Source organism: Cupressus sempervirens, chromosome 10 (assembly GCF_028749045.1).
Source record: "Cupressus sempervirens isolate cs-2001-9-10 chromosome 10, ASM2874904v1, whole genome shotgun sequence".
NCBI classification, from domain to species: Eukaryota; Viridiplantae; Streptophyta; class Pinopsida; order Cupressales; family Cupressaceae; genus Cupressus; species Cupressus sempervirens.
Window position 1 is genome coordinate 935,579,837 of NC_143127.1, and position 144,179 is coordinate 935,724,015.

A 144,179-nucleotide genomic window follows, 5' to 3' on the forward strand; every position below is an offset into this window, starting at 1 on the left:
TTGTAACTAATTATATATTACTTTTACTCTTTCATTTAACTTGTGTTCATTTTAAATTGTGATTCATAACTAATTATAGTTCAATTAGGTACTTAGATGCAACTAATTAGGACATGTTCCTTAAGGGGCAAAAATTCGAAAAATTGTCTTAAGGGGATCAAATTAGGACTTGTGTCTTAAGGGGATGAAATTAGGACTTGTAACTAATTATATATTACTTTTACTCTTTCATTTAACTTGTATTCAGTTTAAATTGTGATTTGTAACTAATTATAGCTCAATTAGGTACTTGTATGCAATTAATTATGTAAAGTTAATTACCTAATCATAACCCTAACATAATCAAAATCTAACATAATCCAACATAATCTATCATAATCTAACATAATTTCCAAGCTAACACAACATTATCCTTGATATAATATAACATGTTGAAGAACATAATCCAACATAATCCTTCTAATCTAACATAATTTCCAACATAACTAGAACATTATCCAATGTAATATAACATTATCCAACATAATCTAACATGTGAAAGAGCATGTAGTAGATAACATAATCCAACATAATCTAATGTATTTAATATAGCATAATATCGAACATAACAAAACATTATCCAACATAATCTAACATGTAAAAGAACATAGTCTAACATAATCCAACATAATATAACATAACTATATATGTACATGTCAATCATCAAACATGTAAAATCTAGATGAAAGTCTAGATCAAATAATATCTCTAGATGAAAGCCTAGATCAAATAATCTATAATATTTTAAAAAAATATGGATTGTCATGTACAAGACTATCATCATGATGTCTCGTCATAATGCAGTCTAAAGACTAACTATCACTTGGATGCTCACTAGGATGTGTTGACCCCTATATATATTAAAGAGAAAGTGAAATTAATATATATAATTTCATATTTAATTAATTTTTTGTTAAATTTACTTGAATTGCATGCAATTTAAATATTACATTTAAAACTCACATGTCTCTAATTCAAAAAAAATAAAACTCACCTATCCACTACTGACATCATCAAATGAGTCTTGATGACATACACAATCAGGCATCATAGATGGAGTAAAAATAGGAATGTCCCCCTGCAATACATACATACATGTGGGAAATAAATCATATTAAAACATGTACATGTGCATAAATTATTAGTTGAACAAATGCTTGAAATTGAAATTTTAACATGAATGTAAAAAAACTATAGATTTACCTATGTAGGTGCTGGCATCTGATAATACTCAGATTGCCTAGCATTGATCGTGTCCACCAATTTATCTAGATTTTGGGTCTCATCTACCTCCATTGCTACATCTATGCTACCATGACTGGTTGTTGGCACACGTCCTAATAATAAAATTCCAAGTGAGATGGCATAGAAGTAGAATCATCATGTGTTAGCAAGTCCATCCACCCTGTGGTTGACAAGCTGAAGTCAACATCATCAAGGCCCACATCTAAACTCTAACCATGCCATACACTGGCCAAAGGGTTTTTACTACTATGTATATGTCCATCTATAGCAAAAGAGTGGTTATTAGGTGGATCATGATGTGTACTACCACCATGAGCACTATCTGATTAAGGAGAAGAATGTGTCTGAGGATGTGACCTAATAACACCATGTACACGATGTTAAAAATTTGATATGGGCATGGAAAGATGCTCTGATATAAATCTATATGAATATAATAGATCCTTAGCAAGACTACTCATAGTATCTCATGCCAACACTCCAATGAGACCCTCTAAGCTAGTCAGTGAAGGGATGTCTTTTGCACTGTACAACTCTCCTAAAGATGAAGCACTAGGCAATGATCTAGAATGCTGATGTAACATCAAATAGTGGTCAACCCCATTAGTTGAAATAGATCTAATAGCTATGGAAATGTCTCCAACTCCCTGAATAACCCCCTGCAACTATGTGCTATGCATGGCCTCATTAGTTGATGAACCTATTATAGGAGAAATAGTAGGTGCCCTATCTTCAATAATTGATCTATGTCTCAATGGTGGACGACCCGACTACCTATCAACTAGTCTAGCATGCCCCTATCCTAAATACGATGGTAAATCAATGTAGTTCACCGCCTTGCATTAGCGAACCTCATCATAAATATATCATGCAAAACAGAGTGGAATTTGGTCATTATTTAGATAAAAACCATTAGTAGCAAGGAAGCATGGGTATATAAGTGAAGCCATATGTGGATCTGTATACTTAATGAGAGAATACCCCTTCACATACTTTAGTGGAAGATAACAAGGGAAACATTCCCTCTTCAGTGTCGCTTTGGACACTAAGCCCTATACCTAATGCAGTAAGAGCCCTGAAGAGACCTCTTCTCTCTTACTGTCAAGGACAATCTATATAGTATGTACAAAATATGGAGCATCACCATGAATTTCATCTCTAATATATTTCAGACTCTATAAGATGCTCTAACATACACTACTATACACACTAGAGCATGTGCCACTAGCCAAGGATTCATGAAGTCTATGAATCTCTTGGTTAGTGCAATCATAGAGCATGTCATGCGGGATAAGCTATTGATCTATGGGAATAGTGTGCTACTGGTGGACAAGTTGCTGCTCAAGGGGATAGGAGGTTCCTGCTTCTCGGGGGGGACAGGAGGCTTCTACTTGAGGGGGATGGGAGGCTGCTTGGGGGGGATAAGAGGCTACTGCTCAAGGAGGATATGAGGTTGTTGATCTACCATGTGAAGGTCAATGTATGTAGTATGCCTACATCTATATAATGTGTAAAGCTGAAATTAAAATTAAAATATAACATTTTTAATAAACACGAAATGTATCAAGTATAATGACATTTAAGAAACTAATATATAATCTGTCTAAACATGAAGTTCAAACATAACATATATACATACAATACTACATGTGTGAACATAAATTAAATAATATGCACGTGTTTAAATTTAAAATGTTACTTGATCAGGTTAAATTAATTTGATTAGGGTTGACATTCTTGAGGTTAATGATTTATCATGATTATGAAACTTATATTATGTATGGTTATAAGATTAATTTTAGGGTTATTTGGTAAATTTTCATTAAGTTAGGATTAGGAAAATATTTAGGGTTGTAGGGTTAAAGTCCAAGTGTGTGTTCAGAATAGTGTTCTATATCACGAGTAAGCTATTATGACAGGTTAGAGTTAGGGTTAGTGAACAATAAAATTGTTAGAACGATATATAGTTAGTGTTAAGAACATAGAGTTAATTTTAGTGTTTTTATTAAAGTTAAAATGTTATATGGTTAGGTTAAATTAATTTGATTAGGGTTTCAACATTCTTCAAGTAAATATTTACCTAGCTTAGAGGGTTAAAGGAGTGTGTGTTCAAAAAGTGTTTTATGATGATATATAATCATGATTGAAATGTTACCTAGAAAGTTAATATATAATGTTTAGGGATCTTTAGGATTAAATATTTAGGGTTAGTCTACAAATCTCTAGATTAAAGTTTTTAGTTAGGAAATTCATAAATTAAACTATTTTTAGGGTTAAGGAGTGAGGATTGTTCTATAAAAATTTTAAGTTAGAAAATTAATATTCATTCTTAGGTTTAGTGATAACTTTTGGGTTAAAATGATATAACTTTATGTTTAAACGTTGATGTTTCTAAGGTAACTTATATTTTCTGGAACTTACACGATTATTCTATCAACCTGTCTTCATTCTAGGGTAAATATATAACATGAGCTTGAATTAGAGTTAAGATTAGGATTAAATTTACATGAGAGTTAGCATCGTGTTACATGACATTTTTAGGCTTAGGATTGCACAATTATATTTATTTAAATTAGACTAGTTTAAATCTAGTCAAGGTTTAATTAGACCTTCAAGATTAGGGTGAGGAGGTCAAGGTGAAGTTTATAAATTAGGGTTCATCTATCTCTCTGTGTGTGCGTACATGTGTGTGTGCATGCGTGTGTGTGCATGTGACAGGTAACTATTGTCCAACTAATGTTGAAGGGTTAATTCATTAAAATTATATTATTGGATGTAACTTGGTGAAGATTTAAACACACACACATACACACAAACACATGTACATGTATATGAACTTAAATTTTAATTACATTGTTTCAATGTGTGTACATTAGCAATTTAAATACATATGTGTACATATCCACATTATGTTCATGTATGTACAACATGATGTTACATGTACACACACACACACACACACACACACACACACACACAGGTGCATGCATGTATATATATCATTTACATATATGCATATATATTGAATGTATATATGCTATATATGTACATGATATTTATATATATATATGCATATGCATATATACATGAGATATATGCATATATGTCATGTATATATAAATATATATATCATGTATGCATATATATATATATATGTGTGTGTGTGTGTGTGTGTGTGTGTGTGTCTATGCATATATGTCACATGTATATATGCATATGCATATATATATCATGCATGCATATATATATATATATATATATATATATATGTATATGTATATGTATATGTATGCATATACATGATATATATGTACATATATACAAAATATATATATAAGTTGAAGCAAACAACATATAAAATCTACTAAGACCATAAAAAATAAACAAAAAATATATAAAACCAAAACCATACCTTTTTCAAAGGTCGAATTTCAAATGCCCTTCTTCTTAACTCACTTCTGATCGGAGCTTGCTACAGTGGATGAAAATGACAGACTGGAGTCTCGACTGGGCTTTTCGATTTTAATAGTTTTGATCGAACTATACTAAGTATTTTTTATTGAAACTACTTAGTGTAGTTTTAATTGAAACTATACCTCCTAACCATGGGTTTATTAAACTCACGGTTGAGTTATTAGTTTCAATAGAAACTATGTTATAAGTTTTGATCAAAACTTATAACATAGTTTCTATCGAAACTAAAAAGAGCTAATAGTTTCTATCAAAACTATGTCTTTTTTTGTTCTAATAGAAACTAAAATTTTCTATCGAAACTTGTTTCTAAAGTTTCTATCAAAACTTTGAAATAAAAATTTTTTGGTCACACTATTTTGATGAATTTTCTTCCTCTGAAAAAGTGTAACCCACTATTATGGGTTCTCCCTCATCCTAATAAGTCGAACAGTTAAATCATCACAAGGTAGACTTAATAGTATTTTGTAAATCTCTTTACCGAGTGCATACTTCATTTTATATTTGTAAATCTTTTTCCAAGGTGGACCTAGCAGTCCTTATTGCTCCTAACAGGGTAGATCATCAGAAGTGATCATTGTAAGCCTTAATAGGCTAACTTTATACTATAGTACTAAAGCCTATGGGTGCCATCCCCACCCTAGTTTTACTTTCTATTTGGAAGGTTTCTAGGTTACCATATTATGTTTCAAAGTGTTATGAATATTTTAATAATTTCAATTTTTAATGCATGCAATTAGATCAAAATACATATGAAGGATTAATTGGTATTGGTTCCCTATTCACCCCTCCCCTTTTAGTAACTCAGCCTATCATATATTTCCAACAATCGGTATTAGAGCTTTGGAGTTCTCAAAGAAGAAGTTTAACAACTTGAGAAAAGATCAGAGGTAATGGAGGTATTCAGACTTGATAAGGTTATTGACAATGAAAAGCTATATTTGGAATTGGCTATTGTGCAACATAAGAAAGAAAAGGAGCAACTCTCTCAATCCCTAAAAAGAAGTAAAGATCTTGTAGTACAGATGAATGACAAACGTTACACTAAAGAAAGAATTGAAGATATCCATTTAGAATGTATTTCGGATGAAGCTAATGAAGCAATCAAAGAACTATTACAAAAGAATGGTAAACTTCAACAAGTTAGAAAGCTCAAAATAGAAAAATAAATTTAGTCAATAAGATTATGTGAAGTCATGGAAGAGAAATACAAGATAAAAGAAGAGATAGAAGGAAAGAACAATCAAATTCAGCATCTATCCCTTCAACAGGCAGACTTCATTGATCAACGTTCCAATACAAATGAAGAAACAATGAATCTAAGATTAGAGAATGAAATATTGAAAAATGATCTAAAGACTAAAAAGAAAACCAATGAGAGGATGATGAAATCTCAAGCATACATGAATCAATTAAATGAGAAAAATAAATACAGAAAGAAAGGAAAAGTAAGTATTCGATATATAGAAGAAGGTGAATCATCCAAGCAAGGAGTTGAAAATAATCAAAGATCCACTTGCAATCACTATGGTAAACTAGGTCATACATCAAACAAATGTTAGATTAATGGTAAAGCTAAATTCAATGAAAAATATTACAATTGCAATAAGCATGGTCATAGAGTTAATGAATGCAAACATAAACCTAAATTTGAGGGCAAATGTCACAAATGCAAGAAGCATGGGCACAAATCCTCTGAATGCAAAACCAAGATATTGAACCTAGTAGAATAGATTGTAAAAGCTATATTTGGTTGGGACTACTACACATGGTGTAGATGTCACTACTGTAGACACCTAAAAACCTTTAGAAAATAAAGTATTTTTATTTTCTGAAAAATTCTTGATGACATCATCATTTATTAATTAATTAATTATTTAATTAATTAATTAATTTTTATGCCATTAAATCCTTTTATCTTAATTAAAAATATTTAATTAAGGAATCCCTCCCAAAAATGTTTAAATCTTATTTAAACATTATTTCCTTATTTATTAATTATTTAATTAATAAATTGACCAAAAATCCTAAAATAAATAAAAATTTTATTTTTTGCCCAAAACTTGGCCAATTTCCTTATGACCAATAACCTCTTCCAAAATCTTCTAATCCTTCTTTAATTTTGATTAAAGGCTAATCCCATCATTTCCTACCCCTAATCCCAACTCAAAATATTTAATTAAGATTAAATATTAATCCTCATGTTTATTAAAAAAGTTTTAATAAATATCTCCTCAACCCAAACCCTTGAAATAAATAAAACTTTATTTATTTCCTAAAAATCTAATTTATCCTCATCCTAAGAAGTTCTAGACTCTTCTAGAAAGTCTTCATCCTCATCCTAGAAAATTCTAGACTATTCTAGAAAGTCTTTATCCTCCTCCAAAATCTAGACTCTTCTAGAAGATGTCTTTAAACCTAATCCTAATCCCCTCCTAACCTTGTCACATTCCCTAAACATGGGTTAAGACTTACTAACCCAAGCCAAAGCTAACAAATATCTCCTCCTTCACCCACCCTCATTAAATGCCATCCACTTGCCTATCCCTAAGCTAATCCTAAACCATCCTAATCCATCCTCTAATCATTTTCACAAGCCTAAGCAAGCTTAAAACCTTCCTAATCAAGTCCAAGTCGAATTTGCTCTCATCACCCTCAAAATATCTCAACCATAAAACTTTATGAAGTCCACTAGGTCATAAATGACTCTTACAAGCCCTTTTATTGCTCTTACAAGTCATTATGAGGATCTTTATGAAGATTTTATCTCTTGAGCCTCCTTTGTTGACTCATCCTTGCCCTTTCCTCCATCCTCTCACCATGTGACATGTGTCACTCCTTGATTGGTTGTAAGGAAGCACAATCCATGTGCTCTCCTCTCATGCAATCTAAGCCCTCCATGAGCTTTTTCCCATCCTTGCATCCTAGCCCTTGATCCCTCAAGCCCTTTTCCTATTTAAGGAATCCTCTCCCAAGCCATTTTAACACAATCCATGAAGTAAAGTTATAATGCTATTTTGAGAGCCAAATCCATACTAAAGCCATCTATCCACACCAAAAATCCACAATCATCCATTGAAGCCCTTTTTGAAGCATAAAGCTTGAGCATACATCCTATCCATTTAGATAAAGCTACTCAACAAGAGAGCTTCTTATTGAGAGAGTCCATTAATGACTCATATTCTCAATTAAGAGCTCATCTTAGTCTATCTTGAAGTTTATGAATTTTGTTTAGTTTGTAGAAGCTTTATTTAAATTTGGTTTCTATTAGCATACTAACATTGCTCATATACATTTTGGCACGCCCGGTGGGACCCCGCATGGGTCATCTTCATTAGCTTTTTTAGTCAAGTTTTGTATGTCATTTGCTGATTTTGGCTAATTTTGCTTGTTTTTGTGATTGGTAGGATTGTATAAATTGGTTTTGTAGGTCCACATGAGCATGAAGAATACAAAGGAACTCATAGTCTATCTCATACTATTTGCAGATTTTTCAAGCTTATAGGTGGACAAAGCACTTGGAATTCTTCTTCCTCTTCTTGTCTATATTCTTCTTATTCCATCTACTTCTTCTTCTTCTTCTTGTGGGAGATCTTGGCCATTTTTTTTTTTTTTTTTAAGGAAGCAAAATCATACACACTTCTTTTTAGTGCTTAAAATGAACCCCCAAATCATACTTAAATCCATTAAAAAATTAAAAATTTGCAAAAAAGAAGAAATCTTTTACCAAGTGAAAGTAAACCAATCTAATCATTTGCATCCTTGCAACATCAAGGTTTTAGATGCATTCATGCAAAGTTAGGAACACTTCATTTTTGGGAATTTATAAAGAACTTCAAGTTTCCATTTCAAAAGGTTCAAAATCAACACTAAGTGCACACTAAAGTTCTTTTAAAAAATCTCATGAAAATTAAGAGTCCTAAATGGTTGCCAAAAATTGTCCTAAAAGCTTTGTTCCAAACAAATGTCTTATTGCAAAATCTTGAATGTTTCTCATGCATCAAAACAATCTAGGAATATCATTTTTGGGCTTAAAATATGCAAACTAGAACACAAAATCTTGAATGAAAACCAAAGTCCAAAGAGTCATTTTCACTTTTGAGTCCAAAACAATCTTGAATGATCTAAGGTTAAAACAAAGCACTTCAAACTTATTAAAACAACACACAAAATCTCAATCTTGAATGCTCAAAAGAAAACACTTGAATGTTTAACTACTTGTCTTTGAATGCATGTTGCTAAAATCAAACTCCACTCACTTGGATTTTTAGTGGTGTTTTTAAAAAATTCCATGAATGCGCATTAATCTCACTCACACTTGATTTGGGCATAAAAATTGAACAACTATTGACGTGGAGGGCCTCCGGGCGCGCGCTTGGCAATCGAGTTTCACACATCTTTGTTTTGGGCTTAAAATAAACTCACACTCAATCTTGAATGCCTAAAAATCAATGAACATCGCATGGTTTTGACACATTTTCAATGGCGCTCGCATTTCTTATGTTGACGATCTCTCGACTTTCACTATGCTAATGATGCTGTCAAATTGGAATGAACATTGTATGCCATAATCACAAGTGTCTTCAATCATAGCTTACAAAATTTAAATCATCAATTGGAAAAGAAATCTGCTTTTTAGCCCAAGGTCATCTGAATCTTCTCTCCCCTTGTCACCTTTGCAGGCCATCTTGGGTGCATAAGACTAGGATCCAAAACCTTGTTTTTAGTTTTAGGAGGCCTGCTTAGGGATTTCATCACCCCTTGGGACGACCTCAACTCCAGCGTTCCGACGGAGTATAAAAATTGGGAGGTGAATCCAAAGACACCTCTCTTGGAATCAAGATTTTTTCACTCGGGCTAAGCCTCAAGGAACTTTATACCCTTGAGAAGTGAAAGAGGAGAAGTGGGTTATCGCTCCTCTCGGCTGTGTGACATTTTTTTGATTTCATCTACGGATTTGGGCCTCACGTACCTTGCGTATATTGAGGACTCCCTAGCTATAACAAATTTCATCCTTGTAGAAAGCTTCCTAGGATGTTGGTGTGTTTGACGTGCTTGCTCAAAACTTTTGTCTTCTTGTTTGTTCATAGCTTTTGAATGAATGTTTGCCAATTTTGGTCAAAATCCCAGAAAAGTAGAAATCTCCCAGCTCAAGGCATACTTAGCGTAGTCACTACCTTATCAGAAAATCATCCAAGCTCCCCCGTTGCAACCAAATCTCTCTAGTGCTTTGCCTTAGAACAATCCCAAATCCAAAGTCCATCCAAAGCATCCCCCCAGCTAGCTAGCAACCCAATCCAAAATCGCCCAAGCCTTTAAAGAGTTGTTGTCACTTTGCCAAAATTTGCTATCCAATCAATCTATCCTACCAATCAACCAATCTCACCAAGGTTATCCCTCTGACAGAGCATTGTCTAGGGTAATCTAGCTTTGTCACTTGTTATCCCTCATCACCTTGAGCTAAAGGTTGGGATCCACAAGTGGTCACTCTCGTGTCATGCCCATAGGATCATTAGTCTATCCTCAAGTTGACACAGCCACCACCAAATCCAGCGCATAGGAAAGCAAAACTCTCACCTTTTGACAACATGCCCTTGAAGTCTTCCATCCACTAGAAAGCCAAAAATCTCCAGCCAATCCTCCTTAGGTCTGTCATGCAGCTTTGACTCTCCCTAGGAAATCTTTCATCAGCCAATCCAAAAGTTGTGCTTAATCCAAATCCAACCATGAGCTTCCGTGTTCATCCATATGCAAGACCCCATCCCCATCAAACTCACCATCAAAGCATGAAGTACCAATCCTATCATGATGTGTTTGGTCGCATTGTCCTTGCTCCCGCCACCTCTTATTCCAATGATGATGAAAATCTTGTTGACTATGACGGGTATATTGAAAGCCTTAGAAACATTCCCCCAAGCATCCCCCAAAATCCAAGAGTTATTCCAAACTATCTAGTCATGCCATCTGATATTCCAGCTTCCCCTCCATCACCCCATCAACCAAGCTTCCAATCTTCCACCCCCATCACACTAGCTATTTCGGTCAATCCACCTCCACCTTCAACACATGAGTCTCCAAGGAATCTCCTAGAGGAAATACAAGAAAAGTTGCCTCCAACAATCGATAAGCCATGTCATCTAATCCAACCATGTGAAGTAGTCAGTGATGAAGCTTCCCCATCTATAATATCACCTCCATCTCCCATAGCTATCATCCCCATACCATCCATCAAATTGCTTAAAACCCTTCCACTTCCCGCAAGCATCAAAATCCCACCACCTATCAAATCCCTCCAAATCCTATCCACATCGCCTCCAAGCATTTCCCAAATCTCTCGTAATGACCCTTATGCATCCATCTTCTACTCACCCATCTCCACTACTGAATCTCCCATCTATCCATCCGCTGCCTTTGAAGAATCCATCCCTTCTCCTCCTATCGCACCATCCACTCCAAACCAATCCTATCAAGATCTTGCCCAAAAGCATGTTGACATCCCCCAAAGCATAAATGAAGATATCATCATACCATGTCTTCCATCCATAGTGCAGTCACCATCTCCTCCATCTCCAAAACCTCGAGCCATATCTCCTCCACTACAAGATATCTTGTCATCCCACCAGCTACATCAAGATCCTATCCTTCCATCTCCCTCGCTCCATGCTTCCATCTTACTGCCTATCCAAGCTATTCCACCATCTATAATCTACCCTCTTGGTTCACTTACATTCATCCACGGTGGCCCTCTCTCAGCAGAAGAATTAAGAACAGTATCTCCCCATTGCAATACACCTAATAAATCACTTCTACCATTTTCTGCAAGCAAAAAGTTTCCTCATCTTGTTCAAATGCTCAATCGATGGCATTATCAAGGTCAAGGTTTAGGACCACAAGAGCAAGGAATCAGAGAGCCTATTATTGCACAAAAAAATCTAGGATTTCATGGTCTTGGATATGTATCCAAAGGCTCACCATCTAAAGGTGTTGGTACACCACACCCCGAAACCAAGCCTATCTCCAAGCCCACCATGCTAGCCTCCCATCACTTCTTCAAGAAATCTTATGTCATCCCCCCTCCACCATCTTTGCAACCCAAAACAACCTACCATATCCCCCCTTCATCCGCTAAATCCATTTTGGGCCCCTATGTCCCAAAATCTACCATCCTCCATCCTCCTATCAGCCATCATAAAAATCCTATTCCATCCATTTCTATGCACGATCAACAAAGGCACATATCAGGGCACATCATCCATCACCATCCCCCTACATGCTCTTTCATATCCTCTCCATCTCACAAAGCTTCTCCTAACCATCTTCCCAAAGCTTACCACAGCAATGTGAATGCCAACTTCAAAATGCATAAAGTTAAAAATCCACATCCTAGGCAATCATATGTCTATTCTAAAAGACATACTCCAAAAAGGAAAAATCCAATCAAAGAATGCAAAACAATGCAAAAGCCTATGAAAAGAAAATCCAAAACCATGTGGATCCCCAAGAAAAAAGTTGAAACCCAATGCATAATGGCATCCACCATTGCTAATCCCCCATCTAGTGACTCATGTCCCCCATCTTCTAACTCCATCTTGGGTGCCTATATCCCCAAGCACGCTTCCACAAATCCTCCATCACGCCCGCATCTACCATCTATCCCCCATATGCTCTTTTCACACCCATCCCAACATGTGCCAATGTTTCTCTTGCAAGCATCCCCATCTCATGCTCCTTTCCAGCATTTTCATCCCTCCATCTCCTACCATCAATCCCATCTAATCCGATCTATTGCATAAATCACACATCCGGTGTACCAACAGCTAGCAACAAAATTGAGCATTCCAACAGCCAGTGAAAAATCCCAAAAAAAAGCCAAAATAGCTGAAGAAAGCCAAAATCATTCCAGCTAAGTCCAAAGTCAAAAAGTCAAAAAAGAAAAGAAAAATAAAGCGTCCATTGGTGAAAACTTGGCAATTCAAGCGCCTTGGACAAGTACCATGATGAAAACTTGGCAAACAAGCGTCATGCGTAATCCCACCATCCCCAGCTTAGCCTATCACCCTCATGCTTTTGGTCATCTCTTGACATCCAACTCCATCTTCCAATCTATCCACCTATCCTCCAGCTTCCATCTCACACCATCCACTAATCTTATGTAGCTTCAGCCAATCGTCTCAGCTATCATCCATCTCCCTAGCCCCTTCATCTTTTTCCATCCTAGCTTCAATCCTATCACATCCATCATAAGACCTCCTTCCGCATGTTATCTTCTGATTGGGGGCACTATATTCCTTGGAGATCTTGTCTTGTCCATCCTCCCTTGTCATTGGTATCTAGCTCTAGGCTATCCTCATGCAAACCCAATGTCATCTCTTTATATCCATCATAATCCTAGCTATCTACCATCCTATCCATCCATCTCATCCTGCTCCTCTAGCTATCCTTGGTCACAAAATATCTCATCATCATTGGATGCATCCTGCCAAATCCATATCTTTTGCTATCACCCCACCCTTAGCTTTTGCATCTTGCACAACATCGAACCATCTCACTACCCTATCATCCTGAGCTTTTGCCTGCTTGTAACTATCTTGGTCCGTTAGCTTGTACCATATCTTGATTAGCTCACTTGTAAATATCTTGGTCTGTCAGCTTGTACATCCTCTTTAGCTTAGTACCATTGTATCTATCCAGCGTTCGTGTCAGTTCGTCCTTGATCAGCATCTTGCACCCATCACACATCTTGGTTAGCTATTCCAACGTATCCTTTAGCTAGATTTCCTGTCACCAAAGTGTTATCTTTCTTAGTTCAGCTTGCCAGACGCATCACTCATCCAAATCCACCAGCTTCGGTGCTCTCCGATAGGTCCTTGCAGGATATAGCTTTCCTCATGTCTGATCTTGGTCTGTTAGTACCTTTTCCTACCCATCTCGTTGGCAAACGACTCTCTTTTGGATTTTCACTTTCTTTTGATTTGGGATCTTCCCTTTTGGGTCTTGAAGTATCTTTTCCAAGCAATCTCCTTGTTCCCTCCTCAAGGTTGCCACGATCTTCCATATCATGGTATGCTGCAAATGGGGCAATTAGAGCGTAAGGTCTTGATCAGGTCTTTCGTTTGTTTTTCTTTTCTGCTTGTGGGTTCTCCAGTGTCGTTTCCACGCTGCTTCCTCTAGGATTCATGTGTGATTCTGGGGCAATCCTTATGTGTTTGTTTTGAGTTAGTTTGTCAGTCCTTTGGACGGTTGGTGAAAAGGACTTGATGTTCTTGGTAACCTTGGCAATTAACCAATAGTCCTATAGCAAATCTAGTGCTCAACTACATGGTGGTACTTCTCTTTGAAGTATCCCCCCGCTCAAAAAGCTTCAATGGTTTTCCTTCATCTCCATTATCCCCCATCCATATCCAGCATCCATCTCTCCTACCCCAGCTGATGCATCAGTATCTCTTTGAATCACTCATCACTCTTAGCTTTAGGGATCCACAATCCTAGTCTTAGGGATCCACCAATCCAAATCAACCCACCAAGCCTCATCTTTCGAGATCCACAATCCTAGTCCTAGGGATCTCCGAAACCCATCTTCTGCCAATCTAACTCTTTGAAATCCTGTTGCATCAGCTTTGTAATCCCCTCATCCATCTCCCTATCCTGGATTCCTTTTTATAGCACTCTGCTCCTTCATCCTCCACCTTCCCTAAAGTCTTAAGCTTGCTTCCTCTTGTGCATCTGATTTTCCTTTATCATTCTCCCATAGTGAGAGTTTGAGCTAATTCAGCCCCTTCTCTTTTCCAATCTGAGTCTCCTTGCTCATCCCAGATTCTTGTACTTTTCAAGAAGCCATCGAGCCTCGCTTTCTCTCCCCGCTACCTTCTTGAGGGGGCATCTCACAGTCCATTCTCTCCTCTTCTGCTCTAGCCTTGGGCATCTTATTTTCTTATCTTTGATGCCATGCCACTTGCGGCATCACATCAAAGAGGGGCAAAATGTAGACACCTAAAAACCTTTAGAAAATAAAGTATTTTTATTTTCTGAAAATTTTCTGATGACATCATCATTTATTAATTAATTAATTATTTAATTAATTAATTAATTTTTATGCCATTAAATCCTTTTATCTTAATTAAAAATATTTAATTAAGGAATCCCTCCCAAAAATGTTTAAATCTTATTTAAACATTATTTCCTTATTTATTAATTATTTAATTAATAAATTGACCAAAAATCCTAAAATAAATAAAAAATTTATTTTTTGCCCAAAACTTGGCCAATTTCCTTATGACCAATAACCTCTTCCAAAATCTTCTAATCCTTCTTTAGTTTTGATTAAAGGCTAATCCCATCATTTCCTACCCCTAATCCCAACTCAAAATATTTAATTAAGATTAAATATTAATCCTCATGTTTATTAAAAAAGTTTTAATAAATATCTCCTCAACCCAAACCCTTGAAATAAATAAAACTTTATTTATTTCCTAAAAATCTAATCTATCCTCATCCTAAGAAGTTCTAGACTCTTCTAGAAAGTCTTCATCCTCATCCTAGGAAATTCTAGACTATTCTAGAAAGTCTTTATCCTCCTCCAAAATCTAGACTCTTCTAGAAGATGTCTTTAAACCTAATCCTAATCCCCTCCTAACCTTGTCACATTCCCTAAACATGGGTTAAGACTTACTAACCCAAGCCAAAGCTAACAAATATCTCCTCCTTCACCCACCCTCATTAAATGCCATCCACTTGCCTATCCCTAAGCTAATCCTAAACCATCCTAATCCATCCTCTAATCATTTTCACAAGCCTAAGCAAGCTTAAAACCTTCCTAATCAAGTCCAAGTCGAATTTGCTCTCATCACCCTCAAAATATCTCAACCATAAAACTTTATGAAGTCCACTAGGTCATAAATGACTCTTATAAGCCCTTTTATTGCTCTTACAAGTCATTATGAGGGTCTTTATGAAGATTTTATCTCTTGAGCCTCCTTTGTTGACTCATCCTTGCCCTTTCCTCCATCCTCTCACCATGTGACATGTGTCACTCCTTGATTGGTTGTAAGGAAGCACAATCCATGTGCTCTCCTCTCATGCAATCTAAGCCCTCCATGAGCTTTTTCCCATCCTTGCATCCTAGCCCTTGATCCCTCAAGCCCTTTGCCTATTTAAGGAATCCTCTCCCAAGCCATTTTAACAAAATCCATGAAGTAAAGTTATAATTCTATTTTGAGAGCCAAATCCATACTAAAGCCATCTATCCACACCAAAAATCCACAATCATCCATTGAAGCCCTTTTTGAAGCATAAAGCTTGAGCATACATCCTATCTATTTAGACAAAGCTACTCAACAAGAGAGCTTCTTATTGAGAGAGCCCATTAATGGCTCATATTCTCAATTAAGAGCTCATCTTAGTCTATCTTGAAGTTTATGAATTTTGTTTAGTTTGTAGAAGCTTTATTTATATTTGGTTTCTATTAGCATACTAACATTGCTCATATACAACTACTATGGATAATTTTGACACATTGGAGTAAATTATGTGAAACATCACATGAAGACAAGGGACAACACTAAAAGATGTTTTATTTTTATAGAACTTGGACACCTTGCCAAGAACTATATGAACACTAGAAGAAATGAAGATGAAAAGAAAGCCAAGGCTAACAACATCAGAAAGCAGATGAGACAATAGTGGATTCTAAAATCTTCTAAGAATGCAAGTCTGAGAAATGAAGCACATGTCACTCAAGAATTGGATGACTCAAGAATTTCTACTTGATCTCCCATAGGGATAACTAGAACTAAGATTCTAAAGTAGACATCTCACATCAATTCTAGATAGCTAGAAGGAAAGATCCATATCAACATTCAAGATGCAAAGGGGTCACCAAGTCTCTAAAGAAATTCTAGACCTTACTGAGCCAGGTCGAGTTGCAAGACGCTGCTAAGCAAGGTCGAGAGTAACTAAGCCATTGTGTGGACACCAATTCATGGATAACTCTACTAAGAAATTAGATCAAACTGAGTGGAAGACAGTCTATCACTGAGAAGTCGAACATACCAAGCATTTATGAAAATTGGAAATGGAAATTTGTTAAAAAGGATGAAATTAAATTCATTTGTCACCATGAATTTTTAAAGAGCTATATGTGAATAGCGATTTATGTGCATCCAAGTGATCTATGCAAGTTATTGTTGAATTTTTCCATGTTTTAATAAACCCTACCTAACATGGCATCCTCTAGCAACAAAACCAAGAAGGGGTCTAAGATGTTGGTTCAAGGGGTTGATTGGAAAGCACATACTTGAAGTTAGGTTTGATAATTGTGGAAACACTCGATCCAACCAAAGCTTAGTCATAGATTCCACCAAAGGTAATGCTAGTTAATGATATTTTCTCATGTTTTCATTGTTCGATTCAAGACATTAGAACCTTAGAAATGGATGAAACTCTAGAAAAGTTGTGTGTGAATGGTGAGTTGAAACTCAAGCATGAACACTTTGAAACCAAGAGTTCAACCCACATTCCACATATGCCCTAAGACTTTCAAAAAAAAAAAAAAGGTTAATCCTTAGCTATGTACACAATAGGAAGCTATGGTTGGAGGAGCCTATTCTCACAACAAAGAAAATTATTCATTGAATCACAGGGCTCCCAATGTTGACTAAGGAAAAGACTACTAAAACTCTAAGTTGCATAGAACTAGAAAGTAAAACTCTTTCCAAGTGGGATGGAAGAGGTATGAAGATCAGCTGTGTAGTTGAAGTTTGGAATTCATGTGATAGCACATAAAATATATAGCTCCAATCACCTCAATAGCATATCATGTGAGGTAGTTGATCTAGATCTCAAGAAGAACAACATGTCCTTCAACCTTGCCAAGCTAATGTTGAACCAATTCAACATGAACATAGAGAGCATCAAAACTTTGAAGAATAACCTATGTAAGTCTGGTTCAGTTTTAACCTGTTTATTCTTCTTTGTGAAAAAAATTTTCTTCTTCAAAAGGTATAGTTTTATGGAGAAAAGATGTTCATGTACCATACGAGATCAATGAGTATATAGTGGAGATGGGTGAGAAGAATTCCAATATAATGGATAATTTTTTTGATTCATTCAAAGAAAAGATGAATAACAGATTCAGAGTTTCCAAGAAACATGTAGAAGATTACAAGGATGATTTTTGTTTTATGGTAGACTATGACAAGGTATACATACAAGAAGTCAAACCTAGAGTGGTGTGGGTTAAGCTTCTAAGCTATGAGGTTAACATTGATGACACCAAGGATAGCATTGAGGCACTATTGAATGAACCTCTACATCCCAAGGCTACATATTTTGGTCCATATGATAAAGCCAAAAACCAGAATTGAACTACAAATCAAACTTCCTTAGGCTGCTAGCAAAGGAAAGAAGAGGATAGCAAAATTGAGACAAACTAGTTCTACTCTCTTATTGACAGAAGGTAAAGGAGATGATGTGGTACAAAATGATGCAAAATATTGGGTAGATGAAACTAAATCAAAAGAAGAAGAGCCAATCAAGAAGAAAGGTAAGGTTATCATAACTAGACCTACCAAGTCATCTACTACATCATTCACTAGAAGAACATCTTTAAAAAATTGAAATTGGGTGAAGTAGAGGATGTTGTTTTCAAATGGCCTCCACCTACATTTCAAGAGAATTTGAAAGAGATTGATTCTGGAGTTGGCATGACAAATTTTAAATCACTAAGATATGAGACTAGAAATGTAGAAGAGAAGAAGAAAGTTGAAGACATTATTATGTCTAAGCTAGGTAAATCAAAATATTCACCTAATTAACTTGCACAGTAAATTCCCAATAAACTAATGGAAAGAAAAAAATATGAGATGGGAACATGCCAAAAAAATTGCAAAAGATATATATTAATAGACTTTGAGGCAACTCATGCCAAGTCTTAATGACAAAGAAGTAAAAGGGTCCATGAAGAAGAATGAAGAAAAAATCACTTTGAAATTTAACACTTGCTTGATATTGATTAATGATATTGAACATGTGGTGAAGATTGCCACTACTACATAGAAGAATATCTACAATCATCATCAGAAGAGTGATTTTGTTGTTCATGTCAGCAATAAAGATGATGATGAAGATGACAAGGAAGAAAAAGGAAATGATGATGAAGAAGAAACAAATGATGATAATAAAGATGATGAGGAGCAAGAATAGGAAGGTATCAAGGAGAATCTCCCTAAGATTTAGAGCATTGAGGACACCAACCTTTAAAGCCATCAACCTTAGGGAAAGCTTTTTCCAATTTGGTTGTGGAAAACACTACAAATCCAAGCATTCATCCAATCTTTGCACCTGTTCGACTAAGTACTTCATTGACTGAAGTGATCAACACTTCATCTACCAAGCAGTCAATGCTTCCTCCATCAAATTTGGCTAATCAACAACTAGGTACTTCTACAATTGTGCAATATCTACTTTTGTTTCTAGTTCTTCTATTTGCACTATGGTTACTATTCCCATTGTACAAGTAGTTAGTACAAAGACAATTGTGAGCAAGCCTCAACTAAGTACTAAGGTTTCTAGCAAAGGAAAAGATAAAGAAGAGGGCATTGATCTTGATGGGGATATAATTATCCTAAATTGGGATATCTCTACTCTAAATCCTAATCAAATGCATATATCAGGTGAGCTATTGCAAAAGAAAGCTAAGATATAGAGACTTAGAGAGGAGGAAACAGAGAAAACCAAGTGCTAGAAGATGTAAAGAACATACTTGCAGATGCACTCAGCACCAAGGTTGATACTTCTCAACCTATTTTGGCTCAATTAGTGGAATTTGTTCAAATATTTAATGCAAATCTGAATGGGAAAGAAAAATTGTTACCAAGAGTACAGAAGAAATTTGACAACAAAGTGTCGGAGCTAGTTTCACAAAAGATTACAATATATCAAGTAGATTTGTCTACTATTCTCAATTCATTGGAAACCTATGCCAACAATGTCACTTCTCTATTAAGTAAACTATGTGACACATCTATCTCTACTCAAGAAATCAAAGATAAACTCTCCAAGATAAATGAAAACTTGAAGGAAAGTGCACACCACTTTTCACTTGGCCCAAGCTATAGTTCTTCTCATTAAACAAAGATCAGATTTATGACTAATATGCAAGCAGAATTACTAAGGGAAGAAGCTAGGATAAGGGTCACACTTGTAGACATACAAGGCATCATTCTTTCAAACATGGATGTATTGCAGAAAAACATTACACATGTCAAAACTCTTATCCATGACAACAGCTTCTCCATAGCTAATCACATGATGGAGTTATCAGCAAAAGTTCAAATTGCATTACATGCAAGGTGTTACAAGAAAATTGGGACAAGAAAATGTCACTAATTTTAAAGGTACATTTTGACTTCTTGTCAAATTTTGGTATTACCATGTAGCATACACCTTTGGTACTTATGTCAAAAAGGGGGAGAATATGTAAAAGGGGAGAATATGTGATGATGCAATAAAAGGGGAGAAGATAAGAAGAGAAGATGTAATATAAAGACATGAGACATATGTATATAACATATAAAGTATGTTGAATATATATGTATGAGGGAGCATAATAATATTATACATATACATATACAAATATTCAAATAAACATCTCTTACAAAAGCAATTTTGGAAAATCTCAAAAAAGAGTATGTTACCAAGTTAAAGACACAAGATGAAGACTAAAAATTGTTTTGAAATTTTTGAGAATTGAGTTTTGATTGATAAATGTTTTTGTAACTAATGTCAAAAGGGGGGGATTTTTGACATTACAATCAAGTTTGTTAATTAGTGACACACACACACACTTAATCAGGTGGTTAGCAACTACAGATCTTATCTTGTAGTTTACAATGTTAACCAAGTAATTGAAGCTCTATTGAGTTCTATAATTTCTACTAAGTTCCATGAAAAATATTTAGTTTGCACCAAGAAGTATCTACCAAGTTGGTGATTATCAGTGTAAACCGAGCTTCATAGTGTTTATCAAGTTTCTCAGTGCAAACTGATTTCTCTAATGTTTACTGAGTTCACAACTTCATTGATGTAAATCTAGTGTTGACTGAGCTATATAGTGTCAACCAAATGATTAAGTTTATACTGAGCTTATAGTGATAGTGTTGACTGACCTATGCAGTGTCAACCAAGTGATTTAGTTTATATGTCAAGTTTTGTAGTGTTCATTGAGTCACTAGTGCAGACCAAGTTCAGACTACTTGGAAGTGATTAGTATGAGTTGAGCTTCTACATCTATAGAGTGCATAATGATGCCAAGCTTTGAAAATGGGTGTTGAGTATCAGAACCTCACTGAGTTTTTTTTTAGAACCCGAGTACCAGCAGTTGAGATGAATTTGCATATTTTGGTGAAACTTGTATTGCAGCTAACTTTGACGAATTTAAATTTGGATTGGTATAAATGTAATATATTGTATCACATCTAAAAAAGAATAAATAGATATAAGAAGTATGAATATATGAGAAATGGAAGTGAAAAGGGAAAAGGCTACAAGTAGTATAAGGAGTAGCAAAGTATTATCTATCATAGTAAGGTGATCATTACAAAGGAATCTAATTCAGCAAATCAAAGTTGTAGATCAGAGATCACCCACTAGTTCATCCTAACAAGTGAAATAGTTAAGTCCTTTCATAAGGTAGACTTAACAGTCTTTTGTAAATCTCTTCATTGAGTGCATACTTCATTGTATATTTGTAAATCCTTTTACAAGGTGGACCTAGTAGTACTTATTGCTCCTAATAGGATGGATCATTAAAAGTGATCATTGTAAGCCTTAACAGGCCAACTTTATACTGTAGCATTAAAGCTTGTGGATATCATCCCCACCCTAGTTTTGCTTTCTATTTGTAAGGTTTCTGGGCTACCATATTGTGTGACAAAGTGTTATGAATGTTTTAATGCTTTCATTTTTTCATGCATGCAAGTAGTTTAGAATACATATGAAGGATTAACTGGTGAATTAAGATTAGGCTTTATTGGTTCTTGATTCATCTCTCCCTTTTAGTGACCTAGCCTATCTTATATTTTCAATAGTTTAAACAAAGGATTATATATCTAAAAGGATCAATTTAATCCTAATTGATATTTAATATGTCCATTTATTTTTTTAGAGTCACATTGTCAAGATAGATAAAAATTCTCAAATAGGTAATAAAATTCTCATAAAATATTAACAATATGTAAGGATCGTGTAGGGAGAAGGTGAATAGGCATCAAGAATAATTACTAGTTATAGAATTTTAAAAGACTTTAAAATATGATTTATTAGTCATTATTTCAACTATGTAATGGATGGGAAGCCTAAAAGAAGAAGTGGAATAAAGGGAAGGTTGTATTTGTGAGTTTTGTGTAAATTTTCAAAAATCTAACTATTTTTTTCTATTAGTAAAAATTCATATGAAATGATATAGATCTATAACTTATATTTTTAGAAATTTATTTGAATTAGATTTCTTTTTATTTTTCTTTGACTAAATTATATTAATTTTTGCATAAGTTATAGCCAATTTGGTGACTGTAGGTCTGAATCTATCCTAAAGTTAGCAATTTTAGAAAAAGTTTAATAACTCTAATTTTTATAATCATTTTGAGCTATAAATTGGGGAAAAAGTGTTTAACTCATCCAAAATAAGTAATGTAAAATAAATTTTTTATATCATGTCATTTGTAAAAGTAATGAGTAAATATGCGAAGCATTTCAATATTTTCTAGCTCATTAATTTGGTTGAAAATGTCTATTATGGAAGCCTCTTTAGTTTTACCCCAAAAAATAAGTTTTGAAAAGGTTTACCTCTGCATCAGTCATCCAAGTCTAGAGTGTAAACCAAGTTACATATATTTTCAATAGAGCTACATACAAATCAACTCAAGATGGAGACAATTTAAATTGAGTCCTAAACAGAGGAACCCCAGTCACAATCTGTGGCAACCAAGTAACCGTTGGAGATTTTGGGGACTCAAGAGATGAAGCCTCCTTTCTTTCAAATAGGTTTGGCAATGTATCAGGTTCATAGTAAACAAATCTTATGTAGTCCTCTAGCTCCTTGTTGCTTTCTTCTTCACTCTTTTCTACAAACTCGTCAATTCTAACATGTGCACTTTTATTATTTTATGAGTAGAAAAATTCAAACATTCGTATGCTTGACTTCTGTAGGAGCATCCTAGAAATATGTCTTCATCACCTTTTACATCAAATTTGTCTTTTCTAGATTCTTTCAAGATATAACATTTGTTGCAAAATACTTTTAAGTAACTTGCATTAGGTTTGTAGCTATACCATAGTTGATAAGGTGCTTTGTTTGAATCTTTCTTCAACTGTACTCTGTTTAGGGTATGAACTATAGCGTTGATAGCATCCTTCTAGTATTTGATAGAAAATTTATTTTTAATCATCAAGGTTCTTACACAATCCATGATAAATCTATTTCTTCTTTTAGCTATACCATTCTGTTGTGGTGTACCAGAGGGTGATACTTTTATTTTAATTCTTCTTTCAATGTAGAAATTAATGAATTCATTGGAGATGAATTCACCACCTCTATCTAATCTTAAACATTTCAGCCTTTTTCCAATTTCTTTTTCAACTCTTTCCAGATGCCACTTGAACTTTTGAAAAGCTTCTAATTTTTCTTTTAGATATATTATAGGCATCATTCTAGAATAGTCATCAACAAAAAGAATGAAAAACTTTTCTCCACTATAACTCTCTATTCCAATAAATCCACATAAGTCTATATGAACAATCTTTAAGGCTTCTTCTGACTAATATTTTTGCTTTTAAAACTAGTCTTTCCCATCTTACCAATTTGACAATTCTTGCATAAACCCTTATTAGGCTTCTTCAAACTAGGAATACATCTTACTCTTGTATGTTTTCTTATCTTAAATAGTTATCAAAGTTTACATGAAATAGTCTTTTATGCCATAATCATATTTCTTCTACTTAAGCAATAAAGCATGAACATTCACTGAGATCAAGATAAAATAGATTACCTTTTGTTTGCTTGCCAGATCCAACCAGATTTCCTTTTCCATCCAATAGCTTGGCCTGTCCATTCATGAATTCTATACTAAGTCTAATACTATTCAACTGTGCCACACTCAGTAGATTATGCTTTAGTTCTTCAACCCAATAAGTATTATCACATAAAAGTTTCTTAATCAATGCAATACATCCTTTTACTTTTATGTTACAAGGTTCGTTGTTTCCAAATCTCACACTACCTCCATTATAATATTCCATGTGCTCAAATTTTGTTTTATCTCTAGTCATATGATGTGAACAACCACTATCAATAATCCACATATCATTTTGATAATATGAGAGATAAGTGTCATGTTATCTCCTTCATCATCAAATTCATCCTTTACAACAATTTATACCATTTTATCTTCACTGTTATTAGAATCTTTAGCTATAAAACAAGATTTCTTACCTTTTTCCTTGTAGTTCTTGTAGTTCTTGGAATCCTTCTTTCATTTATGCTTATTTCTTTTCTTTTCATCTTTGATTTCTTTGCTTGCACACCTTGCAGCAATGTGACCAACTTCTTCACAAGAAAAACATATCAAAGGAACTTTAATTTTGTACCTACATTTTCCTTTGGAGTACTTTCTTGCAAGTAGGGCTTCAACAACTTCAAGATCACTATTTGAACTTTCTTATGTTTCTTCTTCTTCACTTCCTAATTTACTGGACTTTGATTTCTTAGCCTTTTCTTCAAGTGAGAGTTTAGCTTTAAAAGTAGACTCAATAACCTTTGAACTAGGAACATAGTTATCAAAGTCATCTAACTCAAAAGCTGTCAATCTTCCAACTAAAGCATCCAAAGATATTTCATTATTTGGATCACAGCTCATCTCTTCAATAGCAGATACCATAATTGCATAAATAAGAAGAAGAGTTTTAAGTACCTTGCTTACAACTATTTTATCCTCAATGTCTCCTTCAGATGCTCTTCTTAGATTTCATCTCATCCCTATATGTCTTTTAGCTTGATCTACATCTCATGAGCTATTTTGTAGTCTTTAACTTCATCAAATTCAACATAACTACGAGTTGATGCAATATTAATCATCATGACATTGTGATTCTTCTTTTCAGCAATACCTTCAATAGATAATGTTCTAGTGAGAGTCTTGTATTCAGTGTCAAGATATTTAAACCTTGAATCACTAATGGTAGCCAAATGTAACCTTATAAGTCTTTGCCATACTACAAAATTGTCTCTGTTCAGCTTGGGAATCTCTCTTCTATAAGATATCATAATTTTTAGCATAGGTCCTTGAAACCTTCTTTGTAAGCACCAAAAGCTCTAATACCAATTGTTGGAAATATATGAGGAGTAACTGAGGGGGGAGGGGTGAATCATTTACTACTAAAATAAATCCAAGATCCCTTAGATGTTAGTACAAAATATAGTTTGGAAACTGAATATTGTTGATGCTCGGTAAACACACATAAAATGTTGTAACTCAGTAATCACTGATTATGAAAATCTTTAAATGTTATCCATGATTACCATTACTTTTAACTTATTTGAAAATATATAAAATAAAATAGCATGAACAAATTTGACACCAGGATTTAACGTGAAAACCCAATTTGGGAAAAACCACCAATTGCAACTAGTTATTTTTTTCACTCTTCTGAAGTCAGCTCTATTAGGAGCTAACCCTATTAAAGGTTAAAAAATACAATGTTAGGTGTGACCCTCTTAAAGGATTTAATCACCCTATTAGGAGTGGTCTTGTTAGAGGTCTAAAGACAATTCAATAGAACTACCACCCTGTTAGAGGATTTACAAATAGCTATTAAGCCAACTCTGTTAAGAGATTTAGATCACTGCGACAATGGTTAGAGAGTAACCTTGAGATGACATGATTTGAATGCAACTAATTTTCTAATTGTAGATCTCTATTTTACCTTGTACTTGATCCTTCTTGATTGAATATAGCTTTTCTTCTCCACAAGAATATTTTGGTTATCCTTCAAATTCTCTTCCTTTCTTTATCATCAAATCTTTAATACATTCATTTCACACTTGCACACTTTCAAATTCAGAACTTAACCTTATATCTTTCATATTGTCAAGTTGGTTCATATACAACTTAGAATAACTAATATTCATCACCTCATTTGGCTAGAACCAATAGATAAATCAATTAAGCTTAATATGTCAAAATAAGAAAATCTTTTGTTAGCCGACTTAGCACAATAGACACTAACTTAGAAATGATTTTCTATGTTGACCAATAGAAGCTCTATTAATACTGCAAACTTGCAAAGATCCTTTGGAAAGCAAGTGAGCTTGATTAACACTGGTTCCATCCAAATTTCGTTCATTAACCGAGTGAGCTTGTTTAACACTCATCTTCTAAAGACTTTCCTTTGACACCCAAGTTAACTTGATAATAGGAACACTTAGTAGACACAAAAACTATGTTCACTACTTAAGTGAGTTCAACATACACTAATTGATAATGATATAACATTTGTGTAATATCAAAGACAATAGAAAATTAATCAATTGTATTCAACATCTTCAACATGCTCTAGTTGATGCATCACTTAACTTCATTTAGTGAGCCTTAGATAGGGGAATAACCTCAAACTTACCTATTAAACACAAAAATGCATCATTAGGTAATGACTTGGTATGTCTACAATTTATTCTTTTGTATTGACATATTCCAATCTCACCTCTTTTTCTTGCAACAATTCTCTCAAAAAATAATACTTTATTGCAATGTTCTTTATCTTGGTATGCATCAAATGATTATTTGATATATTAATTACACTGGTATTATCACACAAGATAACCATTGGATCCTTGATTTCTACCTTCATAGTTGCCATTAGTTTCTTGAACCAAACAACATTGGAACAATTAACTACTGCTACAATGTATTCTGTCTCTCTTGTAAACTGAGAAATGCAATTCTTCTTCTTTCTTGTCTAGGAAACTAATTTTTTACTAAGAAATATTGATCCACCACTGGTGCTCTTCCTTTCATCAACACTTCCTATCTAATCTACATCAGTGAAGGCTTTCAAATCTAAATTGTCCCATAATCTTCAATACCCTTCAGATAGCTCATGATTCTCTTGATTGCCATCATATGATTTTCTTTAGGATTAGCTGAAAATATTTCCACCATACCAATTGCAAGAGCAATATCAGGCCTAGTATGTCCTACATAGTACAATTTTATAATCATTGATCTATATCTAGTCTGATCTACCTTCTTTGAATCATCATTTTTGGAAAGCTTATGTCTAGTAAACATAGGTGATCCAATAGGTCTTCAATCCTCCATTCCAAAATTCTTTAGTATCCCCTTGATATACTTAGATTAAGTAAGGTAGATATCATCTTTCTTTTATTGAATCTACAAGCTGACAAAGAGTTTGATTTCTCCAAGCATTGACATTTAAAATTCCTTACTCATTTCCTCTATAAAAGATTTGCACAAATCATTGTTTCTAGTAAAAAATATATCATCCACAAGGATTTCTAGCAACACAATCTTCTTTTCTAGTCCTTTGATGTATATGTCATTGTCCTCTATCCTTTGAAATCCAATCTTATTCCAATGATTATGATGTCTTTCATACCAAGCTTTAGCGGCTTGTTTGAGACCATGCAATGCTCTGTGCAGTTTACAAACAATATCCTTTATGCTAGGATCTACAAAACCTTTAGGTTTCTTTATGTAAACTTCCTCTTCAAGTATTCTATTCATGGATGCAAATTTCACATCCATATTATACATTTTAAATCCTTTATATGCATCATAAGAAAGTAAGGTTCTAATACCTTCTAATCTTGTAACAAGAGAAAAAGTTTCACCATAATCAACACCTTCCTCTTGAGAATAACCTTTATATACTAACCTTGTTTTATTTATTGAAACTTCTCCATCTTCATTCAACTTATTTCAAAAAATCCACTTTGTGCCAATTACATTCTTATCCTTGGGTTTTGGAACAAGAGTCCAAGTCTTATTCCTTTCTATTTGTTCTATCCTTTCATTCATTTCTTAAATATAGCTTCCATTATACAAATAATCTTTAACTATTCTAGGTTCAAATTTAGTAAGTAAACATCTACGTTTGAACTTGTCCCTTGTCATTGTACCATCTAACTTGTCTTCAATGATCTTCTCAATTGTATGTTGCCTTTTGACATATCTTGCTAATACATGCACTTTGGATTTACAATGTGTTCCACTTGACTCACCATGATCTTTTGTATCATGCTTGGGTCCCACTATCTATGACTCAAGTGCTTCAGATTTAGACTTAGATTTCACTAGCTACAACTCGGTAGCCTTTGACTATGACTCAAGACCTAATACTATGACTCGAGTTGCATTGGCTACCACTCAGGTGCTTTTGGATATTTTTGGGACTCAGGAGGTGAGCTTTGTTGACTTCCAATTATATTTTTAAATGTATTAGTTTCAAAGTAGATGAACTTTTTGTAGTCTTTAGGTTCTTTGCTTCTCTCTTCTTTAGTCTTTTATGCAAACTCATTAATTTTCACTTGTGCACTTTCTCCAATCTTATGAGTAGCTAGATTCAAACATTTTTATGTTTTACTTCTATTGGATTATCCTAGGAATATTCCTTCATCCCTTTTGACATCAAATTTACCTTTCGTAGTCTCCTTCAAAATATAACATTTGCTACCAAACACTTTAAAGTAACTTACATTAGGGTTTTAGCCATACCATAGTTCATAAGGAGTTTGATTTGAGTCTTTCTTTTATTGTATTATGTTCAAGGTATGAATTACTATATTGATTGCTTCCTTCTAATATTTGATTGCAACATAATTTTCTATCGTCAAAGTTCTTGCACAATCCATTATTGATTTGTTCCTTCTTTTCTCTATACCATTCTATTGTGGTGTACCAGGGGTTGATACTTCCCTTTTGATTCCTTTCTTAGTGCATAATTCATTGAATTCATTAGAAATTAATTCACCTCCTATATATGACCTCAAACACTTCAGTTTCTTTCTAGTTTCCTTCTCTACTCTACTTAGATACCACTTGAACTTTTCAAAAGCTTCAAAGTTACCTTTAATCTACATTACTATCATCATTCTAGAATAATCGCAAACAAATAAAATAAAGTAATTATCTCCATTTTAACTCTTAATTCCAATAGGTCCATAAAGGTTTGTATGAATTAGCTCCAAGGCTTCTTCAGAATGATAGTTCTTTCTATTGAAACTTTTCTTTCTAATCTTACCAATTTGACAATTTTTACATAGACCCATATTAGGTTTGCTCAAACTAGGAATACTGAGACCACTTTTTCTTTTTCTTTTTTCTTATATTGATCAAGTCATCAAAGTTCACATGACACAATCTTTTATGTCATAACTAACTTTCTTCTCCTTAAGCAATGAAACACGCACTTTCACTAAGATCTAGGTAGAATAGGTTACCTTTTGTTTGGTTACCCAACCCAACTAGATTTCATTTTCCCTCTACAAGCTTGGCCTTGTCATTCATGAATTCTACATCAAATCTGATGTTATTCAACTACGTCAAATTCAATAGATTATTTTTTAGTCCTTCAACCCAATAAGCATTATCACATCTAAGTTTATTAGTTAGTGAGGTACAACATTTTTCCTTTATGCAACATAGTTCATTGTTTCCAAATCTTACACTTCCACCACTATAGTGTTCCATATGTTTAAACTTTTTTTATCACCAGTTATATGATGAGAACAAACACTATCAATAATACATGTATCATTTTTGCTAACACGACAAATAAGTGTTATTTTGTCTTCTTTATCATTAGATTCATCTTTTACAACAATGTAAGCCATTTCATCGTCATCATCACTAGTATTTAAATATTTAGCCATGAAACAAGACTTCTTAACTTTATCCTTGTACTCTTTGTAGCTTTGGAAATCCTTTTTTCCTTTATACTTGATGTTCTTCTTTTCGTCATTTCCTTCTCTATTTGGACACCTTGCAACAATGTGACCAACTTCTTCACAAGAAAAAAAATTAGAGGAATTTTACCATTGTACTTTCCTTTTCCTTATAGATACCTTCTTGCAACTAGAGATTCAATGGCTTCAATTACACTATTAGAACTGTCTTCCTCTTCACTTTCAAGTTGTTTTCCTTTTGATTTTACAGGTTTCTTCTTGAGAGACAACTTGGCTTGAAATGCAAATTCCAAATTGCTAGAACTAGGAACATAATTATCATAGTTATCTAACTCAAATATTTACAATCTTCCTACTAGAGAATCAAAGGTTATCTTACTATTTGGATCACATCTCGTCTCTTGAATAGATAGGAAGAAAGGTTTTGTCTACCTTTCTTACCATTGTCACATCATCAATTTTTCCTCCAGAGGCTTTCATTCCACTGACACTAGATTTGATTCTCTTAACATATTTTGTAATGTCTTCATCCTTTCTTATTCTTTTAACATTATCATCACCTTCATGGATATCCTTCAGTTTGGTCCACATCTCATGAGTAGTAGCACAGCCTTTGACCTCATCAAATTTAGCATAGTTAAGAGTTGATGCAATGTCAATCATCATTATATTATGATTCTTCTTTACAGAAATCTCCTCCACGGTCATGGTTCTAGCTAGAATGTTATACTGAGTATTCAAATATTTTAGGCCTAAATCATTGATGGATGCCAGATGTAGCTTCATAAGTTATGCCTCAAATTTATCTTTGTTCAACTTGGAAATCTATCTCGTGTAAGACATCCTGATCATTGAAACATTCTCTACAAGCACCAAAAGCTCATACAAATTGTTGTAAATGTAAGAGGAGTAACTAAGAGGAGAGGGGTGAATTAGTTACCACAAAAATAAATCCTAGATCCCTTAGATGTCAATACAAAACATAAACTCTACTGAAACTGATATTGATTGCTTAACATATTGGCACTCAATTAACACTAACAATACATTGTAAATTAAAAAATACTAAATATGAATATTTTAAGATATTATCTGTGATTAACCCTAATTAAATTAGTTGTATACACACAAAAGAAATAACATGAACATGAGTGACACAAATATTTAACATGGAAACCCAATTTCGGAATAACCACCAATTGTAATTAGTTACCACTTTTCACTCTTCTGAAGTGAGCCCTTTTAGGAGTCAACACTATTAAAGGTTACAAAACACACTATTAGGTGTGACCTTATTAAAGGATTTAATCACCTTGTTAGAAGTGGCCTTGTTAGAGGTCTTTAGACACTTTAATCTAGAAATGACACCTTGTTAGAGGATTTACAAATAGTTTTTAGTAAAACTCTATTAGGAGATTTGATGCACTACTACAATGGTTAGAGAGTAACAACGATATGACCTGATTGTAGATGAAAACTTATCATCACTAATTTTAGATCTCAATTGTGGCTTCAATACTTAATCCTTCTTGATCAAATGTATCTTTGGAGCTCCTCAAGGATATTCTTCTGATCCTTCCAATTTGCTTCCTCTAATCATCTTCTAATCTTCTACACATTCTCAGACACTTTCGATCCTTGACCTTATACTTATATCATAAACATTATCAAGTTAGCTTGAATATACCTTAGAATAATTAACATTTATCTCTTCAATCAGCTACAAGCAACAAATAAATCTATTAAACATAATATGCCAAAAAAAGAAAATTCTTTGTAAGCCAACACAACTCAGTAGATAGTAACACTAAAAGTATTTTCCTATGTTAACCAAGTGAACATAGTTATCACTCCATCTCTACAAACTTTCTTTCGTAAATGAGTGAGCTTAGTTAGTGTTAAAGAAAAAGGTTAATTTAATTTCATTAATTAAATTATCTTTTCTCCCTTCTTAATATTTCTCTTTATGCACCTTTTGCATTCTCTATTTAATAATTAATTATTAATTATTAAATAGCTTTTACCTTTTAGGTTTCCCTTTGTAGCTTTTTAGGTTACCCTTTCAAGTTTCGATCTCCTTTTATAAAGATTGATCTTTTGTAATAATCTACATCTTTTCTTTATCTAAGAATACAATTTGCATATTTTCAGAACAAATACTTGCCTCTTCTTGCATTTTTATTCTCTATGATAGGTTTTCTACATGCAGGTATTCTAGGGCTTTTTGGATTTGATTTGTTTATTTTCTCAAATCCTTCATGGTATTAAAGTTAGATCTATTGTAGCTTGTTCAATTTTGGAGAAAAAGGGAGAACAAGGGTTTGACAAATTAGGTCTAGAATTTTTTGGATATTTCTTCAGGAAATAAGGAGGTCACTAATTTTTGGAGAAGCTTTAGGCCTTACAGACCTCATGAGTGGATTTAAAAGTTGTCAAAATCCCTATTTTCATATAAAGTTCATCTATTTTGGACAATGTTGATCTAGGAGGCAAAATGATTTTGCCCAACAAGGTCATACGGACTCTACATGCACTTCTATGTGAGATATTTTTTAAAATTGTAAAAAAATAAGTTTAATAGGTTTTGACTTGTTGTGGTCAACTAACTATAGAAACACTACTACAGTAACCAATTAGTTGCTCCACAGTAGCTCCATCATAGTAGCTCCATAATAGTAGCTCCACCTTGCCACCACTTCTCAGAGTGGTGTTTTTTGTAAAGTTTTTTTATTTTTAGTTTTTTTAATAAAAAAATAATCTTTCATTTAAAGGGGCCCTATTGGCTTTTTCACCATAACTTTAGCATATGGATGTCTTTTTTGATCCAAAAGAAGCACCATAAAGCTAGTTCCTAGACGAAAACAATGGTGCAAGAATTATTGCTTTTCGTGCAAGTTGATTACCTATCTGTGCAGTTAAAAATGGATGTTCTATTTTTCACTCTAGAGGGCATATCTTAAGAATCCCAACTCCATTTTTCAAAAACATTATATATTTGGAAAGCTTGTTGAGTACTCTTATTTTTGGAAATCTTGTTCTGCTCCAAGCTCTTTCTATCATATTTTTTCTTTATTGTACTATAGTGGATATCTTGGGTGTTTTAGGTTTGAGGATCACTTTTGTGGCATGGAATTTCTTCTTTTAGGTTGTACTATTTGTTGTAATAGCTATTCTCTCTTTTTTATCATTATTGATATCATTTATAAGCATTTTTATGTAAATCCACTGAGATAAAGTTCTACTGCTTGCATTTTTGGGATCTTTCTCATCATTGTGACGTATTGTACTCGCACTACATTATAAAGTGCCATGGGGGGATATTTGTTTGCCTTCTAATGCACTCTTCCTTTGTCAAGTGAGTGTCACTTCTATGACATTAGCCCCATGATGTGTCGATGACATGCAACTTTATAGGTGTCTATACCTCTTCCTCACTCTCAATATTCTTGGTTCTTTCTATTTTGCATGAGTTATTGGCCCACTTTCTCAGTTTCCTATCACCTCACTCTTGTCTATGTTAGGGGGGGTTCTTCTATTGTTTCTCATGCTTCCTTGATTTTATTGATTGACTCTTCAAACTTTGGTGTTCCATGCCATTTGTATCTACAAGTTTAGTTGTATGCCTTTGTTTGGCTCTTGATTTGATGTAGATTATAGTCTTCTCTACCTAGTCAAGTTCTATTTCAGAGGAGGTTTTACAAATCAACAGTATCTTTTTGATAGAGTTTGCAGCTTATTCATGCTTCACTGATGTTTCTTCATGATCCTGCTTTGTTCCTATTTTCTAGAACATTCCTCTAGTTGGAGGCTTCTACAGTCTTTCACTAGGTTTTCAACTATCTCTTCTTGGAGTAGAGCTTTTCCCATTGTATTTTATCTATTTCTTTTTTTCATAGAGATTTGGTTTTGATTGGGTACCTAATTAGGCCTTGGCTCAAAGTGAGAAGCATTTTTTTACAATGCTTCAAACACAAAAGGCATTAGTTGTACTCATAGTAGACGAGGCAAACACCAAGGCCAAGCTAATACAAATTCAATCTGCTATAACCCCTCGTATGGAAGTTTTGCACAAAGAATTGGCCTATGCAGAGAATGTCTTCAAGAAAGATCCTAATCTTTCTACATTGGAAGGCCTAGTACACCTTGTAGTAGAGATAGCCATCCAGCTTAAAGCACTGAAAATTACATTAGACAATTGGGATGCTGCTCTGAAGATCATAATGGAGGTAAACAAATCCTTTTTGGCTAAGTATTCAATTAATTAATAGAACCATTTGACATAAGTATCAAAAAGGGGGAGATAATAAATAAGGAGACACAAAAAGAGGGAGATACACAAAGGGGGAGATATAATAAATTGGGGGAGATAATAAAATAAAATGAGGAGATAAGGAGTTTTGGATACAGAAATGGCACATCAGCTTAGGGCAACTTGCAAGTTTTAAGGTATATAGTCTTCTACAAAATTTTGAACAAGTTTTTGCAATTTTGTACATATGTTGAACAAATGTGTATTATATTCAGAGAGATCGGATTCATAATTTTTAGTTAAGTGTTTTTGTTACTCATGTCAAAGGGGGAGATTGTTGATCTCAAAATAGTTTTGACAATTGAGTGTCAGCACACTTAAGAAATTTCTAAGTTGAGGCTAAGTATAATATAGGTGTCGAGCTATAGTATATGTCGAGCTAGAAATTCAACAAGTGTTGAGCAAGTTTCAAGTGTCTAGTGACAATTGATGTCAAGCCAATATATGTGTTGCGTAAAGTATAGGAGTTGAGCAAGATAGAGTTACTATAGGAGCCAAGAAAGATAGAATTCCTATATGTGTCGAGCATCAACAATTAGTAAGTGTTGAGTAACATAGAGTCAGCATAAGATTTTGTGTCCTCACAAACTCTAATGTAAACTATTTTTGAGCCAGCTCAAGATGAATCTCAAAGGATCTAAAAGATAAGATCGAATCTATTTCATTTCCTATGCAATCAACATGCAACCAATCAAAAAACTAGAAAGAATTGAGCGGGAAAGATGGATGAATCTCAGTCATAGATTCATACCTAACCCTAAGTCTTGAAACCTTTTTAAGGAGGTCAAAACCCCATAATTCAAGTGTGTAAGAGAGAGTATGGTACAGGAATGCAAGGAGAGAATATTAGTGAAGTTTAAAGAGGTGTAATGACATAGAAGAGGAACAACATTACATAATCAAGTTGATCAGAATAGAGTATCAGCACTTCGAACAGACTTATATCAGATCAAGAAGGATCATGTCAGATTGAACTAAACAAGGATTTGGAATCAGCAATTGATGATTGTAAGTAATCAAGTCAATATATTCTACTATACTTTCTAACCATTGTATTAGGAGAATGAAAATCCCTTGATGATAGGTTGGTTTAATAGCCATTTTGTAAAGCCTTTAACAAGGTACTAAATCCTTTAACAGGGTGATAATCAAAGTGAGTGTTTGTAAATCTTTTAGACAAGTCACTTTTAACAGGGTCTAAAGCCTTTAAAAGGGTAGGCATTTCATAGGGCAAACCGTTGATGGTGGTCAAGTTTTGTAACCTTGACAAGTTACATATTGTTGCAGTGATAAGTTGTGGGTGTCATCCCCACACCAGTTTTACCTTCTCATTTTGGAGGGTTTCTGGGTGATCAAATCTTATGTTATCTATTTTCATGCATGTCTTTACTTTCATGTTTATTAGAAGATGTTAGATGCATGTGATTAATTTTAGTAAAATAGTTTTAGAGGTTAAAGTTTGTTACTTCTGATTCACCCCCCCCCCTCCCCCCCCCCGTCAGAAGTAAATCTTCCCACTTGTAAATTCCAATAGTTCTATGGTTTATGAAAGGAGGAAACTTTGAGTTCAAATCTTTTACTAATGATGATTGGGTTGGAAGCATTGATTATAGTCCGAGAAAACTAGTGCAGGGGCCCTAGCTCTAGACTAAGGTAGTCAAACATGGAGGAGAAGAGTGTGATGGTCAATAAGTGTCCAAGTTGACACAAATTAGTTTAGATTTTCTTTCTGTGCATTTTTGACATCTCAATTGCATGATTTCTAAGGTTTCTAATAAACTCTAAGGGTGGTCAATGAGTGGTCAGACATGGGAGTTGACTTAAAATAATCAATATTATGTTTTATAAACTTTATTCTTATTTTGGTATAGTAAGGTGATCTTGGTAAAGTTTGTGTGTTATATTTTTTTGAAAAAAATGTAAAATTTGCAAAAATTGCAAAAAAAAAATTGTCATGCAACTTTTCTTGAAAAATATGGAAGCTCTATAGTTAGAGCTTTATTTGATGACATTTGAGGTAGTTGAAGTTGTAAGGATAGGGGAAGCATTTATATTTTTTTTTATCACCCACCTTAAAGAATTAATGATACCCTGCACGAAAGTAGAATGCATAATGACATCTCTTTTCAAAAGCAATTTTGTACACTATCAACAACTTTGTTTCTAATTTTAGAGAATGGTGATTGTAAGTAACTATTTTTTTTTTATAAAGTTGATTCTACATTGTGTGAAGGAGGAAATATAATGTGGGTCAAATAAAGGAAGGTTTTTTTTGAGTTTTGTGTTTGTATATGCTTGTTGTTTATGCTAGACTATAATAGGGTTTGAATATTAAAATTGTATTTCTCTCTATTCTAACAAGTCAAACTCTTGGTGCTTAGTGGAAAGGAGGATATTGATGCAGGGAAACCTCCTATTGGGTTAGTTCTATGTTTCTATGATTGTGTGGAACACAACAATAACATTAGTCACTCTATTTCCTATTGATCATGGGCTGGCAGTCTTTGAAAAGAATATAGAGATCATTGTGTGAGTGTTGGAAGGTGGAGATTTGATGGAGATGAAGAAATAATGTTTCTAATAAGCTATGGAAAGTAAAATCCAATGGGTGTCATGAGTTAAGACATCAAAAGACCAATCTGTGTTGTTTTGCAAGAAAAGAATAGAAACTAGGGCTACGTAAGAAAAGGCCTTAAACTCAAGATCTAAACTAAATGTCTAAGATTTAGATATGGTTTTAATGTTAAAAGATTTTGCAGTTGGTTTTTGGTAGTTTTATAGAAGATTGTGAAGTTTAGTGTTCCTTTGGATAAAACATGGCTACTATGAATGAGCCCCTTTTAGGCCTCCTAGTGCAACTTTTGAATTTGGGATATTGGGAAGTGTTAAACCTATCACTTGGCCAAAAAATCTTGTAGAAGATTAGATAATGATATGTAGGGTGTATGGTAGCTCAAAGATCCTAGAAGATGTAGGTGAAGAGAGGTTCAAGGTTGATTTTTATTGTGTGTATGCTCTAGACTACTTGAAAGATATGGACAATTGAGGGTGTGAAGTTGGTGAGTGGAACAAGAGGACCATTTAACATCTACCCTAAGCTTGAGTAGGTCTAAGGAAGGATAGTTGGATATACATTGGAGGATTGTGATTTCTCTTACTTGCATCATAATTGGTATCATAGCTCAGCTTGGAGCTTAGAATTGAATTTTTTCATTTGATAAGTGTAATACATCAAGGATAGACAAAATGGTGACAAATGTGGACTTAGCCAAGCAATTACAAGAGCAAAAGGATGAGAATCAGAAGTTGAAGGATAGATTGTAGTTGGAAAGTAAGATTGTAGTAGTTGTGAGAGCTACTGAAAAGATTGAGGAAGGCCTCAATAAAGTTGAAGAACACATAGACAAGGAGGAAGAATAATATGTTTGTGATGAGTACAATAATATGCCTGTAGACCACGAAACAATTGTAAAATTAATAGAGACTTTTGGAAGAAAATCAATTGACACTCCTAGTTTTGGATAAAATATGGACCCATATGCTATTATGGATTCGATGGGGGCTCTTTAGATTCACTTTGTGTGTCAATAAATTTCAAAAGGAAAGAAGGTGAGGCTATCTTAGTCAAGGATGAAAGGGGCAGCACTTATCTGGTGGAATTTTATTCAGAAAGAAAGAGTCAAGAAAAGCAAGAATAGGATTACCTCCTGGAAGGTAATATCTAACATGATCAGAGACACCTATATTCTAGAGGACTATGAGGTCAAATTGCACATGAGGAGACAAAATCTAAGGCAAAGAGAGTTCACTATAAGTTCATATACAAAAGAGTTCCATAGGCTTTGCATCATATCCAAAATGGTGGAGCTAGATAGTGTGAAGGTCACTAGGTATTTGACTAGTCTAAGATATAATATTCAAGAAGAAGTTTTCATTCTATGCCCAAACACCATAGAAAAGTGTTTCTAATTGGAAATAAACGTAGAAGAGAAGATAATGAGGAGTCAAGAAAAATCTAATAGGGGTAGAGGAGGAAGAACTAGTCAACAAAGGGGAAGAGGAAAGTTCTAGAGGAGGCCAGAATACAATCAGAAAAATGGTAAAAGTAGCAACAGGGTTTAAAGTCAACAAAGATGAAACCAAGTATTTAGGGGGCAGAGGAGGCCATTCAATAGAGGTAGAGATTATGAAGGTGGATAGAGTAGGGGTCATGGAGCTATCAAGTGTTACTCATGTAGGCATCCAGGGAACACAATGGCTCAGTTCCACTCAAGAACACAAATTCCTCTAATCAAAACAAAAAATAGGAGAAATCAAATAATAAGGACTAATGAGTCATGTTGCACTAGTAGTTCCACACAAGTTTGAAGTGCAGCACTAGTGTTTAATGGAGAAATCATGATGTTAAGAAGAACTATGCTAAAAGTACCTTTGGAAACAAAGCCACCACAATGAAAATCTTTGTTCAAAACCCAAGGTAAGGCTTATATAAAATTGTGTAAGATAATTGTGGTTTATGGATCAACACAAAATTTTGTATCATTAGAGATGGAAGAGAAATGTAGGCTTAAGAGGTTACCTCATATGGATCCCCATAAAATCTCATGGTTAAAAAAGAACCATAGCTATACAGTTGAAGAACAAGCATGGGTAGAGTTTGAACTTGAAGAGTACAAAGATAAGGTACTAGTGAGATCATTCCTATGGATGCTTTTCATTTAATCCTAGGAAGACCATGGTAGTTTAATCTAAAGGCATAACATAATGGTGAGAAAAACACATATCTAATAGAGAAGAATGGGAGAAAATTTAAGATGGAACCTTTTCCTGCTCATATGGTGAAAGACCAGGCTGATAATGTAGTCAAACTAATTAGGGGTAAAGAGTTTTCTACAACTGACTAAAGAGGACAATTTTCAGGGATATGCTCTATTTGCTAAGCCAAAAGTGGAAGTCAAAAAACAACAACCAATATCTACAGAAGTGGAAAAAATTTTAAGATAGTACCCTTCCATAGTTTCAAAGGAGAAACCAAAATCCTTACTACTAGTTAGAAGCATCAGTCATCAGATTGACTTAGTACCTAGGGCAACCTTGCCCAACAAGCTTGCCTACAAGCTTACACCATAGCAAAATGCAGAAGTAAGTAGACAAGTTATAGATTTTTTGAATAAATGATTAGTAAGGAAAAGTTTGAGTCAATGTGCATGTCCATTAGTGCTAGCAGCTGAGAAGGATGGTAAGTGGATAATTTGTGTTGATTCAAGGGCAATTAACAAGATCACAATCAAGTATATCTTTCCCATGCCTAGAATTAAAGATATCATGATTATCTAGGAGAGTCCTGTACTTATTCTAAATTGGATTTGAAATTAGGATATCACCAAATTAGGATCAGACAAGGAGATGAGTTGTAAAAAACCTTTAAGACTAATGAGGGACTATACGAGTGGCTAGTGATGCCATTTGGCTTGAGCAATGCACCTAGCACATTCATGAGATAAATGAGTGAAGTTTTGGTACAATTTATTGCCAAATTTGTTATAGTATATTTAGATGATATTCTGATACTTAGAAAAAGTAAAGAACACTTGGAACATCTAGGAATGGTGATGAAAAAGTTGAATTCGTGTATCTTGGTTTTGTGATTTCTAATGGATGCCTAAAAATGGATCATAGCAAGGTAGAAGCTAATCTAAATTGGCCAAGTCCTAGGAAAGTAGGAAATGTTAGAATTTTTAAAGGCCTAGCTACCTTTTATAGGAAATTTATTAAAGGTTTCAATCAGATAGTAGTTGCTATACTTGATGCTATAAAAGGAGGAGTCAAATGTCAGTTTAGGTGGACTAAAAATGTAGAGAAGAGTTTTTAATTTTTGAAGAAGAGAGTGGTAGATTTACCTACCTTAGTGCTACCTTATTTTGACAAAGTGTTTACTTTGGATTGTGATGCTAGCAAGTATGCCATAGGAATAGTTCTTAGCCAAGAAAATCATCCCATTGTATCTTATTTTAGAAAAATTGAATGAAGCAAAACATAAATATTTGACCAATGACCTTGAACTATACTCCATGGTTCAAGCATTAAAAAAATGGAAACACTATCTAATGCCCAAGGAATTCATAGCATATACTGATAATCATGCATTCATTTTTTTTGCATAAACAAGATAAACTCAATCATAGACATGTTAAGTGGGTGGAATAGATTCAAAAATTTACATTTTCAATCAAGCATAAAAAGGGAACAACCAACAAAGTGGTAGATGCTTTGAGCGGGAGGGTATTAGAAATCCAAGAAGTCAAATTACAAAGTGTGGGATTGGAGTAGATCAAAGATTTATATAAAGATCATTTTTATTTCAGAGAGGCCTACAAGATTCGTTTGGAATTTGCTAATAGATTTCAGGGTGAATTTGTTGATTACGTTTTGCAAGATGGTTTATTATTTTAGGGTAGCAGGTTATGTATACCTAAGTCCTCTATGAGGGAAAATATAATCAAGGAAAAACATAATGGGGCCCCTAGAGGACATTTTTGAAGTAGATAAGACATTGGAACAAGTTGCAAGGTTCTACTATTAGCTTGGATTACAAAATCAAGTCAGGAGGTATGTGAAAACTTGTTTAATTTGCCACAGAGCCAAAGGTACATCATCTAATGTGGGTTTATATCAGCCCTTGCCAAAACCTTGGGACAACATAAGCATGGACTTTGTCCTTGGGTTACCTAAAATTGCTAGAAGAGTAGACATGGTTTTTGTCATAGTTGATAGGTTCAGAAAAATGGTTCATTTTATAACTTGCAGCAGCAACCATGATGTATCTCAAATTGCCAAAATTTTCTTTAGAAAAGTAGTTAGAATTCATTGTCTTCCCATGACCATAGCGATTGATAGAGACACCAAGTTCATTAAACATTTTTGGAGAACCTTATAGAAGAAACTCGGTACACAATTGGATTATTCATCAACTTATCACCCTCAGACTAATGGCCAAACTGAGGTGGTGAATAGATCATTGAGAAATCTACTTAGGTGTTTCACAAAACAACATGGTTTGGTTTGGGATCAAGTAATTAGTCCAGCTAAATATGCATATAATGATTCAGTTAATAAATCAACTGGAAAAACACCTTTTGAAGCATTATATGGTTTCCATCCGAGAGGACCTTTAGAACTAAGGAATTTGCAAGACATGAAGTCTAGAAGTTCCATAGGGGAGACGCTTTTTGAATTGATGAAAATAGTACATGATCAAGTCAAGGATCAATTGGAAAAATCAATAACTAAGTACATGGATAAGGTAGATTAGAAGAAGAAGGAGATTTATTTTAAGGTGGGTGACCTAGTGATGGCTTTCCTAAATAAGGATATGTTACCTAAAGGACTGGGTAGAAAACTACAGATAAAAAAGATAGGTTTCTAGAAGATTTTATAAAAATATGGGAACAATGCTTATAAGTTATAACTACTAGAAGGGATTGCAATATCACCCATTTTCAATGTTGTTAATCTGAAATGTTACAAAGGGGACAACAATAGCATAGAGTCTTATGAAAATATAAAAGTAGATGTTGAGGTAGATTGGATCAAGGATCTTCCACTAAACAAACCATTAAAGTTGGAATGCATTTCAGATACCAAGACAATCAAGAAGACTACGAACAAGACATACAAAGAGTATTTGGTGAAATGGTACAGTTTTCTTGAAGTAGAAGCAACATCGATGACTGAAGAAGACATCATCATGCATGGCACAAACCTTCAACAATTTGCAACTCAAGGGACTTGAGCTTCTCAAACAAGGGGAGTATGGTGTAGGGATCCTAGGTCCAGATTAAGGTACTCAAACACTGAGGAGAAGAGTGTGAAGGTTAATAAGTGTCCAAGTTGACACAAGTTAGTTTAGATTTTCTTTTTGTGCATTTTTGGCATTTGGATTGCATGATTTCTAAGGTTTCTAGAAAAGTCAAAAGGTGGTCAAACATGACAACTAACCAAAAATCATCAATATTATGTTGTATAAACTTTATTCTTATTTTGGTATAGTTAAGTAAAGATAGCCAAATCTAGATTGATGGACCAACCCTAACTTGATGGAAGTTTCTTCAAGAAGAAATAGAAAAGTAAGGAAAGTACCTGAAATATAACTACAAGGTTTTGGTGGATAAGATAAAGGAGAACTATCTACTAGAGGATAATGAGATCCAATTACTTAAAAAGAGAAAAAACCTCAAATAGAGAGATATAGATGTTTCTTCTTATACAAATGATTTCCAAAAATTACGCCTTAGGTCCAAATCTCAAGAGGAGGAAAGCATTGGGGTAGCTAAATATTTTACTAGACTTCAATGAAGTATATAGGAGCAAATAAGTCTCTTGACCCCTGCTACTATTCAAAGATTCTATCACTTATCCCTTCAAGTGGAAGTTAATAGTAAAAAGAAATGTGACGCAAGTTTAAGAGGGAACCATAGAAGTGGTTTTGTTGGTAGGAGTAGTGAGATCAAGGACCAAGATAACCTAACATTGGTAATGATTCAAATGGAAGAGGTAATTCTAACAAAGGTAGAGGGTTCAAAAATGGTGGAAGAGGTAGATTTGGAAGAGGTTCTCATTTCCATTTAAGGTAAAATTATATAATTTTGGCCACCTAGGCCACCCTAAATATTGGTTTACTAATTAGGTAGCATCTTCACAAGGGTAGAATAAATTTTCATACTCTCAAAATAACTAGAAGACTATGGCGGCTAAGATAAAGGAGAACTATCTACTAGAGGACTATGAGACCCAATTACATAAAGAAGATTTAAAAACATCAAATAGAGAGATATAGATTTTTCTTCTTATACAAAGGAATTCAAAAAATTATTCCTTAGGTCCAAAGTTCAAGAAGAGGAAAGCATCAAGGTAGCTAGATATTTGACTAGAATTCAATGGAGTATCTAGGAGGAAATAAGTTTGTTGACCCCTACTAGTGTTCAAATATTTTATCACTTATCCCTTAAGGTGGAAGAAAATAGTAAAAAGAAACATGGTACAACTTCAAGAGGGCATCATAGAGGTGGTTTTGTTGGTAGAAGTAGTGAGGCAAAGAACCAAGGTGAAACCAGGATGACTGAACATGGTAATGATTCAAGTGGAAGAGGTAATTTTGATAGAGTTAGAGGGATAAAAAATGGTGGAAGAGATATATTTGTAGGATTTGGAAGAGTTTTTTATTTTTAAAATATGAAGTTCTATAAGTGTGTCCATCTAGGGCACCCTACATATAGGTCTCCTAATTAGGAATTATCTTCACAAGGGAAGAATTATACTGCATATTCTCAAGAAGAGGTTAGTAGTGTTAGATCTCTTAAGGAAAATCTTGACTTAGAGAGTGGTAAGAACCTTATGTTTAGAAGGGTGTGTATTTAGGAACCCTGTAAGAAAGAACCCAAATACAGAAGGGAACTATTCAGAGTGAAATACAAGATTCTTGGTAAAGTGTGTAGAGTCATCAAAAGTCTTGAGTTCAATGAATAATATCATATAAGAAGAGGGATTTCACAAGTTGAATCTCACAAAGTTCCCTCATACTCATCCATATATGGTCACTGAGATGAATTACGGGTAGATTATCCTAGTGAATGAGTAGGTTTACATTGAATTTTCTTTCAGATAGTACCAAGGCAAGATTTTTTGTGATTTATTACCAATGGATGCTTGGCATCTACTATTAAGTAGACCATGGTAATATGACATAGATACAATCAATCAAAGAAAGAATAATGTGTATATCTTCAACAAGAATGGGGTCACTTATAAAATCTAGTTATTTGTGGAGGAGGGAGAAAATGTCATAGTGGATTATAATGTGCTCCTAATGAGTGATAAATATTTATTTCATGATCTTAGGTAGGAAGGAATTGTGTTTGCAATTGTAGTAAAGCCCAAAGAAGAGGAAAAACCAAAGCCAACATATCCAACATAGGTAAAATAACTATTAGATCAGTTTAGTGACAACATCAGTGATGGGACACCAATAATGTTACCACCATAAAGAACCATTAGCCATCAGATAAACTTAATACTATGGGCATACTTGCCTAAAAATATGCATACAAGATGAGAGAAAAGGAAAATAGGGAGATAGCAAGAAAAGTTCAAGAGTTTATTGACCAAGGGTTAATCAAGAAGAGTATAGGACCATGTATTGTTCTAGTTGTTTTTGCACCCAAGACCTAAGGTAATTGGAGATTATGTACTCATTCTAAGGAAATTAATAGGATAATTATAAGATATAGAGTTCCTAGTCCTATAATAGAATACTTGATGGATTGTCTAGGAAGAAGTAGATACTTTGCTAAGATTGACCTTAAGAGTAGGTATCACCAAATTAGGATAAAAGAGGGGATGAGCGGAACACATCTTTCAAGACTAGAGAGGGTGATTATGAGTGGTTATACACTCCATTTCATCTCACAATGTACCTAGCACGTTTATGAGGTTAATGAATAAACCATTCAAATATTATATAGGATGATTTGAAGTGGTCTACCTTGATGACATCGTCATATTTAGTAATACAAAAGAATAAGACATGAAACACCTAGAAATTTTCCTAAGAAGATTACATGAAGAGAAGCTAGCCATTAACCTAGAGAAGAGTAAATTCTTGAAGCAAGAGCTTGTCTACTTAGTTTTTTTAATCTCTCAAGCTAAATTGAAAATGGACCCATGAGCGGTAGAAGCATACTTAGTCGACCCACTCCAAAAAATGGGATTAAAGTAATGAGTTTTCATAGATAGTATCAATTTTATAGAAAATTTATTAGAGGATTCAATGAGATATGTGCACCTATTTTCGATGCTATCAAAGCTAGAGAGGACTTTTAAAAAATTGGCTACACAATGCATCCTATAGCTACCAAGCTTTGACAAACTATTCATTATGGAAAGTATGCAAGCAATGTAGTAATGGGAACAATCCTATGTCAAAAAGGGAGGCATGTTGCATTTTTTTGCGAGTTTTTGAATGAGGAAAAGTCAAGGTACTCATTGTATGTCCTAGAAATTTATGCATTTATTCAAGCTCTTAGGAAGTAGAAATAGTACCTATTTTGGAAGGAATTTTGAATCTATATAGAAAAAAAAATCTCTAAGGTTCATAAAAACACAAGATAAATAGAGTGATAGACATATCAAGTAGATGGAGTTCCTTCAATCATATTCATTTGCTATAAAATATAAAAAGTATCAAAACAAGGAGGTGGGAGATGCACTCAATAGAAGGTTACTCATTGTCCAAGAAATCTAACTATAGAGCATCGATATTAAGGGGTTAAAAGACTTGTCTGAAGGTAGTGAGGATTTCTCAGAAGCCTACGACATATGTTTTAATTTTTATTTTCATCTTCATAGATAGCTTGATGATTACACTTTGCTGAGTGGTTTATTGTTTAAAGGAAATTAGTTATGTATACCCAAGGGGTCTATGAGGGAAAACATCATCCAGGAGACACACAATGGGAGTATCAGTGGCCATTTTGCCTTTAAACTGACTCTAGGCATAGTCAAAAGGTTGCAATACTAGCCAAAGATACATAGAGATGCAACAAGGTATGTTGAGAAGTGCATAGTTTGTCAAAAACAAAAAGTTATATTTTCAAATGCAGGATTATACCAACCTTAAATACGTAGTCTTGATTGACCATATGAGTGTCTTGACATTGAATTTAGGGAAGGTTTTTGAAGTATAAGTACAATTCTTGATAGTGTCTTTGTGGTGTGTGATAAATTTAGTAAAATGAGTCATTTTATACCTTGTAGAATAACTCATGATGCTAGTTATTTTTTCCTTCTCTTTTTCAAAGAGATAGTACGTGTTCAATGGTAAAATGGAGGAACTTTAATAGGATGTAGACCACCATTTTATGAGGTGCTTATCCATTTAAAATATGTTTGAGGAAAAGATAGAGACTTTCAAGTATGATTCCACTTATGATCGAAATTAGATTAGCTGGGACCTAAATGGGGAAGGGTACTAATAATAAATCTGAGTTGTAAAGAGGAACAAAATACAATGAAATACACTCACTTAGGCCCTTAGTAGGATAATATGAATGTGAAATTGAACTAATTGCATAAGAAATATAACCTAGATACTATGTGAATATAATCAGCCCAATTAAGATACAAATCTGTGGTAATATATATGAAATAAAATGAAATTTAGAAGACTTACCTTGAAATGCATAGAATAAGAGGTATTTATGCTCAATAAAATTTTGATCTAAATATTTTATGAACTTCTAATTGTGGATCCCCCAGAATGAAATGACAAAGGGAACAAAACCCAAAAATATGCCTAAAATCCAAGATTTAAGGACTAGATCAACCTGAAAGGATGCACTACAACTAGGCAGATGTAGACTGTAACTCAAAAATTGATGACTATAGAAAGCTTGCAAACTGTAGGTACCATATCTATAATCCTTATTTCTCCCAACCTATAAATTACTATAGAAAATAAATAATTGGGGTTTGGGTTTGATGAGTTCTTTCCTTTCTCAAATACTAGGTTAAGGAATTTATCATAATTGAGAAATATAAATATAGATACCTATATAACAAGATAAATGTTAAGATTCACCTTTCTAGAATGTATGTAAATGTATTGTATTGTAGATCTTAAATCTGGAATAAAGGATGTAGGATATCTCTACAATTGCAATGGACTACCATAACCATATCATGGATTGATGGATTTAAATGTGCATGAATGAAGAAGATAATGAATTCTTCAATGGAGATCTCCTCCCTTGATGACCAACAATAAGCTACACCTTAAAGAGGAAATTATTAGAAAGAGTCCTTTAATGCATGAAGAAAACTCACTTGCTTGAATGCTTAAACTCCTTGTCTTGAATACTTAGACTTCGTGAGGATGAGATGAGATGATATATGAAAATGAAGCCTACAAGAATCTGTATATATTATTTTTTAGGTGGGAAAAGAATATAGGCAGACAGAGGAGTATAATTAACTAATTGCAAAACTTGAGAACTTTCAATCCCTAAACCCAACAACCACCGAGGACAAGGACAACCTGGGTCAACCTAATCCAAGAATAGGTCAACCTAGGAGGACTAGGTCAACTTGGGTTAACCAAGTCCTAGAAGATATATAAAATAGGGTATAGAAAGTTATAGGAGAGGGAAAAAAGATAACAAACTAATATGATCAAAAAGATAGAAAGATAATACATACAAGACCATGTCAAAAAGAGAGAGATGACAAATAAAAGTGAAATGGAAGAGGAGAATGTTGGAAATTATAATTGAAACAATCCTATATTCTCATTGATGTCAAACCTATTAGTGACACAATTTTCTATCTAATCTAAGTATCATATCTATTTGATTGATGAATAGGATTTGAGAAGCTGCTCATAACAAAAGCACCTAGAGGAAAGGTTGTGTTAGGAAGAGGAAAAGACAAATGGATGCTTGATTAGTTGTACTTTGACAAGATGTAATGATTTTTTAAATCATATTTCAAGTGGGGAAGCAAATAATATACAATACTTGAAAGTGTGAGAAAAGATACATCAAATGTGTAGGCTGTGGGGCCCATTTGCCGTTGCACCAAAAGCCATGACTGTTAATGAACATGGAACACCACATAATTAACCACCTATGGGTAGGGGAGCGCATCGCATCACCCAACAATCTCCCCCTCGACGCGCATACCAGGTGCTTACGCAGGTCGGGAAGGCACCAGAGAGATTTGAACCCACGACCAGGCCAAAACCAGGCTCTAATACCAATTGTGGGGCCCATTTGCCGTTGCACCAAAAGCCATGACTGTTAGTGAACATGGAACACCACATAATTAACCACCTGTGGGCAGGGGAGCGCATCGCATCACCCAACATAGGCTTGATCAAGTAATAGAGTAGAAGACTAAAGAATTTTTATGCATATCCTGAGTGATGCTAGTGTCAACCGAACCACAATAAGTGCCAAGACAAGTTAATGTTGACTAAGAATAAATATCACCTGACTGATAGCATATGTACCCACAAGCATGAAGTTTTATAGAGATAAAGTAATTCAATGATCACCCAGTGTTAGAAAATAGTGTTGGCGAAGGAACAACATTTTACCTATTTGCAAGGATTCATAATTTCCAGTTGATGAAGTTAATTTATTGGGATCTAGAATGTGTCTTAAAGATAAGGATTGATGACTTGGATCATTTATTTCTAGGAGAGCATTAGGTAGACAACCTAAGAGATGGATTCAAAAAGAAGCTTGTAGAAAAGAAGTAAGCTAAATGGCAATCAGATTCATTTTATTGGACGGATCAAATAGTAAAACCTAATATCTATAGTATTGTTTAAGCAAAAAAAGATCAAAATTACCTATTTAAGGAGGTACCAAAGAGAAATTTGTGTGTGTGTGTGTGTGTGTGTTGGTGGGTGGGTGGGTGGGAGGGCAGAGGCTATGTGTGTGTGAAGTAGTTCAAAAGAGTTGGAATCGTTACTAATGTTATTGACTAGAAAATCTAAGGACAAGCCTTAATTAAGTAGAGAAGCTAAGTGTGATTGCTATAAGGGTTGCCAAGAGAATTTGAGATTGAGATGAAAATGGGGGCAAGATAGTAAATTAGAACATGAGAGCCAAACAAAGATCTATAAATGTAAAGTGAGCTTTACTTAAAAGATCAAACCTATTGTTACTTTCTAACCATTGTAAACAGTATCTAAAATCATTTAATCAAGGTTGACCTAACAGTCATAAGGACATAACAATCTATGTAAATCCTTTAACCATGTGACATTTTAATAGAATTTTTTAAAGTCCTCGAACAAGGCCTCTCCTAACTAGGTGATTAAATTCTTTAACAAGCTCACAATTAACAATGTGTATTATAACATTTAACAACGTTGGCTCCTAACAAGGCTCATTTTAAAAGAGTAAAAATTGGTGACATATTGTTGGTGTTTTTTTCTAAATTGGGTTTCCATGTTAAATCCTAGTGTCAAACTTGAGTGGATGTTATTATGATGTTTTACTGATTAAATTTTAGATTCTACAAGTCTATTATTTTAGAATAGTTGAGAGCTAGTTAATGTTGCTAATATCTTACAATAGAGACCGATCCATGGAATGATTAGACCTAAAGTTCTTTAACTGTTATTTTGTTCAATTGGTACATGTTGACCTTGGATAGTTGATTTAGGCACCCCTCAATCTATTATTCTAAATATTCTAACAATTGATATCAGAGTATTGGTGCTTGCAGAGATAAGTTTGAAGGTACTCAAAGTTAAAGATCATGGCCTTTTAAAGAGAGGTACAAAAGTTGAGAAAAGAAAAATTTTGTGCATGGAAAAAGTTAATGAGGCTGCATATAGCTAGTGTTGGTATTGAAGCATTGGATTAAATGGAGAATGCATATGTGGACATAACAATAGTACCTCTAACTACTCAATAGCTGAAAGAAAAGAAGGAACATAATAAGTCAATGTTGGATATTTCTTTATCATTAACTTATGCTGACTTTGATGACCTAAAAGTGTGTAAGAATTCAAAGGAAATATGGGATAAATTGAAGACCATCTATGGAGGAGATGATAATATCCTAAGAGAGAAATTAGAAAGCCAGAGAGGTAAGTTTCATGAAATGAGAATAATAGAAGATGAGAATTATTGGATACAATTTGTTTAATTGTGTATTATCCTTGATGTTAGACAAATGTCATTATCAGATAGTACATGTCGAGCTCACTCAAGTAGTGAACATAGTTTTCTATGTCTACTAAGCGTTCCTATGTTTGCCTAGTTTAGAAGGCAATGTCTTTCGAGTTCATGCAAGTCTTAAAGGAAAGTCTGCAAAAGATCAGTGTTAATCGAGATCACTCAGTTAATAAAGGAAATGTTGGATGCAACCAATGTTAACCGAGCTCACTCAATTACCAAAGGATCTTCAAAAATATGCATTGTTAATCGAGTTCACTTGGTAAACACAGGAAAATTGTTTCTAAGTTAGTGTCTACCAAGTAGGGTCAACTAATGAAGGATTTTCTTATTTTGGCATATTAAGTTTAATTGATTTATCTGTTGGTTCTAGCCGACTGAGGTGATGAATATTAATTATTCTAAGTTAGATTTGAACTAACCTGACAATATAAATTACATAAGAATAAGGGCAAGTTGATAATTTGAAAGTGTGTAAGAATGTGTAATGCACTGAAAGATTTTGAAGATATAATGGTGCAGTAAGGATGAGAATCAAAAGGATAAGCATAATACTTGTGAGGCTGAAATGATATATTTGATCAGGAAGGATCAAGTATAAGCCAAAACAAAGATCTGTAATCAGCAATTTACTTGCATAAAAAATTAGGTCATCTCATTGTTACTCTCTAACCATTGTAGCAGTGATCCAAATCTCTTAACAGAATTATCTTAACAGTTATTTGTAAAACCTCTGACAAGGTGATAGTTCAATTGAATTGTCTAAAGACCTCTAACAAGGTCACTCCTAATAGGGTGATTAAATCCTTTAACATGGTCACACCTAACAGTGTGTTTTGTAACCTTTAACAGGGTTGGATCCTAATAGGGATCACTTTAGAAGAGTGAAAATAGTAACTAGTCGCAATTGGTGGTTTTTCCAAAATTGGGTTTCCACGTTAAATCATGGTCTCAAATGTTTTCATGTTATTTTATTTTATGTGTTTGAATCTATGTTAAGATGTCACAGATAATGTCTAAGATTTTCATGTTAATTACTTACTAAGCATATTTAGTATTTACTGAGTGACAACATTTTATGATTATTTGGCGAGCATCAACAGTATTTAGTTTTTAGAGTTTATTTTGTACTGACATCTAAGGGATCTAGGACTTATTTTTGTGGTAATTCATTCAGCCCTCCCCTCTCAATTACTCTTATATTTCCAAAAATTGATATCAGAGCTTTTGGTGCTTATAGAGAAGGTTTCAAGGACCTAAGCTACAGATCAGGATGTCTAATAGAAGAGAGATTCCCAAGTTGAACAGAGACAATTTTCCATCATGGCAAGGACTTATGAGGTTACGTTTGGCTACCATCAGTTATTTAAGTTGCAAATATCTTGATGTTGAATATAAGACTCCCACTAGAACATTGCCAGTTGAAGATATTGCTGAAAAGAAAAATCATAACATCATGACGATTGATACTCAATCTGCTCTCGGTTATGCTAAATTTGATGAAGTAAAAGATTGCAAAATAGCTCATGAAATGTGGACCAAGCTAAAAGACATTTATGGAGGAGATGAAAATGTAAGAAGAGTTAAGGCTGAAATTCTAAGAGGTTGTTTTGATCAAAAGAAAATGAGAAAAGATGAGAACATTGCAAAATATGTGGAAAGAATCAAAGCAAGTGTGAGCGCAATCAAAGCATCTGGAGGAGACATTGAAGAAAAGATAGTTGTAAGTAAGGTACTTAGAACTCTTCTTCCTATTTATGCAATTACAGTGTCTGGTATTCAAGAGATGAGATGTGATCCAAATAATAAAATATCTTTGGATGCTCTAGTTGGAAGATTGACAGCTTTTGAGTTAGATAACTTTTATAACTATGTTCCTAGCTCAAAAATTATTGAGTATGCATTTGAAGCAAAAATCTCACTCAAGAAAAAGAATAAGAAATCAAATTCTAGTCAATTAGGAAGTGAAGAAGAAGAAAAAAAAAGAAAGGTCAAACGGTGATCTTGAAGTTGTTGAAGCCCTACTTGCAAGAAAGTATTCCAAAGACAAAGGAAAGTTCAAAGGTAAAGTTCCTCTGATCTATTTTTCTTGTAAAGAAGTTGGTCACTTTGTTTCAAGGTGTCCAAACAAAGAAATTAAAGATGAAAAGAAAATCAATAAGCATAAAGGAAAGAAGGATTCCAAGAACTACAAGTACAAAGGCAAGAAATCTTGTTTTATGGCTAAAGATTCTGATATCAGTGAAGATGAAATGGTATATATTGCAGTAAAAGATAAATCTGATAATGAAGGAGATAAAATGTCACTTATCTCTCATGTTACAAAAAATGATACATGTATTATTGATGGTGGTTGTTCACATCATATGACTAGAGACAAAACAAAATTTGAGCACATGGAATATTATGATAGAGGTAGTTTGAGGTTTGAAACAATGAACCTTGTAACATAAAAGGAAAAGGATAAATTTCTTTGACAAAGGAACTTGTATGTGACAATGTTTATTGGGTTGAAGGATTCAAGAATAACCTACTAATTGTGGCACGGTTGAATAACATTTGATTCAAGGTAGAATTCATGGATGGACAAGCCAAACTACTAAATGGAAAAGGAACTCTGGTTGGATTTGGCAAGCAAACAAAAGGTAATCTATTTTATCTTGAACTTAGTGAAAGTTCATGTTTTATTGCTCAAGTAGAAGAAATTTAGTTATTGCACAAAAGATTATGTCATGTAAACTTTGATAATTTGTTTAAGATAAGAAACCATAAAAGAGTAAGTGGTATTCCTAGTTTGAAGAAGTCTGATATGGGTCTATACAAAATTTTCAAAATTGGTAAGATAGGAAAGACTAGTTTTAAAAGAAAAAACTATCAATCAAAAGAAGTCTTAGAACTTATGCATACAGACTTATGTGGACCTAGTGGAATAGAGTGTTATAGTGGAGAAAAAAAATTCATATTTTTTGTTGATAATTATTCCTGAATGATGACTATAATGTACCTAAAAGAAAAATCTAAAGTTTTTCAAAACTTCAAGTGGTATCTGGCAAGAGTAGAAAAATAAACTCTACTTCATAGTTATTCTATTAAGGTTTTTGCAATAAAATAATTGAGATGTACTCCAAGTAATAACCTAACTCTAGAAGGTGTAGTTAGTAGGCTTACTACATTTGAGAGGTCTAATGTTGATAATTACACTCCTACTACTATTGAATCTACTTCTAAATCACAATTGATTCTTAGAAAGAAAGGAAAAGGAAAATATATTAAAAGTAACAGTGATGATTTTGATGATTAACTTTAAGAACTTATAGTTAGGATATTTGGAAGAGGCAAATGAAAATACAAAGGTAAACATGCCATAGTTTGTTTTTTATGCAACAAAGTTGGTCGTATTGCTATAAGGTTTCATGACAAAGAGGACAAGGATGAAAGAAAGGAGATGAAGAACACAAGAAGAAGAGATGATTGAGGCTTCAAGAAGATTAAGGAATACAAGGAAAAATGTAAGAATTCTTGTCATTTTATTGAAGAAGAAGCTGATACTCAATATGAAAGTAATGATGAAGAGGTAGTCTATGTTTCTATGAAAGATGGTTCTCATGAAGATGAGAAAACTAATTTAATCTCTTATCTAAATAAAATTGATAAATGGATAACTAATAGTGGTTTCTCAAATCACATTATTAGTGATAGAAGTAAATTTGTGGATATTGGACCATACAAGGGAAGCTATGTTAAATTTGGTAATGATGTTCCATCTCTTATGTAAGGTAAAGGGTCAATTAAACTAACTGATAAAATAATATGTGAAAATGTTTATTGGGTTGAAGGACTTAACTATAATCTATTAAGTGTTTCATAGTTCAAAAAATCAAGTAACTTGATGGTGATGATAAATTGATTGGAAGTGATTATCAAACAAGAGGTAACTTTTTCTATCTAGATTTATCTGATGAGATTTCTATGTTTACATAACATGAAGATATTTGTATTTGGCATAAAATGTTATGTCTTGTAAATTTTGACAATTTGGTTAGCATTAAGAAAATTAAAAGAGTAAGAGGTTTGTCAAAACTAAAGAAACCTGAAAATACTATAAGTAAGCAATGTCATTTAGGGAAAATGACAAAGTCTAGTTTCAAGAGAAAAACATATTCATTTAATGATATTTTGAATTGGTTAATATCAAATTATGATATTTTGAGTTCATTTCCAATGAGGTCAACATATTCTTCAATGAAAGAGGAATCAAAAGATAGATGTTTCCACCTATGAGTAATTGAAATGAAGAATATATCAATTATGGATTATTCTAGAATATTGATGAGGGAGAAGAATGTGTCAAAAAAATATTGAAGAGAAGTTTTAAGTACAACTTTCTATACTTTGAACAGAGTGCAAGTCAAGAAAGGTACAAATACTATACCTGTTGAATTGCGGTATGGATATGTACTTAATATGAAATACTTTAAAGTTTTTGGAATCAAATGTTACATAATTTAAGATAATAGAAATGAAAAATTGAATGCTAAATGTGATGAAGGTATACTCCTAGGATATTCCACTAAAAGAAAATCTTATGATATTCCACTAAAAGAAAATCTTATAAGTGTTTGAGCTATAACACTAACAAAGTTGTGGAAAGTGCAAATGTTAAAAGTGATGAATATACATAAAAAGTCAAGTTTAACATAAGACATAACTTGAAGACTACAGTTCATTCATATATGTGAATGGTAGTTCTCCAAGTACTCTACCTGAACAAGAAAAGAAAGCTACAGATCCTCAGCACACTAGGAGTGCCAAGTTGTAACAAATAGTTTCTGGGTAGAAAACTGTGGGTTCTGAGAAATAGTTAAATGATGTGTACTAATAGATAGAAGAAGATGAACATTAGGAAGGGAATTTTGAGCATGCATAACATGAACCAAAACCTAAATGAGAGAATGAGAGAGAGAGAGAGAGAGAGAGAGAGAGAGAGAGAGAGAGAGAGAGAGAGAGAGAGCACTTGAAATAACTTTTCAAAATGAGCTTGTTGAAGAACAACAAAGAAAAGAGTTTGTCTTAGTAAAATATGTAAGAACACATCATGCACCTAAATAAATGATTGGAGATAAAGAGTCTAGTGTTATGATAGGAAAAGGACTCATAATTGATACATTCTTATACTATGAGTTTGAGCCCAAATTTTTCAAAGATACTTTGGAGAATGAAGATTGGATACAATAAATCAATGAAGAAAATGATCAAATTAAAAAGAAAAAAAAATACTCCATAGTACCTAGACCTATAGACAAAAAAGTTATTAGAGCCAAGTAGGTATTTAGGAACAAGCAAAATAAACAAGGTGTCGCAATGAAAAAGGAAGGACTGATATGCAAAGGATATGCATGAGAGGAAGGTGTTGACTATGGGGAAACATTTTCCCCTATAGATAGAATAGAAGCAGTTAGAACAATTCTGGCATATTCTCCATTGAAAGTGTTCAAGTTATATACAATGGATGTCAAATTTGCATTTTTGAATGGGATACTTGATGAAGAAGTATACATAGAACAACTTGAAGGATTTGTGGATCCTCACAAGAAGAATATAATCTATAAGTTGTGCAAATATTTATATGGATTGAAACAAGCCCCAAGAGCATGGCATCAAAGATTGCATAATTATTTGGTGAAGATTATTTTTACAAGAACAAATGATAACAATAATTAGTTTTCCAAAATTGGCAAGAACAATGAGGTATTGTTATCTGAAATTTTTGTTGATGACATCATTGTTGAGAGATTGTTGGAAGCATGAATGCTGATGATATTCCTATAGTGGAGTATTGTAGATATGTTACTATGATGATATGTTACATTCATGACTGAGTTTTTCATTGACATCAACATAGAAATCTTTTGTGGTATCTAACAGAAGACTAATTGAAAGCTCAAGTTGGTATAGATGGATAATTCAATATTATCACAATCTAAGGTAATTGGAGATATGTCTAAGTATCTAGTATATGCAATTAATGTTGGAAGAACAAATGATAAGTCTGGAAGAAGTTATGTAAGTTTTTGTGATCTCTATTTTGAGATAGAGTTTACAAAGCATGTTCTAGTAAACTTTTTATATCTCTTAGTAGAAATATTATCTTGAGAATCAAGGTTAAGGATGTGAACAAAACATGTTGGTGATGACATGGTAAAGTTCATTCATCATAATATGATGTGTGCAAAAAGATATTCAAGTTGCAAGGCAGAAGACTAATGTTATCACTAAGTGTAATGTGTTCTTAATGTGGTCCTATAATGATTAATTGAGAAGGTCTAACAACCAACTCAAAGAATTATTTTATGGACTTGGTATAAAGCAAGGGTATTTTCCTTTATCATGATATGGAAGAGGTATGATATGTTATGGAACTGTAAGAAACAAAGAGAGCAGAATGCTCGCCTAGTCTAAAAAGTCTGACAATGATTGGTTCAGTTGACAGAACAAAGTAATGAAGAACACAATAGTAAATTGCATGTTTGAGTAGTGACCTCTTCTTGTAGTTGAAAAATTGCATGTTTGGGCAACGGGCTCTTCTTGCATAAATTATACTTTAACTTCTAATAGAATTGGAATCTCCTAACAAGGATTCAAAGTCTCCTAATAGGGACTCTATGTACTAAATGTTGTAGTAGACTCCTAATAGGGTTCATCCTCTAACAAGGAATATTTATATTATTGCATCATCTTGTGGGCATCATTCCCACTGGAGTTTTCTCTCTGATCAAGGGTTACCCTAGTCAACATATCTGGTGTATTTGTCTATGTGCATCTTATTATATTTGTTATTTACTTTGGTTGAATGATTAAGTTTTTTTAAAGAAGATAAAAGTTTTAACTATTGGATAACTGATTCACCCACCCCCCGCGCCCGCCCCCCCCCTCCCCCCTAACATAATTATCTTGGTGGAAATTTTGACACAAAAGATACAGACTCTTGGTGAGTTATCTAAAGAAGACATGAAGATCAAGGAAGGTATTGATCTAGTAATGAAAATAGAAAAAGGAGGTATGGAAATATTTTCTTGTTGGCCATGTAATAAGTATGGTAATTTTTCATCTACATGCCCTAATAGAATAAGGAAAACTAGAAAGAGTTTACTTTCTAATCAGTTGAATTATTTAGAGCAATTATGGAAAGATCCTTGAAAGGATGTGACAATGAGGATAGATTGAAAAGAAAGTAATAGAGACAAATTTGACGACTATTATGGAAAGTGTAAATGTGATAATTGATGAGAAATTTAGAATACAGGAGAGAATAGTTGATTACAATTCAAATAATGATGTTGTTACTAGGACAAGGGATGATGAAGAATTTCTTAAGACTAACAATGCTTTGTAGAATGAAGGAGAGCCAAGGCAAAAAAAAATCTTGAAACCTTCAGTAGATCCAAGAGTTGAGATAGGAACTCCTACTTTAGGAAAGAATATGATAAAGAATCACCCATTTGAATAGATCATTAGAAGTTGATATAAAGGTGTGATGACAAGAAGAAAAGACAACAAAGAATGATGTTTCATATCTCAAGTTGAACCTAAGAATTCAGATGAAGCACGTAAAGATGATTATTGTAAACAAGATATGAAAGAGGACTTAGATCCGATAGTAAAGAATGAGACATCAAGATTGGTCACTAGACCAACAGACACGAATGTGATAGGAGCTAAATGGATATTCAGGAAAAGGATGAAAGAAAAATGAAATGTTGTAAGGAATAAGGAGAGATTGGTATGTAAAGGTTACTCATAGGAAGAAGGAATAGACTATGATGAGACCTATGCTCCAGTGGCTAAGATAGAAGTAGTAAGACTATATTTCTTAGCTTATGCAACACAAAAGAAATTCAAAGTGTATCAAATGGATGTCAAGTTAGAATTTTTGAATGGATATAACTTGAAGAAGAGGTATACATTGAAAAATATGAAGGTTGTCCTTTGACAAATGACAAGGACATAGTATACAAACTAAAGAAAGCATTGTATGGCTTGAAGCAAGCATCTAGAACTTGGTATGCAAGGTTGGACAAACATTTTACAAACCTTGGATATAGAAAAGGTATGGAAGATAGTAATCTAGATATTGGAAACAAATTGATGATAGTTTGATGATTTTGGTAATATTAGTTGATGATATCATTTTTGGAGGAAATGATGATGAAAGTGGAAAATTTGATGAAGAGATGAAGAGAGAATTTGAAATGAGTATGATAGGAGAAATGAAATATTTTCTAAGATCACAGATTCTATAGAATAAAGAAGGAATCCTTATTTCTCAAACTAAGTATTTGAAAGATTTACTAAAAAGGTTTGGTTTAGAAACATGGAAACCATTTTGAATGCCTATGGCAACTAGACACAAGTTATCTACAAAGGATGAGACACCTACTATTGAGAAAAAGAAGTACAGATCTATGATTGGAAGTTTGCAATATTTGACTCACACAAGGCCAAATATAGAAAATACAGTTGGAATTGTTGCAAGATTTCAAGCTAATCCCAGAGAAGCACATTATGCAAAAGTCAAAAAGATATTTAGATATCTGAAAGGAACATCAAAGTTCATATTGTGGTATGACAAATCTAATGATTTTACTCTAAATTATTATACTAATTTTGATTGGGCAAGCACTATAGATGACAAAAAGAGAACCAATGGTGGATCCTTCTTTCCTAGAGGAATATTGGTTTCTTCGCTAAGCAAGAAATAGGATTGTACATCACAAAGTATAGCAAAAGCAGAATATGTTGTAGTAGCAAACAATTGCAATCAAGTTGTTTGGATGAAGCAGATGTTGAAGGATATAAGGATAGAAATCAATGAACATATTGTTATACATCGTGACAACACATTCACGGTAAATATGTCTAAGAATTCAATGTTGCATTCAAAGACCAAGCACATTTTTATTAAGTATCACATGTTGAGAGAGAAAGTTGCAGAAAAGGGAATTAGATTGGAGAATGTGAGCACCAAAGAGCATATTGCAGATATATTCACTAAGCCTCTTCCTAAACAAACTTTTGAGTATTTGCAAGGTACACCAAAGGTTATATCCCTTCCTACATCAAAGTAGAAGATGCAAGAGTGCATTAGCCCAATGTAACAGAGCACCATTATTTGTTCAGACTAAATGTTGATGCTTCGTATATGGGGGATTATCTATGATGCATAGAGTCATATGGGACTCTTATTGGATGTTGTTTTGAATAGTGTCTTTGGACACTTGAGCTAGTAAAAATCAGTTGTTGCGGAGTTTGATGTAGTAAAGTTGGTTGTTGAAACCTTTGACATTGATGTCAATGGGGGAGAAGTTTAGCATGAAAAACATGTTGGGGAGAAGTACTACATCATGAGAAGATCAAGACGAAGAAGATCATGAGTAGAAGTATAGCATGGAATGATAGAAAGCACATTGAGGTATATCAATGGGGGAGAATGATTGATGAAGAGGATTTGAAAAGAAAGATTAACAATCTTTTGTTGGTATTCTTAGAACTAGATATTTTTCATCTATGTTTCCATCAATGCCAAAGGGAGAGATTGTTGAGAGATTGTTGGAAGCATGAATGTTGATGATATTCCTATAGGGGAGTATTATAGATCTATTAAAATGATGATATATTACATTCATGACAGAGTTTTTCATTGATGCAAACATAGCCATTTTCTGTGGTATCTGACAGAAGAATAGCAAAAAGATCAAGTTGGTACAGACGACTAGTTGAGTATTATCACTATTTGAGGTTATGGAAGACATGTCTGAGTATCTAGTATATGTACTTAATGTTAGAAGAAGAAATGATAGGTCTGGAAGAAGTTATGTAAGCTTTGTTGATATCTATTCTAAGATAGAGTTTACAGAGGCATGTTCTGGTAAACTTGTTATATCAATTAGCAAATTTGTTATCTTGAGAATCAAGGTTGAGTATGTGAAGAAGATATGTTGGTGATGATATGGCTAAGTTATCTCATCAAAATATTGCATGTACAAAAAGATATTCAAGTTACAAGGCAGAAGATTTATGTTATTGCTAAGTGTAACGTGTTCTTAACGAGGTCCTATAATGATTAATTGAGGTCTACCTACTGACTCAAGGAATTGTTTTATGGACTCAATATAAAGGAAGGAAATTTTCATTTACCATGATATGGACAAAGTATGGTATGGTATGGAATTGCAAGCACAAGAGTGACCAGAATGTGAAGTTGAATAGAGTAGAGCAAAAGTGAAGGAAACTTCATTGTCGAGGTTTTGCTGAGTGATCCAAGGTTTGATATTTGGATCTGAGGTTTATGACCTAGACTACAAGGTTTGAAAATGATTGGTTTGATTGAAAGAACAAATAAAACAAGAACATAACAATAAATTGCATGTTTGAGTAGTGAGCTCTTCTTGTAGTTGAAATTACATGTTTGGGTAGTGGGCTCCTCTTGCATACATTGTACTACAACTCCTAACATGGATTCAAAGTCTCCTAACAGGGACTCTATGTACTAAATGTTGTAATAAACTCCTAACAGGGTCCATCCTCTAACAAGGAATAGTTATATTAGTACATCATCTTGTGGGCATCATTCCCACTAGGGTGTTTCCTTTGATCAAGGGTTTCCCTAGTCAACATATCTAGTGTAATTGTCTATGTGCATCTTGTTATGGTTTCTATTTACTTTGGTTGAATAGTTTAGTTTTTTTAAGAAGATAAATGTTTTAACTATTTGATAACTGATTCACTCCCCCTTCCCCCCAAGTAATCTTGGTGAACTATTTGTTAGAAATTCTTTAGAATAACTGAGAGGGGGGGTGAATTAGTTATTCAAGGTCCAAATGTCCAATTAAAACTTTTTCATCAAGCAAAGTGAGCCCATCAAACTGTTCATTCATCCAAGCCTAAACTTTTCCTAATTAGCAAGTTACTCTAAATCAACATGCAAGCATAAAACATGAAAGATCAACACATAACATAGTGATTTATGTGAAAATCCAATTTGGGAAAAACCACCAATAACATGCTACTCAATTCTCACTCTTCTGAAGTGATGCCCTATGAAAGGCTTGCCTTGTTAAAGGCTACAATAAACTATTATATGTGACCTGGTTAAAGGATTTAACCACCCTGTTAAAAGTGGGCCTAGTTAGAGGACTTTAGAACATTCACTTGGAATGTCACACTTTTAAAGGATTTAAAAATGGTTGTTAAACCAACCTAAGTCCATACAATTTTACCCTAATTGATACAATTGCTAGAGAGTAACAATAAGGGCCTTAAATTTAAAAACAACAATAGGTTTTATCTATGGTGAGTGCGAGTGGAGGTAGGGGAGGCATTCAAAATTTGAATTCTAAAAAGGGCAGGATCCCTTTGGATTGTCAGATTCGGATCCCTGGATTGGAGCACAGGCCACAGAAGGGGGACGGTGAGGGATTGTGTACAGGAGATTAGTTGAAGAATGCTAATGGGGACCCAAATGTTCCCCCCAAGGAAGTGGTCAAGATTCCTTTGGTTCCCAATGGGGTCAGCCAGCTAAATGGTCTTCCCCTTTTAGGATCAAGCCCTCAGGTAAGTCTTATTTCCTGCCTGTTAAGATTCTTCCTGAGATGGAGAAAGTTTCTTACGCCATTGCCATCTTGGATGAAATCGTGGATCATAGCATTCAATCCATGCCTTCTACCTTGATTGGAAAATTGTTGGGGACTAGACCAAATATAGATGATGTGAGGTCTTTTATAAAGAAGAAATGGGCTCTTAAAGGTCATGTTTTGGTCAGGACCATGGCAAAGGGTTTTCTATCTTTTGATTTCACTTGCATGGAAGACCTTTCTTCCATTCTCATCAAAGGTCAATGGGCTATTGGTCATTCCACTTTGCTTCTCTAGAAGTGGTCTTCCAAGTTGAATCTAAATGACTCATTTTTTGTCCAAGCCCCTATGTGGGTTAGACTACTCGAATTGCCTTTAGAATTCTGGAACGAAGATGTTTTTGTAGGGCTAGCTAGTTCTTTTAGACAACTTATTACTATTGATCCAATCACTACCTCTAAAAGATGACTCGACTATGCTCGCACCTGCATAGGGGTTAGAGAAGGAACAGACATGCTAGAAACTGTGGCTTTTCACTCAAACTTGGAGTACATGTTCAAAATCTAATATATGAAATAGTTCCTTTTGCCTGTTTCCTTTGTTTGAAGATTGGTCATAAGGAAAATTAGTGCCCAAGGGCTATGAAGCAGAAAAGTTAGAAAAGTCAGGCTCTTGTTAACTCGGCCAAAGAAAAGAAGAAATCCAAGCCCATTGGAACCTCTATCAAGGGAAAGAAGAAATTGATCTGGAGACGCAAACCTGCTACGCAGCCTGAGAACCAAGATGGTAAGTAGGCTAAGAGTAACACCACCTGGAAGGATGGAGTCCAAGGCAATAAATGTGGTAATAGCCCACACCACTCTGACACTAATATACAGGATGGTGTCTAGGGTAGAGTTCCAAAGGGGTCTACAGTGGATGACCCAACTATTGTGCCCATAGCTGTGACAGAAGATAATGTGATGTCTGAGAATGAGCAGAATGTAGGAAGGCAAGAGACCCCCCAGGCAAAGATTTTGAGGGTCTTTGACTCAGACCCCTAAATAATGGTGTTGATGATTCCTAGAAGGCGGTGGATCACAATCAATGTGACGAAGTCCCTAGTATCAGGTCTAGTCAGGCGGGAAGTCTTGTTCCTCAAACGAACCTGCCAACATCCAAAGGTCTGGGGACTAAGATCATAGATCGTATTAAGAACTCTTCTCCAAATTAGATCTCACAATGGGAAGATTGGATTGACAGCTACTCTCAAGATAACAAGCGACAACTAGAAGTAAGGTTAAGGCCAATGTCGGGGATAAACTCAAGACTCCAAGAAGGAAAAATACAAACTAGTTATTGCAGGAAGAGACTAGAAAGAACTTGGCAGACGGGAGCCAGAGAACCATCAAGGAATACTTTGGAAGTAAGAAATGAAGATCATTTCTTGAAATATAAGGGACCTCAATGGAGCTCACAAATAGGAGTTAGTTAGGAATACGATCAGAGACCAAAGACCAGATTTTTTATTGATTCAAGAAACCAAAATGAGAAAAGATGTGGTAGGCAAGCTCTCTTTCAAAAAAAACATGAGTAGTGAGGCCACAGACTCAAAGGGAGCTATAAGAGGAGTGTTGATTCTCTATAATAACAAGGCTTATCAGATATTTGCTATCTGTAATGTAGGTAATGCCCTCCTATGCAAGGTGCCTCATATTCATAGAGATGAATCCTGGTTTATTTTAAATCTTTATGATCCCAATTCTAAAAGGGAGAGAAAGGTATTCTCGGCTAAGTTGACAGAGGTTATTAACACCAAAAACATAAACAAAGGGATTATAATGGGGGATTTCAACTCCCCCCTCTCTGATGTTGAAAAAAGTGGAGGGCTTGCCCTGGATCAGGAGAGTAAGTTAGACCTTTTGAACTTCATTAACAACTTGGCATTAATAGATGTTGATCTCCTGGGGGGGAGATTTACTTGGTCTAATAAGAGAGTTGGGGGGGATTGTATCCAAGTCCGTCTTAACAGAGCCCTTAGTTACCCTATTTGGTTGCAAACCCACTTTTGCACACTTTCCCTTCTTCCTATAATGGGATTGAACCACTCCCCCATATCGCTCTCTATTTTTCCTCTTACTTTCAAAAGGTCCTTCCCTTTTAGTTTCAAAGAAATCTGGATTTCCCACCTACTTTGGAAACCAAGATTTCTTCATGGTGGAACATTGAGGTGGAAGGTACTAAAATTTTTAGGGTGGTTTAAAAATTGAAGAATGTGAAGAGAAATATTAAAATCTGAAACAAAAAAGACTTTGGCCACATTTTCTAGGATAATAATGAGAAGACTAATCAACACTACGTGATCTAGGAAGAGATTCAACAAGATGGATATAATTATCAGAATTGGTTGGAGGAAAGGTCTATTCTCTCTAGCCTTCATAACATCATCTTCAAGGAAGAACACTTTTGGAAATAGAGATCAAGAGTTAATTGGCTTAAAGAAGGGGACTAGAACACTAGGTTCTTCCACTTATCTACTTTAAAACATCAAGAAAATAACAAGATCTCCAACATGAAGAAAGGAAAGACTCTGTTATTTAAAGATAATGAGATAGCAAATGAAGCAGTGTAGTTTTTCCCTTCGCTTCTCTCTAAGGATCGTTCTCTCTTGGTGCTTCATCAAGAGGATATTTTCTCTACTATTTCTTCTCTATTGCAAGCCCACCACAACTCTATGTTGAGAGCTATCCCAACCCCATAGGAAATTTTTCAAGCTTTCAATTCCCTTTCGGGTGATAAGGTCCCTGGCTCGGATGGTTTCCTAACTTTTTTTTTTTTTAGGCCTATTGGGAGGTGGTCAAAGGGGATGTTGTGAAGGTTGTGCAAGAATTCTTTGAGGCCATAAACCTTTTGAAAGAACTCAATACCACTTTTCTAGTTCTCATTCCAAAAATCTTGAGGGCAGATTCAATGGATAAGTTTAGGCTCATCAATCTTTGGAACTCTTTCTACAAAATCATATCCAAAGTCATTACTTCCAGGTTTCCCAAAGTTCTTCACCTGATTATATCCCCACAGCAAACTAGTTTCATCCTAGGGAGATAGATTCTAGACTCTATTATCATCGTGCACAAGGTGATTCACTCTCTTGAAGCTAGCAAGAGGGAAGGTTTCCTGCTCAAGCTTGATATGTCTAAAGCTTATGATAGGGTGGATTGGAATTTCCTAATGGCAGTCCTCCAAGCTTTTGGCTTTGATTCCTAGGTTTGTAAACTCATATTTTAGTTTATTTCTTCCCCTTCTTTGTCTGTTTTGATCAATGGTTCCCCATCAAATTTCTTTTTGCCTTCAAGAGGCTTGAGACAAGGTGATCCCCTATCCCCTATTCTCTTCATCATTTTGGTTGATAGTTTGGGAAGGCTTATTATAAGGAAAAGATAGGACCGGAGTCTACAAGGTCTCAAGCCTTCATCTAGTCATCTTTCTTTCACCCACCAACAATTTGTGGACGATACTATGCTTAGGGGAGAGGCCACAGTCCAGGAGGCTAGAGTGTTTAACGGTTTGTTGAATATTTACACTGGGGGTTTTGGCTAGGCTATTAATTGGGATAAGAGTTTGGTCTACTTCATCAATACTCTATTGGAGAGACAGAGGAAAATTGGTTTTATGTTGGGAAGTGGTATTGGAACCCTTCCTGCAAGTTATCTTGGTATGCCATTGGGGTCCAAACCCCCAGAATCTTTTTGGAACAGCATCATTGATAGATTCAACAAGAAATTAGCTAGTTGGAAAGTTGCCACTCTCAGCCAGGCTAGAAAATGCACTTTGGTGAAATCAATATTCCAAAATCTCCCCACTTATGCCTTAAGCCTCTTTGGGATTCTAACTAAGCAACCTAGCAGAATGGAGAAGATTCAGAGGAACTTTCTCTACACAGGGGTTGAAGAGCACAAAAGATATCATCTTGTCATTTGGGACCATGTTTGCCTTCCCAAATGTTATTGGGGCCTTGGTATTAGAAAAATCAAACACCTCAATAATGCCCTTTTACCCAAACAGATCTGGAGCATCTTTCAAGGCCCGTTTGGTGAGCAGAATAGGAATATGTATTTTGGAATACATATTCTAGAATATGTATTCTAGAATAGAACGTATTCCTGTTCTCCATTTGGTTCAGCCAATATTTGATGGGAATTCATGAACCAGAAAATTTATGTTTTCTAAAATAAATAAAAATGCAATAGGAATATGTATTCCAATACCACCTATTTTGGTGGAATTGCAAAACCCCATTTTTGGGTGAAAAATTGAATATGTATTCCATTTTTGCTTCGTATTCCAATCCTATTTTGGTGCATCCAAACAAGGAATTCAAATTTTTTGGAATACATATTCCTATTCTGCTCACCAAACAGGCCGTTAGAGTTCCAGAGAATGGAGAGAAATTATGATTGAGAAGTACCTGAGAAGACAGTCTCTCAGCTTCTTGCTTCATGAGACTAAGATTCCTCAAGGATCTTACATATGGAATGGGATCCTAAAGGCAAAAGCCCTAGCTAAGTCCAAGGCTAAATGGAAAATTGGTAAAGGTGAGAATATCTTATTTTGGCAAGATGACTTGACGAGCCAAGGACCTCTTATTGACCACCCCAATTATGCTATATGGGTAGAGCCATGCATAAGAAGATATGTTCTGAATGTTAGTGATTACAGAACACGTAATGGATGGTAGGACCTATCTATGATATCCTCGAACCTTAATTCTTTGATGATTATCCTAAATGCTATTTCCATAAATAAAAAGGGGGATGAAGTCATCTAGGGAGGTAACTCGAATGGGCAATACTTTCTCACCTCTGGATACTTTTCTTTGTGGGACAGAATGGAGAAACCCATTTGGGCTAAGGCATGGATTCATGGCCTTACCCAAAAAATCAACATCTTCTTCTGGCTTTTTCTCTAAGTAAAAATCCTTACTCTAGATAATTTAGCTAAGAGAGGCTAGATTATACCCTACAGATGTAGTTTATGCAAGCACAACTTGGAGACGGTCACTCACTTATTTATTCACTGCTCTTATTCCTCCAATGTTTGGAACCTCTTGACTAGGGACTTTGAGGTTAGTTGGTTCCCCCTAGTCAATATTCAAGAATTCTTCAGCCAATGGAGGAGTTCACACAAAGGTTTGATCACCCAATTAATTTGCTCCTAGTCACTCCCACATTTCTACTGGGGTATTTGGAAAGAGCGCAATAACTAAATTTTCAGAGACAGGGATCCCCTGAGTTTATCATTGCTGAGAAAATTGAAGGATTAGTGAAGGAGAATTTTGCCACCACAAATGAAGGAAATATTGAAGAAGGTGGGAATAGCAGACAAAGGAAAAAGGATAGGGATTGGAAAAGATAGGAGGCCAGGTGGTTTTTCCCCCCTAAAAATTGGTACAACGCCAATTTTGATGGTGTTGCAAAAGGGAACCCCAGCCCCGCTGGCAGTGGAGGCATCATCAAAAATAGCTATGGTGGAGAAGTTGCTACTTTTCCCTACCCACATGTCCATCAGACAAACCATTTTGCTGAAGCTAGTGCTACCAGTCACATTGTTAAACTAGCACTAGATTTCAAGATTGAGAACCTATGGCTGGAGGGGGATTCATTAAATATCATACATTGTCTCAATGGTAACTCTACGCCTTCCTGGACCATTGTAAATTTGATTGAGGAGTTAAAGCCTGACTTGGGTAAGTTCAACAAGACCTATATCAGCCACGCATATAGGGAGGCCAATTCAGCTGCCAACTGGTTCGCTAATGAAGCAGTCGCCAATAATTCAGAAATGACATGGCATGTCGGCGAAAACTTTTTGGTGGTAGTAAATAATTTAATACTGATAGATCACTTCCAGGGAAGTACCAGAAAAATCCAAAATTAATGATGGGAAGATTTAGAAGACTGCACATCGAAGTGGGAGTTAATAAAATCCATGTGAAACTCTTCTCAAAACATGATAGCATGTACGTATGGTATACTTTAAGGGTTGTCTTGAATACTACCATTAAAATTGATAAATTTAAAAATATTTTTGAGTTGCATAGTTTTAAGGAGGCCAAGGTTTGTAAGCAATCTGTGAGCAGCAAGGGGTTTATTATATCTGAGGAAACCATGGTAGGGGAGAGAAGTAGGAGGGAGCCATCGGGGGAGGTAGAGAACTGGAAGAAGAAATCAATGGTTTGGCATAAGTTGCAAAAGGGTGGAATCACTAGATTCCTAGAGAAGCTCCATGGATTTGATTCGGGGATCATCAAGATTGTGGTGGATTCTTAGAAAAATGGGAGAGTCAAAATTGATGGCATCACCCACCATGTCAATGTAGATTTGATAGCTTGGGTTGCAAAAATCCCTCTGGAAGGGAGTAAATTCTTCAGAGATAAGAAAATATCAACAAACGTTGTCAAAGTTTTTGCAAAGGACAAAAAGGAGTTGAATAAGCTCATCAAGGTGGAGATGTACTATGAGATGGAGTCAATTAAAAATCTATGGAGGTATGTCCTTAGGATTATCATTGAATATATTACCTTGGACCCCAGATCCGATAGGATCATAACACATCATTTTGTCTTGCCTAATCAATTTAAGCATGGTATCAAAATCTCTTTTCATTTTTATCTTCTCACCTCCATGAGCAAGGGTATTGAGGGTTTTAAGAGGAAATCAACTTCTAACCTAGCTCTTTACGAGGGATTACTCCTCCTGGTTTATGAGTATCTGAAGACTCAAACTAGGGGAAAATCCCTTGGTGATACTAGGTGTGCATCCAAGGAAACTATGAGTTTGAATTCTAAGGATGTGGAGAGCATAAAATTGGAAGAAGAGGAAAATGTTTCCTCTAAAGGCAAAGCCCCCATGGAAGAAAGGAAAGTCACTACCTCTGCCTGCATTCCCTAGAGAAAGAGCCCCAGAGGTTTACCCCCCATGCCCCCTAAGCTTGAGCCTCAAGAGTAGTAGGAGGATAATGATGATAACGAGGATATTGACTCAGAGGAAGAGAAGAAGGGGGAGGATGACAAGAAGGAGGAGGAGAAGGGGAGGGAAAGTGAAAAGAAGGAGGAGGATTCAACTAACATCCTGAGGAATCCCAAGAACAGGAAAGCAAATGAGGCTTTTGAAACCAATGACCAGATTCCTAAGATTCCAGACCCTAGCCCCACTAGCTATCCATCTATAGATATTTAGGGAAACAAAAGTGGAAAGGTGATAATGAAAAAATAGGAGGAGGTCTTGGAGGAATTTTAATTCGAATAAAGCTAAGTTGGACATTGTTAGGGAGTCGTTGAATATCCAAATAATGGAGGACATTGATGGAAAAACCCACTATGATGAACTCATTAATCCTAATTTGGTTGTGATCTCTGATGCTAAGAACAAAATGATAGACAAATTTTGGTGTATCAAATGGTTATTCCATGAAATTGAAGAACTAAAAGGGAAAATAAGCCAGGAATGAAGCCAAAAAATTGGTAGCAACCAAGGGCTCAATGAAGAGGAGAGAAGCTAGGATGGAAGCCAATGACACTTCAACACCTACAAACACAAGGTAGACTAGGAGGACAGAATCACCAAGGTTGAACAAAGAGTCCAAAGGATGGAGTTCTCTCATCAGAACCTGGCTAATTAGGTGATCACTACTTTGAATTCGCTAAATGAGAACATTAATAGTCTAGGTGAATCACTAATTAGTGCTAGATTTTGTGGGGAAATGATGGAGAAGGCCAGTTTGGAAATTGGGCAAGTTGAGGATGATCTAAAAGAAACCAAGGACCAGGTGGATGCTCAAAACCAGGACCAAGAGGATGTGGATGATAGGAAGACCAATGAAGCTGTAGAGACCCTACAAGTTCTTGATAGAGAGAACCAATAGTTAGTGCTACTTTGTTGTCTTGTTTTAGCCTTCTGTAGCTAGTTTTTTCTTGTTCTAGTGTAGTTTTTTTTTGTTTCCTTGTCATGGGCCATTTATTTAGGGTTGGATTTTTTTAAGAAGATTCTCTATAGCTGGACTTTTCTAAATTTTTCTATCTTTAATATGTTGTAAAAACTTTCAAGTTTTAGGATCCTTGTAAAACCTATTTTACTTAATCAAAAACAATAAGGGCTTTTGACCTGATATAGCTTACAACTAATCTTGCAGCTTTTAGATCACTCTTCAACTCATAACATTGCCTAGCTTTCAGTCTCTACAGCTTTGATAGCTTGTCCCCTTTTCAAGCTTTGTCTTCTTGAATCTTCACGCTTGATATACCAATACAATCTCCTATATGACCACTTATCGAAGTAGAGTCTCTGTGCTCTGTTCTTCCATCTACATGATGCCTTCTCCTTAACACCCTTCAACCACTTTGCAATTTGGCACAACAGCAACTATTACTTCTTGACCTATGACTCCTTAAATAGAATTTTGGTATTTCTTTTCTTGATTGATTCTTCCCTCCTTTAATTTCAATTCGAATGGACTAGGTAGGATTCATTGAATCTAACCCATATCTTGTTCCTTCTAGAAACATCTTGAAGAATCCTCTTGAATTCGCTCAAAAATGGTTTACACAAATTTTTGTGCCACCAGCTCATCATACTTATCCTCCATTTGGTTCACAAAATTCAAGGTAATAAATTTGTTGGCTCAGATCTAGAAAATGTTTGACATTTCCAATAATGCAGCAACTCGGCACTATTGAAATTTTGGTGCTTGGCACATACTGTGGTACTTCGCACCAACTACATTTTACTGATGCTTGGCACCTACTGTGGATTCACTCGGCATCCACTAAGTTTTACTGATGCTCGGCACCTATTACTTTGCTTGGCACCTAAACACACTCAGCTCCTTTTGTATCACTCGGCACACTAGAATTTTCATTTTCTTGGCACTAACTAAAAATTTGCTCGGCTCTAACTAGCTTGCTCAGCACTCACTAATGAACTTAGTTAAGTTTTGCAGTCAACCTTTCTACAACTTATTCTTTTAATGTTTCTAACTGTGGCCAACCTCTATATCTTCAAGTATATTATCAATACATCATTTTACTATTTTCTTAACTAATCCTTGCACTTCATTACAAAACCATAACTCAACATCTCCCTTAGGTACTCTTGTTACATCTTGTTGATTAAATAATCTTCATCAATCAACTAAGTGATAATACTTAGATCTTATAAGAAATTGTCATTCTAGCAAATAACAGTTTTGACATCAATGAAAAAATAATGATTGAAAGCATTCTTTATCAAAAATATTCCTCTTTGCAACAATCTTCTTCTTTATTTGGTCTTTTCAATCAGATTTCCAACACTATTATTTCTAACAATCATATTTGGAGGCAAATAGGCATTATGCAAATATTTTTTTCATGGAATAAAGAAGGAATTTGAAATGTCAATATTTGGTGAGATCAAATTCTTTGTTGCTTTACAATTATATCAAATGAAGTAAGGTATGTTCATTACTTAGTCCAAATATATTGAGGAGATACAAAAACTTTTTGGTATGGAGAATTTAAAACAAGTGAATAAACCTATAGTTAATGGAAGAAAATTATCTAAGAATGATGATTCTGCTAGTGTGAACTAGATATAATATAGATCAATGATTAGTAAACTACACTATATTGTTCATACAAGAACAAATATTGCATTAGTAATTGGGATAGTTCCTACATTTTCAGCATGTCCTAAGGAGAGTCACATGATGACAGTAAAAAGAATAGTAAGATATCTAAAAGGAACACAAGACTATGCATTGTATTAACATAAGAATGATAAATATGAACTAAAGGCATTCACTGACTCTGATTGTAGAGGAAATGTTGATCATAGGAACAGAAAAAGTGGTGGTGCATTATTTCCAAGAAAGAGATTGATTTCATGGAGAAGTAAAAAGAAAAACTTCATTTCCCAATCAATAGTTGAAGCTGAGTATGTGGTAGTAGCAATGAATTATTAAAATATCATATGGATCATGAAATTGTTGAAATGTATGAAAAGAAGAGATTACGAATCCAGTGCTAATCTATTGTGATAACACAATTTCTATTAAAATATCAAGGAACCATGTTATGCATACAAATGGAAAGCACATTGCTATAGAGTACCATTATTTGAGAGAGATAATTCAAGACAAAGAGTACCATTGGAATATGTGAATACTAAATAAAAAATAATTGGCATGTTCACTGAATTTTAGCTAAGGATACTCATGAATATCTTATAGATAAACTAGGGGTTATTCCACTAGATATAGTTGATGGAAATTTATTTAGTGCTCCCCTTGGGATTTGTAACAAGGGCTTAACCACCTCATGTGTACTATAAGTTGAGTGGTTGTATCAGGCATTGATAGATTGGTCTTTTGGTGCAATGGAAACCCCACTGTAACAAGTGGTATTAGAGCTTGGTCATAGGTTTGAATCCTTAGACCCTTAAGTAACATTAAGGGGGAGATAGTTGGAGATTTATTCAGTGCTCCCCTTGAGATTATGACAAGGGCTTAACCACCTCCTATGTACTATAAGTTGAGTGGTTGTATTGGGCATTGATAGATTGGTCTTTTGGTGAAATGACAACCCCACTCTAAGAAAAGTTACTTAAAAAAAAGTGAAGCATTGCATGAAATGTGTTGATCTGACTATTTTACACAATGACGCAAATAGTTCTACTTTAGGAGATTACCTAAGGTAGTAGTAAAGAGGAAGGAAAAAATAATAGAATAGTCATATGATTATGACAAATGAAGAATTCATAAATGACATGAAAGTATCTACATGAGTAAGATGCATGTGATCGAGATAGTATCTTTGCCATTGTTGTCAAAGAGGGAGAGATTATCTAATATATAAAGAGGAAGATGTATATCTAGAAGAGGAGAATATCTATAACATCATGAGGGAGAGATTATTAGAGATCTAACATGAAAGAAGAATAAATTGAAAGATGGAAGAGACATGCTAAGTAAGAGGAAGTGATTATGTAGAGGGAGTTCATAAGATTTACTTGAGATGTTGCTAGAGATATGAATCAGAATAACACTAAGCATATTAATGAATATCTCATACATTAAGGGAGTTTATCATATTGTAAATATTTTAGATTCTCTAGTAACTTGAATTATTCTTTTAATATTTTAGAGTTGTTATCATCAATGCCAAAGGGGGAGATTGTTGGAAACTATAATTCAATTCTTTTATGTTGTCATTAATATGAAACCTATTGTTTAGACAAATTTCTATCTAATCTAAGTATCGTATCTATTTGAATGATTAAGAAAATTTGAGAGGCTGCTCATAAAAAAATCACCTAGAGGAAACTACAAATGGACACTTGATTAGTTAGACTTTGAAAATATGTAATTATTATTTAAATCAGGTTGCAAGAGAAGAAAATAATAATGTACAAGACTTGAAAGTGTGAGCGGAGATAGCTAATTTATGTAGGCTTGACTAAGTCATAGACTTGAAGACTAAATAATTTTGATGCACATGCCTAGTGATACTAGTGTCAATTGAGCCACAATAAGTGTTGATCAAAGTTAGTGTTTACTGAGCATTAGTATCCATTGAGTGATAGTATATGTTCCTAGCAAGAATTTTTATAAAGATCAAGTAATTAAATGATGACCAAGTGTTAGAACATAGTGTTGGCTGAGGAACAACATTTTATCTATTTTCGAGGAATCATAATTTCCAGCCAACTAATATAAATATTCCTTGTTAGAGGATGAACCTTGTTAGGATTCTATGAAATACATTCAATACATATCAGTCCCTCTTAGGAGACTTTGAATCTCTGTTAGGAGATTCCAACCCTATTTGGATTTGTGCCAACCCTATTAGGAGTTGTGTAAACCATTTTAGGAGTTGTGCCAAACTTGTTAGGAGTTGTAGAAGATGGATCCATTGTCCAAACAATTTCATGGGTGAGACCAATGAACTCATTGTCCAAATGATCTCTATATTATTCCTAGCATAATTAGAGAATTTACTATGCTTCTTCTTTCCTCTTCTTCTATTTTTTCAACTAGACTTTAGCTACTTCTGATCTCAATACCAGATCACTAGCTTTTCCTCCAATAATCCCTTGGGTCACTTACTTGTATTTACCAAATACTCTTCTCTTGTTTGCACTTACTTGGTCATTATTTCATTCACACACTATTATCAAACAAGGAAATCATCTTTCCTTTATAAAATGTCCTCAAAAAAAAAAACTTGAGTCATCATTGAGCCTTTGTCAAATAACTATAATAGAACCTCATTAAGATAATTAATTATTTCACAATCGCTCAACATTGTCAGCTCACAGTCTTAACAACTTCTTATACATATGACTCCAAAATTTGCATACTTAATAAAGTTATAAACAAAGTATCCCTTTTCACTATATAACTTTGCATATCTGCATTATATCTCTATTAGAAGATATAATATAAACATCAAAAACTTCTTTTTAGGTATTTTATTTTTGTACCGGCCTCTATATATCAAACATATCTTTTGTATGCCTTTGAATTATGTTACATGAACTTACCCTCATCATCATGACACAGTGAAGAACATGTTCTTAACCTTGTATCACTTGATCATCAAATATATGTTCGTACAACCACAATCTCAGTCTTCTACTCTACCAACCTTTATAGAAACCAAGCTATGTTGACATCAATTAAAAACATAGTTATGAATGCAACATGTCAATAATGCTACATGCTCCCCAATTCTTAGGACACTCCCCCAAATGAATATAATTAGCATTCATGCTAATAATCTCCCACTTTAACATTAATGGGAAACTAGGTGAAAAACATCTACGTCCCATCTATACCAATCAACACTCTATTGCAATTGTTGTTTTTCTCATCTTTTCAAATCCTCTTCATCAATCAAACCTAAAATCCTTTGGAACATTGCTATGTTTTCAAGTATTACAATCGATATCAAGTTTTCACATGCTAAAAAAATCACAGCTACTCCCCCATACATCAATCTGTACTTATCTTCTCCTTTAGGCATTAATAACTCTTCATGTTGTGTATCTCACCCATAGAGATATTCCTTCTCCTCACTTACATGAATCTTTCTAAATCTTTCCAAATCTCCCTATTAAAGTAGAGATGTTTTTCATGTACGCATCTCGCCCATTGAAATCAATGAAAAATTCCTCATAATGTCAATCATCTGCTCCAAGTATTCAACCATCTTAAGTGTCCAAACACAGGGTTTAAGACAAATTACTAAGAGTCCTAGATGACCCCTCTCCTTTAACATAGTCCCCCATACAGGAAGCATCATTTTTAAATCCAATCAAACAATAGAGCTCTATACCACTAGACTGATGTACTTTTTGCATCATCTACTCAGAGGTAGGTAGGGGTATGACCCCAAGCATAGTACACAAATATTCAAAAGTATCCTTTAGCAAGGTCTTAGTGAAAATATCTACAATCTTCTCCTTAGTATTGACATACTCCAATCTAATCTCTTTCTCAGCAACCTTCTCTCTCAAAAATTTATACATAAAAGATATGTGCTTAGTCTTAGACTGAAATACAAGATTCCTAGACATACTTACTATTCTTGTGTTGTCAAAATGAATGAAAATACATTCTAAGAATCCCATCCCAATATCCATCAAGATCTACTTCATCCACATTATTTGATTACAATTATTTGTTGCTGCTATATATTCTACTTTTATTGTACTTTGTGAAATACAATCTTTTTTCTTTCCTAGCCAAGAAACCAATCTTCTTCCTAGAAAAAATGTTCCACCACTAGTGGTTTTTCTATCATCTATACTGCCTACCCAATTTTCATTAGTATAAGCACATAAAGTGAAGTCACTTGATTTTTCATACCATATCCCATAATCATATGTACCCTTCAAATACCTAAACATCCTCCTTACTGCAACATAATAATACTTCTTAGGATCAGCTTGAAATCTCATAACAATCCCAAATGTATTTTCTATATCAGGTCTAGTGTGAGTCAAACATTTCAAACCTCCATGGATTTTTACTTCTTCTTAGCTATAGGTGTCTCATCCTTTCTCAAAACCATGTGAACAATTAATATTGGTGTACCAAGGGGCTTACAAATTTCTTAGCCAATTATTTTTAACAATTCTTTCAAATACCTAGCTTGTGAAATAAAAATTCCATCACTATTTTGCACAATCTACAAACCTAAAAAGAAGTTCATCTCACCACTCATGGTCATCTCAAACTCAGTCCTCATTTATTTAGCAAACTTATCACTTGCCTCATTATTGCCTCCAAAATTTATGTCATCAACAAATATCACTATTATTAGCTAATTATTCTCAATTTCCTTCAAGTACAAGTAACTACCTGTCATACCTATATAAAATCTAAGCTTTTCCAAATACTTCGCCGACCTTGCATACCAGGTTATAGGTGCTTGATTTACACTATATAGAAATTTCTTCAATCTGCATACCATATCCCTTTCTTCTATCAAAGGAAATCTTTTAAACTGCTCAATATATACCTCTTCTTTAAGTTCTCCATTTAGAAAGGATGATTTGACATCCATCTAATACACTCTGAACTTCTTATTTGCTTCATAACATAAAAATATTCTTACTACTTCCATTCTAGCTACATGGGCATATGTTTCCTCATAATGTATTCCTTCTTGTTATGAGTAACCTTTATATACCTACCTAGCTTTGTTTCACACAACTTCACCTTCCTCATTCATCTTGTTTCTGAAAACCCATTTAGTTCCTATAACATTTTTGTCTTTAGGACTAGGAACCAATTCCCATGTCTCCTTCTTCACAATTTGATCTAGTTCCTCCTTCATTGTTTGAATCTAATGATCATCTTTACATGCCTCATCTACACTCTTAGGTTCAACTTGAGAAATTAAAGATAATTTCTCATTTACTCTATTTATTTTCATCACTCCTATTAGGACTCAAAATTGAAGCACTAATTTTGAGTAACATTCTAAAAAAATGAGTCTAATCAAGCCCCTATAAGCATTTTTCATGCATATCTACCTAGTCCTATTTTTGATGCCAATGATGTGTCTTATATATTTTTTAAAAATCATTCAATACATACATGCATCTCATGATGAAAAATCAACATTCTGAGTCATGCTATGAAGTTTCATTTTGAGCATTTGAGAAATTTGTATTTTTGCTTATCGGTCAAAAAATGATAGGAAGCCTAGTTTGCAACTAAATATATTAAACCCAGTAAAGTTTCATGACTTGCAAGTTTAGAAATGTCTAGTATGCATGTTAAAGAAACTTTTCTTCAAAATTTGAATTGTTTTGATATGTTTTGACTAGGTTTTGAATCCCTCAAAGATTGTTCTTTACCATTTTCATGCTGATGCATATTGTTTAGAACATCGAGAAGCCCTATTTGACCAGTTATAACCTTGACCAAGTTGACCCTATTGATAAATTTATTTTTGAGTTGCAATATAGCAGTCAGAGACATGTTGTGTTCTAGATTTGAGCCTATGATGAATCTATTTGACTAGTTTTCAAATGTGATTCCAATTGCTATTTTTAAGGTTTAACTAGTAATAGAAAATTCAGAGTGATCAATAGCCCTATTTGAGATGTTATAACTTTGTATCCATGATAGATGAGACTAAATAGATTGCATTACTATGTTCTATTCTAAAAACACTTAAGGTGTGCCTTTCTTCAAGTCTTGATGAATCTGTTTACATACTTTCCCAAGTCCATTCCATTTGTAAAAAATGTTCTTTTAGTGTTCCTGGTTATGTAATTTCAAGTAGCCAACTTCATGCGCTTGCAAAAATTTCTCAGTTATTTGTCATGAGATTAAATCACACACTTATATTCTTCATGTGAAAATAAACCAATACCCTAGATCTCATTTTCCCAAATTATTTTTTGATCAATTTTTGAAGTCAAAACTAGATACATTTTATTGTTTTCTAATGTGTTTGAATGTAGGGCAGTTTGGACGAGGCCACTTTCACAATTAAAACCTTTCGACCCAGATGTTGTCCTAAAGTAAAATTTAGTAGGGAGAGAATTTGTGGACTAGAGAATAAAATTGTAAAGTTTTAGGACCTTGCAATCTACTTTAATCAATTTTTAAAGACAGTTCTTGACCCTATCAACACAAAGATGATAGTTTGGATAAGAGATAAAATAATGACTTTCAATTGATCAACCAATGATTAAGATTAGTTTATGTCACTAAGTGGACATTATTAAGAGCACAATTTGAAATTCAGTTTTTTAAAATGGAAAAAAATTAGCTAGCCCACCTTCTGACCTAATCAATCTCAACAAGATTTTTCATTATAGTGAAGTAGATGCGTGATGAAAATTAAGGTCTTCAATGTGCATAGATCATTTTTGAGATAAAATAGTGTATGGGATTATGCATAAAGTGAATGACATGTGAAGGGAAATCACATGAGCTTGCTTATATGCCTCAATCATAAGAGTAATGACCTCTTCATAATAGATATTGTATCTTATTGTTTAAGTCATTTTGACTTAAATATTGAATTTTTTATCTCAATTAAGAAATGGTTTTAAATGAGTAAATATTCACAAGGGGATGTTGAGTTGATTTTTTCTATGGGTGTGGGTTAGGATTGACCTCAGATAAAAATAACAGTTACATGAAAATATAACCAATATTAGAAAATAATAAATTGAACAAAAGAGAACATAAAACACCAAGTTTAAATGTGGTTCACCCAATCCCTGGGCTACATCCACCAACAAGTCCAATATTATCATTATCCAATAATCACAATCTACAATCTCTTACAGCTCAATAGTGCCAAAAGAAGATACAATATTAGCATACATTACTATAGGGGAGAAGTTATCTGGGGAGAAAATTGCACTGAATAAACCTCTAAGCCTAATTAGGCTCCACATCACAATAATCTCCCACTTGGAGACTGATCAGACTCCAAAACAATAACCTCCCACTTGGAGACTAATAATAGCACTACCAAACTTGTAGCTCCCACTGGAATATCAAACCATCCTATAGTCTATTTTTCTTTTATTCTATTATGTCCAGAAGACCATCTAAATTTGAAGAGGAGTTCAACTTCTCCCTAGTTACTACCTTAGTAAAAATATTTGTTGGTTTGTCATCAATATGTATCTTTACTAGCTTTAACTACACATCATCAAAAATTGATTGAATGAAATGGTACCACAAGTGTATGTGTTTTTTCTATGAATGCACACAATAATTCTTTGCAAGATGAATGGTAGGATAATTATTTGTGAACAAATAATTATCCCTTTTTGGATGTCCAAATTCTTCTAAGAAGAACTAAAACCATATCATCTCCTTGGCTACCTCTACAACATCAACATATTCTATCTTTGTATTGGATAAAGCATTAAACTTATGTAACTGAGAAACCCAACTCACTACTACCCCACCAACAGTAAATATATAACATATAGTACTCTGCTTGGTATCAATATCCCCTCCCAAATCTGAGTCAACATAGCCAAGTAAATTAGTAGTAGAGCCCCCAAAATGTAAAAATTTACTAGATGTTCCTCTCGAATATCAGAGAATCCATTTAGTTGCACTCCAATGCTCAGTTCCTAGATGACTCATATACCTACTAACAACTCCCACTGCATGTGTAATATCTATCCTTGTACATACCATAGCATACATCAAGCTTCCTATAATTGAAACATAAGGTACTTTGGACATCTTAACCTCCTCTTCTTATGTCTTTGGACATATCTCTTTAGTCAATTTAAAATAACTAGGTAAAGTTGTCTTGTCAACTTTAGCATTCTCCATAGAGAACTATTGCAACACCTTCACAATAAAACAGGCCAGAGATAATGTCAACTTTTTAGTTTTTCCTATTTGTACAAATTATAATATCAAGGATTTTTTTTCTTGTCCACGAATCCTTCATAGAAAATCAATGTGCTAATTTTTATTTTAACCCCAAAAATCCCCATAGGGGCATTGCCCCTCGACCCCACCTTGTATTGCTACATGGAGCACAACCCCCTTACCTCATCTTGGGGGTACTACCCCCAAACCCCTATAGAAACTATATGGAGAGAAACCACACCAAATACACCTTCGAGCCTAATTAGGATCCACATCACAATAGTGTGTGGAGTTGAATAAACATTAAAACATTGATACCCTTTTTTCTCAAGGATCACATGAAAATGGAGCTATTTCTAATTTATGTAAGCCACAAGATCTAATGTGTGGGCCCTTCAAGACTAGGGAAGTAGTGAGTTTGAGGTCTACAACATTTTGCATAAAGGCTATTTTGAAATGAAATGTGGTGATGATGTTTTTCCTCCAAGTGCACATTGATGAAGGATATTGTATGTCATTCCATTGTAAAATATATCTACAAAATCATTGCCCAACCTTTGATAAGATAGTCGCATTGATTTTTCTCCTAAAGAGATGTTGATTTGAATAGGTAGAACATATGATTTACAAAAGGGATGTTGAAATTTAAGAAAAGTGCAACAACTATTGGATTGAGATTGAAATGGGAAAATGAAAACTTCACTTGTCATGGATGTAGCTAGGAATACATTTTTTCATCTTGAAGTGACATCATAGACTTCATAGAATATCTCATTTCCCCTTATTTAGAAGAAACCATTGAATTGCAAAGTTTTTGTTGCAGTTGAATGTGGATTATTTCTCACTCGATTTGAATAGAGGTAAGGAATTTGATAAAGCATGGGAATTTTGATTTTTTTTTTAAAGTTGAATCAGGTCAGGATGTCCCAATGTTCACACATGTTGAACCTCCTTTTAATGACACACTCTTATGAATTATGGGATCAAATTTCTCATGAGGTAATGTAAAGAGAAATATTTAGTGGTATCTAGTGCATCAATTTAAGTCATAGGCATTATTCCTTCTGCAAGATGCAATGTATAAGAATGAGGATGTACGTTATCAAATTTAAACAAAGAATGTTAAGTATAGAGATCAAAGTTCACTATAAGATTGAATGCCACTACCAGTATAGTCACCACAACAAAGGAAAGAAATGACAAAAAAATTTGAATATCCACTATCTACCGTGAAATAAATTCTACAAAACAAATGGAATTTAACATGGACCAACTAGGTCACAATACAAAATAGGATGCCATAATGGAAATCACTCTTAGATACTACCGCAAACACACTAGCACAAATTAAAATTTTCACTTTCATTATGGCTCACTTGTTTCTAGAGAAACATGGTATATGGTTGAAAACATTCCCATCTTTGAGACATTAGAAAGAAGGATAGAGGCATGTTTATGTAGCCAAAAATTCTTTGCAATCTATATAATGGAGTCTACTGTGGATGTTAGTCAGTCAAATGTATAAAGTGTAGAGATTAATTGAGAAATGATTGGGCATAGATACATGGATAAATCAAAAAGCTATAGATTTTGCCAAACAAGAATGATTATCACTTTATACATGGAATTTTTCTAAGTCTTCTATTTCTTTCTTCAACACATGATGAATTTTTTTTGGCATGTGTGTGTATAGTTTGATGGAGTGAGCCTTGCAACAATTTTTTCTATGCATTTTACCATGGTTTCTTATATCCCACATTTAGTGTGGGATGACTATATTAACTATTTTAATATAACAACATTTCATATGAAAATGCCTGAAGGCATACCCTTATAGACAAAGTGAACCTCATACATGAGGCCCAATGTGGTCAATTTGAGCATGGCATAGTAAATTTTAATCCAACATGGCATTGACAAGATGATGACTATGAAATTAGCTCGATAAATGAAGACCCTACACATGGTATGCTTTCTGAGGCATGCAAACCTGCTAGCAGCTGAGTGTATCTCTAAGGTAGTCAAAGAAAACTATTTTGGAGTTATGACTAACCGCTAGCAGTTAGTCATAACTTCGAGGAGGTTAGGAGCCTAACTATGTGAAAGATTCTAGATTTGTGCCTTGACAACATGTGGCATGGTGTTCCTAGTGCAATCATGATGTGGTTGCACGTCAGTGATAAGGTGGTAGACTGTGAGCCAACCAGGTAACTAAACATGGCCCCTAGGTGGTAGAGGTGTAACCAGTGGGATGATGATGTGGCAGTGACTATGTAGATACTAGTGAATCAGAGGGCACCACATGTCATAAGGGAAGTCAACTCAGGTTTAACCAAAAATGGGAATGGAGGGAAAATTGAAAATGTCTAAAAATTAATATATTAATATATTGCTTTTTTAGTGTTCTAGCCATTTTAAAATAAAATAGGGTTCATTATATAGTTTAAACTTTGAAAAATGTTAAATTTTTGCAAATTTAAATGCTCTATAGAGTAGTCCTGAACCTATGAATTGTTTTGGACACCCTAGGCATGTTTTGAGACTAGTCTAGGACTATTATATATCATTGGAAAGCTCCTGGCATTTCTTTTCTACATTTGCCATCAATTTTTGCACAAGTATTAGTGAGTACAAGTTATAAGTTTTTTTTTATTTTTTCCTGAGGTGCTCCATATGCAACTATATATTGGTATGAGTAGTTCAGAATCAATTTTTGGCAAAATGGTTAGATGGGTATCTGCCAAATTTGGATAGGGTCTTAGTAGTTATATTATTTTTCCTCCAAAGTAATTCAACATGGATTTTGACAAAATTTTGATACCAAATCTATTAGTTTATTAGAAAATGGTTTTTCTCATCATTTTGAAGGAGATATTTGTAAGTTTGTTATGGCAATGATGAGATTTGATCCAATTTTCAGTTCTAGAAAGAAGAAAGAGGCTTTACAACAAAAGAAGAGGGAGATTCAAGTGGAGAAGTGTCAATTCCATATCAAATTTATGATTTTTTCCTTCTTCTATAATTTTCTTTCCTCATTTTATAGGGTTGGCTTTAGAATTTTGGAGAAGTTTTGTATCTATGATTCAACTATTCTTTAAAAAAGTTTTCTCGATGTGAATAGAAAACAATGAAATATAGTAAATAGTTATGATCTAATGTATATTTTATGAGTCTTTCATACATCTTGAATGCATTTATTTCAAAGGAATGGATGTAAAAGAATAAAAATTACTTAGTTTAACTATGATTCTTGTCTCCTATCTCTTTTGTTTGTAACCTTTTCTTTTTTTGATCAAATGCTATAAATCTAGTTGTAATTTGGTTTAGTTGCATGTCTTGATGCTTTTTCCCTTTGGTTCAAAGAATCGTGTAAATGCTTGATATATCTTGATAGGTTTGTGAATTTTATGAGAAGGATATTTAATGATTATGATGTTTACTTTGAACATAAATATCAAATTCAAAAAGTGAAGGGATAGATCAAATATCTGATGTATGTTTTCATTTACAGAATACATAATTGATAGGGCACTGATCATTCTTAGGTTTTGCAAGTGCATTGTTGTTTCATATTTAAGTTTTTTTGACATCAATCAATTAATAAAAATCCATTTCCCTTTCATATTATATAGATGAAATGGATACCCAAACCTAGCTTGTGAATATCAAAGATCATGTTATTAGTTATTTCATGTCTTTTCCACTACATGAGCATAGAAAGTTTTGGGGTTTTAATCTTCTTAATATAGATTTATATGAATGTTTTAGGGACTTGTACCATATGAACAAATCTAAGGTCTACCTTTTCCAAGTGTGTAAATTTTAACATGAATTCTAATGCTATCACTATGGGGTAGCATTGCATAACATTGATATGATGTATTCATGACTATGTTTTTCATTAATGACAACATAGTAGTAAGTTTGTGAAGACTCAAAAAGCAATAGACTATGATCTTTGTATTAAGAAAAATAAATTACTCATCTATTGATGCATAATTTTCAAAGTACACTACAGTATGTGTTCATTACAAGGGTAAGTGCATGGAACCTAAATTGATAGCATATGAAAGATATTATTGATCTATAGAGAGCCATATGGAAACAAAGTATTAGGAAAATAGTTCCTATTGTGTGATTGTTGCAATTCATCACAAATGTAATGAAAGGTTCTATAGTTAAGTAAAGATAGTATTCTAGCTCGTGATGACGTCAGAGAATGTACACGTATGAAAGTCGCATGAGTAAAAATTTGCTTATGATTGTGAGCCGATAGCACTAATTAAATATGTATTCATTTAATTGGTGTATTATAATTAAGTGGGGAGTCGACTCAAGGATTTCATATTGGGCATGGTATAAAGGAAAGATGTTTTTCGTGTTTAAGAAATAGAGAGCATATGAGACTTGTGAACTATTGAGCAAGCAGAGCGCTAAAGAAGCAGAGTGATTTACCAATGTGTGTAGGTGACCTTGAGGGTTATCATTATTGAGAACTGAGTTCCAAATTTGATTGCAAGGTCTAAAGTAGAAGTAAGTCTAACATACTAGATAGAGGAAGAAGTAGAAGCTTTTTTCACATCTATTATTCTCAAAGGAATAGTATTGAGGTTAATTGGATAGTGGGTTCATTGATCTGATCCTAAAATTGTTTGAATAGTGAGTTCAACTATAACAAGGAATATTTATATTAGTACATCATCTTGTGGGCATCATTCCCACTAGGGTTTTCCCTCTTATTAAGGGTTTCCCTAGTCAACATATCTATTGTAATTGTTTATGTGCATCTTTGTATGGTTTTTGTTTACTTTGGTTGAATGGTTAAGTTTGTTTAAAGAGGATAACTATTTTTTATTGTTGGATAATTGATTCACCCCCCTCTCTCAATTATCTTGGTGGACTATTGTTTCTAGTAATTGGTATTAGAGCTTCGGGTCCTTTAAGGATAAGCTTAAAAGCTTTGGGAGATCAGTGGGGAGCAAAGAGTCCTAAGTCAGATAGTGGAAATTTCAACATAGCAGCTCTCGGTGAGTTATCCAAAGAAGACATGAAGATCAAGGAAGGTATTGATCTAGTTATGAAAGAAGAAAAAGAAGTTATGGAAAAAAATTATTGTTGGATACGTAATGAGTTTGGTCATTATACATCTAGATACCATAAGAAAATAAGGAAATCTAGAAAGAATTTTATTTCTGATGAAGATGAAGAATTTAAAGCAAGTATGGAAAGATTCTTGAAAGATTGTGGTAATGAGTTTGAAATAGTTAAGGATGAGGAAGTATTAAAAGAGATAGCTTTGGTAACTATTGTTGATCCAAAGGCTAACCATGAAAATGTGGAAGTTATCATTAACAATGATTTGTAGAATGGGAATTAGATTGAAGATCATAGATATGATCCATGGAGCAATGAAGGTATGTGTCTTGGCTATTCATTAAAAAGTAAAGCCTACAAATGTTTCAACTATAGAACAAAAGCTATAGCAAAGTGCATAAATGTGAGAATAGATGAGAAGTTTGGCACCAAAGAAAATATGATGGATTATAACTCTAACGAAGATAATTATTCTGGGATGACCAATAGATGTAATGAATTATTTCTCAAGACTAACAATGACTTATAGAATAAAGTGAAAAATGAAGAAATAAGAGAATATAGTGTAGTACCTGAAATAAGAATTAAAGCAGCAACTCCTACTCCAAATAAGAATATGATGAGAAATCATCATGCTGATCAGATAATAGGAAGTAAAGAAAAAGGTGTAATGATAATAAGTAGAATCAATGAGGAACTATGTCTAATATCTCGAGTAGAACCAAAAAGTGCAGATGAAGCAATCAAGGATGATTATTGGATGAAAGAAATAGATGAAGAACTTCAATAAATAATAAAGAATGACACATGGGAATTAGTTCCTAGACCTAAGAACAAAAATGTGATTGGCACAAAGTGGGTATTTAGACAAAAAATGAATGAAGAAGGAGAAGTAATAAGAAACAAAGCAAGACTAGTATGCAAAGGCTATTCTTAGCAAGAAGGAATAGACTATGAGGAAACATATGTACCTGTAGCAAGAATGGAAGTAGTCAGAATGATTTTGGCATATGTAGCAAATAAAAAATTCAAGGTATATTAGATGGATGTTACGCTAGCATTCTTGAATAGAGAACTTGAAGAAGTTTATATTGAGCAAACAGAAGGTTTTCCTTTCATACAAGAGAAGGATATGGTTTGCAAATTAAAGAAAGCCTTGTATGGATTAAAAAAAGCACCTAGAACCTAGTATGCAAGGTTAGATAAATACTTAGCAAATCTTTGATTTGCTAAAGGAACAATAGACAACAACTTGTACTTGAAAGAAATAGAAAATAGTTTGTTGATAATCATTGTATTTGTTGATTATATCATTTTTGGAGGAAACGTTGAAGCTAGTAACAAATTCTCAGAAGATATAAAGAATGAATTTGAGATGACTATGATAGGAGAAATAATTTTTTTAGGATTGCAAATTGTTCAAAACAAAGAAGGTATCTTTATTTCTCAGACTAAATATTTCAAAGATTTGCTAAAAAGATTTGGACTAGAAAATTGTAAACCTATTCGAACCAGAGATAGCAAATGCAGTTGGAATAGTGGCAAGATTTGAGACTGATCCTAAAGAATATCACTATGTAGCGGTAAAAGGATATTGAGATGTATGAAAGGGATATCTGATTATGGAATTTGGTATGGTAGAGGTAATGATTTTACTCTTTGCATTTATACTAATGCTGATTGGGCAAGAGATATGGATGATAGAAAAAGCACCAATGGAGGGGCATTCTTTCTTGGTGGAAGATTAGTTTCTTGGCTCAACAAGAAAGAAGATTGCACTTCACAAAGTACTGCAAAGGCAGAATATGTTGCAGCAACAAATAATTGTAATCAAGTTATATGGATGAAGAAGATGATGAAGGATATTGGAATTACATTCAAAGAACCTGTTATCATTTACTGTGATAAGGCAAGTACAATAAGCATGTCTAAGAATATTTTTTTGCATTCTAAGACTAAGCACATCTCTATAAAGTATCATGTCTTCAGAGAGAAAGTTGTAGAGAAAGAAATCAAACTAGAGTATATTAACACTAAGGAACACATTGTAGACATTTTCACAAAGGCCTTACCAAAGTACACATTTCAGTACCTAAGAGGTACACTTGGGGTTATACCCTTGCCTACTTCAGAGTAGAAGATGCAAAAGTACATCAGTCTAGGGTACATAGCACCATTATTAGACTAGATTGAATGCTAATGCTTCCTCAATGGGGGACTATCTATGATGAACATAGTCAACAAAGGACTCTTGGTAATTGGTAATTGGTATGCAACAATGTCTCTAGACACTTGAGCTATTTATGGATTTATATACAAAAGTTGTAAAGCAACAGATCGGCTTGTGGTCATGTTAATAGATTATTGTATCTTTGAGCAATTGAACTATTTTTGTATTACACCTTAACCTTTGGCATTGTATCAATGGGAGATACAATGACATGAAAAAAATTCTATGTAGTATAAATGAGAACATGATGTATGATGTTTGCTTGAGGAAAATGAAGCATGATTTGATTAATCTATATACTTAGTATTCTTGGAACCTAGATATTTTTCATCTATGTTGCCATTAAGGTCAAAGGGGGAGTTTTTTAGCATGAATGGTGATGTTGTCACTTCGGGAGAGCATTGTAGAATATTGATATGATGTATTAATGACTGTGTTTGTCATTTATGACAACATAGTAGTAAGCTTGTGAACACAGACAAGGCAACAAACTGTGATCTTTGTATTAAGAAAAAAACATTACTCATCTATTGATACACAATTTTCAAAGTACACTATAGTATGTGTTTGTTACAAGGGTAAGTTTGCGGAACCTAAATTGATAGTATAGTATAAGAAAGATATTATTCATCTATAGAGAGTCGTATGGAAATAGAGTATTAGGTAAGCAGTTCCTATTATGTGATTGTTATAGTTCATCACAAATGTAATGAAAGGCTATGTAGTTAACTAGAGATAGTATTCTAGGTGGTGATGATGTTTGAGAATGTGCATGTATAGAAGTTACAAAAATAAAAGTCTACTGATGATTGTGGGCAGATAGCATTAATTAAATATGTATTCATTTAATTGACATATTATAATTAAGTGGGAAGATGACTCAAGGATTTATTATTGAGCATGGTATAAAGGAAAGATGTTTTTCATGTTTAAGAAATAGAAAGCATATAAGACTTGCAAACCATTGAGCAAACAGAGAACTAAAGAAGCAAAGTGATTTACCTATGTGTGTAAGTGACCTTAAGGGTTATCATTATTAAGAACTGAGTTCCAGATTTGATTGCATGGTCTGAAGGAGAAGAAGCCCAACATATTAGAGAGAGAAAGAAGTAGAAGCTTGATTTACATGTATTATTCTCAAAGGAAAAGTATCAAGGTCAATTGGATAGTGGGTTCATTGATTTGATCCTAAAGTTGTTTGAACAGTAGGTATAGCTATCTTCCACAACTCCTCACAGGGTTGGCACAACTCCTAATAGGGTTGGAATCTCTTAACAAGGATTCAAAGTCTCCTAACAGGAACTTGTTGTGGTTTCACAATGTGCACCCCATTTCTTCCAGAAATGGGGACCCCCTACTTTTTTTTTGGTTTTCTAGAACACTAGTCTAGGGTCTGAGTCCTCTTGAGGTTTTATCTAGTGTCCTAGTTCATGTCTACATCCTGACTAGAAAACCCAATTGTTGAAAATCAAAAAAATTTAGGAAATAGGCCTATTTAGCAAAAAGAGAGGTGCACCAGTGCACTCCAACTGGTGCGCTAGTATGCCAAATTGCATAGGTGAGAGGAATTCACCCTTGGGTGATGTGTGGATGCATAGCAATGCAGCTACACACCTGCACACCACCCAAGGGCACTTTGATCTATTTAAACACCCACACGCTTCCCTTCTATACCACTTTCCTTTTTCTTCATTGGTTCGCATCTCCAGCCCCTAAGCACAGAACCACACCCTTATTGGTGTGCCATCCTCTCCTTTTCCTCTTGCAAAAACACAAAGGAAAACATTAAAAAACCTAGCTAAGGTGGGCATTAGTGCACCTTTTTGCATCAAAAAATAAAAAAACTAAGCAAAAGCATAGAAGCAACACCCAAAAATAGGTGCCCATCTATGCACCTATTTTTGCCAAGCAAAAACTAAAAAAGCAAAAAACCTAGTTTAAAAGCTCTTCTTAAGGTGCACAATAGGGCACCTCATGAGGTGCACTACTTAACAAGAAAAATAATTCACCTAAGACAAATATGAGGTGTATATTAGTGCACACGATGAGGTGCATTGATGTGCACCCCAGATGCACCAATATTTTAATTTCAAGGCATAAACTAAGCTTTTCATGTTTTCAGACCAATTACATTTTTTGGTTTTTGTGCAAGTCAATTTAAGGGTGTTATTAATATATTTTTCTTAAAACTTTGAACTAATAAACGTACTTTTGTGCAGATACAATGGCATCTTCATCATCCTCCCTTGTCAAGAAAATGGTCCCAAAGCCTATCATGTTCAAATTTCAAGGTGTTCTGACCAAATCAAGATTCCAAGATGATCACTTAGAGATTCAAGATACTGAAATAGGTCACACTAATTTGGGAGCATTCTTGACACTATGTAACAACCTAATGGAAAGATCTCAAATGGATTCCACTTCAGTTCGCTCTGGACTAGTGAATGCATCATCACACCTAGTATCAATGTAATCCTCAAAGATGATTATGAAACTTGCAGAGCATTATGTTCTTTAAGAGAGGGTAGTGAAAAGAATAACTAGAGAGATTGTCCTGGATGTCTAACCCAACAATATTGAAAAGGTGTTTCACCTTCCAAGGGCTAATCAATTCATCTGATTGACCTATTAGCAAGCTTACAGATGGTATAGGAAACATGTTGATGAAGTCTCTAAGATCATTTAGTCCTCATACCTTTTTGAGAAGACTCCCCTAGGATGGAAAGCTGGCAAAGTGGATATGACAAAAGGCTATAAGAAGAAGGACATTGGGTGTTCAATTATACTTTTGAGTAGAGTCATGGGTTTGCCTACATCAAGACATTTGAACATTTGGATGGTGCACTTCATCAAGACCATCAAGATGACAAAGATGCCACTTGATTAGGCCTCCATTCTTAGAGAGAACTTGGTAGAACAGTTCGTGGAGGTAAAGAATAATTGAAGATTTTATATGACTTCATATTTGGTATACTTGCTAGCTACTAGAGTGATGGATTATCCAAGGTTGTATAAAAGGGGCACTATGAAAGATGCCAATGCATGGCCATATGTATTATATCCTCAGCTAGTAAAGGAGAAGCTTTCAAAGCATAGCAAAGAATATAGAACTATAAATGATGTGTTCATATTTCCAATAATTTGGTTCATAGAAGGGAATTATGCAAAGAGAATATCAGAGGAGGCAGTTACACAGATATCACTAGTTAGAGCTTATTATATCTACTTTCAAACATTTACATATTTGAGGGTAGTAGGTACAGCTATCAACCCTAAGAAGCTCCCTAGGTATCCCAGTGATAGAGTTATTCTACTAGAGATCTCTCAATAACTCTTGTCTACATATGATACAGTTAGAAAGCAGCACAAAACATGTTCGATGTGGCCTATGACTATAGGACCCTTTCAGGTGGATCAAAGGCAAGATATTCCTTATTTTGAATGTGAATGGGATTAGTATCTCTTCGTTGAGTCTAATTCTCCTCAGTCATATTTAGACAAACATCAAGAGAGTGCAATACTTAGTGGGTAAAACATTCCAGAATGCGGATGTAGTTGAAGATCATTGGATGAATGCAATAGATGACTACGATGTCTGTATAAAGGATTATTGTAGGATGAATTTGTATCTAACAAAGAGGGCTTTAAAGATAAAAATCTCATTAAATATTGTGCAATAAGACTCAGAGGAGCTGCCTAATCCATTGTTCAATAGGGATAGCATTAGCCACAGCCCTATTATGAATGTCGAGATAGACAGAGAAGAAAACTTGGACATCGACCATAGGGTGAGGCACATCATTAAATTGACATAGGATTGGATCAAGAAACCATTCAAACTTTATCAAATTCCTTAAACACTAGTCTTGCATTCTCAAGCCCACCTAGCCAAAGGTTGAGGAGCAAAGGTCACGGTGCCGACATTTACAGCACAGTCACTAGTAAGACCAGAAATGGTGCACCAACTTGATAGACCAATTTAGTATTATCAGGCTTAGAAAGGTAGATGTAAAGGAAAAAGGAAGAGGAATTCTCCTCAAAAAGCCAAGCCAGACGAGGGGGAAATTCAAGCACCTCCATAGCAAGGAGAGGAGAATATACAAGGGTCAAAAAATGTAGAAGTTGAACAAGCCCCGGAGGATCCCCAAGTGTCACCAGTTGCACAAGGTCAAGGGAAAGTAGAAACTAAAGTAAAAGAGGTTTCCCCACCTTAAAAAGTAGCACAAGCCTCCCCCTCTACACCTAAAAGAAGAAAGATTAAGAATCTAGTAAAGAGAAGGCAAAAGGTAATCAAGAAATTGATTCCTTTCCCATAAATTCCTAAACCAATCCCTGAGGAAGCAGAAGAAGAGGATGATCAGGATGAAGAGGATAACTTACCTTTGAACCACAGGACTTATATCGCAAGAGCTATAGAGTTGGAAAGTAGAAGAATCTCTACCATCACACCTCCATCTATTCTTGAGAAACCCATTCAAACTACCACAATAGAAGATGAGATCCAATAATGGGTAGATGAGCAGGAAGTGGAAGGCACTGATGCCATCAAGATATTAAATTTTTATTTCATGTCAGTGGGTACTGAGTTGGTGTGAGATAAGATTAGGGATACTCCAACCAATCAACCTTAATAGGAGGAGTGGAGTTAGATGCCACCAGAATTGCAAGGGCTCAAGGTAGCACCACCGTCCCAGGTGCAAGTCACATTTTGTGTTGATAAGGGATTGGCTACTCCCCTTCCTCCAAACAACAAAAAAGAGCAAGTCCAAATGGAACAAGAGGGAGAGCCAAAACAAGTATCCATTGAAGAAGTTTCAGAAGAAGGACAAGTAAGTGAATGACCACAAAAAACTTCCCAAGACATCGAGGTGAGAACTGTTGTCTCAACAGATACAGAGACTCCTAGAACAAATCTCACACAAAAGGAGAGGGCTCTAGAAAGAGGAGATAAGGGAAAGGGTATTGCAGAACATACTCCTTCATACTCTAAAATAAAAACTCCATTAGAATGTATCCCAAGGTCACTGAGAAAATAGGTAATAAGAAATAAAAGTAGGAATTCACCATAGATGAACAAGATAGGATGGAATTGATTGAAGTCCTAAGGAAACTCGATTCACCTCCAAAAGATGCATAGGCACTAGCCTTCATTATGAGTGATTAGAACTAGGACTTGTTTTCTCATGTGGCTATCCCTCCTCCACATTCAAATTTTGAAGAATGGACTCTGCAAGATTATCAAATCAAAGAGGTCGTGCTTGGAAGCTAACCTTGGATATAGCTAAGCTGATGGTTACCATAGGGATGAAGGAGGTATGCAAGAGCTTGGAGAAGGATGGGATAGAACTAATAACACTTCAAAGGAAACATGAAATCCTAAATGGATATCTGAGTGAAGTTGTTCGTTCCTTGGACACTGAGCATTCGAAGGATGCCGCAATTGAGAGAAGAGATAGGGGTACATCCCAATTCAATCCATTTTTGAGAGCTTGTCAACAATGGAGGGAAATTTTTGAGGAGAAATGTGTAATGATTATACAAGGAAATTTGAAGTTGTTACACATCATGAGAGATAAAGAATATAGGCTAGTAGCCATTTTAAATCAAGATTTTAGTCTAATGGGTGATGCGCATACTTGGGGAAAAGACTTGAAAGCATTGCATTCTATTAAAGGACAAAGATATCAGATGTTGATGGCTATATATATAGCTAAGGAATTAGAAAAAATAGATGATTGAATAGAGAAGATTGTAGATGAAAATAAAGTAAAGGAGACATTAAATGCGGAGATTCATAGGCTCAAGGACCAAGCCCAAGAGAAAATTTTTGAAGCTGAGAAACATTATAGTGATGCATGTCTAGACATTTTTTAGGATGATACACAAGAGAAGCTAGTACTAGTAGAGATAGTACTTGAGAAATATTGAAATAATTTTGAAAAAGCCTCTAATGATGAAGATATCAGCAAGCATTTAAAACAAAAGAAACCTTATTACAGCTTGATGGAAAACTCAGACATTTTGCAAAAACTTGTATAGAAATGGGCAACTACAAGCAAAAAGTGAAAGATAAATAAAATGCCTTAGATTTTCCAAATATGAGTCAAGTCAATGAGATAAATGAGAAATTCAAGGACAAATATCCAGACATAGCTCTACTATAAATGGGAACAAAACCCAGATGCTAGAATATCAATTTTGACACTTAGTGAGATTTTGCAATTTTGGAGCCTACTTCCAAGGTGCGCTAGTTTGCTACTATGCCAAGTGCACCAAGTGCAATTTTTCAATAGTTCCATGGAATATTTTGAAGTACTTAGAGGTGTGTCAATAGTTAGCTGCCAGTTCTAAAATTAAAGCTATCCATGCATCAAAAATGCATACTGATGATAGTTTAACTCCTACGGACACCTAGTAAACATAGAACTTCTATTTTTGCCACTTATAGTCACTCCTACATCAACTGAAGGATTTCTCTTTCTTATTTTCTCATTCTTTCTTTGTTTTATTGGATGTAAAGGCTCGTACATCCAATTAATGATATAAAATGGATGCAGCCCTACTTAGAACTAGTTAGATAGATAATTTGTACATAAATAGATTTATAAGTTTAGAAGAATATGATTGCAAAAAGATATCTCACTCTTAGCAAAAATTAAGAAGAATATTTCTTATAAATTCAAGATTGTAATATGTAATCAAGGCTACCGTTATCTTGCAATAATATATACTTTTGGTGCTCGCATTTGGAATGTAGTGATTCTTGCTTAAGTGTGTTATATTTTGTGGATGTATGTTAATAGAATGTAATTGAGCCAAAGGTTTATTGCATTATTTTTTGTTGTTTGATCTTTTAATTTTGGTGTTTTCTATAATTTTACAAATTATGCTAACGTACTTAATATGAGAAGAGATCATCATTATTCATTCATTGCTTTTTGTCCCACATGAGTGCACTTTTTGTAGCCTTGTGGTCTGATGAAAAGTGAAACATCTTACGACTACTGAACTCCCGATTGACGATTGCATTAGGGGAATTAAGGAAGCACTACTCCTACTTTCATTGCTTACCTACCAATCTTTTCAAAATCTTAACTCGCAAACATGTTGTTTTCATAGTTTATGTCCATTACAATTTACTTTTCATGTTATTTATTTAGACTTCTCATCACCTTATCTTTGATATTTTCTTTACTAACCCCTTCGTTAAATTAGGAATCTATATAGTTGCATTGTTAGATTGCATTCATTAAAAAATAGAAAAATTCAAAAATATAGTTCTTTTCGTGTGTGTTTTATTCTTTTGATATTAAGAAGATTCCACATCTTATTCGAAGTTTTTGAACTAGCATAGCAAAGGCCTCCTCATGAACATTCACATTTATCTTCAACTAAGTGGATTCCAATAGGTCACATGATCATCGAAAACCTTGGAGTTGATCCTTGGATTAGCTTTTCAAGAGAGTAGTTTAGAAGGATTCATGTCGTTAAGCATCATGCAAAATGATAGCTCAACAAAACTAGCTCTAGAAGGAGGGCCTTAACATTTGGAATGGTAGAAAAAAATTGCAAATTTCAAAATTTTGCACATTTTTACAAGTTCAAAACATTTTCTAAGTTTCCAAGATTTTGAGCTACAATGCTGCGTAGGTGTGCTAAATTTTGTGGTGTGCCTCATTTGTGAGAATGTGTACTTCTACAGAGGTGTGCTTTTTCCAGAGTTGATGCAAACTAGAGGATCTTGATCCAGAATCCCCATTTCAGAAAGCTTTAAGATCTTTGCCAAGTACACACAAGTTTCTTGAGCTTAACCATTTCTGTAAACCTCACAGTGACAAAGTAATCCCTCAAATTCTACCACCTCCATTTAACATTTCATCATCTTCTTCAGCTCTGCCTCCACAAAAACCCCATGGTGGACCACCAAATATCCCAATAGTTCCACCTCCAAAACAACCACCCCTAGGTCCACCAAATCCCCTAATGGCCTTTTTTGCAAATGTTGTAGACTCACCAATCAACTTGACAGGTGTACTCAATGATCTTCCTAAGAATCCTAAGAAGTTTTTCTCAAGGTTTATCTATGGAGAGACATGAACTATTGAAGATCACGTCAAGGTGTTCAATGAAATTTGCAACTGAAAGTAGATTGCTAATGAGAATGCAGTTCTTCGCTTATTCTCCTACTCTTTGGGGGAAGTTTCCTATAACTTGTGCGTTAACCTGCCACCTGGATGTATTGCAACTTGGCCTACTTTTGAAAAATTATTCTTGGAAAAATTCAATACTTTCATCAATCCAGCTATGATACATGAACAATTCATATCAATCAAAAAGGATCTAGCTAAGATAGTTTCATGCTTCAACTACTACTTTCACATGGCATATTGCAAGTCAGAAATGTCATGCACTATATTAGTTGAAGCTACTAGTCAGATTTATCTAAAGGCTATGGACTATGTTACTATTATTTTTTTGAGAAGACTTCTGACAACAAATATTGACATGTTGGACAAAGTCTTCGGAGAAGTGATTACCTTCACTAAGAAGGCCAATCCTAATGGAGGAGGATTGGTGCTTCTAGCTCAACCTATTACTACAATACCAATATATCCTATGGAATGCCAGCAATTCCTAGCCAGTTCATACTTTGGAATCCAATTCCATTACAATAGGCACCCGCTCTGTAAAACCTAGCTTTAACATATCTAGGGTATGAACCTCTGAAAGCTTCTTTCTTCGAACAAAAGACACCAGCTTCTACTAAGGAAGACAACAGTTGTGCCTCTGAGTTTAGTCAAATGAAGAAGACCATGTCACAAATGAAAAATGAGCTGACTCACTTAAGATTGTTGCAAGGACAGAATACAAACTTCCAAAGAAATAATGTTGGTCCTTCCAACAAAAACAATTACAATCAAAATTACAATAGGAATTTCACCAGAAACAACAATGTTGGGAATAAAAATGGAGGAAACAATTCTAATGCTCTTGATTGTAACAATGGCTTCTAGAGATAGAATAGACAATGGAACACTCATCCGAATAATGGAAGTATTCCTATAGATAAAAATAACAATAATGTTAAATATGTTGATATCAATCAGTATGATGATTGCAAAATACATCTAACAATGATGGTTCATATTATAATGGGAATTAAGACATGACTTAGAATTCACAAGAAAATGACAATGTCCCTTCTGTACAGTTTGGTGCTATGCTATTAGAATCCTACGATTCTGCATAGAATGCACAAGCAGTACAACTAGCCAACAAGGAATTCTCATTTCCATTTAGCCAAGAACCAGACATTCAATGTGGAGAGATGTTGGCCTTTTGAAAAGATAATCAGAACACATATAATCTATGGAGTCAAAAAGAACCTATGATAGATAGAATTTCTCTAGAACTACAACCAACTACTCATGATCTAAGAGCAAGTAATAATCTAGTGCCAATCAGGCCCTCATATGGGGGACAACAAAATCAAAATCAAGGAACTATGCCAACAATCTTGAAAAATCTAGCTTGGTCTATTAAGAAATATAGTGTGGTGGAAGATTTGAAATGAACAAAGGCCAACATGTCCATGTTTGAAATGTTGCAAAATTGTCCTCAACAATGAGAAGCATTGATGAATACTCTGAACCATACAAAGGTACCCAATAATAAAAATATTGTTTCTCAAAAGATATTATCTCAAAAAGTCAATACTTTGGAGGCAATACCAACTATGTTTAAAGACAAGGTTGAGGTACCCTCATTTCTTCTTAGCATCCAGATATATGGGAAGAATTTTCATAATTGCCTAATTCATTTAGGAGCCTCATGTAATGTTATACCACTATCAATAGCACAAAGGTTGGGAGTTATTCCTTTGTCTTCTAATTAGATAGTGATACAATTGGATAAAACAGAGGTAAAAGTCATTGGCGTGTTGAAAGATGTTTAGATACAGTTGACAGTTGACCCTCGAATTCAACATATCATTGATATAAATGTGCTTCATATTCTTGAAACCTATGGATTGCTACTAATCAGAGAATGGACAGAATTTCTAATGGGATGGTTTTCTATAGATTTTACTCCATTGTGGTTGCCATGGAAAGGGCTGAATAATCAAATCAAAATACATGAAAATCCAAAGTTAAAAATAATGATTACCGAATATAATGCACCTAATGAGGTTACATTCTTACAACCATATTTGGGTCTTACAAAGTGATGGCTTTTGATACGATTTCAACCAAAATATCCATTGATCAAGATGAAGGATCCAAGGTGTCCTTCCCAAAGCAAGAAATTGTAACACAGTTCATGGATAACATGGTGGCTAATTTGTAATGTTTAGGAGAAGAAGCTAACCCCAGCATCCTCCTTCTTTTAGGATTTTGTTGATTGCATAAAGTTAGTCATTTAGAGTTTGAATGTTTATCTTGCCAAGAAGTAGTCACTAAACTATTACCACAAATGATGAAACTAGAGAACAGCAATGGTCCAAAAAATGAACTCGTAGAGAATCAAAATCTTATAAACATATTTGAATCTGTGGCAAAGGTTGAAGAGGTAATTGAAGATGAAATTAAGGAATTGATAGGGGAAATTCATGATAAACAAGAAAACATACACTCCCAGTATCAAGGAATAACAATGGAAAATAATCAAGTCCACCCCACAAAAGACTACAATGGATACCTAAGAGACAATCTTTTAAGGCCCAAGTGAAAGAGAAGTTGAGGATGAATAAGCATAAGGTTAGAAAACCCAAATTAGATCCGATCTAGATACTTTTCTTTGACAGTTCCAAATGCAAAATGGGAGTCGACGCAGGTATTGAGTTGATCAACCCAAAAGGTAAGTATTTCTATGTTGCATATCGATTATAGTTTAGATGTACTAATAACATTGCAAAGTACAAAGCATCGATCCAAGGACTTCTATTCGCATTGGAAAAAGGGATTACAACTCTCATAATCAAAGGAGTTTCTTAGTTAGTTATAAGACAAGTGAAATCATTATACTCTTGCAACGATAAGAGGTTGCTTGCTTACAGGAAAAGAGAATGGGATTTAATGTATGATTTAGAAGCTTAGAACATAAAATCGATTCCAAGAAGGAAAAACATGGTAGCAGATTATCTCACTATTTCAGCTAGTGCATTACAACTAGTCAAAAGAACAAAATTGAAAAGATTTTTAGTTGAATTGGCTACTACTCCATCTATTTTGAACAATATCACAAACTTCCAAGTCTTTCAGGATGATCAACATATACTTGAATTCATCATGTGCAATGGGGACTTTAAAGGGCAAGAAATTGAAGACACTCCAAATGAAAAACTTGAGGATGATGAACTCGAAGATGGAGATGGCATCCTGAACTTAAAAACTAACACTATTCCTAATGGAATGGTTGAGTTTGAGCACATTTTTAATCATAATGAATCAGCAATTAATAGAAAAATGGTCAAAGAAAAGAGAATCGAGGAATGTGATTCGTACAATTTAGGTACTGATGACGATCCTAGAATGGTAAGGATTGGGAAGATGTGCAATGTACAAGAAAGGGAAGACATGCTTAAATTACTCACACAGTATAAGGATGTTATTTCTTAGAGTTAAGAGGAGTTAAAAACATATGATCCTGAGATTATTACACATGACATTCCATTAAAACCAAATGCAAAACCTTTCCCTTAGAGGGAAAAACCAATTAATTTGAGCATTTTACCACTGATAATTAAGGAAGTTTAGTTACTTGATGCCAAGATCATCTTCACCATTCGCCATTCTATGTGGGTGGCTAATTTGGTTCTTATATAGAAAAAGACTGGAGAGAATCATCTTTGCGTAGATTTCCATAACTTGAACCTTGTGTCTTAAAAGGACAACTATCCATTTGCTTCACTAGATGAGGTTTTGAAAATTGTAAATGGTTCACAAATGATGTCATTTTTGGACGGATATTCAAGATATAATCAGGTAATGGTTGATGAAGAAGATAGCCTAAAGACGGCCTTCACAATTAAAGGGAACCTTTGCTTATAGAAGAATGCCTTTTGGGTTGATTAATGCAAGGGCTACATTTCAATGAGCCATGGACAAATCTTTTAAGGGATTGATAAACAAGTCTATAGTCATCTATATGGATGATTTAACTATCTTTTCAAAAGACCGAAGAACTCACATAGCTGATTTAAGATAGGTATTCAACAGATCTCGTAAATATGGCATATCCCTTAATCCCAAGAAATATTTGTTTGGGGTTACTAAACGAAAGCTCCTAGGTCATATCATCTCTAAAGAAGGAATCTCCATCAATCTTGATAGAATTGAAGCTATTCTAAAGTTATCACAGCCTCACAGTTGAAAAGAACTTAAGTCTTTCTTTGGAAAGATAAATTTGGTGCGAAAAATCATAAGCAGATTTGCAGAGATAGTTCATCCCCTTAATGATTTACTCAAAAGGGGAGCTAAAATAGAATGGGTTTTGGAGATTAAGAAATCATTTGAAGATATCAAAGTGACCATTTCCACGTCCCCAGTACTGGTAAGTCCTAATTATGGACTACCTTTCACAATATATTCTTTTTCTTCAAAACATTCTTATGCTAGGATTCTTACGCAAAAAAAGGAAAAGGAAAATGAAAGACCCATTTCCTTCATGAGTTACCCTCTAAAAAATGCAGAGTTAAAACTTTTCTAACCTCAAAAAATAGTCTTTTTCCTTAATCAAAGTGGTAAAGAAGTTCTACCATTACTTACTAAGAAGCAAGGTATATACGCTTGTGCCTAATACAGCAGTTAAGACATTGCTAATGCAAAATGAACTTGGTGAAAGATGAGGGAAATGGATGGCGATCCTTCAAGAATTTGACTTAGAAATTCAACACATGAGGTTAGTCAGAGGTCAACAATTATCAAAAATGATAGTAGATAATCAAACAAAACATGAAAAGATGTTCAGATTTGATGCTGAAATAGATGTGGACGATCAGAAGAAGCTTGTAGTTTCTCAAGTTGATATTGATCAGGGTGTAGTAATAGATGTCTGGTACCAGAATATTGTTTATTATCTTTTAAAAAATCAGTATCCTAGTTGGATGAATAGTTCACAGTGTATGGGACTTTGAAATGCGAATCCTATATGCTACATAATAGAAAATTATACAAAATGAACTATGAACGTATCTACCTGAAATGTTTGGGACCTGAGGAAGTAAAAGAAGCTATAGAATAATTTCATGATAAGTATGGTATAGGGCATGCTTCGGTAGAAACAACTACTCACATGATTTAAAGATTGGATTATTTATGGCCCACAATATTCAAAGACACTTGTGAGCATGTGTGTACTTGTCATATTTGTCAGACTAGTGCTAACAAAGAAAGACATCCTACAATACCATTACAAACAGTGTTTGAGGTATGCCCCTTCACAAAGTGGGGGCTAGATTTTATTGGTCCAGTGAATTCACCACCATCAATAGGGCACACTTTTATTCTTACAACTATTGATTATTGTACGTGATGGATAGAAGTAGAGACATTTAGAAACTATACAGCCAAGGTGATTATAGACTTCTTGGAAGAACACATTGTTACTATATTTGGGATGCCATTCTCCTTGGTGTGCGATAACAGATCACCTTTCGAATCAATTTTCTTAACTCAATGGGCATTATAAAATTAAGTCATTATCAAGTTCTCCTCAAATTATTATCCACAAAAAAATGGTGTATCTGAATCTATGAACAAGAACTTGATCACGGTAATAAAACAATTGTTGAAGGAAAACCCTAAAGATTGGCATACACAACTCAAATATGCATTATGGACCGACCGAGTAAGGATTAAGAATTCTTTGGGGACATGTCCATATCTACTTATCTACAAAAAATAGCCAATGTTCTTGCTTAACCTCAAAATTCTTATTTTGAAATTCATGGGTGGGTATGCTGAAGATGCTGGCAGAGTACAAATCAAATTGATGAAACTTTTGAAAATGGATGAAAAATGGCTAGCTAATTTGCAACATATGGAAAAACATCAAGTAGTAGTCAAGAGGTGCTTTGGAAAGAGGGCTATGATAAAGTCTTTTAGGATATCTGACCTTGTTCTACTCTGGGATAAGGTGAAAGAAAAGTCAGGCAACCACACGAAGTTTCAACACTTGTGCATTGTTCCTTATCAAATCACAAAAATTTTGGGGGAAAACACTTTCACATTGAGTTCCTTCAAGGGGGAATTTTTTCTATTGCCAGTTAATGGGTAATTTCTAAAACATTACTTTGAAGCCTAGAAGATTAATTCGCAAAAACGAAAAAAATGATTTCATTTCTGCAAGTGTATTTATTTCTACAAGTGTGCTTACTTTTAGTTGCATTTTTTTTTTCAATCGTGTGTGTTTTCAAAGTTGCGTTAGTCCAAGGGGTAGGTGCACTAAAGGTATTTTTTATCTTAACATATCTCACTAACAATTCTTTTGGTCTCAATTTCTAGGAAGAGGTATTTATTTGTCAGAACATTTTTATGATCATGTTTCTTATACAAACTGAGGAATAGATGTTACTTGTACTAATAAGGGACTTTCAGTTTTGAATTCAAAATTAGGGATCAACAAGTTTTCAACACTTTGCAAATTTAAAAGATTAGTTATCTCAATTGTTGTCAAACCAAGGTTGAAGGCAGTGAGGGATACTCCAAACCCCACTGGTTCAAATAGAAGGGTCTTCTCGAAGGAATTGCCAAGATCATTGTTTGGTGTGAGAATTTCTAAAATGTTATTAAAAGAGGAATGTGAGGGATGTTCACAAAATATGGAATCCAAGAAATGACACTAATGTCTTGACCACACAATCTAAGCATGGTCAAGGTACAAAAAGAAAATAAAAAAGAAAAAGGAATGGTGTTCAGAAAGAAGGATTTTGTAAAGTCTAAGAAAGGTAGTCCAAATATAAGAATATGTTATCTAAATAAGCTATCCAGTACCATGCCATTGCCTCATCGAAGAATCAAATGGAAACATTAGGAGTTACATGGAGCAAGTATTCAAAAGATTTCCTAGGACTTCAAATAAGAAAGTGATAACCCAGCAAGAGCCCTTACAATTGATTCTCTCATCTAGTTAGACAAATGACTGACAAATAGCTTTCTTGAAGATTCCTGAAAAATGGATTGGATGAAGTGGAAGATTGTTTCCAAGTTGTCAGAAATTTTGTTTGACTACACCATGAGATGTCTAAAGAAATGGATACACTAAACTTGGAGCCTTTGTAATTCACTCCTCTGCTCTTCTCTTATGATTATATTACTTCAATTGGATGATTTGGATGTGATAGAATACATTACATATATATCAATCCAATTACATAATTACAAAGTTGACAAAGAAGACTAACTCTATGAGGTTATGATCCTTGGCATCCATTGTCAATGCTTGACATTGTCATGTGCTTGGTAGACATAGAAGCTAAGTTCATATGGATCACTTCCAAATAGTCTTGAACTTAGTCTGCACTGGTGACTTTGTGAATACTGTGAAACTTGGCATATAAATTGAATCACTTGAGTGACACTACATAGCTTGATAAGCACTATCACCTCGGACTTGGTATAAATTGAGCCTCTTAGTTAACATTGAGTAGCTCGGTCAACACTAGACTCACATCACATCTACTGCAAACTTGAAAAGTACTGCACAACTTACTTTGCACTAGTAAGCTTGGCATACAGTGAAATGCTTGGTTAACATTGTTAACTGTACAATATGCTTGATATCAACTCACAAACTAAATAAGTGTACATCACTAACAACAAACATGACTAGAAGTTTTGAAAACCTATTTTTGTCATTTGAGATTGAACTGAAGATTAGAGATCGGTCAAGAAAGAAGTTACAACACCTATATACCAGATGAGTAATTACTTGTTTGGGTAGTGAGCTCTTCTTGTAATTGTAAGTGCATGTCTTGGCAGTGGGCTAGTCTTCCATCTACTATACTATAACTCCTAATAGGGTTGGAATCTTCTAACAAGGGTTCAAACTCTCCTAACAGGGACTCTCTATACTAAATTTGTTAATTGACTCTAAATAGGGTCCATCCTCTAATAATGAACATATATATTAGTATATTATCTAGTGGGTATCATCCCTACCAGGGCTTTCCCTTGGCTAGGGTTTCCCTAGTTTAAAAAATATGGTGTTATGAGTTATATTTTGTGCATAGTTACTATTACAGTTCAGCATTACTTGTTTACTTCCTTATGTATGGTTCAAAGTAATAAATAATATCTAGTTGGCAACTAGAGTTTGTAGATTATTAATTCACCACGCCCCTGCCCCCAATAATTTTGATTTCTAACATTTCCTACATTTGGAAAGATAGTATGGAAGTCTGGTTGTTATGTTATCCAATAGATAGGTGAATTAATTCAGCAATTAGGAGAAAATTTTGATTCATTAATGCCTAGTTTTTTTGAAGATTTTAAGAAATTAATGAAGCAAAGATCATGAATTCCTATATCTCTAGTGGAGCAACATTATAATGATATTTGTTTCCTAGTAGATGCCAACTATACCTATGTTCAAGCAGCTAGTTCAAGGATTATATGGTTTAGACCATTATAATTTGAGATAAATATTGATGAGGCATCAACAACCATCGTTGCATTATTGGTAAAAGAGATTGACTATAAAATATAAAGTTACAAACTATCACCATCATCAAAAAGATGAAAAAAATGGTTAAGAAACAAAAGGAAAAGTTTGGTGAAGGAGGAGAAGAAGAGTAGGAGGAGGAAGAAGGTCAAGGACCTTTACAACTTACACAAGGACAAGAAGAAGAACAAGATTCAGAGGATGAAGTGGAAGCCAAGCAAGAAACAAGGAAAAATAAAAACAAGAGAAAGGCTCAACAAAAGAAAGTTGAGAAACCAAAGAAAGTGGCAAAGAAGGAATAACAAAAGCTAGCTTATTCTTTAACAAGGTCAAGCACAAGGGTTTCCACTGTACAAGCTAAGCAAGCTCAATCTACTAAAGGTAAAAAGAAGAATGATATCGTAGAGCTGAGTGTGCCTGCTAAGAAAATAAGAGGAAAGTATATTCCATAGGAGGAACTAAATTATGAAAGGAAAAAATTATATGAAAATAGTCAATTCAAATTGGTAAGCCACAATCCTTCATCTGATATTAAAAACCTATGTGATAATATAAAGAGTAATGCAGCTTTGTCAAGTTTTTAGCATGTTGATTTTGATAACTTAGACAATGGAGATAAGCATAATATTGAATAAGTTATCTATGATAGGATGGCTACTTTTAAAGTGAATCCATTAGAGATTGCTAACTCATTACCCAAAAGGTTATAGGAAAGAGTTGAGCAGAAATGGAAGTTCCATATGGAAACTGATAAACAAATCAGGGAGACTAATTTAGCTCAAGCTATGCCTGAATTTGATAAGAAAAAGATCACAAAAGTTATAAAGAAATATAAAGAGATATTTGTGTTGACAATTGGCTAATGAGGGCATGTAATTATTGTCATTTATGCAAACACATGATGTACATGCTTACAGGACACCTTGGAAATAAAGGTACTTAGCTTTTGGTACTTAGAAAATTGTCTAAGTATGAATTTGATATACAGTGGTGTATTGTTTTGTTTGTAACTTTTTGCTGATATCATATTATGACTACCAAAGTTAGATGGAGATAGCATACATGTTGATGATGACATGTCTGACCTCGAAAGTTAGTACAGACTATACACAAAAGAGATATTTGTGTTTTACCAATGTAACAAGATAGCAAAATTAATGGAAAGGAATTTATCCATCCTAAGTGTTTACTCTAAGTTGGAAAATGTATTGTGGTCTTAGTCTTTTTTCAAAAGATATAGTTTATCATTTATCCATAGAGTTTATTCGAGTAAAATTTCGTATTTGATATAAGCATGGATATGTATGTAGTTCATAATGTTGAGAATAAGGATAAACCTAAGTTGAAGGTTGTTTCCATGAAACCTATAGAAGGAAACCCTAATTCAACATCATAATTTACGCCAAACAATGTAGTTAATTTGGAAGATATAGAAAGCTATCTTAACAACAAGTTTGAATCTATTGGGAGTGAATATATGAACAAGGATATGAAATTAGTGTTTACCCATGATATGACTATGAAGCTTGGATTTGAACATTTAAAGGAACTAGACCTATTAAAATATCATTTCTACCATGAATTGGACTCAGATGAGTGGACACAAGGCATATTAAGTAGGATACATGATAGAAAACTATGGATGGAGGATACTATAATTGATATCTTAGCCGACCTTATTCAAGGTAGAAATGATATGTAATTGGTCTTAGTAAACAAGGTAGTGTACCCATAGGTGAGAAATTGGTTTAAAAGAAAGTTGAGAGTTATACCAAAGAAGTGTATAATGGAATAGCCATGGTGATCAGCACCATAAAGAAAGATGATGTAAGATTCCTGAGTACAATCATTGCCTACTCCTTATGTGCAAGTTCAAAGATTGATGAATTTTTAGTTGGATTCATCTATGCAACCTACAAGATATATGTTGAGAAGGAACAAGTTAACCTTAGTGAAATACTAAGAATGCAACTTCTTGAGAACCTAGAAAAGATCAAGAGGACTAAGAAAGGTGTGTTTAGATTTCAGTCACTGATTAATCACATATTCTTTCATGTGCTTAAAAGATTTTCATATTTTTCAATCATAGATATTATGAGCAGTGATAGATGTACAATGGACAATATCACAGATGTATGTAGAAGACATCCAGCAAATAAGATATTGGATAGTGGTAACTTGATAATGAAGACATTTCAAAATGAAATGAGACAAAGATTCAAAATTGCACCTGCAATTGTAGACATATTTAAGGAAGATATTTTTGTTATGGTTGATGCAAATTTTACTTTAATTCAAGCAGTAGAACCTTGGGAAACATTTCTTGATCCCTTAGGTTATGAATTAAGTGATGATATAGCAATTGGATACATTCATTTATTGATAAAATCTAAGAAGGACCAAGCTAAGTATAGATTTCAAACCTATGATGAGATTACCCAATCAGCTCATCAAGCATCCTTGGAGAAGGCATCTCACAAGAGGATAGAAAATATAGTGAAGAAAGCTTTATCAGAGGCCAGTATGATTGAGAGTGAATCACAATTAGTCAGGAAAACCATGAAGCAACGTATACTAAATGTGCCACCTTTGTTAGTGTTTAGTGCATTGACATCTTTGGAACAAAGAATTCCCTATGTAGTAGTATCAAATGTACAACCAAGTGAGCTGAAGAGAAAATCTAAGAGATTAGTACAAGCTATGACCATAAAGTCTAAAAGGGTCAAGCAATAAGCCACTAGACCAAGCAAGAGACAAAAGACATTTTGACAATTTTTTAGTCTAGCAAAGAACAAGAACAAGAACAAGAAGTTAAACAAGCAGAGAAGGTAACCCCTTCAAAGTAGTCAGTAGGAAAAGCTCGACAACCCTAGAAGTCAAAGATAGAGAAGATAAATTCAGCTATTGCTAAAGAAGGAAACTTTGTTTAGATGAACAAATTTTGTGATTTGTATAACAACTTTGAGAAAGATCAAATTGATATCTTTATTGTGAGATACATTATAACCAACAATCTGAAATAGAAGGATATTGAAGCCATGGTAAACCAGAAATCCTATGATAGACTTATTGAAAAGAAGGCACCAGCTAGAGAGGAGGACATAGAACTTCAAAAGTCTATGTTAAGGACAATATGAAGGACTAATGATGAAGAAGTCAAGAGATTGTTAACCAATCTAGCACCTTACTTAACAAACAATGTAAGGCCATTTATGTTTATGGTGTGAGAAAAATATAAGATAAGAAGTCAGACTGTAGCAGCTATAAGTCAGATCATGACAGAGTCTAAGGAAACATCTTCACCAGCACCTAGAACCTCAAAAGTATTAGTAAGTGGTCACACAATGCAGATAAGTCAAACCAATGTTACCATTAACATTGATGATACAAATCCACTTGAAGGTTATGAACAGAATGAACCTCATACCAAGGATATTGAAGAATGATTCGAATGAACAAACAACAGATCAAAGTATAACCCTGAAACAAAAAAGTGAACTTAATCGACCACCAGTTTCAATGCATATTGCTATCATTGAGATGAAGGAGAAGTAGGTAGATACATTAGCTACATTACTTTTGATTCTACAAAGCTCAAGGTTGCCAACATTTGTCATAATTGACAATGAGAGTAATAAAGAGAAAGAGGATAAGGAAGAGAATCCTACACTCACTTCATTGAAACCCATTGAAGACAACATAGAGGTTGAACAAGAGGAAGAGGATAAGATGACTACTAAGACAAAGAGGACTCACCTCAAGAGTCAATTGACTAGCTGCAAGGAGATTTACAATTAACAAGCTCTACATTGAGGCAATCTCCTTGTACCAAATTCATTTTTAGAGATTGTTACTAATACAGAGTACACTTTCCAAGTTGCAAGAAAAGGATGCAAATATCATATCAACTTTGGTTAGCATTCGGTTTGTGTTGACCCCACACATGGAAGTTCTCCAAAAGGAATTACTAGCCTTTGCAAAAACATAAATGATGAAATATTCTCATCTTTCTACACAAGAACGTCTAGTAGATATGGTAGAAAATATAGAAATATAGATTCAATCTTTAGATGATGCCAATAATAATTAAGATTCCACTTTGAGAATCATAATGGAACTCCATAAGCCATTTTTCCATAGGTGCATTATAAGTATACTACCCAAATGACATAAGTGTCAAAAAAAGGGGGGAATTCGATGATTTTGAAGATATTTTCAAAACAAATATCTACTCAGAAGGAGTTACATAAATAATTTAATGTATTGTGCAAAATAATCACTATTGTGGAAAATAAATAAATCAACAAAGAATAGCATTTGAAATATGTTGATTTTCCTCCCTTTAAAACTGCTAACCCCTCACTAATATTATTTTTCTTTAAAAAGCTCGGGAAATCAAAATCCATCATCTCCATCCCTCTGAAGTCCAAGACACATCAAGACCATGCCCTTCCTGAACTTTATATTGTTTTATAACCCTAAACCCTAATATAGAGTTGTGTGTATTCATAAAAGCATCATTATAATACTCACAGTTTCCCAAGCTATGTGAAGGAGCCAAAGGTGATAATTTCACACCAAAATTTATGTTGTCTATCAGACCCTACTTGGTCAAAAGCCTCCTCTAGCATCTCAAAATTAATCTTAATAATTACTTCATTAGAAAAAATGAAAATTGAAAGCTTGTCTAATTGATTATGCATCAATTTTCAAAAAAAAAATCTCATCCATGTCCCTAATCTCATACGTGATGGGATCATATTTTTCTATGAACTCCAAAACTAGTTCAATGTCTAAAGACACAGTAGCGACCACTAGTTTCCCTAAATTATACTACCATACATTACTAACTGGGCACCCAATGTTTCCCTAGCCATACCACACCTTAAAATTTTCCAAACCCTTGGCAGGCATATGAGTATCAATAATCTATGAATATCTATCCTTTAAACTAGGGCAGATTTCTTTTCCTAGAGTTTTCCAAACTTTTGTTACTTCCCTTCCCTCCTTACACAGGTGCATTTCTCTACAAATTCATCTTCTAATCTTTGATCTTCATATTTAAATTTACTAGAATACTACATGGGAGACATTTTTTAGTGTGTTATCAAGTCACTGCTACTATAGTTCCTTTTCCCCTAAAATTCTATGTAAACTAGGGCTTCAACTATCTCACAAATATTTCCTTACAACTTTCTAACTCACATGCAATAGAAGAGCACAACAAAGGTCAAGTTAATTACTTTTTGTTTCTCTAGCTCCTTCAAATTTTCTCACAGACTAGACTCCTCATCTATCTCAACTCCTTTGTAAATTGAAATCCTTGCAATTGATGTATGACTCCAAAAGATTTATCACTATATGAGGGATAGCAGATATTACTTGATGAGGCCAATTATTGCCTCTATTTTATGTTACTCTTAATACTCTAGTTTTAATGTTGCCAAGACATTTGTGAACTTATAACTACTTGAACTTATGATAAAGTCTAGATATAATCATTAACACATGGGTAGATAGTTATGTCATACTTTGCCAATATTATACATATAATGCAGTATTTCATATAACCATCAGAATGTATGTTCTAATATTTGGATTTAATTTGATTATGCTTATTTTCATAAACATTCCTGCATCATAACTAACTTGTTAGGGAAGAAGCTGGAGAATGGTCAATGGCATTCAAGAAGGAGCGTAAAGGCTGAGTTGCGGTGGAAGAATCATAATGGCATTAGAAGACACTGACCAGGATGCTCGATTCACTTCCAATCTGATCACAGAACTCATAAAGGAACATAATATCAGACATCAAAAATCAAGCCCCTATCACCCTCAAATTAATGGACAAGAAAAAGTTACAAAATGGGAGATCAAAGCCATCTTCACAAAGACAGTTCATTTGCACAACAGAGATTGGAGCAACAGACTACTAAAAGTTGTCTGGGCATAACAAACAACATGGAAGACTACCACAAGGTTCACACCATTTGAATTGTTGTAAGGAAAGGCAGTCATGCTACCAATTAAATTTGAACACAAAAATTTAAAAACAGCACTGGAGTTAAACATTGATCGTCCTGTAGCATAGAGAGAGCAATTACTACATCTTAATTCTTTCAATGAAATGCACAAGTCTATACTGAAATACATAGAAATCATACACAAGTAAAGGAAATAATGGCACAATGGCACAACATTACTAGGTAGGCCAAAGGTGTTTTGGGTGAAGGCCAATCATAACGTATGGTTGGCAGGAGTTCAATGAGAGTGGCACCCTTAGGCCAAGCCAGCCTCCCACATGTAGGGTAAGCAATTTCAAATTGTAGACTGGGCATTCCTCTATGATTCCAACTTTAAAGACATATCAACCAAGCTGCAAACACAATGGTTGGGTCCCTATGAAATAAGCCATGTATTTGAAAATGGAGTCATCTAGTTAACCACAATTGATCTAGTACACTTAAAGCTATTAGTCAATGGACATCGGCTAAAGTTGTATAAATAGCCCCAAATGAAAGATGACTTCCTGCAGCAATTTCAATAGCCAATTTCAAACACACCACACAAAACACTTCTTGTAGTAGAAGGTGCCAACCTTCTTCCTATAGCTCCTCAAGAAGAATTCCTTTGAGCATACCCATAATAAAAACTTTATGTTTCCATAAAGTTCAATTCTCCATTCACTTTCTAAACTCTTTTTTTTCAACTCATCTCATTTCTTTCTCTACCACCCACCCACCTTCCACGTCATCATTTTTTGACAATAAGGGTATGCCACTTGACACTTGTGTACTATGGCAATTGGATTTTAATCAAATAAAGAGAGCATATAGATTTGAGGATATGAAATGAATAAATTGAAATGTCATTTGGAATTAGTAACCTTCCCTGCCCCCTACGAAACATGGACAAGTGTCCTCACTTGTTATACTTGGCACAAGGTATAGAACTGGCATATCACCACAATGATACATTTAATGCAGTAATATATATAACCATCTAAATCTATGCGCTAAACATGAATAAAATTTGAAAAGCTTATACCTTCCAATTTGATCATTGCATGTGCGAGATAAAGGTGGTGAGAGTCGAAGAATGATAGTGACATCATACATCAGCAAACTCATCATATTATTAAAAGCATAGAAAAATGATGACATGGAAGGTGGGTGGGTGGTAGAGAAGGAAATGAGATGAGTTGAAAAAAAAGAGTTTAGAAAGTGAATGGAGAATTGAACTTTATGGAAACATAAAGTTTTTATTATGGGCATGCTTGAAGGAATTCTTCTTGAGGAGTTGTAGGAAGAAGGTTGGCACCTTCTACTATAGGAAGTGTTTTGTGTGGTGTATTTGAAATTGGCTATTGAAATTGCTGCAGGAAGTCATCTTTCATTTTTCTATGCTTTCAATAATATGATGAGTTCGCTGATGTATGATGTCACTATCATTCTTCGACTCTCACCACCTTTATCTCACACATGCAATAATCAAATTGGAAGGTATAAGCTTTTCAAATTTTATTCATGTTTAGTGCATAGATTTAGATGGTCATATATATTACTACATTAAATGTATCATTGCGACGATATGCCAGTTCTATACCTTGTGCCAAGTATAACAAGTGAGGACACTTGTCCATGTTTTGTAGGGGCCAAGGAAGGTTACTAATTCCAAATGACATTTCAATTTATTCATTACATATCCTCAAATTTGTATGCTCTCTTTGTTTGATTAAAATCCAATTTCCATAGTACACAAGTGTCAAGTGGCATAACCTTATTCCCAAATGATTCCTCATTGTCAGACTAAGATGTGACGCAAATTAAATTTTGAAGTGATTCTTGCATATCTATAATTTATTCTCATTAAAACCACATTATTATTAGTCATGACAAGAATTCATAGAAAAGAATGTAAAAAGGGTTTGTGGTTTTCAAAAAAAGAGTCTAAGATTCACAGAAGATGAAGAAGGTAATAACAGACTAGAGTGAAGAAATTGTAGAATTAAAAGAGCAATTGGCAAAAAAAAAGCAAAAGATGGATCATGCCCCTAAATTGGTTGACCAAATAATTTCTTGTAGGCCACCACCTAGGATATATGCCATCTTCTTAAAAGAAAAATTCCTTTTATTCCAGCTAATGATGACCCTCAAAGATATAAATACATAATTCAGGTTAGCATAGGAATTCTATGGTTTGTACCAAACTCTTCCATCATGGCAGCCAAATTTACTCTGCGAATTTTATGTGTATAATTTCATTATCCCTACAGAAACTCAATGGAACCCTTTACTTTACATAGGGGATATAAAACTTAGGGCCCTAATGTCCTAGATGCACAATGAGGCCAATTATGATAGACAACGAAACAATTACAAAGATGAGGAGAGAACAAAACCACTGCCATTAAGAGTAGAGAGCAATAAACTAGATAAAATCCTTAGGGATTGGTTCAGGCTGACCTATGGAGATGTTCACATTAAATAAGAAAAACAATCTTTGAGGTCACACAAATTTATATGCAGAATATGATAAAATGCCTTACTTTCTCTTTCAAAGAGCCATGGCTGGTGTTAAAAGCAAATGGGGTAGACTACCTAAGGGATTCAGAAGATCAAAGCCACACAGCCCAATCAACCTAGAGGCAACCCTTCACCGAGCACCAAAACACATATAGCATGGAATGTAAACTAGACCAAAACTTTGGTGTCAATTAATGATGCAGCCACCTATGCTCCTTTGGCCCCTGTATGACATCAATTATGAATAACTTGACAGGTTTCAAGAAGATCATAGAAGGGAACTCTGGGAAAGAACAAGAGTATTCTACTACACCTTTAGGAGTAATAGGCGAGGGAGGACTGAGGTTCGAGAATTTTGATCAATGGCTAGATGATACAATTCTTGAGAACAAGCATTAAAATTACTAGGGGGCAGATGATGAGGCTAACTATTGCCTCTATTTTATGTTAATCTTAATACTCTATTTTTAATGTTGCCAAGACATTTATGAACTTATAACTAGTTGAACTTATGATAAAGTCTAGATAGAAATGTTAACACATGGGTAGATAGTTATGTCATATTTTGCCAATATTATATAAATAATGCAATATTTCATATAACCATTAGAATGTATGTTCTAATATTTGGAATTAGTTTGATTATGATTATTTGTGTAAATATTTCTACATCGCAACTAACTTGTTAGGGAAGAAGCTGGAGAATGTTCAACGACATTCAAGAAGGAGTGTCCAGGCCTAGTTGTCGTGGAAGAATCATATTGTCATCATGAGACATGACTGCTACAAAGGAGGAGCTATTATTCTAGGAATGTAGGGATGGACGATTGCTATATTCCCTCTGCATTTACTATTGTGTTGAATTGGTTACCCAAACTTTATTGCTTATACAACGAGCTGTTATATTTCCTTCTTCTTCTCTGGCGGATTTGTAGTCAATTTATTTTCTTTCCTATTTTAGAATAAGTGTCGATCCTCTATTTATAGGGATAGGATCGATAGTTTAATTATTTGCAAAAAGTTTATGGAAAAACTTTGTTGACTCTTGTAGTGATTTTTTTACAGTTTTATGTATTATTCTTATGTAAGGAGTTTTGGAATATAATGAAGTAAGTCTTTGTTTACATTTTGTGTTAGTAGATTAGCAAAAGCCAACCAAGGGGGTCCACTTGGGAGGTGGATTAAATTAGAGTAGTGTACATTTACTTTCAGCATTTCCAATATTTCAGGTAGAGGTTATAAGTTTCTTCCTATAGCATCATACTTTGTGAATGTTCCTACAGCACTTGCAAGAGCTATTATAGTGGACGCTCTAAGTTGAAATATAAGTTAGCAGATAGTTGTATTTCAAGCATTCATTTTAATAAAGAATTAAGTATATTACTTTTGTGTAGCACTAGTGTACATTCTTTGTATTTATTTTGATTTCCTAAAACATAAGCATAATGACTCCTGAAAGAAACCTAGTGCACATACTGTGCCAACCATTTCAAGTATGGGTCCTCGGGTTGACAATTTAAATGTACCATTACTATAGCCTTTACTGCATCAATTTGTGCAATATGACATCTGCAAATTTCAAAATGATGAGCCTTTTCCACAATACACCTCTACATTTGAATGTTGATCGTAGATTAATCCATCCTAGCAAACCAAACAATCATGATCTCACTTTGACATTTATTGACTACCCACCTTTCTCTTTGGGCCCATCTCCTAAACAATAAGGACAAAAAAAACATCCATGCTAGCACTTGCTGAAATGTCTTTCTAACTGGGATGAGTTGGGCATGTGTCATCGTCACACTACTTTGCAATATAATTTTCCTTACCAAGCAATGTAATGCAAGCCGTTGATCTTTTATACAATTGGTGAGCAGATGAACTATTTTGATTTACCTTAGATTAGGTATGGGTCAAGATATCCTCATGTAGAAGCTCTCACTTAAGTTATATATCATTGGGGACACGTGACACCATCTCACTTTATCTCAAAGCAAAGCATGTTCACTTGCAAGATAATGTAGGCCATCAATATTTTATACACTTGGTGTGACTTCCTTCAAGCTTTATATGGGTCCCTCTGAAGGTCTGCAAATGTGGCCCAGTCATAACTTAGGTATCCATGACTCATCAGGTCCAATTGCCAATATCACTCATCTGAAAATAGCTACATGGAAAGATCTCACATCATCCACTAGTGCATTTAACCCTAAATTTTGACCAACTCTTTTAAATGGCTCAGTTGGTCACATTATAAACCAAAATTTTATTTATTTTTTTTAATAGCATGCCCGCGTTGGTCGCAATTATGACCAATTATTTTTATTGTGTGTTGGTCTCAATTGCGACACACACGGCAGCATAAAGACCAAAAAAAAGGGGGCAAAAACACATTTCACTTGAACAAGTCAGTGTCGAGGGCATTTCGCTTGAGCGTCATTCCAGCATTTCACATAGTGGAAGGCATAGTGGTCCTATTTGTGAGATTTGGAAAAGTCTCTACTTTTTTGGTTTTTTTCATTGCCAATGATCTACTAAAATTCTCCTGATCATTCCGTGATAGATTGCTTCTAAGAGATTTTTAGTGGATACCAAGTAGATGGGTTTTCCTTAGGTTTGTTGCTTTCCCATGTTGTCTAGAGGTTTTAGCTGGGACAGATCCTTCACTTTCCATGCTCTAGTAATTTCTTCCCCTTTAATTTCATGGATTCAGGAAAGGGCTTTAAAAATTTTCTTCGGGGAATTTTTCTTGAGGGCATTTCGCTTGAGTGAAGAATTTGAAGCTTTCCAGCATTCTTCATCGATTGGAGTGTCATTCGAGCATATAGGGCCACTTGAAGACTTACTACCATCAAAGGTAAGGGAAAAATGCAACTATTTCTATGGTATATGTAGCTTCAATTTATAATGTGGCTTGTTACGTAGAGATTATTTGTAAATGGCTTGCAATGTGAATATGATGCATATGCTTGGGGTCTGGCAACCCGTGCAGCTAACTTCATCCTTCACTTTTCCTTCTCAAGCTGATAAAATTGGAAGAGGGTTTTATGGCAGATTGAGGGCATCATATTGTGAAACTATTGGTTGTTTACATTGGTTTGAAATCATTGTTTTTTGTTGGTTCTTCATCTGCCCTACGTGCTCTTTCATATACAGTTCAATTTTGGTGAAAGAGGCACAAAAAAATTCAACAAAAATTATAAGAAGCCTAGGGCTACAACAAGGTTTGGTATCATCTCTTGAAGTTTTTACTACTGATTGGTGAAGGGTTTTATATTGTTGACTTCCTTTTTTGGGCAACGAATGTTAAAAGGATTTCTTCCACTACCCGGGTATGCTATTTGATTGTAATGAGTTTTTTTTCTCTATGAAATAATGAAGAAGAAGAGTTGAAATCTTTAGTTTTGTTCCCTAGTATTCAGTTTACAAATTTTAGAAGCTTTAATTCAGCACATGTAATGCTTTTTATGTCAAACCATCTCAAAAACACAAAAAAATGGAAAACAATAAAAACCAAAAACAACCATAGTCAATTCAGCAGTTAGAGCCTTGAAGGCTTCTTACATGAAATGTTTGCTACCTTGATAATACTGAAGACTAATCTGCACGATTTTATTGCCAAAAAATAATTCTAATACGATCCTCTGATCTGAAATCAATAAACAATGTAAGTGATGAAGAAAGTCTTTGATCAACAAATATCAACTTTTATAACATTATATCCAAAATGCTTTGTTTAAGATGATCACCGATATAATAGATATTGATCTGCAATTGTAAGGGAAAATAGATATCAATCTACAAATATATGGATTGAATGAACAATTGCAATATCTTATTTGACTTTGGTAGAAATGTTGATTTATGGAGATCGTCTAGAATCTGGATCAAGCCAATGCAAGATACACATTGATATGGCAAGGACTGATCTGAATATATATATATATGGTATCTATCTAAGCTTGATCATTGTGTTATAATTAAAAGATGTGAGAAGAATAGATGAGTTGTGAATATTATTTCTATATTATATCAATCAAATATAGAACTTTAAATCAATCTTTAAGTAATATGCTCATCACTATTTCTGATGTTCATCAATTTTGTGTATGTGATGATCCACTTTTTAATCCAAATGATGGCTTGATATAATGGCCAGTCTATATTTTTCTATCACTGTTTCTGATATTTAATCTTATTTCTTATGTGATGTTCTTGTTAAGATCATCCTCTCTGATTGAGGCTATATGCACATGCAATCTTTATTTCTTACCAATGGTGGATTACTTCCACCCTCCTTGGTTGCTATAAGGCTCTTGGAGTCCTCAGTATGTAATGTATATAAAATGATCTGATTAATTATTTCCTCCAAACCTATGATCCCCTTTAATTATTTATCAAGGGGATAAGTTGTCTTTTCTTCACAACTTTTTCCATTTTGTCTCACCTTAACTAATATGTACATTCTGCTTCCAATTATAGTATTATGATGAGCTTCATTATAAAATTAGCTTCTTTTATCACCAGTCTTTGTGTTGTAGATCCTTATCCTATTGGTTCTATGCCCATTTGTAGATTTTTTTTTGTTCACTTTCCATTATTTTTGTTTTTCTATCTTGCTAAAACTTGTAACTTGTGTATAAATGCAACAGCACATTCTGCAAACTATTTTAGTTTGTCTTGCTAGTACATAGCTAGTAAAATAAGGTTTGATAACTAAGTTCAAATATTCATATTACTTTGGGTTTCAATTTAAATATTTCAAAAATTTCCACAAATTATTGAAAGTTTCTAAAGCCAATTTCTTTATGGTCATTTAAACTCATTCTATTTTATGTTAATATTAGGATTAAGTGGAATTTATAGAAGCAGAAAGTACCATCTGACTTTGTGTTTCTTTGTTTGTTTTGAAGTGTAACTTGCATTTCTTGGAAGTGTTCCGCAACATAGATCTCCTTCAACAAAATTATCCAGGCTAGGCAATTGGTAACTTCTTTTCTTTCTATGGAAGATTGTAATTGACAAAATTGAAGACCTTTATAAATACTATAATGAATCTTTTAGTGATATGATTGCTCATTGGATAATTGGATTATTGAAACAAAAAGACCAAAATATTGTGTGTTTTCATTTGGGTGGCTTTGAAGATTAAATGTTATTTTAAAAATAATAACCTTATTTCCTGATAAGAGTATGTATATAACCATTAAAAATATCTGGCACTATATCTTGGATTAGAACTAAAATTAACATTCACATCTTCTTCTATTTCAAAATTTTGAACTATAATATATGATTTTGATATCCTTCACAATCAATGAATACCATAAATTTGTCTTCAACTCAATCTGGACTATTACTATACTTTTGTTCTAATTCTTTTTACATCAACTTATCGTGGAAATTATTATCAAATATTGATGGTATTCTTTTTATATAAATTGGATAAGTGGCACTAGTGGATGTGTGCTTCATGGTTGACTGTGACAAGGTATACATTTAGGCAGTCAGACCCCCAATTGCATGGGTAAAACCTCTTCCTTATGAGGTAAATATTGATGAAACCAGAGACATCATAGAGGCACTGGTAAATGAGCCAGTAGACCCAAGGCAACAAATTTTTGGAACCTATGAAGAAGCTAAGGCCAGAATTGAGCTTGAAATCAAGCTACCACAGGCCATAAGCAAGGGCAAGAGGAAAATAGCAAAATTGAAAACTTCTACTGATTCTCTTATGCTCACCGAGGGAAAAGGTGAAGATGAAGAAGGAGAAGAAGAAGAAAAAGGAGAAGAAGAAGAAGGTGAAGAAGAAAGAGAAGAAGAATCTACAGAGGAACAGCCAAAGAAGAAAGGTAAGGTGATCGTTACCAAACCCAAGAAGAAGCCTACTACAGTATTCACCACAAGAACCAGGAAAGGTAAGCAGGAACCTATACTAGTTAGGCCTGCACCCACATTCGAGCAAAGGCTCAAACAATTGGAGGAAGAAGTTGGCATCACAAATTTCAAAGCATTGAAATTTGAACTAGAACTGATCCTGAGAAAATGCAGATTGAGGAACTGGTACTCAGCAAGATGGGTAAATGGAAATACTCCCCAGACCAGATTGCCCCTCAAATCTCAAAAGAACTACTAGAGAGATTGCAACTGAGATGGGAGTTAGCCACCCAAACGGTAAAAGATATTTATGAGTAATCCTTGAAGAATCTCCGACCAAGTCTCACTGGAGCAGAAGTAAAAGCTGAAATGAAAAACCATGAAGGTAAAATGATGATCAGATTCCACAATTGTTTGATTTTGATTAAAGACATTGACCATGTTGTAAATGATGCTACAAACATATGGAAAAATATCTATCATCTACATAAGTCCAATGTACACCCAGTAGTAATCAAAGATGATGACAGCAACAGTGATGATGAGCTTGATAGAACTCCATCCATCACAGTCTCACCAAGAGAGCTGCATGCACTGATGGAAGATAAGGAGGAAGAAGACAAGGAGGAAGAAGCTGAAGAGGCAGATGACCCTGTGAAAATTGTAGCTACAGTTATTGCATCCCTTCCTCACTCTCCACCTAAAATTGTGATATCATCAAGGTTGGAGTCAGCTTCGGCAGGTTTGGTCACAACTTCATCAGATATATCATCTGCACCTGCCACATCTTAGCTCCAGATATCATCAATGGAAGTGTCTACCACTTCATCCATCGAGCTGCTTACCTCCACTTCATCTACCGAGCTACAGGCAACTTCTTTAGTTACCGAGTCATCTACTGCAGCAGTCACCACATCAGAAGTATTCATTAATCCTGCCATATGTACAGTAAGTTTTCTAGTTTGCTCTCCAATTTTGTCAACTTTAGCTACATTAGCACCAATTTTTGCACCAGTTAGCTCTTCAATTGTAAATATTCTGGTATGTACATCAATTTTGGGAGGTATATCAATTTTGGATACATTTAGCCCCTCTCTTAGTCTTCCTTTAGTTGGTCCTATTTTAGTTTTGATAGCCAGTCCAACCTCATCAACCATTGTCTCTGTTATCAAAGACAAAGATGTTAGTACAGCAGAAAAACCAAAGACTCCATTAAAACTTCTGCTTACAGGCAAGGCAATTGATGAGGATGTAGACTTGGATACTGAAATTGTCATTCCAAAGATAGATATGGATACTGCTTCAGTTGATGAACTAAGACTACTCAGTCAGCGCATTGAACTAAAGGCAAATCAAAAACAACTAAGGAATGAGAGAGATAGAGAGTTTAAAATTATTGATGAAGTGAAAAATATAATTACAGAGGCTATAGGTGTTGATGTTGATACTTCTCAACACGTTTTGCTACAATTAGAAAAGGCAGTCAATAAATTCAATGAGGACACCTCCGGTCAAGAAAAATTGATGGAGAAGGCAAAAAAGAAATTTGAGCATAAGGTGCTTGAGCACATTGCTCAACACATAGCAATAAAATACGTTGAATTAACCACAGTTTTGGCCAACATTGAAAATTCTTTTAATAATGTAACATCTATTTTTGCTAAGCTTTCTGATGTGACCGAGTATACCAAGGAGATAAGAGAACAATTAAATAAAATAGATGAGGATTTGAAGGCAAGCGCACAAAACCTGAAGCTTGACCCCAGTTCAACCTCATCTCATCACCTCAAAATCAATTTTTTGTCAGAAAAACAAGCAGAATTACTGAGAGAAGAGTTAAGGATCTGATCTACATTGTTAGATATTCAGAATATGATCCTTACCATCATGGACACAATGCAAAAGCACATTGCCCATTCAAAAACATTGATCCATGACAACAATTTCTCCATTGCATACCATGTGATTGAACTCTCTACAGAAGTTCAGATAGCTCTATCCACATGCAAAATCTTGCAAGAAAATTGGGACAAGACTCTGCAACTCATTCTTCAGGTACATTCAGAGTTTATCTCAAATTTTGGTGTTTCTATGTAAATACATTTTTTTTATTCTTTGGCATTATTGTCAAAAAGGGGGAGAAAGAGATACTCAAAAAGAGTTATTGGTGAGATAAATGTAACAAAATGGACAAAGAGATACTGTTAATAAAAGTCATATAGCTCATGTAAATACCTTGTGTATATTGTATGGGGGAGTCATATGTAAGGAAGTCGTGTATATTCAGCAAAATTAGTTGTCAGTATGTCAGGTATTGTACATAAGTTTTGGCTCATAAGCGTTTTTGTCACTAATGCGAAAGGGGGAGATTGTTGGAATTATGATATATTTGTCATTAGTCACAACACTTATTTGATTCTGAATGCTTACTGAGTTCATCACCTAGTCTACAGTTCACACCGAGCATTTAGCAGTTACCTTATAAAATCTACAGGTAAACAGTTGATACTAAGCACTCCTTTGAAAATCGAGCAGAACAATGTTCTCTGAGTAGTTAATGGTTACCGAGCAGAACAAGTTCTCTGAGCAGTTAGTGGTTACCGAGCAGAATAGTATTCTCCGAGTAGTTAGTGGTTACCAAGTAGAATAGTGTTCTCTGAGTAGTTAGTGGTTACCGAGCAGAACAGTGTTCTCCGAGCAGTTAGTGGTTATCGAGCAGAAAAGTGTTCTCTGAGCAGTTAGGGGTTACCGAGTAGAACAGTGTTCTCCGAGAAGAATAGTGTTCTCAAAGCAATCAGTGATTACCATGTAAACAAGGTAAATGAAGGAATCAGTATTTACCAAGTGAAGAAGGTTATCAATGAATTTAGTTTTTACTGAGTGACACAATATTCACCGAGTCACCAATGGTTACCGAGTTCCAAGCTAATTAGAATGATTAGTATGGACCATGCCTCTACTCTTACCGAGTGCATGACAATGCAGTGTATTGTAGTGGATGCCGAGTGTCAGAAGGTCACCAAGTCAGTTTGTGGAACTCGAGTTTTCCACCATCTGGCTGACTCAGTAATATTTGTTCACTTGTGTTTGGTCAACCTTGCCAGTGTAAATATTGGAATGGTATATATCATTTGAAATGATGAGATGTTGAAAATAGTTGGTTGTGATATGTTGCAATAATTTGAGAAAAGGGAAAGCGAATCACTAGCAGAACAGAGGAATACAGCAAGGTCAACATTGATGCAGAAAAGATATATTTGTCACATCAGGTGATCAAAGCACAAAGGATCTTATCAAAAATTAGTTGTAATCAGATCCACTACTTCATCCTAACAGGTGAATCAGTTTTCTAAATCCTTTAACCAGGTAGACTTAACATTCTTTTGTAAATCTCCTAACAGAGTGCATACTTCATTGTATGTTTGTAAATCCTTTAAAAAGGTGGATCTAGCAATCCTACTTGCTCCTAACAGGGCAGATCATCAGAAGTGATCATTGTAAGCCTTAACCAGCCAACTTTATACTGCAGTATTGAAGTTTTGTGGGTATCATCCCCACCCCAGTTTTGCTTTCTAATTGGAAGGTTTCTGGGTCACCAAATCTGTGTGTTCATGTGTTACAGATGTTTATCTTCTCATGCATACAGTAGATTAGATGGATGAATGATAAAAATATTATTATGCAGAAATTGACTCAAATTTTTAGAGTTACTAATTCACCCCTCCCCTCTTAGTAACCTTCTTAGTCTTGATTATTTCCAACACTAATTTCTTTTCGTAGAGAAATAGGACAAAAGCCTCTACGAATCATATTTTATAGGTAATTTATTTCATTTTGATTGGTTTTTGTGGTGAGATTTAGTTTTGCATTTCTTATGTCTTCTTAGTGATAGCTTTGGTATTTATTTAGAGATGGTGTAAGTGAAGGACAGTTTTACCAAGTTCTACTTTATGAACTGGATGCTATTTGCAGGGTCAGTTTCCTAATACTCACTATAGTACTTGCTATTCAATTGAGATTGACATGGCCCATTAGTTTGTTTTTATTCTCTTTGGATTTTGTTAAAGGAGACAATTGAATGCTATATGAACTAAAAGTTTTGTGGTGTCAACAGGCTTGTGCATCTCTTGAGCCAAATTACTAGCCCCAGTGACATTTGATGTTGTTCAAAAGTGGCACCATACTAGACTATTTGCAAACAACCATGCAGATAGGCATTCTGTAGATAGAAGTGGGAACATCTTGCCAAGTCTTCAGTACATAATAAAGCAACTGAATTTCATCATAAAAAAAAATTGATAGTTGATTTTTTTAAATATTTCCCATCAAAAATTACTTAGTACCTCTCATCTTTTTTTTGCACAAAAGCTTGCAGTTCTAGAAGAATCTGATAGCAAAGAATCTGAAGAAGATATTTTAGAAAAGGTATAATTGGTGTTCTTTTTTAAGTGAAAATGTGACTAGAAATTTTGTATATTTTCATATTTCACATGCAAAAAGGTCAAATTGTAAATAGAGGTGAAGCCATATGGATTTAAGTTTCTTCTTCATTATTTATAATGCTCTCGATTCCTCCTTTGCAGTTGTAAAAATAATTGTTTATTTTCACCTTCCCAGATACCCTTTACCAAGTTCTTGAAGATTCCAAAATACCTTAGGTTGACCCCACTCTAGCATGTCCTAACTCCTACTTGATTCACAGACCTAACTCCTTTCCTTTTTCTTCAAGTTTTGGCTTTACTACTATGGCATCGTAGGGGTATTTTTGAGCTTGAGGGTCTTCAAAAACTCCTTCTCTCCAACCATCATCGCACTAGATGCATGTTGGATCTCCTTCCTATCTTTTGGCAGTGGTCTCATGGTGTATTCCTTCCCATTTTTGGCTTAGAATTGACATCAAATTGCCAGGGCCTACCTAACAATAGATGAAAAGCATCCATTTCTGCAACATCACAGACAATCTTGTCTTTGCACTCCCCTATTTGAAATTGAACATGAACTTGTTCATTTCCTATGACCTGATGCTCCTTATTTAGTAATGAATCCTTATAAGGGTTAGGATGAGGCAACTTCTTCAATCCAAGCTTCTCTACCATTTCTACTAAGGCTATATTATCAATTGAACTAGAATCTACAATAACTTTGCAGACCTTACCTCTTACCTTGCAGAGAGTTCTAAAAAATGTATTTCTTTGGGGAGGTTCTTGCTCTGTGACAATCTATAGAAAGGTTCTATTGAACATTAGAGACTCTCCTCTCTTTGGATCAGCATTTCCTCTTGCCCCTTGGTCAATCTGTGCATCCTCCTCTTGAGCCAAATGGACTCTCCTATTCCCTTCTTGGTTGTTGTTGCCCATTTTCTCAAGAAGTACTTGTATGTAGCAAGTGTAATATGTAGAGGTAGAGTTATGGAAGGTCAACCAAGTATTTGTTTCTTTTCATTTTTTATATTTCTTTATCTCTTTATCAATCTATCTCTCTATCTATACCTCTTTCTATCTATCTCGCTTTACTATTCATTACTATATGTGTCTTCCTCTTACTACTCTATTTGTAGGTTGCATACAAATCATCCTTCTTCCACCTACGAGTCATTCCATTCAAGAAAGACCATGTCTGACGATATCAATGCACAATAAAATAGGGAGACAATTGCCAGACTTTGGTCTAACTTAAAAAGAAAAGGTGATGGAAAATTTTATTGTCCTTGCAAAATTTTTAAGGGCTTAAAGACTCAAAGATATCTAATCACAACAGTTGAGCAACATTGTAGACAACATGGTCACATTGAAGAGGGAAACAAATATCGTCCATTGGTATGTATTTTAATAGTTTGTAAATTAGATAAGATGTGATTTGATGATGATATCATGGTCATGGTTAATATAAGGTCATCATTTTCATATAGGTCAACATCCTTGAGTTTCATGTTATGGACCATGACAATTCAAAGAATGCAGATTTCCAAATGAGGGAACATGGAGGTGTGAATATTGAAGTAGAAGGTAATGATACCATGGAAGAAGACCATGATGATGAAGATCATGATGATCAAGATAATGATGATGATGATGATGATGATGTTGTTGTTGATGCAGAGCTTGATGTACCTATACTTGAGAAGGCACACGAATCCCTATATGAAGCCTCCAAAACAACTCTTCTTGCTACTGTATTGTTGTTTGTAAACTTGAAGGTTATGAATGGTTTATCCAGCATAGCAATGACATGTATGTTAAGGTATTTCATCTTCTTTCATTATTTTACTCGTAGTTCCCTTATAATTAATTGGATTTTGTAGCAACTAATATTCTTTAAATTAAAAAATTATATTTTTGTTCATAGGTTAATAGGTGAGTGTTTTTTACCACCGTCAAACATTCTACCTCGCTCGTACCAAAAATTATCTGCCATCATGAAAGATATTGGAATGGAGTATCAAATAATACATGCATGTTTGAACGATCATATCATATATCATAAACAACATGAACTTGCAACAAAATGCCCTATTTGTCATATTAGTAGATATCAATAGATCGACTAACAAAAAAGGTGCCTCACAAGATTCTTCAGCATATTCTCATTATTCCACATCTGCAACAATATTTCAAGTGCAATAGCTTGGCACAATTTATGGATTACCATGCATGGAATAGAAGTCAAGATGACATTATGTGAATGCCTGTAGATGGTTCAGGATTTAAGGAAATAGAGGAAAAATGGCCACACTTTAAAGAAGAACCTCATAATCTCAAGCTTTCATTGGTAGCAAACAATGTCAATCCTTTTGGAGAGATGAGATCTACTTACTCGGTGTGGCCTATTTTTGTTATCAACAATAACATACCTCCTTGGTTGTCCATAAAGAGAGAGCACATAATGTTGACACTGATTGTTCAAGGTATTTTTTGATTTAATGGTTATCTAAATTAATTTATTATTACTAATCCATCAAAGTGGTCATAATAATTATGTAATATTTTTGTTCATTCAATTAGGTAAGTACCAAGTTAAAGATATCAATATATATATTGAACCCCTTATCGACGAGTTGATGGTGTTATGGAATGGGGTTACTATGTATGACATCTGTAGACCAATAGGACAAAGATAATTTCAATTTCATGCAATGCTTGTATGGACAATACATGATGCCCATGGGCTAACACATTTTTGTGGTATGTTCTCTTCTTAACACCTCTTTTTTGGTACGTCAAATTTAACACATTTAATCCAATTATACACGATCTTGTAGGTCTTCAAACAAAGGAAAAATTTGCATGTCTAGTTTGTGGTCCAAAGATGAAATCTCATCATTCAAAAAGTTTAAGAAAGTAGGTGTTTGATGAGAATAGACACTTTTTGCATAGAAATCATAAGTACCAAATTACTGAAAAACATCTTTTCAATGGGAAATAAGAGACTACATCAAAGCCACAGAGAATGACACCTCACCTATGGAAGTTGGCATACAATAAAATAAATCGTCGAGGTAATGTCATTCCATCTAATGGTTTTTGTTTCAAATTTATGTTTTGATATTGTGTTTTGTTTACTGATGATGTAATTGATGCTTGTGAAGGTCGTCAAGGCATCAATGACCAACTTCCAAAAGGACTAAAAATTTATCCTACGCAACTTATTAGGTTGTCATACTAAGAGCAACTCCCAATTGTGCATTTGTTTGATCCTATGCATTTTGGAAAGAATGTAATAGAGACATTGAAGAATCCAACCATGCAATGAAAAATGGCATTCAATCAAATAACAATAGAGACAAGATTGATACAAGTGCCCTTAGTAGGTTATTGTCAAAATAGCAGAGCAATGCTATAAAAAAGTCATAAAAAAAATGATTTCCCACAAGATTTGCTGCAAACATAAACAATCTCTTATCAAAGAAAAGTGAATTTGGGCCAAGGTTGAAAACACACGATTGGCATACATTTATTAAAGTAATTCATGTTATTTTGTATTCACTATATATTTATATACTACATGTAGTTTTAATTTCATTCTTTTATAAAATATTGACAAGATTATTTTACAAATATTGTAGTACGTTCTACCTCTATCTCTCCCACACCACTTCGCCAGCAATGTCAAATAGGTTATATATGATCTTGGAAAATACATGAGATGGTTGTCATCTAAAGAAATCAATAAAGAAGATATAAAATATTGGAAAAGAAAAATTCCTCTTCCTATGTGTGAAATGCAAAAAGGTCTACCTCCAAGTTTTTTCAATGCACAACAACACTACCTTATACATCAAGTTGAGGAAACTGAATTGTTTGGACATGTACCAACTAGGTCAATGTGGATTGTTTAGAGGCACTTGAAATTTTTGAAAGGCTTGGTTTGACAGAGAGCACATCTTGAGGATTCTATGGTGGAGGGATATATGGTATATCAAACCATGGTATACATTAGTGAATGTCTTCTTAAGTTTGTAACAAAGATCCATGTAGATCGTATTTGGGTTCCCAACTCAATTAAAAAATTTGAAGGGGAGTAATTGATGGGCAAAGGTAGATCGAGGAAAAGTTAATTAATTATTATAAATCTTCAATATAAGTTATTTATAATTCGTGTATTTTTTTTTAAACACATGGTTGAGAGTGGGATGCAATACATTTGTATATTGCAAACAATCTTCATTGGATGATGGAATGGATTGAACGATGTCAACAAAATGATTGCTCATTAACATGGGAAGTTGTTTCTTCATTGGTTCTAGAAGCTCATCGTAATGGAGATTCCAATGTTATGCCAATGGTAGTTCATCTAGTCAAGGGTTTAAGAGGTGGAGAGGTACGTAAAAATTTATTAATGATCATAACTCGACGTATGTTTCATATCAACTCACAATACAAATAATTTACACACACTTCAAAAATTACAGGTCAAGCACCACAAAGCTATGTACTATCATGGCCACAAATTTTGCATAAAAAATTTGGATGACACAAAGAAAACTTGTGATTCTAAGATAACTACAATTTTTGAGGTCACCAATATATCATTTAGAAATGACATACATCCTCAACAATATCAAAATCTATACTATGGCATCTTGGATGATATAATTGAGTGTGACTTTAACACCTTCAAAGTAGTTCTATTCATCATCAAATGGTACAAGTTACGACCAAATCAAAATGATCTAGATAGAACGGTTATTCAACATGATAATGGATTTACAATAATTAATACAAGATCATTTGAGCCAGTTGGAGATGAGCCCTATGTTCTTCCAACCCAATGTAAGCAAGTGTTTTACTTAGAGGTTCCACATAAACAGGGTTGGTCATTTGTTGTTAGACATGATCCAAGGGGAAGGCCGATAAAGTATAATGTTATGGAAGAAGAAGATATTGAAGATGATGAAGATCAAGATGATGGTGGTGATGATGATGGTGATGATAAAGATGATGATGGTGGTGGTGATGATGATGGTGATGATGGCGATGATGATGGTGATGGTGGTGATGATGATGATGAAGATAATCAATCACTACAAGTGTCATCACCCCTTATGTTGACAATCTTGCATTCCATATATAAGGTAAATTTGTTCATGTTTACGATGTTGCATATTGTTCATGTTGTCTTCTAATTTATTTGTAGCATACGTGTATCATGTAATTTTTAGCTAACTTAAGATAAATGATTAACATGAGGAAATTTGATTACATATGTATTGTGTTCATTTCTAATGATTACAACATATGTTATTTATAATTACCAATGTTTATATTATATTTGATTATCACCCTTTTTGCAAATAGTCAATTGACTATAGGTACATCATCACCCTTTCTGTTGACGATCTTGAATTCTATATATAAGGTAAATTTGTTCATATTTACGATGTTACCTGTTGTTCATGTTGTCTTCTAAGTTATTTGTATCCTACATGTATCATGTAATTTTTAGCTAACTTAAGATAAATGATTAACATATGCAGAAAATTGATTACATATTTGTTGTGTTCATTTCTAATGATTACAACATATGTTATTTATAATTACCAATGTTTATATTGTGTCTAATTATTACCCCTTTTGCAAATAGTCAATTGATTATAAGTACGTCGTCACCCCTTCTTTTGATGATCTTGCATTCCATATATAAGGTAAATTTGTTCATATTTACGTGTATCATATAATTTTTAGCTAACTTAAGATAAATGATTAACATATGTAGAAAATTTGACCCCTTTGGCATGGATTGTGCATAGTGACATGGATTAGCAGGTATAAGTCAATAAATAGACATAATTTTCTTATATTCTTCTTTTTTATCATTGAGCACGTATGTTGTAAATAGACATATCATATAATCATATAATGTATATATAGAGAAAGAAGGTTCGTATAGAAATATAATTGTATAATCACTTTCAACTTACTACATTTTATATTTTTCACTATCACTTACCATTTGATGGATTGCAGGACCCACCAAATAGGTACTTGTTAGATCTATCTACATTGAATGAAGGAAATGAAGAAATGGTAGATGAAAGCTCTATATTTAGTATGGCTAAAATAGGGAGATCAACTAGAAGTCAAAAGATTAGAAAAAAAATTGATAAATGCATGCAATTTTTCCTTGCTAAGGGGGGGTCATGTTCTTATGATGATGAGACCAAAGGCGACATCAAGGTGCCCTTTCGGTACACACACATTGAGAAAAAATGGGTACCCAATGAGCTACCTCCAAATAACACAGATTTTTGTGTTAATGAGAGGATATATCGCATTGCTTCATCCTCATTACATGGTTTGGATCTATTTTCCATGGATGGGATAAAGGTATGTTACAAAAAAGTTGTCGAATTGTTCAAGTATGCGGTCCATGTTACAATTACAATGATTGGATGCGGATTGTTCAATATAAAAAAAGTATGCATAGGTATGCACTATCAGCTAATTATATACAACGAAAAAAAAATGATCAAAGTAAAAGATTTGCTATGTACATTGATGGGAGACCAAAAGCAATAGGTAATATTGCAGGTTTTATAAATAGTACGCGACCTTCCTCAACTAGTAAGCAACCCAATTGCATATTTGAGGCGCGTGAGGGGTATGAAGTTTTTGTTTGTGCAATAAAATCAATAAGTGCAAGGGAAGAACTACTAATAGATTACCATTTAAATCACATAGATACAAACAAAGTTACTCTCATGAGGGTTGTAAGTACTATATACCATTTTGTTAATAAATAAAAATTTGTTGCTATTGCTTTCAATTAACTAAATTTTTTATGTTTAATCTTTGTAACAGGACGATATGGATCTGACAGATAATAGAGGCCACCAGGATGCTACTCCCACCCCTTCTTCAGCGAGGGTAAACCTTATTGAAATTGTACAAATTAGATAGTTGAAAAATGCTATATTATTATGTTATTTTATTTATGTTTTTCGAGTTTTTATGATAGTTTTACTAATATTCCTCTCACAATTTGATGTTTAGGATAACAGAAAAGCACTGGCAGTAAGTACCGAGCCACTAGCTATGCCTTCTGATGATGATATTGCTGAAACTCCCAATGTAACAATTATGTTGAAGAAAAAAATTTAATAAAATTAATTTCAAAATAATGAAAATTTTGGATGAGGAAAATATTACATCTGAGGAGATGATGAAGAGGCTATCAGATTTGGGAGTGCAAGCTCGTCGTTATGAAGTAAGCAGTAATGAATCTTTAGTTATAACAAAAGTTCAATAAAGATTTATATTTTATAATCTTTTATGTTGTGAAGTAAAATATGTAATATGTGCAAAAATACTTTATTGATGCAATTTTTTTAAAGAGTTGTAAGAAACTTTAACTACTAAAATCTTGTTATACAAGATTTTTTGGCAACTAATACAAAACCTAGTGAAGGACAACACAGTGAGGCCGGTAGTAATAGAGCTTCGACTACCACCGGTAAAATAATCTTTTAGTTGACAAGTTAGCAGGAATTTTTTATTTCGAACATTCAAAACTTCTTAAGTTAACTCTTACTTTTATTATTTCAGAATGTCTTTGCTAACAATGTATTGTTGAGGTCATCCAATGCAAGAGACTCCTATGAGGTTGACAGACGTCCATATGAGATTGTTGACTGCAACGTCAACAACAAGGGGACATCTAATTGGTAAATCCTTGTTTTTCTATATTTGGTTTTGTGTTAATTATGAGTTGATAATTTGTATTTTAATCTTGGGTGCATCACATAGTGGATTTTTTTTTTGTGGTAGGAGATGCACCATCTGCTACACCACCAAATATAGATCATAGTGCATGTATTAGTGATAATTCACCATCATTTACTGGAGCTACCCATGTTTCTAGCATGGGAGCTATACAGACATCATTGTTGATTGACAAGATGAATCAATGCATTTAAAATGTCCTAAGATTCCAGGTACTTTAAATAATTATTTTTTATATTGTAATAAGGATTTTCTCAAAAGACGTAAACATGATAGGAAGTGGTGAATGCAAGGGCTTTACATGTGGAGTGATGCCTCATGACCTTCTTTAGTATGTCATATTTTGCAAGTTGTTTAATTATTCTAGAATTCCTTTTTATTAGGGGTTTGGTAGGATCATCTAAATTATCTATGACCTTTTGTCTGTAACAGTAATTCTCTAGTTTAGTAATTCAATTTGAGCTATGAAGGATGTGATTCAATACCCGTGGTAGTTTTAATTTGGATTTCTCAAATGGTAATATTGCAGGTACATTGATGGGAGACCAAAAGCAACATGTACATTTATATAACTTGTAATTTAGAGTTCATGATTTCCTCTATTGATATTTAACAAGTATATTATTCTAGGGCACAACCCTCTACAAGTCTATTTTGCATTTTAATGTTTTTGAACTAGATCTGTGAGTTCCAAATTTGATCTAAATATTTCTACTAGCACTGTATGTTTCAGTAGTATTTGAGTAATGCATAATTGTTGAGGACAAAAAAATAGAATCGTTCCCTTTCTGATTGCTAGTATATGCTTCAATCTCCTTTTCAGTTTCAGCAGAGTGACTTGTAGAGAGAGGAATGGCCTAGTATGACTGAAAGAGGCAATCAACTGATTGCTTCTTGCAAACTGTTATCTTACAAAAATATGTTTGAAAATTCCTCCACCTTGGTTGAACTAGATAGAGAATGGTCCAAAGGGCCAGACTTGACAAACGAGTTCACAGGCTCTGTAAGATTACTAGACAAACTATGTCCTAGGAAAGAGTTTTCTCCATTAAATATTTTTTTGCATGTTAGCTGAATAGTAACAAGATTTCCAGTGCAAATAAAATTGTGTACCTAGCAGTGTTGAACTTGAGGCCAGCTGCTAAACAATCCTATGACTATCTTGACTTTATTTAATTCAACTTACAATAGATTTTTTTTTAATCTTACATCATCATTTTAGCACAGGTAAACACTCTAATCATAAACTTACTGCCTTCAATTCCATCAATGCTCGTCAATGCAGGGCTGAAGAAGCGTCTGATAGAATGAATAATATGAACATTAACAAGTCTTGCCAATGCTTCAAATTTGGACCTCAAGACATTTGAATTTCTTTTCTATTTGTTGATAAGTACTAATGCTTAAAAATTATCCTCTTATCTTATATGTGGCTAATTTGACATGATGGTTAAGGAGGCGTCCAATCATTAGAGATGTGGCTCAAGTTATTTCAAGAATAGGGAAGAAAAAATGTACTAATAAGAATAAGATAAATCCCTCATCTATTACTGTAGATGAAAATTCTAAAGTTGAACAGATTGAGCATCCAAAATTTGATTGAAAGAGTATAATTATTACAAATGGTAAAATTCTTGAAGCTAAGGAGCAAACAAATCCTTCAAATTTTGAGTTGAATGTGATACCCAGTAATACAAAGAGATCAGAAACCTAATGTTTAAACTTTGGCAGGTGACAATGAAAGATGTTGAGAATGTGCTTATATGTTTGCTAGTTTTCATGTATTATGCATGTATTGCCAGGCACTCACTTCCAAACTTGGTCCCTTCTGTTTCCTTAGAAGGCAAGTTTTAGGATTCTGAGCATTTCACTGCACAATTGTATACTATAAAGGGGAAAAAATGGTTTTCAATTTAGATTTTATAGTTTGCTATGGTACAAGTCAATTCCCTTCTAATGTATACTTTTTTTTGCACATAAAATAATAGTTCAAGTGGAGTGGAATATTTAATATAATGTTATTCACTATGAAATGTATTCTTCGCATGATTCATTTTAATGGTTCTTACTATTAATTATCCCATGACATTTTTTTGCAAGAAACGATACATTTTATAGGAAGCTTTATAACCTCACGCTACAAACATTCGGGCCCACCATACGTACAAGGTGGAACATCATAACTGAACTAATTTTATCACACTATTTTTTTTTCATATCATTAATTGGTGCAACATTTTTCCTTTCATTCGGGTATTTTCTTATACTAGCTATATTTAACAATTTTTTATTTTTTCTTAAAAGGTGGAACTCCCAAGATATAAAATTAAAAGATGAGCTCATCAAAGATATAGAGCATGAGTTTGGTAGTAATATTTTTTATCATAAGAAATTTTTACAAAAAGCTTCCAAACATCTTAAGGTTGTGAGGGACTCGTATAGAAAGAGTCTCATCCTAAACCCAAAGTACGAGTGTCCTCCCTTTGTTTTAGTGAGGGACTAGAATGAGTTCATTTTGGATGCAAAGGAGAAAGGGGCAGATGATCAAACAAAATGTACACCAACAAATCTGAGAAGGTATGCAATAGTATTAACTACCAGTACATTAATGTAATAATACACTAATTAGTACTGATCTTTATATCTATATCATCTAACATATTTCAAACTTTTCATAGGTTGCAAGACACATCAAAGGCAACAAAGGCTAGGCTGGAAAAGGTTGGGCAGCACAGACTTGGCTCTGGGGGATATTCGAAAATCAAAGCATGAGTTGTAAGTAGCAATAAATGAATTCTAGAGAAAAATTCTTTATAAAATGAAAATATTTTTTTTAATTAATAAAAAAATGTAGGGCGCTGATTTTAATCTGGAGGCCATGGAAGAACACACAAAAAATTGCCTTCAAGCAAGGCTATGTAGCAGTGGTTGAATGCCTACGGCAAGCTTCCATTGGCCCAACCAAACAGTCTCCAGCATCATGTGCACAAGTAAATATGCCAAAAAATATATTAGAAATTGAATACTTGAGCAACAATCTATTTGATAATAATGAGCATGACATTGTAATGCAGCCTATTAATCATGACACAGATCATACACAGCATCATGAAGGCCCCTGATGTGCATCGTACTCTCCATGGAGGTGCTCATTTTCTATTTAAAACTAATTATGTAATTATTAATAAAATTTAACATCTTTAATTGAATTTGGTGTAACCTTTTTTTGTATACTTTACAGGATATAGAATCATGTCATGCTGAACGAGTGCTGGAGGATGTTTAGACTGGTCAGCAGGTAGATCATGTCGCAAATTCAAGTAAAGAAAATCTATGCTTTGTTCTTTTAAATTAATTTTTTGATTTATAGTTCTTTTACTTAAATAAAAACTCGTAATTCACTAATATAAAATGGTGCAAATTTAACTTATGAAGTACTTGTTATTGCAGCGGACTCCAATTTGGTGCAGTGGCTTCATGATGTTCCTGAACAGATGAGGAGGAGACATGCATTAGAACTAGTAGAGGAGGAGGATGACGAGGACATTGATATTCCTCTTAGAAATTTTATGAAAAAAAAATAGCAAGAAAACCAAAAAGAAATGATTTTCATGTGTTAATGAATTTTACGTGTTAATGACATATTCATGATTAATGTTGGGTGTTAATGAATATTGTGTTAATGAATTATTCATGAATGTTGTGTGTTAATGAACCTTATGTGTTAATGAATGTTATCATGTGATTCTAATGATTGAATGTTATATTTCAAAAATGGATGAATGAATGAATGTTATTAAATGTTAATGGGGAATTTAGAGTGATGTTAGGGAAAGGTGGTGGAGGGCAAAATGAGCTTCCACCTTCATGTGGTTGGCCCTATTTAGTAGAGAATATTAAACTATTCTCAAAACCAAGTGAAGCTCAAACTTTAAAGATAAGCTTATAGTTAATAGTGACAACCAATTTGCAAGTCCAAATGAAGTTCTTCGTTACATGTACCTTTTTAGTTTTTAAAGCACGATGTCATGTTTTAATATTGTGTAGTTTTTTTCTTAAGTTAAAGTATTCTTTTACTATCACAGCATAATTTATGACCATTTTAGTAACTATTCTAACATCGCTTTATGAAAAATCTTGTTTTGGCAAAGATGGCGATAACTGGTGTTCTCTATTCCTTGGGAGATTGGATTGCACAGGTCTATATCTCAAAATTATTTGCATGTGGTAGAAATGTATACTTACAACCATTTCATTCGACATTTAAAAACATTGATGACACTCTAGACACAAAATAATGCTAAGTATGGAGATAAGCATTCATAAACAAGATGGTGAGAAATATAAGTATTCATAAACAAGGTGGTGAGTAAGATGGTGAGAAAGTGAGTATTTTGGGTGAGTAGTACTCTCTAATCATGTGTTTTCTACATCTTCAAAGATTGGGTTTTTATGCTGTTATGGTCTAATTGGTACTTTTTTGTGTTTGTAGGATGAGAAAGTAGACATTAAGTCTGCAAGTAGCTAGTTCAAGATTGTGGGTACAGTGTTGTGTGTGTGTTGTCATCCTCGTTTCCTAGTTTTTAGTACTTTCTTACTATAATAGAAACATTGGTCTCATTCATGAAGCTCTTTACTTATATAGCAGTTGTATTCTTGAGTTGTGACTAAAAATTGAGAGAATGCAATGCAGGCAGAGACAATGAAAAGCTTTCCAACCCCATTATCCCTGTCAACACTCACAACACTTTTGGGATCCACTGAAACTGCTACTTTGATAGTGTTTTTGGACAAGGGTGTTGATAAATCATCATGGTCTTTGGAATGGAGTGGGGTTGTCACTGTTGTGCTTGGGGTGAGTGAAACAGATCTTATCATTTTATTTTTTTTAATGTTTTGAATAAAATTTCATCATTCATCATTTTAATCTGGGAATATTTTGATTTTCCTTTTTTGTTTTTTTTCATATTTTGATATTTTTAAATTAACATTAGGTAGATAAATTTAATTTCTTTTTCGGCTCCTCTGCTACCAAGTATCGTTGTTTTGAAATTAACATAATTCTAGAGTGTTTTACTCTTATATATGCATATTAAAAAATGTTATTATAGACAATAATGAAACAGACTCTAAGTGGTAGCTGAAAGAAGAATCAATGGTAGCATGCATAGTACTAAAATAGGCTCTAAGTGGTAGTGTACATAGGCATGTTTGCAATGTTTGGAATAATCAGATATGACAAAAGTTGTGGGTATCTATCGACCAGAGCATTTGAAACATTTGACAAAGCATCCACAAATATTAACATTTGTAGGCAATGGATGTGACTGGCAAAACCATCTACTCCTCTTAACAATCGCATTAACTTTGATCTGCTATCCACACTCGCACTGGCTTCAATTTTCAAACCATCTACTTGACCATGGCATCCCCATACACATAGTCATGGCATTATTTTTTTTGAATAAGCAAGCCATGACACCATTTTGTCTATTTCTGTGCTTCCTCTCTATAAGAAGCAGAGAACAAGGGGTAAGGCAAAAAAACTGATTTGTATAGATTTAATTGCTTTGTGGTCACCATTACAAATTCATTTTCCATGGTAGCACTTAGTCTTTCTACCATCTCCACCACTGCCAACTATGCAATTCCTAAGTTGCCATCTTCAAATCTTCAAGGGTGGTCCAGAGATACAAAATACCATGTCTTGATAAGATCTGCAAGTTATATCATGCCAATGTCTTCTCTAGATAAATTTTAAAGCATTCCTGCTTGTTTTAATTTATATGTTTGTCTATAGTCATTATAAACATTGCAACCTTAGTCAGATTTTATAGGATAATGAAGAACATAGTTGAATAATACAATAATTTTGTGGTTAAGCATTTGTGTTTTCCCTACTCATAGTCCAATTTATTTATAGTTTGGAAGGGTATGATTAGTGCAAAATCTACAATTTTATACTCATTCATATATTTATTTCATAATCAATTCTGTCATTCAGTTTCCTTGAACTAATTTGTAACAATATCTTTAATCTAGAGGCCTCTAATTTCAACTTCAATGGAAGAAAGAAGTTCAATACAAGAACACAACAAAAAGTTAAATCTATGAGTGTTGAAGATTCCTCCAATGTAATTAACTATATTACCTACTATACTATTTAAATTTAGCTATATATGGTGTTCTCTAATAACCACTCATCTCGTTATATGGTAGGTTGAGAAAGAGAATAGACCGAACAAATCATTTGGTTCGATGTCAATAGATGATAATATTACAAGGATAAATATATTGTTCTTGGAAATTAAGAGAATATATTCATCTCTTTCTGCTTATGATACAGGTTGGTCTTTAAATATTCTTTTATATAGTTTGATGATATTTTTATAATGATCATGTAAATGTAAGAGACATTTGTTTGTTGGTGCAGTGCTCAATGCTTATCCTATCAATTTGATTCTTGGCCTCTCAATGGTAAATCATTTGGAGAGCTTGGGTATAGCAAGACATTTCAAACATGAGATAAAAGAGGTTGTAGATGATGTCTATAGGTAATTATGAGATATTTTTCTGACTAATTGTAGTACATTTTATGAATTGATTTCCATAGTGTATGTTCTTCCTAGGCAGATTTTGGATAGAGAATGAAATGGGTGAAGGAATGCCATTAGCATCAGACATAATAACCATTTCTAACAATTAAGTATTTATTTCACATAACTCCTGTTTCTAGTATATTTTATTCTATTTTTTAAGTTGTTAAGAATTTTCTTTTATTTGTATAGAATTAAGTTTTTTTGGTAAAGTCAATTAGATTACTTCTTATTTATTTTCTTAGTTTATATATATAATATGAATTATGTTCAATTTAGAAGAAATATCTTTTATAAAATTGAACAACTTTAAAGAGTTATACATTGTGTTATGAATTGATATTTAAGATTGAGTGTTTTCATTGTGAAGGAGAAAGAGAAAGGTGAACATTATGTGCAAATTCATACCCAGTGTCTAGACACAACCTAAAACCTTATTATCTTCAATAGTGTTTTAGGATACTATTCTTAGATAAATACTCAGTGTCTAGATTCTTAGATAAGAATAGTGTGAACATTATGTGCAGATTCATACTCAGTGTCTAGATTCATAATATTCCTAACATCCTAAAACCTTGTTATCTTACTCATGAATTCTCTAGGAAGGTGGTGTAGTGCAAGGTCCTTGTGGAATGCCTCATGATGACCATTGAGTGCCCTGCACCATGCTACATTTATTTATATTCGAGAAAATCTACACATATCGATTGCTTCTTTGAACATATTGACTACTTGTTTGTACATGGAAGTAAGGATTTGAAGGCTGAACAAATCCTGGTAAATGTGAGTAGCTTTTAAAGAAATCTAAATCGATAAATACTTAACCCACAAGATTGTCGACTGCAAAAAACATCATAACAATGATATAGTAACAAGGATGTTGCCTTCCTCAAACTAACAAGCGATCTGGTTGGATAATGTGAAGTTTAAAAGAATAGTAAATTAAATCCATGGACTCGTAGGGATAAGATGAATACATAGTTTTTAGAGGTAGTGGATGAAGCAACTAGGAAATGTAATGGTTGATTTTAAATGTGTTGATAGGTGTCATAGTACAACTTAAGTTGGATCTGGTTATATGAATGTATTGTTACTAGACTCGCAGACCAACACAAGGGCTAAATTTATTGATTTCATCTTTACTCTTCTAAACTTGGGTATGTGGGCCTATGTAGAATAGTAAGATTTGCACTTTTATACTTCTCTGAACCATTACAAATCTTTTGTTTCAAATTGGTTTAACAGTATGCTTGGTGGAACGTACTAAAAGTGTATAATCTAATGCACTTCATGTATTCTTATGTTTGGTAAGAGTTTTTAATACGATTGTGTAGGACCAGAAAATGGGTTAAATGCATAACATACTATGAGAAAATCACAAACTCAATCAACATATATTAGCACCCACTAGTCTACCATGAAAGCCAAACTAATCAAAAGAAAGAAAACATAATCAAAAACTCCCCTTTTCATTTGTAGCTCCCATGTCTTCTTTCTTCTCCAAATGATTGTAGCTCCAATTTGCCTATAGTGCACACAAGATTGAAGCAAAGAGCCTATCATAGGGATAAAGCCATGAGAATACTTGAAGTGTGATTTTATGTTAGAACTAGAATGCAAAATGCAAAGAAGTAGAGACTCAAAGATTTGGATTTTCAAAACTTCAGCATTCAAGGATTCAAGGACCCAAAATGAGAGAAAGAGTGTTCATTTTACAATCAACACTCAAAGTGAGGGCATTGGATTTGTCATGCATAGATGTGCGATGTGGCAAAAGATTCCTATGACACATATGACAGAATATGCCAATTGTGAGATTCTATGACACATGCAAGTCAAACTTGGCTAAATGTGGAAGAGAAACTATGACGTGTCATAAGACACCTCAACCCACTTAAAGCCAAGAATCTATGACAAAGAAGCCAAATAGAGACATGCGTAAGAGGTAATAATATTTGATTATGACAAATCTCAGCCAAGTGTCAAAGGAGAATCCATGAGGTGTCATATCCAAGTGTCATGATGATTGAATATTTTATGGAATATTTGAATTAGAAATCCTCTTATTCCACAAAATAAGAATTAGTAGAAAATGGAATTAATGATGGAAAATGGAAATTAGGAAATTAAGAATTTCCATGGTTTGTAGATGATAAACCAATTAATTAACAAAATTAATTAATTGAGGATGATAATTAGGAAGAATAATTAGAAAGAATAGGATTAAATTATGGGTTATTTAATCCTATAGAGAAAATTAGTAGATAATTGGCCAAATTGATTAAATGAATGCGATAGTATCCTTTGATGAAAATGTAATGATGATGGATATGAAATAAGATGATGACAAGGTAGACCAAAGCCATGGTCAAATTGATTGATTGAAGTTGATAACATGCCAAGGACACATGACATGAATTGGTTGATATGTAACATTTAACCAACATTGTAAATGCTACAAGATTGAAATTGATTGATAAGGTTTGATCATAATAACATCGACGAACATTGTGGAAAGCCATAGAAATTTGATTGGCAGCGTAGGATGATGCAAGAATGCATGAATGCGAGATGAAGATGATTTGGTGAATTAGAAGACATGATCGTGGTGATGGAGAATGAGATGAAGAAGAAAGATGAGATGAGGAGATGTTAGTATGATGGAAAGACTTTTGCTTCTAAAAAAGTGCACTATATTTCAAATGGAGCTTTATTTTGATATGGCAAATGGAATGAAACGCATCATGGCATAAAGGGCCAGAGTGCAAATGCAAGCCTTTTGCGTAAACAAGCACGATGCAAACAGAGAATGACCTTGTCCTTCCTAAGGAATATGTACATGCCCCAGACTCTCAAAGGTACATTGTAATAGACAGAAATGGAAAAAGATGACCATGAACCATCCCGGCCAGTCTCATAGATTAGTTTTATATCATCGAGTGGCATAGGAACATGATCGAAGAAAAATAAAGCAAAAAATAAATCACTAACTAAACAGCATGAGCCAACAGCTATTCTTATCCATTATTACTTTCTTTTTAGCATGTTAGGTGTTTAGATGGTGTTTGGCATGTTGATAATGTGATAACACTATTTATGGATTCGGTTGATAGGTTCGTAGTGACATGTTGGATTGATTGTTGGTTCACATTGGTCAGATAGTGTGATTGTCTTGAAAGTGTAGTGCTTTGAGTTTCAATCTGCAAAGTGCAAGTGTGAACGCAAAAGGGATGGTTATCCATAGCGAATATGTACAAGGTTTATTGCAAATTTTTGATGAGTTTTGTGATTTTTAGGATTTTTGGGGATATCTTCAGGACATTTTACGATTTTTAGGGTTTATTTCAGGACATTTTATGATTTTTAGTGCTTTATTCAGGACATGTTATGGTTTTTAGTGATTTTTTTAGGATCGTATTTGAATGTTTAGGATTTTTTCAGGACATTATGTGATTTTTATAGATTTTCTCAGGACATTTTATGATTTTTATGGATTTTTTCAGGATCGTATAAGCATATACAAGTGTTAGCTCCAATCCGTTATGCGATAGGTCCAATGGATAGAAATAACTTAGGGATATGCCCCTAGATCAAATTCAAACTCATGCACCATGTAGGTAATATGCCCCTAGACAAGATTCAAACTATGTACAAAGGTCAATGACAGAGTGTGTGTGCAGACTGGTGATGCTTAGGCAAGGTAACAAAGGACATTAACCAGTTTGTGAGCCATGATAAGGGACCAAGGATGTCTTATAATATGAATGGTATGGTCAAGGAATGATAGAGGGGGAAAAGTCTAGATGGAATCCCAATAGATGGAGGAGCAACACTGATTACACATGGCGCCTGTTTGCCAGGTTTTCACCACGGTACTTGCCCAAAGCGCCTTTTTGCTAGGCTTTCACTTTTGGATGAAATTTTTCTCTTGACTCAAATTTTTGTGCCAAGATGCCTACTTACAAGGTTTTCATCAAGGCATCCATTTTTTCATGACTTTTTTCTTTGCTTTTTTCATGGCTTTTTACTATATTTTTTTTGATATTTTTTCAGGACTTTTAGATGAAATCAAGAATGTCACTGACAAATGCTGAGAAGACATCTGTTGTTGGTGCTACTAGCTGATGAGCTCTGGATCCATGACTGACCATAATTATGGAGGATTGGTTCCGAGTCTATAGCTAAAATCAAACCATTAGAAAGGCCTCAAGATATACCATCATGTATCGTATGTAAGACAATGTCTACCTCTTGCGAATCAAGGCATCTAAGGATAATTGGGTCAATAGAAATGTCATGTGGGATGTCATAATGATGACATATGCAAAGGCTTGTTGGATAAAGGACTGATTTTGGTTATTGGACAAATTAGGTAGCTGGATTTGGGGATAAACAAAGGGATATAAGGGAGGGTTGGGAGGGTTGAGACCAATGACCTTCCACATGAACGCTGATTGAGAAAGCTCCAAAAGACTTTGTGGCATGTTGAACACTAGAACATTGATATTCATGGCATCGTCTTTTTCATCTTGTATCCTTGGGAGCTGCTTAGCTTTTTATTTTTTATGGTCTAATGGTGCCTTTCGGTTTTCACCAAGAGACCTATGCTTGTTATTTCTTTCTCTTCTTGCTTTGTAACTAGAAGGTGGAGTAGGCTCCCCAAAGTATGCCAATGTGTTCTCTTTAGAAGGAATTGCTTCTTTATGATCTTCAGTCACAATGCCTTCAAAGTCTATTATGAGAGTGTCATCATCGTCGAATTGATCAAAAATTGGTGGTCCACATTGGTCCCAATCCAAAGGTTCAGGATAACTTGAGGAGATGTCATCATCAGTGTTGAATGGGCTTTGGTTGAAGGTAGATATATGGGTAACTGATTCAACTGGGTCATTGGGGTTATGCTCAGAGGCTAGGGGATTGTTGGTTTCAAGTGGGATATCCTCAGATGCCTTTTCATCATTTGAAAAATCCATAGTCTTACATGTAGGTACTGTGGTACTAGGAGGACCTATTCATAATGATTTAAATCCAAGCCCCAAACTAGGAGGTTGTCCTTCTATAGTGATAGGTTCAATGATTCCTTATTTCTGAGATCCAAGACCACTATAGCCATCATAGCCTTATTTTTGCATGATGGTAAACCCAAGTCCATACTTGCTAGGAGATATCAAAGTGGGTTCTTGTTCTGCTTTTTCTTTCTCAATACATAAGTATGTATTCTCATTGATAGAAGTATCATTCTTTGTACTGATGGAAGAAAGTGGTGACTCCCTAATGAGAGAGACTTGAGACATAAAGTACTCTCCACACCCATTGTCTTCAATCTTCATCTTTTCCTTGGCTTTACTGAGTAGTATATCAGCATCCACATACTTAGAGGAATTTGTGGGTTGTGCTTCATTATTTGTTGGAATTTGGTATGCAGTAGCATCTCTTAGATTAGCACAAAATTGGAAAGGATCTGGATCGCCAGGGATGGTAACCTCCACGTCTTCATAGGAAAACTTCAAACATTGATGATATGTAGAAGGGACTGCTTTCATAGCATGAAGCCAAGGGCGTCCTAGTATCATGTTGCAATTCATTTCGATGTCTAGGACATGGCACAATGTGTCTTCAATAGCTGGACCAACTCTGACAGGTAATGTGATGATGCCCCTAGAGAAGCGTTCACCATCATCATAAGCTTTTATTGTGATTCTTCGAGAGGGATCCACATCATCTTCGAAATAACCCAAATTGTTGACAACCTTAAGAGTATAGATGTTCAATCCTGCTCCTCCATCTATTAAGACACGTCTGACTTTGGCATTATGGATGAAGACTTCAAGATAAAGGGGATCATTATGGTTAGGTTTGTCCTTAGGAATATCTCGAGGGGAAAAGGTGATATGCTGTGATGTGGATAGGTTCCCAACCATGGCTTGGAACTGGGAAACATCCATGTTATCTGGGACTATTGACTCTTTAAGGGCTTGCTCCAAAATCTTTTGGTATTGAGGGGATGCATGCAGTAGGTCCAAAATGGATATTTGTGCAGGGGTTTTTTTGAGTTGTTCAACAAGGCTATAATCAGATGAAGTAGGAGCAGTAGGTCTACTTGGGAGTACAGGTCTAGTAGAAGTAGTAGGCCTAGATGGGGCTCCAGGTAGGGTGATCTTTCTATGGCGTGTAGTGACAGCACAACGAGGGTCTTCAGCCTTCAATGTGAATGTGTACATGCGGAAATAAGACTCATTAAAGCAATTGATGGTGTAGTCATAGCCGGTGCATGTGTAATTCACATTACCTTGTGAGTTTGAGTTTCAACTTGAGGGTTTCTCCTTGTCATGATTACCCAAAGGATCTTTGAAAATAGTATGATCAGAGTTGGATGCTAACAGTGATGGATCAACTGTGATTACACCATCATCAATAAGGTCTTGTATTGCATGTTTCAATTGGAAGCACGATGAAGTCTTGTGTCCTTTGGTGCAGTGGTAATCACAATACTTTTTGTCATCCCACCAATCTGCTTTAGTTAATGGTTCATCTTTGATTGGGAGTAGCTGCAGAAAGTTATTACTCAGTAGTTGTTGCAATGCAATCTCAAGTGGTATTCCCAATGGTGTGAATTTCCTATCTTTGGTTCTAGGAGGTCTTTTGTCTTGTGTGGAAGTCTCAGTTTTCTGTTGTTGAGGTGTTGTTTGATTAGGAGTTTGTGAATTTGTAGGGTTTACACCTTTCAAAGTCAATTGAGGTTGTGATGTGCTAATCGTGTGGGCATCCACAATACCATCATTAGTCACATTCTTATTTTTGGAAAAAAAAATTTCCTTGTCATTAGATGAGTTGGTGTTTGTGTTTTCTTTCTTTATCTTGAGGACTCCCTTATGGATAAGAGCATCTTCAATAGTAGCCCCTTTTTTTATTAGTTTACAAATGGTGCTTGGACTCTTGATTTTGAGTTCATACATTAAGTTCAGGACTAAGTTTTCAATGCACAAGTGTACTTGTTGTTCTTCGGGGATGTCTAATGAGCATTGACTAACTATACTTCTCCAATGCAGTAAGAATGTGATGAATGATTCTCCTGCCTTTTGTTTAGTTGAGCACAAATCAGAAAGTGTCACCTCATTTGTGATGTTAAAGGAAAAGTGGGAGATAAATTTGTCTAGTAGCTCTGACCAAGATTTGATATTACCAGGAAGTTTGGAGTACCACTCAAGTGCAGGCCCACCTAGAGAATGAGGGAACAATCTCATAAGGTATGTGGGCTCATCACTGAGTTCGGTACATCAAGCACAAAATTCTTGGATTTGATCAACAGGGATTCCTTTTCCTCGGTATTTTTCAAACCTTGGAGCCTCAAAGTGTCTTGGGAATGCAGGCATATATAGACTTTTATCGAATGGGTTAGAACATAGGTCCCTTTCTGTATATAGAGCATGTTTCTTTTGGACTCCCAATGCCTCGACTTGTTTGGAAAGTTGTTTGAATTGTTGTAATAGTTCTTCATTGGGGTTTTGCATGATGGTCTTTTCTTTAAGTCTTTTGTGTCTGTGAGTAGACCGTTTGCTATGGCGAGAACTATGTCTACTTGGTTCTGACATTTCTGTGTTTGATGAGTCTGATGAAGTGTCACTAGGTGGTGGAGGTATGTTGGCACCTCGAAGACAGAAAGGTCCTTGTTGTT